Below are 107,473 nucleotides of genomic sequence, written 5' to 3'. Positions count from 1 at the left end.
AGCAAAGCATGCGTACGCTGGCAGCAGCCCACATTGACCACACCAACAGATGACGACAGATCATCCTCCGGTGGTTTTGTAGCTACGTGATCAGGATGTTCCATGATTTCCTCAACTAGCCATCTGTTCATGGGTATTTCGGTGGTTTCTACAGTCACATGTATTACTAGTAGAACTGAAAAAGTCATCTGTATATTATAGTTTCATATATATTTTTTTTGAGACAGGGTCTCACTATGTAGCCCTGAACGACCTGGAACTTGATATGTAGGCCAGGTTGGCTGTGAATTCACAGAGATCTTCTTGTCTCTGCCTCCAGAGTGCTGGGATTAAAAGTGTGCACCATCATGTCTCTGTATAAATTTCTGCTTCAAATGTTTTCAGGCTCTGTTGGGTATATCCAAGTTCCGGGCTATCTTTCTGTCAGATCCAAAGGAAATTCTATTTCCCCAGTGGGATGCTGTTCTTTGTTGTCAACCCGACTACATCTGAAACTAATTAAAACCCTCAAAAATGGAGGGGCACACCTGTGAGAGATTTTTGCTTAATTTGAAGTGAGAAGATCTACTTCTAATCCAGACCTTTGAGGTAGGAAGACACACCTTTAATTCAGATCCTTCGAGCTAGGAAAACCCACCTCTAATCAGGGCCACCTCTGCTGGAAGCCTCTATAAGGACTTGGAAGAAGGAAGCTTTTGTTTGCCTGCCTGCTTTCTCTCAGCTTGCTAGCATGTTCATTCCTTCACTGGTATTAGAGCCTACTTCCAGCGTATACTGCAGACCAGCTGAGACATCCAGCCTTGTGGACTGAGCAACTACTGGATTCTTGAAACTTCCATTCATAGGCAGCCATTATTGGGTTAGATGGACCACAGCCTGTAAGTCATTCTAATAAATCCCCTTTATACATACATATATATATATATATATATATATATATATATATATATATATATATATATATTATCCCCATCAAAGACTCTTGTATTAGAATATGTGTGACTTTACTTGAAAATGGTTCAGGAAAATGAAGGACGAAAAGTCAAGGCATACAGCTCCTCTTGGTATCATTTTTTTTGTATTATTTTTATAAATTTGAAACTGTTTCCAAATAAAAATCTTTAAAAATCCATTTGTATCGCTGGATTTAAAAGATAATCTCACTGGGTGGTGGTGGCAAATGCCTTTAATCCTAGCATTTGAGAGGTAGAGGCAGGTAGGTGGATCTCTATGAGTCTGATGCCAGTCTGGTCTACAGCCAAGGCTACACAAGAAAAACCCCCGTCTTGAAAAACCATACAAAACAAACAAAAACAAACAAACAAAAAATAAAGATAATCTCCTAGCTGGGCACTGCAGCACACAGCTGCAATCCCAGCACATGGGAGGCAGAATCTGGATTACAAATGCTAGACCGCTCTGGTCTACGTAGCATGTTCCAGTCCTACCAGAGCTATACAGTGAGACCTTGTCTCAAGCAAAATAAAAAAAAATAACCTCTCGCTTGTTTAACTTTCCATTCATGTTGTTTTTGAAAAGAATAACTACATGAATATTTCTCATAATGATGTGATGTCACCCCGTGTTCAATTTCTGCAGCTATTGATCTTACAGAGCCACTTATTAACTGCATCTGGAGATGTCAGCAGCAGAAAGGAGAGACAGCAAAGAACATCCTGAGAGCACCCACCCTTTAGACCTGCTCTCAGGGACAGCCACAGAAAAGAATTTCAGGATGGGCTAGAGTGAAGCAAAGCCAAGGAGTTTATTGAGTAAAGATCAGGGACAGTGCATGTTCCACATTCAAGTATGGAAACATACACCTATGCATACACGGAGGGGACTGACTGACTTAGGAAAAGGACAGTCACACCAAGGCAGGTGCAGACGTCTCAAGAAAATCACTCTTTAGATGTTGTTACATCACAGTGTGGTGATTCTATGATTCTCTAAGCTACATTCTTTAAAGGTGGCAATTTCCAATAATGTTTAAAGATTAAGCAAAGTACAAGTAAAATTTGAAATTAAGTAAAACTATAGGAGCTCATTTACTTATTTCTCCTAAAGAATTTTTTTTTTTTTTTTTTTTTTTTTTTTTTTTTTTTTTTGTAAATGGACTTGTAAGGCGATTGGGGTTTTGGTTAAATCACAGGGCCCTTAACTGTCTTTCTCTCAATCCCGCAAATCAAACCACACCCCTACAGCTCTCTCCCTCCCCCCTCCCTCCCTCTTTCCTTTCTTCTCTCTCTGCCCTCTTCATCTCCCCCTCCACACTCTCCCCCTCCCTACCTCCCTACCCTCAGAATTGATAAGATAAGAAAGCTTGCAGCACAGTGGCCTTGCAGCCAGGCCAGGCTAGCTCATGTGGTTTGAAGCATCTCCTCCCCACTGAAGACTTCTTTAGAAGAGTCAGAAGTGCACTTCCTTCCTTGGGTTCAAAGAAAAGGCGCTGTCCTTTCAACACCCATCATGCTGCCTTCAGTAACGGGACTATCTTTTCTGTCTCTCTAACCTATCTCTACCTTCAAGGCCCCTGAGATCTGGAAACTGTCAGAAGGAAGATCCTTCCGAAGGGTAATCTCTAATCAGCTCTTTTTCATGAATCTACTGTTTCTGCTCTTTGTTTCAAGCTGCAAATTTTATGAAATGCATTGTTTTGATTTAAGGATAAGGGGGAAGCACTGTACTTCAACTCAAGGCCACAAAAATCTGATCCTAGGAAAGCAGAGTTTATTTGTTGTTGGAGGTTTATTAAGGAAAGCAAAGATTATCTCTTAAGCAATCTTTTTTTTTAATCAGTTTTGTTATTTCATATCTCTCAGCAAACAGGAAATGCAGACTAGATCCAGAGGGAGGGCTGTCTTTCGCTTCCTGTGTCCCCCTTAATTTTTCCTGTCTCTCCATGCTGCCTCAGAAATCTTTTTGTGTTGATTTTTTTGAGGGGGTGACAGTATGAGACTAACAAAAGAAGGCATTTGATGTCAAAATTAGGTAAAAATAACCACAAACCACTAAATGCTGAAAGCAGACCCACACGCTGCAGTAAGAAATGCATTTCTGCCTTCCTTCAATTTCTTCATAATTTCAAGGGCATGTGGAAGTAGCTGGAGCATAGAGGAAAAAAACTGTCATCCATGTCCAGATAAGTCCTAATTACAGAGCATGGAATTTAGTTAAAACATACATTCACTGGAAACAACGTGATCTCTTCAAGAACATTGCAATATATCCTTTTCCATTCTCTCTAAAATGACCAGGGGTGTGTGTGTGTGTGTGTGTGTGTGTGTGTGTGTGTGTGTGTGTGTGCATGCACACTCAAGAGAGTGTGCATACACACTTGAGAGAGTGTGCACAGGCATATTCATGTGTACTTAATCCAGTAAACTCCATGACAACAAAAGAACCAAGTTTGGCTTAACATTTAGCTTAATAATTCATCATCAAAACTTTTAAAAGACAATAATTTGAAACAGTTGTCTTAAACCAATCTCTTTAACATATATCACTCATTCTGATGATTTTGTAGTGGCCTCAGGGATTGTAGATCCAAATTGTACAACAATCCTTTGAAAAGAAGAATGAAAATGGCTAAGTTCAGTGTTGACTTCCTCAGTCATCTCTAACCCAATCGGTTCTGGGCTTTGGAATCATCTTCAGGAACAAATGCAACCTGGCTTTGACTGTCCAGATGTTTGGTATTGACCTTCAGCAGGAAATAACTTTATGAGTAATATAATATGGTGCAAAATTATATGAGTGCTATTTACTAGTCATCTCAAGTCTTAAGCTAAATCCATTTCCTATTTGTTTTGAATAAGTCAAAATATTGTCACTTCTGGTTTTCTATTTCCCAAAATTAAGATCACCCAGGATAGTGATTGAACCTGACACACTGATAGTGGGAGACTTCAATACCCCACTATAGTTGGAAGATTTTCTGTGTCCTGCCTGGTCTGTAGCCGCTCAGACCCAAGTAAACACACAGGCTTATATTAATCAAAACTGCTCGGCCATTAGCTCAGGTTTACTACTGACTAGCTCTTACACTTAAACTCAGCCCATTTCTGTTAATCTATATGTTGTCACGTGTTCCGAGGCTTTACCTGTTGCCATTACATGCTGCTCCCTGGACAGTTGGCTGGCATCTCCTGACTCAGCCTTCCTCTTCCCAGAATTCTCCTTGTCTGCGTATCCTTCCTATACTTCCTGCCTGACTACTGGCCAATCAGTGTTTTATTAAACCAGTTTACAAAAGCATCATTCCACAGCACCCCACTCTCATCAATAGACAGATCATTCAGACAAACACTAAACAGAGAAATGATGGTGCTAGCAGACAGTATAGACCAAAAGGACCTAACAGGTACTTACAGAACACTTCATCCAAACACAAAAGGATATACCTTCTTCTTTGTACCTCATGAAACTCTCCAAAATTGACCACATACTACTACACAAAACAAATCTCAACAGATACAAGAAAACTGAAATAACACTGCACATCCTATCAGACCACCTCAGTTTAAAGCTGGATATTAACAACAACAGCCGAAACAACAGAAAGCTTACAGACACATGAAAACAGAGCAACTCTCTACTAAATAAAAAATGGGTCAAGACAGAAGTTAAGAAAAACAATGGACTCTCTAGAACTGAATGAAAATAAATACACAGCATACCCAAACTTGTAAGACATAATGAAAGCAGCGCTAAGAGGCAAGTTCATAGCATTAAGTGACTACAAAAAAAAACTTGACAGGTCTCATACTAGCAACATAATAGCACACCAGAAAGCTCTAGAACCAAGAGAAGAAATCACACCCAAAAGAAGTAGACAGCAAGAAATAATCAAATTCAGCGATGAAATCAATAAAATAGAAGCAAATACACAAACAAAAATAAGAAGAATCAATAGAGTCAGCTCTTGGAGAAAATCAGTAAGATTGACAAACCCTTATCCAAATTAACTAAAAGGCAGAGAAAGAATATCCAAATTAACAAAATTAGTAATGAAAAGGGGACATAACATCAGAGAAAATCCAGAGAATCATAAGGACATACTTTAAAAATCTGTACTCCACCAAACTGGAAAATCTAAAAGAAATGGATCATTTTCTAGATAGGTACCACTTACCAAACCCAAATCAAGATCAGACAAGCATTTTAAGGAGACTCATAATGCCTAGTGAAATAGAACAGTCACTAAAAGTCTCCCAAACAAAGAAAAAGCCCAGGTTAGCCAGGCGATGGTGGCACACACCTTTAACCCTAGCACTTGGGAGGCAGAGCCAGGTGAATCTCTGTGAGTTCGAGGCCAGCTTGGTCTACAGAGAGAGATCCAGGACAGGCACTAAAACTACACAGAGAAACCCTGTCTTGAAAAACAAACAAGGAAACAAAACAAAACAAAAAGCCCAGGCCAGGAGCTGGAGAGGTAGCTCAGCAGTAAAAGACTGGCTGCTCTTCCAGAGGTCTGGGGTTCAATTCCCAGCACTCACATGGTGGTTCACAACCATCTGTAACTCCAGTTCCAGGAGATCTGACATGTTCTTCTGGCCTCCTCAGGTGCTAAGCCAGGCACACACTTCATTTACAGACACCTGCACACAGAAAATAAATAATAAACAATAACTTTTTTTGGTTTGGTTTTTCAAGACAGGGTTTCTCTGTGTAGCTTTGTGCCTTTCCTAGAACTCGTTTTGGAGACCAGGCTGGCCTCAGACTCGCAGAGATCCACCTGCCTCTGCCTCCCGAGTGCTGGGATTAAAGGTGTGTGCCACCACCACCTGGCAACAATAATTTTTTTTTTAAAAAAGCTTAAGGCCACACAATTTTAGCACAGAATTCTACCAGACTTTCAAAGAAGAATTAATGCCAATACTCCTCAAATTATTCCACAAAATAGAAACAGAAGGAACATTGCCCAATTCATTTTATGAGGCCCCACTTACCCTGATACCAAAACCTCAAAAAGATCCAACAAATAAAAAGAATTGCAGACCAATGTCCCTTATGAACAAAGATGCAAAAATACTCAATAAAATATATGCAAACCAAATCCAAGAACAAATAAAAATAATCATCTACCATGATCAAGTAGGCTTCATCCAAGAGACACAGGGATAGTTCAATACATGAAAATTCACCATTTAAACAAACGTAAAGACAAAAATGACATCATCATTTCATCAGATGCAGAAAAGGCCTTGGACAAAATCCAACATCCCTTCAATGATAAAAGTTCTGGAGAGATTAGATATACAAGGCATATACCTCAACATAATAAAGGCAGTTTACAGAAAGCTCATAGCCTATATCAATATAAATGGAGAGAGACTCAAAGAAATTCTACTAAAATAAGGAACAAGACAAGGATGTTCACTCAGTACCTTCAATATAGTATTTAAAGTTCTAGCTAGAGCAATAAGACAACTGAAGGAGATCAAGGGGATACAAATCAAAAAGAAGGAAGTTAAAACATCTTTATTTGCAGATGATATGATAGTATACATAAGTCACCCTAAAAATTCCACCAGGGAACTCCTACAGCTGAAAAACACTTTCAGCAAAGTAGCTGGATACAAAATTAACTAAAAAAAATCATTAGCCCTCCTGTATACAAATGACAAACAGACTGAGAAAGAAATCAGAGAAACAACATCTTTCACAATAGTATCAAATAATATAAAATATCTCAGGGGTAATTCTAACCAAGCAAGTGAATAACCTGCATGATAAAAACTTCAAGCCTTTGAAGAAAGAAATTAAAGAAGATATCAGATGAAAAGATCTCCCATTCTTATGGATCAGTAGGATTAAAATAGTAAAAAAAAATGGCTATGTAGGTGTAGTTTCTCTGTGTTTTGGCAGCTGCTTCCTAAATAACCACTTGGAGGCTTAATATTAATTATAAATGCTTGGTCTATAGCTTGAGCTTATTACGAACTGGCTCTTACAACTTAACTCATATTTCTTATCTAAGTTCTACCACGTGGCTCATTTTGTACACATCCTGCTTCCTCTGTTTCTGACTGGCAACCTCCAAGACGCCATCCTTCTTCTTCCCAGTGTCTTCAGAGTCTGGCTTTCCCACCCAATCTCTTCCTGCCCAGCTATAGGTCAATCAACTCTTTACTAACCAATGAGACTAATATGTATTTACAGAGAACAGAGACTGTTCCACAGCATGGCCATCCTACCAAAAACAATCTATAGAGTCAAAGTGATCCCCATCAAAATGCCAACATAATTCTTCACAGATCTTGAAAGGACAATTCTCAGTTTCACATGGGAACACACACACACAAGAACAAAACAAAACAAAAAACAGAAAACAAAAAACAGAAACAGAAAAACCACCCAGGATATCTAAAACAATCCTGAACAATAAAAGAATTGCTGGAGGTATCACCATTCCAGATTTCAAGTTGTACTACAAAGCTTTAGTGATAATAATAATAATGATGATGATGATGATGATGATGGTCATGGTGATAGTAATGATAATAATAAATAATGTCATGGTATTGTCATAAAAACAGATTAATGGAATCAAATTGAAGACTCAAACAAATGAACACTTGATTTTGTATAAAGAAGTCAGAAATGCACCCTGGGGGAAAAAAAAGATAGCATGTAAAAAAAATGGTGTTGGTCAAACTGGAGGTCTGCACATAGAGGATGCAAATAGATGCATACTTATCACCCTGCACAAAACTCAACTCCAGATGGTTCAAAGACCTCACCATAAAATCAGATACACTGAACCTGACAGAAGAGAAAGTGGGGAATAGTCTTGAACTCATTGACACAGGAAAAGACTTTCTTAACAGAACATCGTTAGCATAGACACTAAGATTAACAATTAATAAATGGGACCTCATGAAACTGAGACACTTCTACATGGTAAAGGACATTGTTAGTCAGAAAAAGTGGCAGAATAAGAAAAGATTTTTATAAATTCTGTATCTAGTAGAGGAGTATTATCCAAAATATATAAAGAAATCAAGAAACTAGATATCAAAAAGCCAAATAATCCAATTAAAATATGGGGTACAGATCTAAAGAGAGAATTCACAATAGAAGAAACTCAAATGGCTGAGAAACACTTAAAGAAATGTTCAACATCCTTAGCCATCAGGAAACTGCAAATCAAAACTACTTTGAGATTTCATCTCACATCTGTCAGAATGACTAAGATCAACAACACAAATGAGAGCTCATGCTGGTGAGAATGTGGAACAAGGGGAACATTCATCCATTGCTCATGGAAGTGGAAATCAGTGTGATGGTTCCTCAGAAAGATGGGAATCATATACCCCAAGATCCTGCTATCTTGGAGTCTAGATTACTCTTGGGTATATACCCAAAGGATGCTTCATCCAACTACAAGGACAGCTGCTTAACCATATCCATTGTTGCTCTGTTCATACTAGTCAGGAATTGGAAACAACCTAGACATCCCTCAACAGAAGAATGTATAAAGAAAATGTGGTACATTTACACAATGGAGTATTATTCAGCTGTTAAAAAAAATGACATCATGAACTTTGCAGGCACATGGAGGGAACTAGAAAAAAGATCATCCTAAGTGGGGTAACCCAGACCCAGAAAGATAAACACGGTATGTATTTGCCCATATGTGGATATTAGTCATTAAGTGATAAGGAAGCTACAATCCATATAGCCAGAGAGGTTAGATACAGAGGAAGGGACTAGGGTGGACACATGGATCTCCCTGGGAGGGGAAAATAGAATAGATTTTTATGGGTGGACTGGGGGCGAGAGGTGGGTGTCTGAAATGAAAGGATCAGGTGGGGAAAGGAGAGGGAGTTGAGGGAGGGAATTTGGGGAGACAGCTAGAATTGAAGGGCATTTGAGGGGTAGTATGGAAATTCAGTGCAGTGAAAACTTCATAACATACATGAAGAAGGTACTCATGAATTCTCCAAATAATGGGGAAGATGGAGTCCCAAATCTCTTGTCATCAAAGGAAGCCTCCAGTATGGGTCTGAGTTACATCCCACTGAGTTGCTGGCCAAAGTGGTCTCGTGAAAATCCCCAAACAACCCAGACTGTTGCCAAGACAATAAGGTCCTCTCTGCAAACTGACAGCAACATCCCATTGCTGAAGATGACACCCACGCAACTCATTGAACATGGAGAAGTCGAGGCAGTGCCCACATAGAACCTTCATCTCTGTGGCCTTTGGAACAGGAAGGTCCTCTGCAGGCTGTCAAAAGAGAAATAGACACCAACCCAGCCTTTGATCTACAATGCTGTCCTGCCTGCAAAATATGCCAAAGCAATGGTGGCGTAAAGTTTGTGGGGGTAATCAACCAATGTCTGATTTGACGTAAGGGGTGCTCTCCACAGATGGAACCCATACCTGACACTTGCTGGGTGACCAAAATCCAAAGACGAGATAGTGCAGAGACTTGAGGTAACATCAAATACTATGGGCCTTTAAAATGTTGTGATAAAAATTACTCTTAATTATATTCTGTCATACTCATAGATGAGTGCCTTGTTCAGCCATCATCAGAGAAACTTTCTCCTGCAGCAGATGGGAACAAATGCAGAGACTCATAGCCAGACGTCACACACACACACACACACACACACACACACACACACACACACACACACAGTGACCCTTGGAACACTCAGTTCTAAATGAGATGTTCTATCTGATCCCTTCTCTCAGAGTTCAGGGAACCCCATGGAAGGGGTGGCAGAAAGAGTGTAGAAGTTCAAGAGGATGAAGGACACCAGGAGAACAAGCAACTGACCAAAGCTCATATGAACTCACAGAGACTGAAGCAGCATGCACGGGACCTCCATGGGTCTGCACCAGGTCCTCTGCTTATATATCATGACTTTCAGGTTAGTGTTTTTATGGGACTCCTGTGTGTGTGAACAAGTGGATCTTTGATTCTTGTGCCTTCTTTTAGGCTCTTTTCCTTCTATTTGTTTCTTTTGTCCAATATTGATGTGTTAGATTTTGCTATATTATATTATTGTCCCACAACCCTGTTTGTTTTCTAATGAGAGACAGAAGGGGAGTGGACAGAGAGTGGATGGAAGAGGAGGTGAGGAGGAACTGGAATGGGTAGAGGGAGAGGAAACTGTGATCAGGATATCAGGACATATTGTATCAGAAAAGAATCTATTTTCAACAAAGGGGGGCAGTGCACAGATTTTTTAACAGTAATAAAATTTAATTGAAATCTTAAAAATAAAAAATTTATTTAGGCCGGGTGCATTCCTTTAATCCCAGCATTCGGGAGGCAGAGGCTGGCGGATCTCTGTGAGTTCAAGGCCAGCCTGGTCTACAGAGCAAGTTCCAGGATAGGCTTCAAAAAAGCTACACAGAGAAACCCTGTCTCAAATAATCAAAATTATATATATATATTTGTATTACATGTGTATGTGTGAACACCTAGTATCTGTAAGGTGGCATTGGATCCCCCAGAACTGGAGTTACAGATGGTTGTGAGCCTCCATGTAGGTTTAGAGACTTTAGGTCTTCTGCAAGAACTGCAAGTGCTCTTACTACTGAGCAATACTCTCTTCCTTTTATTCAATGTGAGACCCCTCGCCCAAGGAACAGTGCTACCCATAGTTAGGGTGGATCTTTCTATCTTGATCTACCCAATCTAGAATCTCTCTTATAGACATGCCTAGAAACTGGTCTCTAGGTGATTCCAGATCCTGTCAAGTCGACCGTCCACTGTAACTCACACAATCCCTAACCAGGCTTTCCATCCTGACTCGGTTCATCCAAGGGAGCTGTGTACCTAGTGACCCGCCAAAGCTATTATTCAAGTAACCTGCTTTAGACAACTTAAAAAGGAATGCCAGGGACTCCTTGGGCAACTGGTACACGTTAGTAGGCTTCCTATCCTGACTCTTTCCTGCCTTATGGAAGTTTCTGAAATAGGCTCCTTGCCATCCTGCTACCTTCCCCAATGGGGAAAACCTTTCTTCATGTCAGGCCTGCTACTTGTCCCTTACAGCTCAAAGTCTGGAACGCAAAAACCAAACAGCCCAAGAACTTTTGGAATCATAAGAACAGTTGAGTTCATTTACAGTAGTTGCTGCTTCAAAACTGAAGGCCCTGGGTTTGCTATTTATTTTTAGGTTGTTTTCACTTTTGGATTTTTGAGGTGGGCCTCATGCATACTTGGCTGGTCTTGAACTTGTTATTTGATCAAAGGAAGCTAAAAACTCTTGATTCTCTTATTTCCACCTCCCAAATGGTGGGGTGACAGGCAGAATTCTAAAACAAATGTCTCATAAAGGTTGCCCTGTGAAAGCTGCCTCCATCTCTGGAGCTACCCAGAGCCATCTGTTTATGTCTTGCATTCGTTAGCTACACTTTTAACCCAGTTGTCAATTTTGTTTCTCTTATGGCTCAACAGTTCCATCTCCATTTGATGTTTCAACAAGACTTTTAACTCCACCACTATCAGAAGCCTGACTTCTCAATTTCTACAGACCAGGCAACAACAGACCATTTCCACAAACCACCCTTAAGTGTGGCTGTCTTTTCATGGAAATCTGTGGAACCTGTTCCAGGTAACACGCGAAGCCAGCATGTCACTCCTACCCAGCTCAGAGAAGAGACCTCCAGCCTGTCTTCCAAGATCGGGTTCCTACTCTCTCCAGAGGAAGTGTGTAGGAAAGGCTGTGATTCAGAGGCCAGAAAGGAAACAGGCCCCAAACGCAAGTCTAGTCCAGGGGCATCCCCAAACAGGAAACAAACAAACAAAAATGACTCTGTTTCTCCAAACTGTGAACTAGCACAACAGCAGAAATAGTCACAGCCTGATATCAAACAGGGTTGCCTACGTTCACATGGTATGCATTGCATGCTAGAAATCTGTGCACAAAGCAGTTTACGCTAACTAAACAGGCTTCCTCTAAAACACAGGCCTCCTGCAGCCCATCACCTTACACAAGTGGGTCTCTCATTATTTTCATGTATGCAAGGCTTCTTGCAGCATACTAAATAAATTATCTTCTTTGTTCTCTGGCCTAAGGGGTGAATTCTTTCACTGACCTTAACACCCAATCCCCAAGCTCCAACCCATCCTTCAAATGGTCTTGGCTTCTTGCTATTTCACTCATGCCTCCCCTTCCTCCTTTAAAAAATGACTAACTGCTTAAAAACAAAACAAAACAACAACCCTATCAACCTAGATACTGTCACTGCCTTAGCTCCTAAGGTCCTCTCTTTCTATGTTCAACCAATGCCTCTCACTGTCTTCCAGCTAATTAAACCAACACTTATGCCATTGCCTGTTGTGCTCCCAGTATTCAAGTTGCCCCTGACAGTCAACCCCTCCACCATACTGCTCCTAGTGGAACTAGACATGATGATGGACATGGGCACCAAATAAGGGGACTGAGATTGGCTACCTCTGCTTACTGTAATGCAACTGTCCTGGTATAGCAATAATCAGCTTTCATGTGGCTCATCTCCTGGCCAATGACTGATAGGTTCAACTCCTTTACCTCTTAAGAGAGGAGACAATAGTCTGTAATGTCCTAGCCTTTGGAACAGATAAGAGTCAGAGGTAAAATCCAGGTTCTATTCTTATGACCAAGAGGATGCAGCTTTCCCTCAATGAAACGCAACAAAGTCCTGATATCTCCATCTTCTCCACAGTATCTTCAATTCTAAGAAAGGGCATTTGTCAAGCCTCTTTCTCCAGTGTCAGCAGGAAAACAAGGGGTGGAGCCTTAGAGTTGGTTCACTGAAGGCCGGCTCAGGGGTTAAGAACCTCTCATAAAGGACCAGACTTCTATCTCTAGTTCCCATGTTGGGTGGCTCACAAGGGCCTCTAACTCCAGATTGAGGGGATCAGATGCCCTCTTCTGTCCTTGCTGCTCAAGTGTACTCCTATGCACATGCTCCCACACAGACTGACATGCATGTGCATTAGAGACCAGACTTCTATCCCTATAGGACTATCAACTTACAAGAAGCCACATCCTTAAAGAAAATTGACCAGCCTCCTACAAAAGCCATCAACTCTCCTTAGTGTCTCTGTTAGGGGTGAGGCCTGTGGACCTCTTCCCATTCTGTCCTTGAATACTGACCGGACTCATAAGGTATTTTTAAGGGCTCAGTAAATAATATATAGAAAAGTGGTTCTGTAGACTATGAACACAGAAAGCATTGTTGAAATGATTCATTCAATTAACAGCAGACTTCTCAGGGACGAAGCATCTTCCCCCAGGCAAAATTCTGGGAGGACTAAGCTAGATGCAGGAGCTTGAATGGAAAGGCATTTGCATGCAGACACAAATTAGGTCCTCAGAGCCCACAAGGTGGCAGGAGAGAGCCGACACTGAGGGCTGACTTCTGACCTCCACATGTGCATGCTGCTTACACATGAGTGCCTGACCTCTCGGACAAAACCTTCATGAATAAATAAATACCTAAGAATTTTGAGTTTGATGTCAAAACACATAGCTCAAGGGTTAAATCTGTATCACTTTATTAGTGTTTATTATCTTGTTCTGTATGTCAGTTGTGTATCAAACTATAAAGCTTCCGAGGACAGGAAGCCTGTCAAAGAATACCAGGAAGCTAAAGGAGAAAAATTCCTCCTGGGAAAGTGTAGGATTGTGCAGCAAAGTGCTCACATGTGGGAAACACGTCCACTTCCTTTCCAGGTATCCTCTCTCAAAATTACCACACAACAGAGGTGACCACTTGATATTTGTGGTACTACTGAATACTCGCACAGCTTCCCCTCTGTGGTTCTAAAGCTGTAAGTTGTGTGTTACATGAAAACAAGCTTGTAAAAACAGAATTTAAAAATCAACGTGATTACACACATTTATATAAAAATAAATGGTTGTACCTTCGTTTTCTAAGGGGAAAAATCAACAAAGAACTATAAAAGTAAGCACAATTATTGATTTTTTTAGAACACATAAATCAAGACTGTATGAAAACCTTAAAGTGTCTGTACTCTTTCATGCTCTTTTGTCCTTTGTTACCAGGTTCTTATGTTCACATAAATATGGAGGTTTTGTCTAGAGTGCTGTTATACATACAAAAGACAGTTTATAACGAGTCTGATGCTCTAACATTTAGAACTTTTTCCCCCCAAAACAAGACAGCGGCCACGAGGTGAGGTGATAACATGACCGCAGAACATTGTCTTTGTGAGTTTGCTTTTATATCACATTGATATTTTATGTAAATCAAATGCACTCTGTGCTAAGTCAGACAGCGGTGATTTGATGTTTTCATTCTGACCATTCCTGTCATCCAGGAATTTTGACCAAGCCAAAGAGCTCAAAACGGATTCTGTTGGCAGAAAGCAATGGCTGGGGGGACTTGAAAGAGAAGTGGTGTGACATCATTCGGTTCCATGAAATAATGCCTTTATCAGAATGTAAAGAAATGAGGGCTGGAGATATGGCTCAGCGGTTAAGAGCACTGGCTGTTCTTACGGAGGTCCTGAGTTCAATTCCCAGCAACCACATGGTGGCTCCCAACCATCTGTGATGAGAACTGGCGCCCTCTTCTGGCATGCAGGGAGAACACTGTATACAAAATAAATAAATTTAAAAAAAAAATGTAAAGAAATGAAAAACCGAGAAGACTGGTATAATTTCTGAGCAGTTTTGGAATGGACTCTAAGATGGATGAAGATGGAAGGACACAGCATAAATATTAATAAGTGACAGGGATCTGTCTTCTAACTCAAATACTCTGCAGACTGATCATGCTGAAAACAGACTGAAATCAGCACTCCAAAGAAAATAAAAAGCGCACATCTTGGGCTGGAGAGATGGCTCAGAGGTTAAGAGCCCAGGCTGCTCTTCTAGAGATCCTGAGTTTAAGACCTAGCAACCACATGGTAGCTCACAACCATCTGTAATGAGATCTGGTGCCCTCTTCTGGCCTGCAGGCATACATGCAGGCAGAACACTGTATACATAATAAACAAACCTTTTTTAAAAAAGCATATATCTTAACAAAAATAAAGACTTAAAGTAAAAGTTAAATCTTTACATCTTCTTATAGTAGTAATTCTGTCACTATTTCTTAGTTGTCTCCTTTAATCAAGTGTATATTACCTACCTTATGGATAGATATTCAATCAAAACACATCTTAATTTTAGAAGTGTTTAAATACATTTTGGAAACATTAATTTAAATATTTAAAATATGATAGTATTCAGAAGAATTGGCTAGATATATAGAAACACAGAAATGTATTGATGCTCAATTGTATTGAAGAATAATGGAATAATACCAATGATATTTTCATAAGCAGGCAAAGGCCTTGCAAAGGCATTTCTCCAGAGAAGATATACAGGTGGTTGATGGGTATGTGAAAAGATGCCCAACTTTACTAAAATAATTAAGCAGTGATTCTCAGCTTTCCTATGCTGCAACCTTTTAATACAGTTCCTCATGTTGTAATGACTCCCAACCATAAAAATTATTTCATTGCTACTTCATAATGGTAGTTTTGCTACTGTTATGAATTATAATGTAAATATCTGATATGCAGGGTCCTCAAAGGGGTCAAAACCCACAGGTTGAGAACCACTGCATTAGAGGAATACCAATTCAAGTCGAAATGAGGTGTCATTCACTTAAGAAGGGACTGGAGAGATGGCTTAGCAGTTAAGGTTATGTAGTGCTCTTGCAGAGGACCAGAGTTTGGTTTCCATGCTGAAGGCTCACAACTAACTACCTGTAACTCCAGCTTCAAGGGATCCAGCCCCTTCTGGCCTCTGAGGGGAACTGTGATCATTTGCACATAGCCACAATAGATATACAGATAATTCAAAATAAAATTAATACTTTTAAGATAATAAATAATGGCAAGTGTTTGAGAAATTAGGGCCCTTATACACTAACTTTTGAGACTGTAAACTGATGTAACTTTTGTGAAAAAACTAAAAGGCCATTACTTAACAATTAAAAATAGAACAACTATATAACCCTAAACCTTACTATCATTATAGATCCAAAAGAATTTAAGTCAAGATCTCATAGAAACGTCAGGATTCCCCTCTTCACTGCAATATTATTTCCATATTTTACAACATGGAAACAACCAAAATATTCATCGTCAATCAGCAAATGAGTGAGGTAAATGTGGTATATACATACAGCAGAACTTTATTCAACCTTAAACAAAAAAGTATCTCCTGTCGTATGTGACACCTAGAGGAAATCATACTGAGAAAGAATCCAGTCACAGGAGAGAAAAATTGCCTCATGGTTCCATTTAATTGAAGCATCTAGGGGAGGTCAAGCCCAAGGCAGAGGAAAGCAGGATGACAATTGTTGGTAGCTAGGGCGACAAGGAAACAATTCAATTGCAGTTCAGTGTTGCCAATGTTCAGTTCTGCAGCTAAGGATGCAGTTCTGTGGGAGGGCTTATCTGGCTAGCATATGTGAAGCCCCATTTGGTACTCAGTACCACAAAAGGGGGAAAGAAAGAAACACAGGTGAGTTCTAGAAATCTGTTGATCAGTGATAGACCTGTGGTTCACAGCACTGTACTGCACATGTCAGCCATCTTATGCTATAAGAGTTAAGTATTAGCGGGGAATGGTAGTGCATGCCTTTAATCCCAGCACTCCAGAGGCAGAGGCAGGTAGATCTCTCTGAGTTCAAGGCCAGCCTGATCCACACAGTGAGTTCCAGGACAGCCAAGGATACACAGAGAAACCCTATCTTGAAAAACAAACAAACAAACAAAAGTCAGTACTTTTCCTCACCCTTGGGAAAAAAAAATCTGTTTTGGGAGCTGGAAAGGTAGCTGGAGAGCTAAGAGCATTTCCTGCATTTCCAGAGGATCCGGGTTCAGTTCCCAGCATTTTAGATGGAAAATGTAAATAAGGTTTCTGGTATTTTTTCTAGCCCCCTGAAGAATCTCTGTACGTGTACACTTGGGGATGTGTGCTGTATCTTTGAGACTCAGACAGTTAGATTGAGTAGGGCCCTGGCTACATAGATGGTTCCTATAGGACAGTTTATTTTAATGCTCTTAAAAAGTAAGTAGGTACTTGGGAGGCAGAGGCAGGTGGATCTCTGTGAATTCAAGGCCAGCCTGGTCTACAGAGCTGGTTCCAGGACAGCCAGGACTGTTACACAAAGAAATCCTGTCTCGGGGGGAGAAAAAAGAGGTAAGTAGGTAGGTAGCTCTTTTCTTGTTATTTTCCACTTTTTAAACCTGCCGGTTTTGTCAAAAGGCTCCCAACTTGCACGTGACGCAAGTTCATCTCAACTATGGTAAATGGCAGCCATTCACAATCCCTCTAAGACAGGTTTTCCTCCAGGTTGCCCCAAATACCTCAGGTACTCCTGTTTACAATGATATGAAGGGTTCATTTAAACAATGAGAGATTCAGGGAGAAATTTGTCTGGTTATGAAGATCCAGCTGCTAATTTCGTTGTGTCCAGTTCCTGGTAGATAAGGAGAAGTGAGCTTCAGACGCAGCCGCTTCCTCCTTCTGATGAACCAACAGGACTGAAAGTTTGATACCTCTTAAGATGCAAAGAACAGAGTCTGATGTTACTGGGTGACCCCCACAGGGGAAATTCTTTGTTCTGTGGAGAGAAATGGTCTGTAGAACATGTTCACAAGCCTCTTTAGACACTCAGGCTCAAGACTCCCAGCACACTCACATGGACAATTAACTTAACTGATAATAATGTTCAGAGTGATTATATGGCCATTCGATTATTATAACCTCCACATATTGTGTAAGGAGAAACCCCTACCTGAAAAAAAAATTATCTAGTAAGGTAACTTGACTGTGAATATTGAGTATCTCACCTCCAAAGACAGCCAGGCGAAAGTTACCAAAAAAAAGTTACAAAAACGTACACAGGATGGAAAATCTTTCAATTTTCGTGGAAAGAGAAGCTCCCTCTGTCCTGTCCTTTTTTCCTTCCCTTTCTTCCCCTCCTCTTCCTCCTCCACCACCTCTTTCTTCCTCTTCTTCCCACGGTTGCTGGCCTTGCCTGCTTCGTTTTATACAAACTCTAAGGAACCGGAATGTAACATGGAAACATTCTTACTCTGATAGACTCATTCAAAGTAGACATGGATCTCAATGTTAATTTTATACTTTTGGTTTGGTTGGGTTTTGTGTATTCGTTGGTTTTTAAAAACAGAATCTTGCTGTGTTATCCTGCATGGCCCTGTACTTGCTTTTTATCGACCCCCATCCGTACTCCTGCCTCAGCTTTCCAAGCACTGGGATTACAGGTGTGTGTGTTACCATGGCCAGCTCAATTTCAGTTTTAAAGGTCATTGACTTGAACACATTATGATTCTCTTTTTTAAAAAGTTGCGTCTGCCTTGATTTTGCAGGCGGTCTGAAATTCTGAAATCTTTGTACTATTAGGCCACTGGTACATTAGAAGTCCATATGTAGACTAACATGTTCAAGTTCAGCGCAACACAGGAGCACAGGAAATGCTTTTGTTTTGTGTGGTCTCCACCTGGTGGTGAGAAATCAAAACACAGCCCTCATTTTAGCTCCTCCGGAGATGAAACCTTTTGTTGGGGAGGGCTAGGGTTGCGAGCAGGCCTTGGTCTGTCTGCTTGCTGGCCTGATACTCACTCCTGTGATCCAGGCTGGCCTCCAAGCAATCCTGACAAATCAAAGTGTCTGGATTACAGGCGTGTGCTGTAATTCCCAGTAAACTCCTAAGTTAGCATTTCCAAACTAGAAAAACGTAACTATTATGAATGGGGAAAGGGTGCCCGAGACCTTCCTTTTCTCTTTTTGCCCTGGTATAGAAACTCGTAAGGGAGGCTGTTGTTTGGGTTTTGCTCTTTTGGGGGGCCCACCACCCAGCTCCCAAATAAAATCACTCATGGACATGGATAGAGGCTTATTCTTAATTATGAATGCTGGACCTTAGCTTGGCTTAGATTCTAGCCAGCTTTTTAAAATTTTACTTTATCCCTTCTACCTTTTGCCTCTGGGCTTTTCCCGTTCTCTTACTTCTGTAAATCTTACTCTTACTCCAGGGCTTGCTGTGTAGCTGGTGGCTGGCCCCTGGAGTCTTCCTCCCTCTCTGGCTATTCCTTTTTTTTCTCACTCCTTCATCTCTTTTCTTCTCCTCCCGAATTTCTCCTTCTATATATCCTCTCTGCCCGCCAGCCCTGCCTTTCTTTTTTCCTACCTTGCTATTGGTCATTCAGCTCTTTATTAGACGATCAGGTGTTTTAGACAGGCACAGTAACACAGCTTCATAGTGTTAAACAAATGCAACGTAAAACTAACACACCTTAAAATAATATTCTACCACAGGAGGCATCTTAACTCTCACATTTAGCTCTGAGATTACTGTCTACTAAGGTGTGAAACTCTCCAACCCTATTGTCTTCATTTAGCACATCAGAAAGTCTTTCCAGAAATGCTCATAGCTTTTAATATACATTCATAATTTGAAGCAGAAAAACATACAGTATTGAAAGTTCTACTGCTATTTAAAAATGCACATGAGAGACAAACTAGTACCCCAGAGCCACATGGAAGGCCACCATACTTTGCCTTACACTGCATAATAAAATTCAACACTAATTCCTTCCCCAGATATCTTCCCTCTCTTTTATTTCCTCCCTTTCTCTCCCAGCCCCTCTCCCTCCAGGGTCTCACTATATATTCCTGGCTGGAATAGAAGTTGCTATGTAGACCAGGCTAGTCACAAACCCACAGGTTCATCTGCCTCTGCCTCCTGAGTTCTGAAATTAAAGATGTCTGTGCTTATATCCAAGAAGTAAATAAGACCATAGGGTGAGGCTTCCTCCTTTTTATACATAGAGAAAAGCAAACCAGAAAGCACCCTTTCTCTATCCCTTTCCTCCACTGTCAGTATGGCGTGACCAGGAAGCAGCCATTTGCGAGCTAAGAAAAAGCCTGACAAGAAGCAAGATTTTCTGTCCCTGTCTGGAACTATGAGTGCTTGTTCTGCTGATGTCAAACCATAGTTTGTTATGGCAGCCAGTGCACACTAACACCTGGAAAACCTACAAACAAGACTTCACAGATAATGGAGCTGATGACACCTCCCCCATGTCAGTCTTCTGGCTGACCTGTAAGCTACGTGAAGGCAGGAGCCGGGAAATTGCTTGTCTGCTGCCTTCTCAGAGCACAATGTTTTATCTATTACCATTACTCAACAAACAGATCATGATTTAAGACATGCAGAGTATTTGGTGAAGCTTTGTTTCCAGCAACTTCCCTATTATCCCTTCCATTGTTCTTGACCTTTTGGGTATACTATGTTTCACGATTATATATATATATTAGCACTTCAAGGAAATCAGAATGAATGACAAATTGATGGCATCCCTTGTTTACCACTGGCTATTCAGCAGCTGTGAGCTGGCTCTCACTAACAGTGTGTTCATGAACTTGGTATTGACTGTCTGTTTTCTCCCTACTTCTGCTGAGTTATATGTGTTGTTTCCATTGGGTCTGCTAAGCCTAATTCCCTTCAAAATGTCTTCAGTTTTCATTACTTTGTGATTCAGCACTAATACAACCAACACTGCATAATGAAAAGGGCTAAGAACAAAGGTGGCATATAAATTGGGTGTTTATAAATTCATCCAATCTTGCTCTTTTTGTGAAGCAACAAGTACTTTAAAAACCTAATAAAGACAGGGGATGGGAATGTAAAGGAATGGGATGGTTGAGCTGGAACAGGAATGGAGTGGGAAAGCAATGAGAGAGATACCATGTTGGAGGGAGATATCATGGGGGGAGAGAGAAACCCAGTGCTAGGGAAGTTGCCAGGAATCCCCAAGGATGACCCCAGCTTGGACTACCAGAAATAGTGGAGAGGGTGCCTGAACTGAACTGGCTTGTCCCAGAGATCAGACTGGTGAATACCCTGTCATCACAGAACTTTTCTCCAATGACTGATGGAAGCAGATGCAGAGATCCACAGCCAATCACCAGAGAGAGCTCCAGGAGTCCAGTCAAAGAGAGAAGAGGGATTCTATGAGCAAGTGCATCAGGATTATGATGGAGAAAACTGCAGAGACGACCAAACCAAACTAGTGGGAACTCATGAAAGTCAGATCAATGGCTGTGGAACCTACATGGGACTGGACTAGGCCCTCTGCATGGTGAGACAATTGTGTCTCTTTATCTGCTTGGGGGGGGGCCCTGGAGGTAGGATCAGAATCCATCCTTGGTGCATGAGTGGGCTTTTTGGAGCACACTACTTAGGATGGAAAGCCTGGTGCAGCCTTGAGGCAGGGGGAAGGGCTTGGACTTGCCTCTACTGGATGTGACTCCCTGTAAGAACAGTGAGCAAGAAGCCTGCCACAGCCATACAGTTTGTAACCAATATAAGTCTCTGTGTTTACTTGGTAGGGTCTGAGTAACTGTGGGACTGGCAGGTGAGAGAGATTTGTCCTGACTGTGGGCCAGGCAGAAAAACTCCAGCTACAACCTTCCCTGCACACTTCATCATTGTCAGCAGTGTCAGGTATGGGTTCCATCTCTGGAGAGCGCCCCTTATGTCAAATCAGACATTGGTTGATTACCCTCACAAACTTTACGCCACCATTGCTTTGGCGTATTTTGCAGGCAGGACAGCATTGTAGATCAAAGGCTGGGTTGGTGTTTATGTTTCTCTTTTGGCAGCCTGCAGAGGACCTTCCTGTTCCAAAGGCCACAGAGATGAAGGTTCTATGTGGGCACTGCCTCGACTTCTCCATGTTCAATGAGTTGTGTGGGTGTCGTCTTCAGCAATGGGATGTTGCTGTCAGTTTGCAGAGAGGACCTTATTGTCTTGGCAACAGTCTGGGTTGTTTGGGAATTTTCAAGAGACCACTTTGGCCAGCAACTCAGTGGGATGTAACTCAGACCCATACTGGAGGCTTCCTTTGATGACAAGAGATTTGAGACTCCATCTCCCCCATTATTTGGAGAATTCATGAGTACCTTCTTCATGTATGTTATGAAGTTTTCACTGTACTGAATTTCCATACTACCCCTCAAATGCCCTTCAATTCTAGCTGTCTCCCCACATTCCCTCCCTCAACTCCCTCTCCTTTCCCCACCTGATCCTTTCATTTCAGACCCCCACCTCTTGCCCCCAGTCCACCCATAAAAATCTATTCTATTTTCCCCTCCCAGGGAGATCCATGTGTCCACCCTAGTCCCTTCCTCTGTATCTAACCTCTCTGGCTCTATGGATTGTAGCTTCCTTATCACTTAATGACTAATATCCACATATGGGCAAATACATACCTTGTTTATCTTTCTGGGTTTGGGTTACCCCACTTAGGATGATCTTTTTTCTAGTTCCATCCATTTGCCTGCAAAGTTCATGATGTCATTTTTTTAGCAGCTGAATAATACTCCATTGTGTAAATGTACCACATTTTCTTTATACGTTCTTCTGTTGAGGGATGTCTAGGTTGTTTCCAATTCCTGACTAGTATGAACAGAGCAGCAGTGGACATGGTTGAGCAGCTGTCCTTGTGGTTGGATGAAGCATCTTTGGGGTATATGCCCAAGACTGGTATAGCTAGATCTTGGGGTATATGATTCCCATCTTTCTGAGGAACCATCACACTGATTTCCACTTCCATGAGCAATGGATGAGTGTTCCCCTTGTTCCACATTCCCACCAGCATGAGCTCTCATTTGTGTTGTTGATCTTAGCCATTCTGACAGATGTGAGATGAAATCTCAAAGTAGTTTTGGTTTGCAGTTTCCCGATGGCTAAGGATGTTGAACATTTCTTTAAGTGTTTCTCAGCCATTTGAGTTTCTTCTATTGTGAATTCTCTCTTTAGATCTGATCCCTGTATTTTAATTGGATTATTTGGCTTTTTGATATCTAGTTTCTTGATTTCTTTATGTATTTTGGATATTATTCCTCTATTGGATACGGAATTTATAAAAAATCTTTTCCCATTCTGTAGGCTGCCACTTTTTCTGAATGACAATATCCTTTGCCATATAAAAGCTTCTCAATTTTCTGAGGTCCCATTTATTAATTGTTAATCTTAGTGCCCATACTAATGGTGTTCTGATCAGAAAGTCTTTTCCTGTGTCAATGAGTTCAAGCCTATTCCCCACTTTCTCTTCCATCAGGTTCAGTGTATCTGGTTTTATGGTGAGGTCTTTGAACCATCTGGAGTTGAGTTTTGTGCAGGGCGATAAGTGTGGGTCTATTTGCATCTTCTATATGCAGACCTCCAGTTTGACCAGCACCATTATTATTATTATTATTATTATTATTATTATTATTATTATGGCATGCTGTCTTTTTTTTCAGTGTGTATTTTTGGCTTCTTTATAAAAAAAATCAGGTATTCATAGGTGTGAGGATTTATGTCTATATCAGGGTCTTCAATGTGATTCCATTGATCAGCATGTCTGTTTTTATGCCAATACCATGTTGTTTTTTATTCCTATATAGGCTTTTGTATTACAACTTGAATTTGGGAATACTGATACCTCCAGCAGTTCTTTTATTGTTCTGGATTATTTTAGCTATCATATGGGTTTTTTTTCTGTTCTTTTTGTTTGTTTGTTTTTTGTTTTTGTTTTTGTTTTGTTTTGATGTGTGTGTGTGTGTGTGTGTGTGTGTGTGTGTGTGTGTGTGTGTTTCCATGTGAAGCTGAGAATTGTCCTTTCAAGATCTGTGAAAAATTGTGTTGGCATTTTGATGGGGATTGCATTGACTCTGTAGATTGTTTTTCACAAAATGGCCATTTCTACTATATTAATCCTACTGATCCGTGAGCATGGGAGATCTTCTGATATCTTCTCCAATTTCTTTCTTCAAAGGCTTGAAGTTTTTATCATAAAAGTTTTTCACTTTCTTGGTTAGAGTTACCCTGAGATATTTTATATTATTTGGTGCTATTGTGAAAGGTGTTGTTTCCCTTATTTCTTTCTCAGTCTGCTTTTCATTTGTATATAGGAGGGCTACTAATTTTTGTGAGTTAATTTTGTATCCAGCTACTTTGCTGAAAGTGTTTATCAGGTGTAGGAGTTCTCTGGTGGAATTTTTAGGGTCACTTATGTATACTATCATATCATCTGCAAATAAAGATGTTTTAACTTCCCCCTTGATCTCCTTCAGTTGTCTTATTGCTCTAGCTAGAACTTTAAGTACTGTATTGAAGGTATGGAAAGAGTGAGCAACCTTGTCTTGTTTCTGATTTTAGTGGAATTTCTTTGAGTCTCTCTCATTTATGTTGATATGGGCTATGAGCTTGTTTTAAGCTGTCTTTATTATGTTGAGGTATGTGCCTTGTATATCTAATCTCTCCAGAACTTATATCATGAAGAGGTGTTAGATTTTGTCAAAGGCCTTTTCTGAATCTAATGAGATGATGATGCCATTTTTGTCTTTAAGTTTGTTTATATGGTGAATTTTCATGTATTTAACCATCCCTTCATCTCTTGGATGAAGCCTACTTGATCATGGTAGATGATCATTTTGATGTGTTCTTGAATTTGGTTTGCAAGTATTTTACTAAGTATTTTTTACATCGATGTTCATAAGGGAAACTGGTCTGTAATTCTCTTTATTTGTTGAGTCTTTTTGAGGTTTTTGGTATCAGGGTAAGTGTGGCTTCATAAAATGAATTGGGCATGTTTCTTCTGTTTCTATTTTGTGGAATAATTTGAGGAGCATTGGCATTAATTCTTTGAAAGTCTGGTAAAATTCTGTGCTAAAACCATGTGGCCCTGGCCCTTTTTCTTTTTTTGTAACTGTTTATTATTTATTTTCTGTGTATGAGTATTTGTGTGCCTGGCTTGGTGCCTGAGGAGGCCAGAAGAACATGTCAGATCCCCTGGAACTGGAGTTACAGATGATTGTGAGCCACCATATAGATGCTGGGAATTGAACCCCAGACCCCTGGAAGAGTTGTCAGTGCTCTTACTGCTGAGCCACCTCTCCAGCTCCTGTCTGTCTCCTGGGCTGTCTTTGTTTGGGAGACTTTTAATGACTGTTCTATTTCACTAGGCATTATATGTCTCCTTAAAATGCTTGTCTGATCTTGATTTGGGTTTGGTAAGTGGTACCTATCTAGAAAATGATCCATTTCTTTTAGATTTTCCAGTTTGGTGGAGTACAGGTTTTTAAATTATGTTCTTATGATTCTCTGGATTTCCTCAATGCCTGATGTTATGTCTCTTTTTCATTTCTAATTTTGTTAATTTGGATATTCTTTCTCTGCCTTTTAGTTAATTTGGATAAGGGTTTGTCAATCTTACTGATTTTCTCCAAGAACCAACTCTTTGTTTCATTGAGTCTTTGTATTGTTTTTGTTTCTATTTTATTGATTTCATTCCTGAATTTGATTATTTCTTGCCAATTACTCCCTTTGGGTGTGATTTCTTTTTGTTCTAGAGCTTTCAGGTGTGCGGTTACATTGCTAGTATGAGATTTCTCTAGTTGTTGTTGCTGTTGCTGTTGCTGTTGCTGTTTTGGTTTTGTTTTTTTGGCATTCAGTGCTATGAACTTGCCTTTTAGAACTGCTCTCTTTGTGTCCTATAAGTTTGTGTATGTTGTGTATTTATTTTCATTCAATTCTAGAAAGTCCATTTTTTTCTTAATTTCTGTCTTGACCCATTTTTCATTCATGCTCAGTTTCTATGAGTCTGTAAACTTTCTGTTGTTTCTGTTGTTGTTGATATGTAGCTTTAAATCGTCACGGTCTGATAGGATGCAGGGTATATTTTAATTTCTTGAACCTGTTGAGATTTGCTTTGTGACTGGGTATGTGGTCAATTTTGGAGAAAGTACCATGAGGTACAGAGAAGGAGGATTATCCTTTTGCGTTTGTGGGAAATGTTCTGTAAATATCTGTTAGGTCCTTTTGGTTTATACTATGTTTGCACCTGCATATCTCTGTTTGGTTTTTGTCTGGATGATCTGTGTGTTAGTGAGAGTGAGGTATTGAAGTCTCCACTAGCAGTGTGTGAAGGTCAGGATGTGATTTCAGCTGTAGTAGCATTTCATTGACAAGTTTGGCTGCCCTTGTGCTTAGGGAATAGACATTAAGAACAGAAATGTCATCTTGGTGTATTTTCGTTTGATGAGTATGTAGTGTCCTTGCCTGTGTCTTCTGATTAGTGTGAGTTTGAAGTCTATTTTGTTAGATATTAAAATGACTACACCAGGGTTTTTTTTATACTCCATTTTATTTTTATTTTTTATTATTTTTTTACCAGGTTGTTTTTTATATCCATTTTCTTGTAATATTTTTTTCCAATCCTTACCTCTGAGGTAATATCCATACTTGATGTGGAGGTGTGTTTCTTAGATGCAGCAGAAGGATGGATGATATTTTTGCATCCATTCTATTAGTCTGTGTCTTTTTTTTTTTTTTACTGTGGAATTGAGATCACTGATATTGAGGGTTATTAATGACCAATGATAATTGGTTCCTGTTATTTTGTTGTTGTTGTTGGTGGTGGTGGTGGTGGTGTGCATGTGTGTGTATTTCCCTTCTTTTGACTTTGCTTGTCTGAGATTATTTATTACCTCTGTTTTCAAGGCTGTAGTTAACTTTTTATGTTTTAGTTTTCCTTCTAGTACCTTTTGTAGGGTTGGATTTGTAGATATTGATTTAATTTGGTTTTATAATGGAATGTTTTATATCCTCCATTTATGGTGATTGCAAGTTTTTCTGGGTATACTAGTCTGGGCTGGCATTTGTGGTCTCAGAGTCTCTAGCACATCTGTCCAGGCCCTTTTGGGTTGTGGAGTCTCCATTGAGAAGCCAACTGTAATTCTAATAGGTCTACCTTTATATGTTACTTGGTGTTTTTTTTTTCTTGCAGCTTTTAGTGTTCTTTCTTTGTTTAGTACATTTAGTGTTTTGAATATTGTGTGCTGAAGGGATTTTCTTTTCTGGTCCAGTCTATTTGGTGTTCTGTATGCTTTTTGTACCTTTATAGGTATCTTCTTCTTTAGGTTAGGGTAATTTTCTTCTATGATTTTGTTGAAAATGTTTTCTGGGCCTTTGACCTGGGTTTGTTCTCCTTCCTCTAGTCCTGTTATTCTTAGATTTGATCTTTTTGCAGGTTCCCACATTTTCTGGATGTCTTTGTACCAGGAGATTTTTGGCTCCATTTTTTAAATTTTACTGATCTGTCCATGTCTTCTGTTGTGTCTTCAATGCCTGGGATTCTCTCTTCCATCTCTTGTATTCTCTTGGTGAAGTTTGCCTCTGTAGTTCCTGCTTGAATTCCTAAATTTTTCATTTCCAGAATCCCCTCAGTTTCTATTTTCTTTATTGATTATATTTCCATTTTCAGGTCTTGAACAGTTTTATTCATCTCCTTCCACTGTTTGTTTGTGTGTTCATAGATTTCTTTATGGTAGTTACTCATTTTTCCTTATTCCTTTTGAAGGACCTCCATCATATTCAGAAAGCCTGTTTTAAGGTCTTTCTCTTGTGTCTCCACTGTTTAGGCATATTCAGGGCCTGCTCTGGTAAGGTTCCTGGCTTCTCGTGGAGACATGTTGTCCTGACTGTTAATGATGGTGTTTATATGCTGGTGTCTAGGCATCTCGGATTGAGAAGATTGTAATCCTAGCTGTTGCTATCTGGCCTTGTCTTTATTGGGTGGGTGTTTTGTTCCTTGGTTTCTGTTTCCTCTCTGGTTCTTAAGAGGGTGTGGTGACTGTGTATTGCCTGGTAGGAAATTCTTCTGTGGACCAGACAGGTATGGCTCTTGGGGTTTCAGGTAGAACATGTTTCTGATTATTGGGAGCTGACACTTAGGAATACGGATAGGCTGTTGGTCTGATGGAGTTCACAGGAGGGAGGAAAGCAGAGCGTTTCACCAGGATCTACAGTCTTGCAGCCAGGAAGAGTGAAGAGAATTCACTCCAAAAGGTCTGTCATAGACCTGGAGATAAGCCTGGGGGATCGGATCTGGAGGAACAGAGGTGAAGATCTGCAGTCAGCCTACCTACTTCCCTGGCAGGAGTGGCCTGTGGGTTAGCAGGGAATGCCTGCTGGAGTTGGGGGCTGGGATAATGAGTGGGGAGAGGGAGGTTAGGAGAAGGTCTGTGGGATCCACAGGAGATGTAGCCTGGGGGGGCAGGGAGAGGAAGACTGCATCAGGTGTTCTGTTGCAGTGCTAGGGATGAGGCTTGGGATTGGATTTGGAGGGGAGGAAGGAGTGGCGAAGGTCTTCAGTTAGCTTGCCTTTTCCCCGATCTACTGAGCTGGAGTGTTCCCAGAGAATGCCTGCTAATGTTGGAGGCTGGGTAATGGGGGGAGCTGGGAGAAGGAAGTTGGAGAAGATCTTTGTGATCCATTGGGGATGGGGTCAGAGAGGAAGAGGAGAGCACAGCAGGTGTTCTGCTGCAGAGCTGGGGATGAGACTGGGGGATTGGATCTTTAGGAGCAGGAGAGGTGACTATCCGGAGTCAGCACACCTGCTTCGTTGGCAGGAGTCAAGATACCTTTTTAAAATAGACTCATCTTTGGTTTTTGTGTTTTACATGAATACATTTTAAGAGGTAATTTTATATTTATGGTATTCAAATGCAGGGGCTTCACAAAGGGAGCCAAGCAAGGATCCTCCACCAGAAGGCAGCCTTCCTTTCTCCCCCTCTCCCCATCCTGATCTTACTGTGCAAACCTACCCTGAGGCTCAAGCACAGGGATGGTTTAAAACATCAGCTTAGCCGGGCGTGGTGGCGCACGCCTTTAATCCCAGCACTCAGGGAGGCAGAGGCAGGCGGATCTCTGTGAGTTCGAGGCCAGCCTGGTCTCCAAAGCGAGTTTCAGGAAAGGTGCAAAGCTACACAGAGAAACCCTGTCTCGAAAAAACAAAAACAAACAAACAACAACAACAACAACAAAAAAAACACATCAGCTTAGGTTAACTGTGTGGGTAACAAATCCTTTTCCCAGGCAGGAAGGACCTCTGACCTCCAGGAGCACACTGCAGCAGCGCGCAGCAAGCCCCACCCCGTGTCCACACCAAATAAATAAAAGGTAAAAAAAAAAAAATTGCTCTTAAGAAGGGATTAAGTCATTTATTTGTAAGGTAGGCCTTATCAGACATGGTTAAACTACAGCTCGATATTGTGTGTCTACTGCTGTGAAGTAGAGCCAGGCTTCTGGCTAAAAAGGTAGAGTGAGAATTTAAGGCAGTCTCCAGAAATAACCCCTACTTAGAGGTAAAAGGGCATGAATAGGAGAAGAAAAGCTTAGATAGAGTGGAGCACTGTGGGCACACCTGTAGTCCTAGCACTTGGGAGGTGGAGGCAGGATGGTGGCAGAGAACTGGAAATCAGTCTGGGTTACATAGCAAGACTTCAGCTCAAAAACCAAACAAACAAAACATGGAGGGAGAGAAAGAGAGCTAGGGAAGAGCAGCATTTGAGTTGGGAAGCTGGGGTTCTTCTTGACAATAATTCAGCAAATAAGTAAAGTAAAATGAAAATGCCTATTAGTTTCTACGGATTATCCTGTCTCAGTTCTAAGAGCCCAAACCAAGGTATCAGGAGAACTGTATCTCCTCCAAGACTGGAGGCAAAATTTGTTCCCTGCTTCTTTTAGCGTCCAGGTAGGTGTCCCATAGCTCGTGCCCAGAAATAGAAAGCAGTTTACTTACCCCCTGTGATAGAGGGTTCCTTAGCAGAAGCCCACAGCTAACAATGTGCTTAATGCTGAGAGACTAAACAAGACACTGAGGTGCACTCTTTCTCTTTCAGTCAACATTCTGCTAAGGTTCTCAGCGGTGTGACAGAGGAGATAGCATTAATGAGTTAGTGAAATACATCTAGATAAGAAAGGAAGCTCATTGACAGTTGATGTATTCCTCCTAGTTTCTGAATGTAGAAACCCCATGGGGAACACCCTTCCCCATATTAGACACATGTGAGCCACCACAATAACGAAAGGGCACGGGCTCCAGCACTCACCATTCAGTGTGTGTGGGTGTCCAGCAGCTGCTTCAGGTCAAGCAGCAGGCTGTTAAGGAGCAGCAATCTGCAGGCCCACAAGCAGAAGCACCTGAGAAAGAGGCAAGCCAGTCTGGGGCTGAGGTGGAAGAGAAACACCTGCAGAGGGAGGGCGAGAGCAAGGGGCTGGGGGAGGGGCAAGGGAGGGCAGGGGAGGAGGGTAGGGAGAGGTGGAGCTGTGGCCCTGAGACTCCTTGGCAGTAGCTCTGAAGTGGAAAGGGGACCCAGGAGAAGGTGGTTGCCCTGCAGACATGCCTCTGCAGAATAGGGAGGAAGTGCTGGATGACCTCATTTTTATATGTGTCGTCTGGGCAGAGGTCCACAGCATAAATAGAAGAGGGTCGTTTGGTGGATTAGTACTATAGATGCCACCATGGAGCTTAAGCAGAACGTGTGTGTGTGTGTGTGTGTGTGTGTGTGTGTGTGTGTGTGTGTGTGTGTGTTACCTGGGATAGAACCCAGGGGCTTACCACTGAGGTATATCCCAAGCACTCTTTATATTTCTTTATCTTGACATAAGGTCTGGCTAAGCTGTCCAGGCTGGCTTTGAAATTTCTCTGTAGCCCAAGCAGGCCTTGAAGCTGTGGCTCTCCTGCCCTAGCCTCTTCAGTAGCTGGGTTACAGACCTATGCCACCAGGCCTGTCTTTATGTGTCCTTATGAAAGACCTGGGGATTATTTCTGTATGTTACAGTGGGTCCCTTCACCTTTATTGAGTAGCAAATCTACTTTTTTTTTTTTTACACAGACTTGGTCTTATCCAAAGATTTCATCTTTCTGTCTCAAATTTCTTAGCAATTTAATGAGTATATCTTGTTTATTTGCTGTCTTTTAGCTTAGCAACACGAACCAATTTTCTTTTTTAGATCTAGTATAAAACTCCACACAATCCCTTGAAGGAAGAAAGAATAAGTAAAAATTTCCCTTAATATTTTCTTAAAAGTCAGGTGTTTTGTCTATGAAAAAGGTGTAAATTGTTATTTTTAACTTGTATAAAGTAGCTACCAGCCTTGCAATTGCCAATTCACAAGTAATGTGTGGACGACTTCATTTATCCTAACCCAAATCACTGACTGGTAGGGCCCAAGAACCTGTTCTCTGTTATTTGGTGTATTTATGAGTCTTCACAAGTATTGCAGAATATTATTTTAAGATGTATTACATTTGTTTATGCTGTGGAACATTTGTTTAACGACACAAAGATGTGTTGCATTCTTTTATGTTGCATTTGTTAACTCTGTGAAGCTGTGTTACTTTGTCTAAAGAGCTGAACAGCAGGAGAAAGGATAGGCAGGGCTGGCAGGCAGAGAGAATAAACAGAAGGAGAAATCTGGGAGGAAAAGAAGAAAGAGCAAGAGAACAAGGAGAGGAGAAAAGAAGGGGACAGCTACCCAGCCACACAGCCAGTCACAGAGTAAGAGTGAAAGTAAGATTACAGAAGTAAGAAAAGGAAAAAGCCCAGAGGCAAAAGGTAGATGGCTAATTTAAGAAAAGCTGGCTAGAAACAAGCCAAGCTAAGGCCAGGCATTCATAAGTAATAACAAGCCTCCATGTGTGTTTACTTGGGTGTGGGTGGCGGGCTCCCCAAAAGCCAAAGAGCTAAAAGAGTAAAAAACAGCCAACAACACACACAGTAAAGAAACTGTCACGTTAAAAAAAAAAGTACACCCTACTGTTTAAAAAATAAATATCTTAAAAATCTTTTCTTTTTAAGACAGGGTCTCTTTATATAGCTCAGGCTGGCATCGACTCACTAGATAGATCAGCCTGGCCTCAGCTTGACATTCTGTCTCGGCATCCCAAGTGATGAGATTATAGGTGTGAGTTACCACACGTGGCTTGAAAACCCACATTCCTGACGAATAAGCAATCAGCACTGATTTCAGAGAACTGATTGCAGTCTGCTTGGATGCAGGGTGTGTTGTCACGTGTTACCTGTATTCTGCTCATCCTGAATGGCCAGTTCTTAACTACGGACCCCAAGATTCATCGATGTCAAGAGCAGGAACCAGGTCCAGCTTCAGCAGGCTTGCTTTAGAAAACACGCTTTCCTTCCTTGAGTCTGAACCCACTCAAGCACAATGGGGAGAAGAATGGCATTCCGGGTTCCTTGGAATCTAGATCTTGGGCAGACGACAAGCTCTCTAGACTCTTTAAACATGTCTCCACACTTGTCAAATGAGCAAATACTTGCTGTCCCAAGCCTTGGGGTAGTGGTGAGGCTCTAAGGGGTAAGAGGGAAAGTTTTGTGAAAAGGATTGTAAATTGCCCAGTCTTTCTCCAGAGCCTCCCATAAAAAAAAAAAAAAAAGACAAGGAAAAAGATCATGGCTTTAATCAGAAAAGTAAAATGAAAAGCAAGAGCAGCCATGAGGGGCCAATGTCCCAGTTAAGTGATTTATATGTTTTACCTTGTTCAATCCCTACAGCAAGCCCATGAGTCAGTTATTACCCCTATGCTTAATGATCAGAAAGCTGAAGAATTAAAAAAAATGTATAAGGTTCATGTGAATCTTCACTCATTCATTAATATGAGTACTCGGTGCCAGGATATACGACTGTAAATACGAAAGTAGATCCCAGAGAATGCAGCCCTGAGGCTCACGTGCTAATGAGGGCTATCAAAGGGCAAAGGGCACTTTCTGTTTAACCTCATATTGCTAAGCTTCTGCCTTCCCATTGATGCTCTCCTGCCCACAGGTCCCGAAGCTCTTCAAGCCTCTGTAGGTCTCAGGCATGATGCCAAGTCTCCTGGGCCTGGGCTCCCCACCCCGAACTGGCAGTCAGGAATGACGTGGTAGAAGCTTGTTTGAGGGTGTGATTATCTGAGAGGAGAGTGCCTCCAGGAAGCCTCATTTCTAAATGAGTCAGCTGGCATCATAGCCATTACTGAATGCTGAGCTGGGGTAGATTCCGGAAGTTAGGTCAGGAGCGAACAAACCAAACCTCGCAGGTTTGGAACGCCACTGTTCACTCTCTCCAGACAATAAGACAGGGCTGTTTATAAGGCACCCGTTTTCATTCTGAAAATGGACTCCTTTTCACATTTTCTCAGTGACTGTTTTAAGAGTAGTTGGCTACTGGGAGCAGCATGGAAGAGTTGAGAAAAAGGGAGCCAACGCCAGCTAAGAGAAGTGGACGAGAGGAAGACCACACAGACCTAGGTTCTTGTACAATCTAGATTACTAAACTAATGCCCGACACTGAGTCCTTTCCCTGTCTCTGGAGAAAGTCCAAAAGGATGATAAATTGGTCTTTGTGGAGGCCTGCTTAACTAAGGCAACAGAACCCAAGGGTACCAATGTTGCTGAGCACGAGTTGCCTTGATTAGAAATAGTTTGCACACGTTGAAGGTCATTCGCCCCTTGTGGTCTTTCTTAGTGAGCTTTCTGGCTCGTGAGCTGGTAAAGAAGTATGTGCAGTCGCCATGGCAGAGGGTGAGCATGTAAAAGAGGACTGCTCGTCTGTGTAGCGACTCCCTGGCGTCTTGGACAGCTTCCACTGCTTTGCTACTAGCTGCTGCTGTTTCTCTTCAAGCAGTGCCAGTTGTGCCCAGATGTGAGCTTCCCATTGTGTCTTAGTTACTTTTCTATTGCTGTGGCAAAACACCATGAGCCAGGCAACTCATAAAAGGCAAAACTGTTTTACTTTGGGATTAGGGTTCCAGAGGGATAAGAGCCCATCACTATGACAACATGATGGCATGCAGGCAGGCATGGTGGTGGAACAGCTGAGAGCTCATGTCTCAGAACCACACTTTGGAAACCTCAAAGCCTGCCCTTAGTGATGTACTTCCTTCAGCAAGGCCATATTTCCTAAGCCTCCTCAAATAGTGCCATCAACTGGGGACCAAGCATTCAAACGCCTGAGACTATGGGGGGACATCTCATCCAAACCACCACACGTCCCTACCTCTCAGTATGGTAACTTTTTTTTTTTTTTTGCCTTTTTGAGATAGGGTCCCATTCCGTAATCTGGGCTGACCTTCAACTCATGGCAACCCTTCTCTTTCAAAATGCTCCCGACTCAGAAGTTACTCAGTCCTTGACTCAGCAGAGCATAGACCAATTGTTTTGTATTGCCAACTTATCTTTTCTTTAGTTATTTCCTGGCTTCTCCCGATAAAGCACCTGAGGTTTGGCAACCCAAATGAACTCACTTCATTCTCCCACAGAGCAAGATACCAGTCTTATTCATTTGTAGGAACTTGATATATTATTTTGACACTGGAGGTAAAAGGAAGGAATAAAGGCCCTGCCTTTTTTAGATGACTATATAACAGGGCGTCTAAGCCTCCCCAAATAGTGCCATCAACTGGGGACCAAGCATTCAAATGCCCGAGACTATGGGGGACATCTCATCCAAACCATATATAAAGAGGACAAGTTTCTCTTTTGAGGAGTGTGAGAGAAAGCCTAACAGGACTCACAGGCACAGGGAACAACTATCAGCGATGCCTATATCACAGAATAGGGGCAACCAGGCATAAGCATACAGCAAGTATTATATTTGAATACATTCTGACAAAATATAAATTTGAATCTGTTTAAGCTTTAAGATCTGATTGAGGATTACAGTGGACAGAGGACTCAACAAAAATGCTACCAGGAAAACTCAAGCTTCAGGAACAGCCACAGGAAAATAACTCAGATTATTAGAGATTTGAGGGGGGGCATGGACCCTCCCGATGAAAAGATTTAGAGGCAAGACAACCACTTACCATGTGCAGTCATTCCTTCCTTTGATCCAGATTCAAACAAATAAACTATAAAAAAAAGTGACAAGCAGGGAAATGTGAACACTGGCTAGATTTCCTATGAGACAAATGGATTGCTCATTTTGAGTAGTGCAATTATATGGTTACAAAGTCTTGGTGTGAAGTAAATGTGAAGCCTAGGGTATCTTAGGCTCTCTTCAAAATAATCCAGAACATCATAGAAGTAGATAGAAACACTAGTAGATATGATTGGCCATGAGCAGATACAGTTTAAACTGGGTGGTGGGTACATGGGCATTTACTCGACTACTTCTTCTGCATATGACTGAGGATCTCCACAATTTAGTGATAAAGAAAATGGTAAAATAACCACTAGGGTGAGTGGACACGGGATGTATAACTTTCCAGCAATAAAAGGGGGAAGAAATTAATAAAAACTATCAGTTGAATAAACCAAGAGAGGGGAAAATGAGGAAGGTCTCAGAAAGTTTTTTAAAGAGAAACACAAACACAAAAATTAGATGGCAAAATACTCGAGACATGCCAGCAATGATGATACATGGGAATGGATTAAATTCACTTGTTAAAAGACAAATTGGGTTAGAGCCGGGCGATGGTGGCACACGCCTTTAATCCCAGCACTTGGAGGCAGAGGCAGGCGTATCTCTGTGAGTTCAAGGCCAGCCTGGTCTACAGAGCGAGATCCAGGAAAGGCGCACAGCTACACAGAGAAACCCTGTCTCAAAAAACCAAAGCAAGACAAATTGGGTTTAAAACATTTTTAAAAAATCAGCTATATGCTTTAAAAGAGACACCCCTAAAAATAAAGAGGACTTAATAATAAGTGAGGAAAAGTAAAAGAAATGGAAATGATATCCCATGTCAATGAAATGATAATCAGGAATTAGGCACAGTACTCCAGTAAGAACACTGGGGTTGACAGCATCAAAGGAGCGTTGGTGGCCTCTGGGCAAGAACAGCTTCAGTGGTGCTGAGGAGCTGAGGTCAGACGGCATAGCCATGGCAGCTCAGTACAGCGTGGGAGGCAAAGGAAGAAGCAGGGTGGGGGTAGGGGGGAGGAACAGACTTGGTTAGGGGAGGAGTGTTACTTCTTATTTATCACTTATTATATACTTACATGAGTAATCCAGAGGAGAGGGTGATATGAAAGCAGTGTGTGTGGGTGGGAGGTGAGGGGTGGAAAAACATTCCTGGGACAGCAGTCAAGGAGGGAGGCTGAACATGAGACCCAGGACATTGGGGGAGATATTATTAGCAGTAGAGAAGAGGAAAACACTTTCTATTTCATTTTATTTCTAATTTATTAATTTGTCATTACACAAACAGTACATGAATGCAGATTCAAAAACATTAAATATTACAGTTTAAGCTAACGCACACCACCAAACTACTGTAAACAGCTTGGTTAGTACCCTTCCAAACCTTCTCTCTATATTTATATTGTACACAGATAGGGATTTGCAGAAGTACACTATACAGTATTGTGTATGGCATGTTTTTTTTTAAACATCAACAGTAAAATGTGTATTACATGTATTTCCCCCCCAAACTTTTAACAAATTTAACATTGCATCCTAGAGATCTACTGTCAGCACACATTTCTACTTCTTCATTCTTTTTCTGATACCTAATATTTTATAGCATTGAGCATATTCCATTATCTTGGTGGATTTTGATTTTTCCAACTGTATACTCTTACAAGCTGCCTTGTGAACACGTGTGTGTGTTTTAAGGGTAGATATTAGAAATTGGAACCATTGGGTCACAGGGCATCTAAAAGTTCAATTCCCCAGCTGCCTTGAAAAGTGGCTGTGCAAACTTGTATAATGTCAGATTCCTGTTTTCCCAGACTTGTCAGCTCTTAATCCTATGTGTCTAATGCTCACCAACTGGATCTGAGATAGTGTGTTTCATGTGCGCTTTGCTTTGCCAGGGCTGAGCAGCTCTTCATAACTTATTTGTAAAATTACTCACTTTCATGCATTATCAAGGCTTTGAATTTCACAAAGCAGAAGACTCACTTCTAGTGGAGCTGGAAGTTTTAATTTTTGTGAGAGAGCTAAGCTTACCTTTTTTTTTTTTTTGTCCAAGGTTACACTGTCTCAATACTACCTGTTGACTAAGCCATTCTTCCCACCCTGATGGGAACTGTAAGGCTTATCACTTACTTAACACATAGCCTTGTATTTATCTCTGAATTCTCAGTTCTATTAGAGATTTATTTTTGGCATCAGGTACCTGAGTTATTAACTTCATTCATTGAATGATAGCTGGTTAAGACAGCCAAAAATGCATTTATTTGTGAGACAAGACACAATGTAATTCATGACATGTAAATTCTAGTCATTAGGTTAAATTAGATCCATTATCTACAAACTGAGAGTATTAAAAATGTGTAAACTTCTCTCAGATTAGTTCTTTTTTAGGGGCAACTCCCAGGCTCAGTATCGGTGTGGAAAGTCTCCTTTTGCCTGGTCTCCTCTTCCAGGATTAATTTTGCTAAAGCTTTTTGGTGACTTAGTTATTTCCGGGCAATGGCAAGGGGTTTCGCATGACACAGCAAATTACTACTTTCATCTAACAAAGGACACAAGGTCTATAAACTGTATTTATTCTGGAGAAGCAACATGGTACAGCAGCTTCCACTTTTCATTGGATGATGAGCTCTTGGGGGGCACAGATCACGCCCTACACAGCTTTCTGTTCTCAAACATTCAGTATAGGGGTAAGCACCTAAGTTGAGATAGAATCGAATTGCTTTCCAATGTTTCTAAGAAATAAAGCCCAAATTATTTCCCAAAACGTCAGCATGTATATTTGTCTATGTAAGAAAGACTACAACCTTATCAAGAGATTTGCAAATTTTATTTCTCAGTGAGCTAGAACTAGACGCTGGCCTAGCATCACACATGCCATGGGCGGGAGATGCTACCTTGTCTGCTGTCTTCAGGTTTATCTAGCTATAGATGAGCTGATTGCTTGTGAAATAACAGTAGACACTGTGATCTGGAAGACATTTTGGATTGCAGTGGGCAAGAGCACTTTACAGTTGTTTTATGGAAATAATGAAAGCATGCAAACAGTTGGACCTACAAGTGACCTCAACTTTCATTATGAAGAAGCTGAAGTGTGTCATTTGGCTTGTCTGAAACTTCAATCATTTTTCTAAAATTAGCACATCTCCTTTCCTTCCTTCTTTCAGAGGAACATTATGGCTTCTGTGGGCAGGTTCTAGTCTGTAAACACAGGGACTCTGGATCCACGACACTGGGCAGTCAGAAAATACTCCAAACTGCCTACTTTATCAGTTCCCCTGGTAAGAAAAGGAAAACTAAAGCTAACTCACTATCCAATCATGTTGAACAAATTTAGTGTCCAAGTGGACTGTGCCAGTGTGAAATAACAGCTTATCTTGCCATCACCAATCACCAATCCTAAACGACTGCCGATTTTTCTCACAAATACATTAAAACTCAGAAGAAAGACAAAGTACAGGTCTGTGAACTTTACACTGCTTTCTATAGTACTTTTTAGCAATTTCTACATTTGAACATGGCAGACCAAATAGTCCACTAAGAGCACACTTGTATAACTCTTCACTTATATAGAAAAGACGTGCATTTAGAGATTTAGATGGAGAAATTCGTAACCTGGTATGGAAATACTAGACAGGGATGTACCTTGGAATGTCAGTTTGCCAACTGGTGCAAATAAACACCAGAAGTGATTAGCATAGAAAACAGAAACATGAATTATTAGGGGCTTAAAGCAGGGGGTGGGAGAGAAAGTCTGTTATTCCATCAACAGAGTATGGACGTGAAGGCTGTGGGTTTGACCTATGTTAGAGAATGAAAGGCAAAGCTAATGGAAAACCTATCCTTACATGTCAGCGCCTGCACTGGAGTCAGAATTCATACTATCTCTTCAGAGAGCAAGAGGCTATGGAATTATGGTGACACCCGTCACCAGAGGATTGTTTACCATTGGGCTGAATTTACAGAGGCAGAGTGACCAAGTTCCTCTGTTTGCCTCACTCTTTTGTCAAATTCTTGCAATTCCTTCAATGGGAAACAAAGACATTAATTTTGCAGAGATGCATGGCTACTGGACATAAGACTGACTGAACTTTCCAGTATTGGCTGAGATGTTTCCTCAAAGAAACAAGAGAACAAAACAAAGTGCTGACATGGAGTGGAATATTCACTGAAAAGGGGTAGAGGAATACTCAACTTCAATAAACTTCAATTTCCCCATGGAATGCTCTCACTTTTCTGGATTTTTTCTAAATTATTTGCTTCGTTTCCACCCACCACTCTACCATTGAACTGAACTGAGCACATCCCACTAGCCATCATCCAACGAGTCATTCTTGTTTGTGAATAGTGCCAAACTACCAACACTGATGGGGCAGTTATTTCTTGTTTCTCTCCCACAAAGTTCTGTGCTCTTTAGGAGCCCTGTTTGTTTTGAGAACTTTGAGCAGGCTTTTCTTGTGTTTGGAACACCCTTCTTCCTCTTGGCTCTTGTGACCTTCAAGACTCATTTCAGGAAACCCCTAAGCAATCCACCCTTGACTGGATTTGTCTCACTGTACTGGTTGGTTTGTGTAGCCTCAATTTAATTGTGAATTCTGATAGGGCTTCCCCTTTCAACAGAATCACTGAAGAGAATTTAAACACATCCATCATGAAGGACTTGTCACGAGGGCCAAACAGCTTCATCTAACAGTTAAAAAAGCTAAATGCTTGATTCTCCAACTCCCTACACATTTTTGTTTTGCTGGATACATTTTAAGATTACATTAGGACTACCTAAAAATAATTTTCTCTGGGCAAAGTTAGGTTCCAATTGTACATGCATTACCATATCAGAAAATTAAGCCAACATAAAGCTTATGTAATAGCACCTGGTCTATAGGCTGAGACTGAAAAAATTAAAGGTGGATTACATTCCTGTAAGACTTGCCCCAAATTGGAATTTCAACTATTTGATGTTCTACATATTTGGAGACTTTAACCCCAACAGAGATCTAATCCAAATGAAGATCCTAAACAAATCAATTAGGGAGAAATAATTCAAATTCAATTATTTCCAAACAAAAGCACAATACTTGGCCCACGTTTGTTCCTGTCTCTCGAGTTCAATGTGCCTCATGGAAATGGGAACAGATTTATATGTAAACTTCATTGGACAACTTTAAGTAGGGGACAGGGTAGGTGATCAATAAAACTTTTGAGTTCCAAGGGAAGGAGTGGACACACAGGACAGGCACATGCTTGCATTTTTTGAACACTGCACCTTGAGTTAAGCATCACGCCACTGAGCTAGTTTATTATTTAAAGTTCTTAATATACATTGCCAAATTTCATCCTGGAGAACACAGGAAAGCCCACTTTACTTTCTACATTAACTCCTGCTATTTAAAAGATGTAATAACTGATTAAAATCACTTATATTTTTTAGTTTACTGGAGGTTAATCCTTTTGGAACCAATTTTATTTTTTGTTAACCATTTTCTAAGACTCCCCACCTGCCTCCTTAAAGAATAGTAGTAGTGGCAATTGCTGTTACCATTTTAAACCGTAAAATACCAATTTCCTTGGTGACTATTACATTTTGTGTTTTTCTAGCCCTAGAATAAAAACTCGTTTCTTATCATCACAAAAATCACACTAATTTTTTTTTCCAGTGCCAGGAAGATCTTGTGCATTCTTGGGCAGCAGTCTGCCATTTAACTGTCTCCTCCTGCAACCTTTTTCTAGTGCCAGTTCTTCTTTGAATGAAGTACCGCACTATTAGCACTGGAAGGGCACCAAGAGAATCTTCGGGTTCACATTCCAACAGCAGTTTCACATCCTATCTTGCCCACGGTGGCTCTATGAGAATCTCACTTTGCATCTTTAGGGTTATACATATTCAAGTTTACACTTATCTAGTTCTTTTAAGTATTTCTAATGTTACTAATTAACATGAAAATTTTGCTTACTGAGCATTATTTCCTGTAGCACAACTAGAATATAAAATATTTGGTAATCTCATGTATGTTTCAATTTTATGACTTTCGTTTGACGCTAGAATGATTCAAATAGATACAGAACATTTGAACATTTAACCTCTTCTAACATGGAGAGCTAACTACTGTTTCTCATTAAGACTGAATTAGCTAGTGGGCTACCGATACAGGACATGTTAATTTCTACAGGCACCTTTCTGAATTCAAGTAAAAGTTTTGGTAGACGAGGATTTCCTATTTATATTGTTAACATAATATGAATATTGAGTACAAATATTGCTCACCATTCTTGTGTTCTTTAAATTACTTCACTTTGAAAATTTAAGAACTACCATTGTCATTAATAACATCATGGGTTTTCATTTAAGGAATTATTTTAAACTGTGAAAATACAAATCTAGTCAAATTCTGAACACATATAGAGCCAAATATTTGAACAAAACTGTAGTTTAATTTCAGAAAATGTGTTAAAATATATATTTTTACATCAATTTCTGACATACACTTAAATGTGTTAGTATACACAAAATGATGCTTTCTCTTGAAACTGTATTTATGAAATGTACATTTTAATTTAAATACTCAGTATACACTGCACTTAATCTGCATGTTGCATTTATTAAATACATTAAAATCTGCAATGTAACAAAACGTTTTCTGCATATGAAATTCAAAACACCATTTTAAATGAACAAAAGATGGCTCACTTCATTTTTGTTTTTGTACAACTGGTGCATTGTACACTAGCTCAGTTCCACCATACGACCTGTTCGTTCTTTTTATTTGACATTGTTCACAGACTAGTACACAGTACAATAAGAGTGCTGGATAAAAACATGAGGTACGAAAGTGGTTCAGAGATTACAGGCCATGCAGATCATGCTAGACAGCAAAGAAAATTGTGACCAAGAAAACACTAAATAAAAATACATAAAGAATGTGCATTATAAAACAAAACAAAACTCCATTACACAGCTTTGCTTCTTTGGTTACAAAGTAGGTTGAACAATTTCACAGCTTTTTTATTCCCACCCAAAAAAAAAAAAAAAAAAAAAAAAAGTCATACGAAATGTTGAAAAGCAGAGGAATCGTGGCAATTTCTATTAGAAAGTAGAAACAAATGAACAAAGTTTTCTTCATGAAAATAGCCCAATTATTTATTATATCACAATAACTGGTGACTACCTGTACAGGTGCACTGTGTTTTTCATACTTACACTATACAAAATTTACATTCAAGCTGGATCTTTACTAGTGAAAATAAATACCAACGGTAAATTGCCATTAGTGTTAGAAATGTGCCAGGATTCTTTTGTTCAATTATTGCCTAAACGTTTTATTTATTAAATGTAATCCTGTCTTTCAATTCCTTTACTGATACTTATAATTATTCAAAAAAATTAAAAAAGTTCTGTGACATTGTTCATGTACATTATGAAAATAGCAGCCCTGTAATAAATAAAACACAAAATAAATGAAAACTTACGTAGGCAAATGTTACTGATATTGAAAGAAAAGTGGCTCTTTAGATGAACTGTTATTTATAATGTGACAGGAAGGCTCAAGGTAAATCCACGGGTGATAAGAGACATGGGAGAGCCACCCAAACTTTTAAAGATCCCACTCATGCGTACATGTAGCGTGAAGACTGCTCGCTTTCTTTAACCCCGTCTAGTATTCTCCTCTGTACTGATGGCATACAAGTGGACATCAACAGTGCGGCAGGACATCTTAGAGAGGGAAAGCTCCTGGAGAACGATTGTCTAATACTGAAAAGGCCAAGCACACAGCCGAAGCAAGCATGGCTACTTGCTTTCTAGAAAGTGGAAAGAACACCAGTGGCACACAAGGAAAGATTGCTTTCAGTTTTTCCTTACTGAGGCTTAGGAAAGCTTTATGCTGAGGAGACATTCGGCTGCTGTGGAGGTTGCGTTGGCTGAGGCGGCTGTGCTATCATTGCTTGTTGTTGAGAAGTGCTACCAGGATTGGCCTGTGGGGCTGGGAGTTGGGACAACTGATCATTGTTTGAAAGAGATTTTAACAGTGCATTTTCTCGTTCAAGTAAAGAGTTTCTTTCCACTAATTCTTTTATTTGCTCCTTTAGAACTTCCACTTCTTCTCTTACTGCATACATCAAATGGCTTTTCACCAGATCCTGTGAAAAACAAAATTAGGAATGTCAAAAGACTTATGAGAAACAAGGAGCTACTTAGTTCTAGACTGGGTACCTTATAAACACTAAGTGGTTTTTTTATTTTTGTTTTTTAAAAGCAATTTTCTCCTCATGCTTTCAATGTTTCCACTATATCCTGACTGGGCCTGTAGGAGATGGGGTGGAAAAAGTCTCTTTCCCAACTAGTATATATAGCAAGTACTCTTTCATCCCAAAGTTTAGAATGAGCATTTAAGATGTTGGATAGAAACAACAAAGGAGTAATATTCCAATGGAAAGCTGCTTGCTAATAAACTAGTCACAGGGCTATTTTAGAGACTGAAGTGCCACATAGCCAACACTTTAAATGGACCAAAAGCTGATGCTTTTCAGATGAATACATACTGTACTGACTTATGTATGCTCCCGTCCCACAGTGACACACAAAGTATGACGTGATCAGATGGAAGGACAATTTACGAAATTAGTACATGTGGACTAGAAATTTTCAATGTTCTAGCATCTTCTAAATCTTGATATCAAAGAAGGTAATTTCTGGCTTAAAGAAATTAGGTTTCTGTGATCTGGACTTGACCACCAGTGAAGTGAAAGGACAACTGTGAACCTACTTACCATTGCTTGTTCTATTTTGTTGTCAATGGCTACAACACCGCCCCCAGATGCACTGGAAAAAATTAGAATATTTCATTAAATTATCCTTAAAAATTTAACCATCCTTCCAAATCTTAGAATAATGTAAAAAGACATTTGTGTTTTACCCAATATCAAATGTGATCATTTAAAAATAACTTATCAAGTGTATTTTTGCAATTCAGTATTCAGAGATTCAACTTTTTTACATGAGGATTTTGGTACATGGCTGACTTCTAAAAATCCTTATAATCCCAATATTCATAATTTGTGTATGACATACATATGCCACTTTAAAACTTACTCCAAATTTCAATTAGGAGTTTTCTTTTTGGTGGCCTTAATACATTAAAATTCAGATGATGACTTTATTTCTATCAATTTTATATTTTAAACATCTGGTTTTTAAGTATGTAGGAAGAGCTTCTAAAGAGAATTCAGAGAATTTTGGAAGGGCTGGTTAAAATGGAACTCAACATTCTGGTAGACCCATGTAGGTACTTTGATTATAAGTTACTTGAAAGTGTGTGTTTTTCTTGAAAATAATTCAAAGTTGTCTAGCTACTAAGTATACATCACAAGTTCAAATACTACCTGGGCATTTATAAAATGACACAGAAGATTAAATAATTAATAGTTTATATTCACTCATCTTTTTTTTTTTTTTTTCCAGACAGGGTTTCTCTGTGTAGCTTTGGAGCCTATCCTGGAACTTACTCTGTAGACCAGGCTGGCCTTGAACTCACAGAGATCCGCCTGCCTCTGCCTCCAGTGCTGGGATTAAAGGCGTGTGCCACCGTGCCCGGCTTCACCTATCTTTTAAGTAGTAAAAGTATCAAGAATCTATACACTCGTTTATATTTTATTAGGTTTTTAAAAGACAGAAGAAATGTTTTGTTTTTAAACTAGTCTTGTAAAAGAAAATCTGATGCTTCCTTGAATCAACACAAAAAAGGTCTTTAAAAATAATTTTTGAATAAAACACTACTAAGTACTATTTACAGTATCTGAAGAGTACTTTACTTTGAATGGTACGGGCTGTTGGTATTATTCCAGGTTGAGGCTCAGAAACACTCTTTTCCATGTAGTTGTGCCTTTGAGGTTCTAATCCACGTAGGTCAGGCTATCATGCCAGGTTCTACTACTCATTCACTCATTCATTTAATGTTCCTATACCTTAATTCCCCATCTGTAAAATGGGGTCCGTGTCTAAGCTTCATTGGACTTGCCTTTTCTAACTCTTTGGTACGTGCAGCCAACGCACAGAAAATGCTGTCTATTTGAACACTAACAACATTGGTCATAATGTACTATTTAGCTTTTTGCTGATGCTAAGATCAAAGATCTCAAAACTGTCTATAAGCTGCGTTTTCAGTTCCTAGAGAGACATGTGCAAAGTAAAGTAAGATTATGTGAAACTAAATTACTGACCAACTATATAATATATAAGGCTTTATTTAGTCTAAAATAATAAAAAAAATCACAAATAAAGATGGAGATAAGCATTAAGACAAGTACTTGCTTGAGAATCCTAGTTTATACTTTCTGGATTATTACTTCAACCAAGAAAGAGTTACTTTAAGTAATTTCACGGTGTGAATACATCCTATTCCTTTGATACATGTGGTTTAAGAAGAGTACTTTAAAGTGTTAATACCAGTTTTATACATTAACAGTTTAAAAATTATGAAAGGTTTTTTTTTTTACTTCCTTTTCTTGTTAATTAAAATCAGTCAATAAGTTTACAAGTCATACTACAGCTAAGGACTAATAGGCATGCTACATTTTGAATGCTGACCTAACAAACCCTTGTCTTGACTGATCTCTTTGCAGCAACAGAAGATACAGATTTGTAAGCTATAGAAGGATCATGTTGAAGAAAAGTATTCTGTCAGGTATTAACATTTCAATTCTGTTTCAGTCATAGACACAATTACAACTATTTAAATAATACTCAACAATTCAATACCAAGTACAGTATTCTCAAACCAGAATGGACCAGTCATCTGGAGGTCTAGTAAAAACAGATTGCTGGGCTCTAAATGGAACTTCTAATAAGTGCCCAGAAAATGCTGATTCTGCTGCCTGACCCTGTCTTGAGAACCACTGGCTTAAGAGTGAATAAAAATTACAGGAGAAGAATAAACAACACAAGGCCCCAATCAAAACCCTAATTCTATTTTTTTTTTTTTCGGTTTTTCGAGACAGGGTTTCTCTGTGTAGCTTTGCACCTTTCCTGGGACTCACTTGGTAGCCCAGGCTGGCCTCGAACTCACAGAGATCCGCCTGGCTCTGCCTCCCGAGTGCTGGGATTAAAGGCGTGCGCCACCACCGCCCAGCTTATTTATTTATTTATTTTTTTAATGCAGGGTATCAAAATGTAACCCCAGCTGGCCTGAAACTATGTGGACCAGGGCTGGCCTCTGGCTCCCCAATGTTGTTATTCTTCATGACTTTGAGTTTTGCTGTAGATGGTTTCCTATCCTTTTTTTAAAAATGTATTTTAGTCTTATGTAATATTTGTAATCTGTTACATGTTTTTTCAGGTTTCCTTGGCTTTGCAGATACTGCTCCCCCAGATGGAGAAATCTGTAGTTCCAATTCATGTGGCTTTCCCTTGTCCTTTATGGCACTCAGGGCCATGTATTTTGTGGTATCTTTGCTGTCCTAGAGTAAAGTCAGCTATTCTATCCCCCTCTGGTCCTGCAATATATGCACTTTTAATTTTAGATGGTGTAGAAGGTACTATAGCACTAGAGCAAATTCTAGCTCCTCAATATACTTACTTACTCATTGTGAATCCTGGGAAATTAGTTTCTTGACTTTTTTTTTCCACCTCAAATAAGCATTTTATGTCCTAATCCTCTGAAGATTAAATGAGTTTACATACTATTTGGCATAGTTTCTGGCACACTGAATGATCAATGCAAGGTAGTGATTATTTTTACTATCCTAATACTAGTAAATGGGACGTTCCATTATCTTTAGAGAAGTAAACAGTGCCTGATACATAAGAGCTCAAATGCATTCTGACAGTAATTAGAAATGGCAGTAATCTGATTTCAAACAACTAATGGCTTGTATTAGGAAGCCATTAAAATTCTTTGAATTTAGATAAACTAGTTTTCCAAGTGAAGTTCTTTTTAACTTGCTAGAAATGGATATATCTGGATCTGCCTAAGAACTACTGAATTAGATACTCTTGGAATGAGGACAGTTAATATATCTTAATAACCCCTCTGGGTGATTCTGATAGAAACTTAGGTTTTGGGAACCACCATTTAAGTAGTCAGATTTTTAATGAAGATACTAATACTGTTGCCTTAAGTACAGTTCCAAAGAAGGTAATGTTTTCTGTGGTGTTCAGCCCAGAGATTTACCTTCCTTAAAATTATGACTGATCAATGAAGCAGGATATATCTCCCTTTAACTTTTCTTCATTTAATGTTGATTTGTACTTTGATTTTTTTTATTATTACATTCACCATATCATATTTTGATATTTAATCAGTTTCAAATTTTAAGCTCCTCAAAGAAATCTCTTCTGTCTTTCTTTTTTGCAATCTGTTCATATAGTTTGTCTACCCATTATACAATTAGGTACCCTTAAATGTAGTGTCTGAATAAATGCAATGTAAGACTGGGGGTGGTCCACACATGTGTACACACACACACACACACACACACACACACACACACACACACACACACACACAAACTGAAGTAAGTCTGTTTAAACCAAGTGCCATAATCATTGCCAGAAATACTGAAGAAATGAAGCGCTCAGAATCTTCTTGCTTAAGTTATTATTATAAACTAGAAGTGCAAAATAAAGCCAAAGGATAATTTTCAATTATGGGCAAAGTCTTTTAGGGAAAAAAATCTTGATCAGCATTTATCAACATGTTGAAAGTTCTAGACACAGAGGCAGTGAACAAAAATATAGGGCTGTGGAAAGATAAGAATTACCAGCTACATACTTAGCCCTGAATTCAGTGTTCAAATAAAGCTAATTACAGTTTTAGAAACAGAAAAGGCAGGAGTCACTTGAATGTAACCATGCTACAATAGGTAGTGTGGCTTTTCATGTCATTCTAATTCATGCCAGCTGACTCCTACCAGCTACTTTTCTTCCCAGGTGTCCTTACTCTTTAGCAAGTGGTCATGATTAAGAACGTGTAGCTTCATTGAGAAGATAAGAGGGCAGAAAGAACCTGGACTTTACAAGTGCAATCAGTGAAGACAAGGTCATCTAACTTGATTTCACTTTTTCAAACATCATGAGAAGTACCTTTTGCTTTATCTATAATAAAGCAGACTGGCACAGTATAGTTACCTGTCTAAACTAAGAACAGAAACAATAAAAGAGCAGTGCAAAAGTATTTCTTCAAGTGAACATAGTTTTACTATTCAGTCTCCGGTCTTTTTTCTATTTAAGTGCAGTGAAGAAAATGATAAAGCAGAGGAAAGAATAGTTTATCACAATTTATTTTATAGCAGGCCTATAATTATCAATAAGCCTGGGTAACACCCTCATTCTATAAATGAGGCAACTAAGGCCAGGTAACTTACAATGGTAGATTTCAAACCTAGACCTAATGTCAAAATACATGACTTTTCTTTCTATGTGAAAGAAAGCACCTATCTATAGTGACCTAAATAAATCCTGAGCTGTGTATGTTAAAGAGTGCTTTAAATAAACACCAAATGTTAGCTGTGAAACTGTGAGCATGGATCCAAAGATTAAACAGTGTTTGTAACATGTTATTTATCTTATCTAGCACATTCCCAGAAGTAGTTCCGCTCTCAGAATAAGGGAGGTAACTTCTTAGAAAGGGCATTTGCTCAGTGATCTTTGGACAGGCAGCACAGTCTGCCTATTTGATAAGAACTAAAATGTTCTGGTCTGTCAGAGTTAATAAGTTAAAATTCTATGTATCTGTAAAAAGGAAAGTGTAGAAAAGTTACCATGCTTTTACTCAAAGATCCTTCTAATTTTCTGTGGAGTCACATTCACAGTGACAAATACAGTAAAGGAATTCTTGAAATTACAGAATCAAATATTCTGTAATTAGAATTAATTACTTTGAGTTGGCCATCCTGATTCTTTGTGCCCAAGCTTTCTTCTGCAAATCAGGTAAAAGTGACTCTTTACCAATCATGACAGGAGGAAGCTACCTGTTAGGAGCTAAGTCCTACACCACTCAGAAGTCATATGATGAAAGTAAATCATCTACTTTCTTTATACCGACTTTATTCCTACCATTTCTTAATAGAAGAGATACAATAATAGTATCACTAAAACATTAATTCAAACCCAGGAAGCATTTTGCCTGTTTTTTAAGAAATGCACAGTTATTTTTTTTAAGACAGAAAACACAAGTGTAAGGTGCTGATTGCAAAAGAGTAAGTCTAATTAACTTACAATTCAGCAAGACTGAAGGTTAAATATACTTTATACCATTTCCTCCTTCTGTTTCATCCCTCCAAAGCCTCATGTATTCCCACTCCTTGTTCTCTTTCAAATTCATGGCCTCTTTTTATTTTTGCTGTTGTTTTTCAAGACAGGGTTTCTGTGTGTAGTTCTGGCTATCCTGGCATTCACTCTGTAGATCAGGCTGGCCTTACCTCGAGATCTATCTGCCTGCCTCTGCCTAAGTGCTGGGTGTTACATACATGCACACTTACACACATACACGATACTCTAAGTACAACTTGCTCAGTTTATATGTTTTTACTTGGATGTATGTTTTCAAGGCTATTTGGTGATGGATAATCAACTGGTGGGCTCTTCCTGGGGAAGACTATTTCTCCAGCTCACAGCGGCCTAAAATACACAGTTTAACAGTTAATTCCCCCCTGAAAGGAGTCCAAAAAAGTAAAATTCATGTAGAACTAATCTCCAGACAAATGCAAATCCAAATTTCTGGGTTAAGAAGAAAATATGGCTAAGTGATTATAATTATAGTTCTTGCTCAGCCTATGTGAAGTCCTCGGTTCTATTCCTAGGAAAACACATACATATATGGAGAGGTAAAATTAAACTGAGCATTCAAAATTTTATATATTTTGAAAACTGACCATAAATTCTACTAATATAAAACAAATAATGTGCTCAATTTAATGATTAAAAGAACTGCCAGAAAAATGCTCAATGGAGAATTTTCATTAGTAGTAACCTAAAATAAGTAAAGGGGTAAAGGGATTTGAAACCATCTCACTAGCATCCCAGACTGACTTTAAACTTATGATCCTCTTCCCTCAGTCTTATTAAATACTGGGGGTACAAGCATGTGCTCCTGTGCCTGGATCACAAGTGATTTTTATAGCTATTATTTATCTCGAGCAATCAGGCATAAAGCTATTACAAGATTTAGGTGTTATTATTTTCTCAAGTAACTAGAGTTAACAAGGGTGTAAAAACTGTGCACAAGGAACTATTAAAAACTGAGGTAAATATTTATGCAAAGCTTGATGTTCAAAGTTAGCATTTTCTAAGAAAATCTTGTTCACCAAACCCTCAAATTTTTTTGGAAAATTTGTCAGCCAATTTTAGGTCAAATTCCTGGCCAGGGCAACAAATGTTTAAAAGGAGGCAAGGATACATGTGGATTTTATGTATCCATGTCAGGGCACATAATTTAGATACTGTTAGGTACAGTCACAGAAGATTATCCATGGGAGGCACTGTTGATGAGTTCATGTGTCCCCTCTCTATTTATATGTATATATGTTTGTGAAATTTCTTATATTTAAAAAAAAATTAAGACATATTCACATAAGAAAATAAATTCAAGGCATACACATAAAAAATATGCAATCATTCAATGTTCCTTTCCTAACTTAAACTTCCCTTTGTCTAAAGTCAACCATGTAATTTGTATTAGTGGGTTCAAAAACATTCAGAATATCTTTAAGAATGAGGAAGGCCTAATTATGTCTGAAAAATAAAGAAAAGCAAAAAATGTCTTCTATAATTTTTCTCTATATAAAGTAATTTTAGAAATCTGAAAGACTCTGAGTCCAATAGAAAAACAGAAAAATTCATGCTGACCGCTCACATAATATTTTAAAAGGCCAGTCTGGTCTACACAGTGAGACTTTGTCCTCCAAACAAAACCAAACAAAGAACAATACCCCCAAAACAGAAGATATGAAAAATATTATTTTAATTATAATAAAAATACAAATTAAAACTATAACATAATAACATCTTTCATTCAGACTCTCCACCCAATTTTCCCTCTCCCTTATTTATTCATTCTTTGAACTAGCAATCCTGTATCTGAAATTTTATCTCTCATGCACACACTCACAGAAATCCACTTTAACAAGGCTACTCATTATAGCACTGTTTTATTTACATTTTTTTGAGATTTTATTTACTTCTATTTTATCTATATGGGTATTTTTCCTGAATGTATGTCTGTGCTCCATGTGAGTACAGTGCCCATGCAGACCCAAGGAGGGTGACAGACCCCAGGGACTGGAGTTACAGATGTTGCATGTGTGAGCTGCCATGTGGGTTCTGGGAATCAAATCAGCGTTCTCTGGAAGAGCAGCAAATGCTCTTAACCACTGAGCCGCCTCTCCAGCCACTACAGTACTGTTTTAACAGCAAGGCTTCTATCAATGGAAAACTGGTTAAATCATGCCTATCTATTGAACTGAATGACAGGCATCTCTAAAAATCCCAACATGAAGAGTTTTTTTCATGGCATAGCCATGCATTTAACTGAACAGTACACATCTCTGGGGTGGGGGTGGCCTTTCTATTTATTGAGGAGGGGACAATGTACATCTTTAAAACTAAAGACACATTGTGTACACAATATATTATCACTTACACAAAGGAGTACTATATATTGTATCTGCTTGTGTATGTATACAAAGAAACCAAACTCTCTCTCTCTCTCACTCATACTCACACACAGTAGCTGTTTGGAAAGGTAGGCAAATGGAAACCAGAGATAGAAGGCTAATTTCACTATATGTTGGAGAATGGAGAATATAGGAGAAACACATTCCAATGTGACTTAAGAAGTTATTTCCTTGGGCAGCATAAACTCAAGACATGAGCCCATGGCTGTAGGAAAACTAACAGGGAACGGGAAAAGGGGAAGGAAACGAGGAGGTACTGACACCACTGTCTCTAGGGATTATTTCATCCTGCAAAATAGGGCTGTTTTTTACTTTTTGACTTAAAAAAAAAAAAGTGTGTGTGTGTGTGCCTAAAAGCCAGTCAGAGGACAACTTGAGAAAGTAGGTTCCCTCTTTTTGCCATGTGGTTCCCCAGGGACTGAACTTAGGTTCTTAGGTTTGGCAGCAGCACCCTTATCTGCTGAGCCACTGCTATCTTACTAACTGAAAATCAGGCATTTAAAATTGTCTTTATTATTATTCTGCGTGAGTGCAGACATACATGTGCTACAGCATGCACATGGAGGCAGAAGACAACTTCTGAGACTCTCCTTCCACTGGGTGGATTATAGGGATGAAACTGAAGTTGTCAGGCTTACGTGGCAAACACTTGTACCCACTTAGCCATCTCGCTGGTCCAGAATAAGGCATTTTATTATTAAATATACGAAACAGAACTTACTGTGACATCTGTGATTTGTAAAACTTAGGACCTTAATTTAGGGAGAATTGATCCTATTTAAGAACACTGCTTATCACTGTTAGCGCTATCTGTTCAGTCTACCAACTTAATGAAAACATGACAACAGCTGAATTGTGAAGACAATAAAATCGGGATTAACAGTATCTTCTTTTTCTGTATCCCTCTCCATTTCTAAATATGATCCTGGAGAGTGTGTGTGAGGGGGTCATCCTAGTATCTGTCAGTAAGGTTCTGAAATAGTTCTGTGGAGCTGCTCTAGCCTACTGAGTGAAGGGCAGAATCAACTCCTACAAATTGTTCTCTGGCCTCCACAGGTGTACCATGGCACACGTGCATCCACACACAAACTAAATAAATGTAAACAAACAAGCTAGTGGAACTACATTTTTTTCTATTAAAATGTTGAAAATAGAGTATATGTGAATTTTGCCTGGAAAAACTGAAGATGGATACAAAGTAAAACTTGAGTAGTACTGTATCCAAATCAGTGAAAGAGGATTAATATCCTATTACTAGAAGTTAAATAATTTAATGTTATAAGAACTTGGGATATCTACTCAAGAGGAATGATGTTATTCACTAACTTACTCCCCAACCCCATTTCCTTTCTTTCTATGTATAGCTGAGGATGGCTTTGAATTCCCAATCCTCCTACCCCCGCCTCCTAAGTACAGGGATTACACAGCACGCACCATCATGCCAGTTGATTCTATCATGCCAGGTACTGAGCTCAGACCTCCAGCAAGCACCCTGCCTCCTGAACCACTTCCCCAGCCCTCTGCTCGCTTCTTATCCCACTAACATTAGGCTAAGATCTGACAAGACTTAAAACTTATTTCTTCCTTCTGAGTCAGACTAGAACAAGGAAGGGTGTGAGAAAGAAGTAGAAGAGTGGCATTTTCACTAATGCTGAAGTGCTTACATTTAAATAAGCTTTCTTGAAAGAGATTTCATTTTAGTGTTTGCACAGCAGCAATTAGGTCATTTGAGATGTATTACTGAGGAGTGAATGATACACACCACGAGGCTTAGATCCAAATAAAAAACTGATACCATAGCACTGAGTACTTAAAATTATTTCCTGGAGAAGGAGAAAAGAGCGAATGACTGACAATTGTCTACACTTACTGGTTCCTAGTAATGAAAAAAGAGGATTAAAAAGGATTTTAAATCTTCCAACAGCCCATAACATCATATAAAACTTGAAATAATGGAATTATGCTGAAAAGGAATCAATTGGAGAGCAGTTCTATATATTCACATTCTAAAAAAACCATCCTTTAGTTTACTGGGATAGAAGTTGGTGATCAGCTGGCTTCTAAGAATGTCAGTAAACCTTAAAATAAAAAAACCAAACAAAACCTACAAAGTTCAATACTTAAACATTTAAAGAGTTAAAAAGATTTCAGCTGGGTTACAAAAGGAAAAAAACATTCAGAGCCAGGCATTTTAGAGTAGAGATCAATTCTCCTTTAATAGGTTAACAACATTTTTTCCCCTTAACTAAGAGGAAATGGTAGCATTTTTTTTTTTTCATTATTTAAGGTTCAAGGGCAGGATTCATGGTATAAATCTGTGAAAATGATTACAACCTAAGAAAAACCATGGCAGAAAAGAGTATCTGTAGAAATAAAAACACAAATGTAAAACTTCATTAAGATTTGTGTTCCATTTTGGAAACCATGGACAGAATACATTTTCAATCAGTAGTGGGGCATAAAAATAATCTTCTGGAAATAGCTACATTCACCTAACATTAACTTAGAAATTCTCAGCAATAACAAAAGATGCCTCCTTTCCCTGCAAAAGGAATTAGCCTACTGATGGAAGCCCTTTATATTTATTTCAACTGGTAACTTTTTATATTCTTGTTTCGTTTTCTTTTGCTTTGGGAGTAGTGGCTCACTAGTACAGGCTAGCTTTGACCTCTTTTTGCTCATGCTGAGGTCAAAAGGACAACTTGTGGGCACTGACTCTTTCCTACTATGTAATTCTGGGATACAGAACTCAGGTCATTTGGCTTAGCCTTTACCTAGAGAGTCTTCTCACTATCCCAGCCTTGAACTTTTAAATTAAAAATTTTAATTTTATGTGTATGGGTGTTTTGTCTACATGTATGTCTGTGTATCACATGCATGCAGTGCCCAAGGAGGTTAGAGGAGGGTGCCAGATCCCTTGGAACCAGTTAGAGATGGTTTAAGCCACCACGTGGGTGCTGGTATTGGAAGTCTAGTCCTCTGGAAGAGCAACCACTGTTCTTTACCAGTGTGCTCTCTCTTCAGCCCCCAGGCCTTCAATTCTCGATTCCCCTGCTTCCACTTCTAGAGTGCTAGAATTTTTACCACATGTAGTCCTTATGTTCTTTCCTTACCCTATTTCAAATACCTGCCCAAATTTTACATTGGAAATCTTAAATTCATTAAACCCTCCAAGGTTTCTTTACTCATTATCGATCTATCTATCTGTCTGTTCAGAGCTACAGCTGTCTTCTGTGGTAATTCTATCATTCTTTTATTGCTCTCAGCTCAAGTTTTCTCTTCTGTAAAGGTGTCTCTAACCAACAATTAGTATACTTGAATTCTGTGTCACTTGCTGCACTGATTTTTTAAGGCCTCTTTCTCTACAAAATTTGACATCACTTCCCAAACTGTTTCCTGCATAACTTTCTTTATAGTAATTCTTCCTAGACAGTGGACATTGATAATGCTACCATTTTACACTCAAAACAAATGAATGCAGAAATAGTCCTTAATCTCATTCCTCATTTTTAGTTTGAAGATAAATAATTGCCATTTTTCTTAAGTTGCATTGATTTCATATAAACACACATACAAACACTCATATACACAATATAAAAATAAGTAAATCTTGGGGGAGGGAGACTGGAGAGATGGCCTCAGTGGTTAAAAGCATTTGCTGCTCTTGTAGAGGACCTAGGTTTGATTCCCAGCACCCACATGGCAGCTCACAACTGTCTGTAACTCTAGTCCCAGGGAATTTGATGTCTTCTGATCTCCATGGTCATCAGGCATGCATGTGGTGCACATACAGACATGAAATAAAAACATCCATACATATAACAAATAAATACATACATATATATGTATATATATATACACACTTTAATTACATTTGATTTGCTTATTTTGTGCCTGTGTGGAGAGCACAATGGTTCATGGTCAAGGTGAAAAGACAACTTCTGGGAGTCAGTTTTCTCTTTCCACAACAAAGGTCCAGGGATCTAGCTCAGGTTTGTCAGGCTAGGCAAATAAGTACTTTTACAAACCACTGAGCCATCAGGCAGCCCTATTTTATGTTCTTACAGTCAAGTATATAATACATAAATTTAGAAAATCCAAACTCATTGGAATAACAAGTTATAAATCCTAAACAAACTTCACTTCCTATTTTCTATAAAGCCTCGCATCAGCATTTATATCTTTCTAGATAACATTTACATACTCTGCCTTTTCTATATCAAGGATGCCAGCCAATGAACAATGGCTAGAAGAAAATTTTAGCAGCATTCAAGAGTGGCAGGATCACTAAATATGGTATTAGTAAATACAGTGTAGCTTGACTTCACATCAAATTACTCTTATCAGATATATATAGTCCTTCATCAATTGGTTTCATAGTTTTATGAATTGTATATCCACATAAATATTCATTCTTTCCCTCTCTGTGTAGAAGTTGGTAATGGAATGGTAGAAAAAGTTGAAGAAGAGAGAAGCAGATGCAAATAGCAGGATATTCACAGGTATAAAACAGTGCTGTGTACTGAAGAGTTTTCACAATTGAAGCATAGAGACTATGAGAGATCAAACAGATGAAGAGGGAAAGGGACTCAACTGTGAAGAAATGCAAAGGATGATGGGGACAAAGCCCAGGAGAATTGTCAGGAATAGGGCAATCATAATGAAGGCAACTAGATTTGTAGGTAAGGCAGGGAAGGGGGTAATTTAGTTTGAAATGTAGAGCCTGGAAGAGAGATACAGAAAGAAGACTATAGGGATTAGGTATATAAACTCCAGAGGAGACTCAGGCTGAAAGCTCTAGATCTGAGACTTGTAAGAATGTGGTAGCTAGCTCAACTATGGTAGAAAATGAGCATGCTTAAAGTTAAGATAAAATAGCAAATACACTATAGAAGACAGAAAAAGTTATGGAATAAGATGGATGTGGGAAAGCATATATAGTTCTTAGGAATATTATTTATTCAATAGCCTCAAACTATCTCCTCTTTGTCAAGAACCTAACATACTGTTTCTTCCAGCTGAACAGCCATTTTTGAATAGATCCTCTCGATCAAGGCTTGATCAAAATGAAAATGAGACTATTCCTTTGTAAACTAAAGTAAAATTCAAATAATAGTGAAGAGTACATAATTTTTTATCTATTTTATAGTTATTATTTTCATTTATGCCAACTTCTTGACACAAAAGACATATTTAAACCCACCCTCTAGAAAAATTCTAATTCTATGGTAAATACATATGACAAAAATAAAAGTTTTAAGATTAAGATTGCACAACTAAAACATTTGTTTTTAGATCACTCATTTTTCCTTGCTATTATGTCCCTTCATTGATAATCTATCCCCAAAGTCCAGGGCAGTAATACATAAAATGAAGGTTGTCAAGGGATTGTTTCAACTGAGTTAAACCCAGAAGAATAAGAGAATATCTTGAAATTTCTGAATATGTAATTGCTTGTTTCTTTTGGATTAAAAAGACACCACCAAGCTGGGCGGTGGTGGCGCACGCCTTTAATCCCAGCACTCGGGAGGCAGAGCCAGGCGGATCTCTGTGAGTTCGAGGCCAGCCTGGGCTACCAAGTGAGTTCCAGGAAAGGCGCAAAGCTACACAGAGAAACCCTGTCTCGGGGGAAAAAAAAAAAAAAGACACCACCAAACAAAGCCATTATTTCCTAAGGAAATGAACAGTATTCTTTATTGGGGGAAAGTATCTGATCTCTATTTGCTTAGGATTTCTTCATGTAGCCCAGGCTGGTCTCAAACTTGCAATCCTACTCCTTGCGCCTCTAGAGTGTGGTCATTTTTGGTATATATCAACACACTGTGCTCTTTATTTGTCTTTTAATAAACCAACCAATGTTTTACAGTTGAGATGTTTAAAAATTACATAGACTTAATAAAAAGACAGCACAGATTAAGCATAATGCTATCCAAGTCATCATTTCACTACTACTAAAGTCCTCTTTGTTCTCTAGTTCATGGTGGGGTAGCCATTATGGGAATGGAAGGAAAACAGCTTATCTCTCATCTGTTGTGTAAGTAAAAAATTGAATTCAAAAAGAATATTCATTTTCAAGAGCATAGACTTTTGAATTAGAAAAAAGTTGCTTTTGTTTTGTTTTGTTTAAGACAGAATCTTGCTATATAACCCAGGTTAACTTCAAATTCAGGATTCTCCTGTCTCAGCCTCCAGGTGTTTTTAAATCTCAATTCTATCCATTTACCGGGAGGTGGGGGGTGGATCCTAGGGACTTAACATACTATGACCAGCCACATTTGTAAAGTGGGGTCACAGCTGCACTATCTTAAAGGAAGCCTATCAAGGGGACTTATGATTAAAAAACAACAACAAAAAACTCCACAAACTTCAATTAGTTTCTTCCACTGTTTGAAACAGTTACTTTATTCTTCTGACACTGTAAGGTCAATTTTCTTAATTTGTCTTAAACTACAAAGTAAGAACTAAGCTCCTGAGGCCACAAAGTATTATAAAATTAATTATGATTAGTTATTAAAAAGCATGTTTTACTGTTATCCGAAAGAATTTTAAACAATACTAATTATAGCCTACTAGATTTACTTTGATTTCTTGCAGCCAAATGTTAAGACTTCATGCAATTCCAAAATATATTCTAATAAAATTAACTTGAGATTGAAATTTATATTAAGGCTTATGAAACAGCATTTGTGTAGACTAAACATTAATAAAACTCTAATCCTTAGACTGTCAGAATTTCACTGTATAAAATATAATTTCTGTGGGAAAGAAATCACCAATGGCCACTGAAATATATCAGATTCATTTAATTCAACATAAAATGTGTGAAAAGTGTAATTAAAAAATTGTCATGATCTTCCTTTAGTGTTATGTGAAATTTCAACAATAAATTACTAAAAGAAAAAAAATACCCAGCAACACTGGGATACAGTGCTGCTTTGCTTAAACCATTTATGATCCTAGTCATTTATTGCCTTAGACTTGCATATTAAGAGTCTGGCTCAGCACTAGGAAAATACAAAGGGTTTCAAGTTGTTGTTGTTTTTTTTTCATTCAAGGAGAATTGTACTCAAAGTAGTACATGGTCAGCTTTTAACTACAAACAACCTTTTCTCAGTTAAAACTGGATCCAAGTTTCTGAAATGATAAGGAGATAACAGTAAAATTTAGATGTATCACATAGCAGAATTTCATAATAGCTGTTCATATCAACTTATGTAAAATGTTTAAAAACTTTTTATTATACATTATTTATTTTTGTGTGGGGTATGTATGGAAGTCAGATGACAACCTGCGAGATTTAGATTTGGTTGGTTCTCTCTAACCATGTGGATCTCAAGAACTGAACTCAGGATATCAAATGTGGTGGCAGGTGCCTTTATCCACTGAATCATCCTGCTGGCCCCAGTTTCCTGTAAAGTCTTTAAGATGAATTCTAAACTTCTATCATGATCTGAAATTTGTTATATTAATTTAGATAAAAGAGATAAGTATCTGAGATGGAGCCTTTCCTTCAGGCCTTCATTGGTCTTGTCAATAGTCTTTACTTCTGATTCTTCAACAGACAATTTTGTTTGTTGTCTCTATCAAATGTTTCCTCTTGAATTAAACCTCAACAGCAGAAACTATCCATCTCAGGGGTGTTATTACATATGCTGCCTATGACTAATATTCAACATATTTCTCAAAGAAAACTATGAAACACAACTTGTAATATTTAATATATTATCTAATTACACTTGTAAAGTTCAGTTTGAATTGGCGGCATGCTGAGGTTGGTCGGACAAAGACGTAAGAAACTAATCAGGTATTTAAACTACTAGAAAGGACTAGAAGAGTCTCCAAGGCACAGTTAAAAACAGGCAACCCTCAAGAAGCTTCTCTCCCTACTAAAGTTAGTGGAAGTCAAGTCAATAATTACAGCTCTCCATACTCTGTTTGGTTGTGAGCCTGGCCTTTAATGGCATACCCTTTTTAAAATGTTCCTTGCATTTGATTTTACTCATTGAGAAAAGGAATGGATAGCAGTTTCTATATGCTACAGGCAACTGAATGATGTACATGCCAGTGAAATTCATCATTTCACAGAAAACAAGGTTGACTTTCAAAACTCCTAATTTTTCAGATAAAAATTTTGACAAAGACTTTACACATTACAATCATAGATTCTGAGTTGCATAATAATTTCATAAGTGCCTACTATCCATGAGTTCTCTCAACTACAGACAAGGCTGGCCTCCAACTCAATCTCTTGGACAATTCAATCAGAAATGAGTTTAAGAGGAAGTAAAAGAAACCAAGTGAGCAGAGCAGGACAAAGATTTGAAGATTTAGTTAGATGAGAAAAATATAGTTCATAATGCCCTTCAAAGATGCCTTGTAAACAAGTAGGACTTCTTAGGAAATGAGATTTGGGAGCATGAAGAAATTCCAACACTTTTTTTTTTAAGACAGAGTTTCTGTGTGTTGCCTTGGCTGTCCTGGAGCTCACTCTATAGACAAGGCTGGCCTCCAATTCACAGAGATTCACCTGCCTCTGCCTCCTGAGTGCTGGGATTAAAGGTGTGTGCCACCACCGCCTGGTGAAATTCCAACACTTCATTCCTTTTACATTGGATTTGGGCACAAATAGCCCTAAGAAGTCCCTGAACCACCACAATACAATCAATAATTAAAGAGAAGACATCTTGTGATTTCTATTAAGCTATACCTCCTCACCATTTCAGAACTATGTTTATATTAGTACTGTAACTTAAATGATCATGAACTGAAGCCTCTATTTATAAAACAGCAACTAGACAATGCATCTTCTTCAGTATCTTCATAGAACTTGAAGTGCAGCTAATATTCTCTTATATATATTATGTAGTAGTAGTCATCTTTTGGGTATTACCTGATGCTGGCTTTGCAACCATGTAAAATTTAAGCATTGAGTGGCTATGGGAACTTCCACTGATATCCAAAGGAAGGCTTGAAAGCCAGGTAATGTGTGGCAAAATTAGAATCCCTGTGGGAAGCCCTTGAAAGCACAATTATGTGAAGCTGTAAGAGTCATCTTTAAGCTGACATGGAGACTCTGGAAAGTCAGAGATGACAAAAACATGAAGTATTTGCCAAGGAAAGCCACAGGCAATGAACTGAGCCAGCTCAGTAGAGAGGTCATGTTTTGAAAACACAAATGTATTATTACTAAAAAAGGTGAGGCATAAATGTATTCTAAAAAATAATAGTTTAAAGATAAGATTTGCATATTCTGATTAGATATCAAGTTGTCTGTATACTTTTAATCATGGCATTTGAACAAAGTTTGTCTTTGATCTGCAAACAATGTCAATTTATCTGAAGAGGAAGCAAACTCATGATTTTAACTTGAACTTGTTTTAAGCAGCCATCATTTTGGATTAATTTGACCTTCCCTCTCTCTTTCCATTTTTTATTGTGGTGCTGCAGACTGAACCCAAAGCTTTGCACATTTTATGCAATCAATATACCATGCACCTGTAGCAACAGCTCTTATGTTTTCAGACAAGGTCTCGTTATCAAATTTGATTATCCTCAAACTCTTCAATTCTCCTGCCTCCACTCTAAGTGCTAGGATTAGTGGTGTGTACCACCATGCCTAGCTTTAAAAAATATTCAGACACACAGAACTTTAAAATATTTAATAGTTTTCTATATTTAAAAGATAGAGAAAAGGTTATAAGGTTTAGAGCTCAATGAGATATAAAATCAAAACCAAACAGGTATGTTTAAAGCACACACAAGGATTAAAGGTTTATGTACCTAAAAAAAAAATTCTGCTTTATAAATGTTTAAAAAGTATAAATAAAAGTTTTTTTCAATAGAATTATTTACAACAAAGTGAAAAATTCACAAAGTGAGAAATTCTTATGGAGCATTTAGCAGAGTTTTACATATATTTCCCACTATCTGAGGAAATAAGTGCAATTAGAGCTTTTAGAAGAGTCTCCTTAATGTTTGCTATTTATAAGACTTCATTATTAAAGGGTGAGTTTCTTCTTCTGTTTTTTGAGATAGGGTTTCTCTGTCTAACAGCTCTGGCTGTCCTAGGACTCACTCTGTAGACCAGGCTGGCCTTGAACTCACAGCTTGCCTCTGCCTCCCAAGTGCTGGGATTAAAGGTGTGTGCGACTACTGCCTGGCAAGGGTGAATTTCTTAATAATTTCATTTAATATTATTCTAATAGGTACTAAGACTTTAATGTTTCACATTATTTAATTTAGGGTGTGTTTGTGTATGTGCACACACATGAAGGTACCATGGTGTGAACATGGAGGTCAGAGGACAATTTGTAAGTGTTGGTTCTTTCCTTCCACTTTTACGATCATGGGGATCGAACTCAGGTTACTGGGCTTGGTGTCAAGCACCTTTGCCTCTAAACTGTCTTGCAGGCTCAAGACTTTTTTTTTTAAATTATAATACACATTTATTTGCTTATAATCATAAACATTAAACTTTGACAGAATGTTTTCTAATGCAAAAACAATTTTAAACACTATACAACTCACAACATGTATTTTGGGAATACTTTATGGTTTAAAAGATGATTTTGTAATAGAGAATGACACATTGCACACAAGTTCAATGAATTAAATTTATGTATTCATGTCTTTGTATAATGTAAACTTATCTACCAAGTTATCTAGGGTTACTCTCCATGTAAGCATACTGATATTGAATGAGAATCTATACATATTCCAATGAGAGATAAACTTGACTCCTAGTGCCATCATTTAATGGTTATATGACAGATTATTCCATCTCTCTATGCCTCAATTCCTTCTCTACAAAACAACAAAATTTGATAGGCACGGTCGTGCATATCTTTAATAATAGCATCCTGGAGGTAGAAAGAAGGAAAGTCTTTGTGAGTTCAAGACTACCCTGTCTACATATCAAGTTTCAGGCCAGTCAGGGCTACATAGTGAGACCCTGCCTCAAACCAAACGCCCAAACAAAACAGCAAAAGTCCCCATCAGGGATATCAATAGATGGCATCTATATAATTATGAGTTAGAAAAATTAAATGAGTAATGTACCAAGAACACTGAGTACAGTAGCAGCAAAAGCGCAACTAATTTATAGAGAAATCCAGTCAACACTTGAACAGGGATTTACAGTATGGGATTCCCCATTCCTCACCCCGAGACAAGGTTTCTCTGTGTCATCCTGGCTTTGTAGACAAGGCTGCCTCGAACTCAGAGATTCCCCCTCCCTCTGCCTCCCAAGCGCTGGGATTAAAGGCACATGCCACCAAACCCAGCTGTATGAGATTTTTTAAATTAAAGCAGCTATGCTCTGATTTGTTCTATCTATTGGGGTCTATTATTAGTGAAAATCAATAGGATCAATGCATTTGTTAAAAACTCCTCTTGTAAATCATACACTTGGGTGACAAACCAGGCTTGCCTTTTAAAACACAAAACATTCACTTTGTTTGCTTATTATTTTTCAAAGAGGGTCTCACTATGTAGTCCCAGCTGTCCTGGAACTTGCTATGTTAGACCAGGATGGCCTCAAACTGGGCCTCCAGAATGCTAGGATTAAAGGCATGTGCCACTAAGCCCAGCCAAGACTATTGATATTCACTATTCTTGAGATCTGATAAATGCTCTTAACTTTTTACATAAGACTGCACACATACTTGTACTTCAAATTCCTAAAACTTGCAATTTTCTGAAGTCTTTAACTATTAAATATACATTAGAGAAATTAGAAATCATTTTTGATTGAGTTGTGAAAATTTGTTATAGAAAATGAACAGGAAGTATATAGAATAATAAAAAAGAACTTACTGGTTTGTTTTCTTTCCAGACTCACAATTACTACTTGAAGGAATTTAAGTTTATAGAGAAGTTACAGAAAACTGCACTGGAAGCAACAGGATATTACTCAAAAGACAGAGTAGGCATGAGTATGGATAAGGAGATAGTGGACAAAGACCTATGTCTGCCCGAGGACAAAGCTGAAACGCTACAGTGGCTGGCTCAGTTGCTATCAATCCACACCTTTTAGCTTTCTTAAAAGAACTCCAAATAGTTCTTGATAGCTTTGTAGTATATGTGTAATATACCTTCATAAGAGTATTAATTCTATAATGATATAATTATGGACATATAACTTAGTCCATACTTTTTTTCTTCATTTTCAAAATACGAATTTCAGATTAAAAATCTTAAGATCTTATCCTGAGTTAAATCTTACTAAGAGCCCACTTCATCAAAATACAGCTCTAGAAAACAAACCAAAGAAAGTAAATAAAACAAGTTATTTTTCTAAGCAGAGAATTCTGAAAGAATTTAATTTTCAGGATATACAAAAATATATACTGACATCTAATATACTGTTTTTATATGACACTGGCATTTTAAGTATTCTCAACATAAAAACTGGGAAAAAATTTGGCTGTGTTTAGAAACAATTAAAGATGGCCTTTATGAAGAAAGTAAAATCCTCCAAAGAAATAAAATTAATTTATACATTATTTTATGAAAAAATGGATATATTCCTTTTTTTAAAAAAACAATTACTTCTCAAGTATTTCCTGGAAAAACAGCTGCAAAATATTTTGGGCTTTTCACTACACTGTAAACATCTATAACAGATGCAACAGAAATATTTAATGTTACTATCATACAGGATTTCACTTTCTTTTTTAAACTAATGTATTTATTAAATACTACTACAGAGATAGGGTCTTGAGCTTTGTGAGACTCTGAAATGATTACATAATCCAAGTATTTAAAATTCCAAGTTTCAACTTATATTTTATACTATTAATTATACAACGTGCTCATTTTGTTCATATAGTCATCTCAATACAATAACATCAGGTATAGTACATAAAATCTAATCCATTAAGTCTTACCAATTTATGACCTGATGAGACACTCTTGTGGACAACATTCAGTCCTTAGAAGCTAGAATAACCCTCCAACCATGTGAGGGCATCACAACTTTTAAACTTTCGGCTTTCGATCATTATTATGTCACATTCCTCCTCCGATGCTGAATTCTAAAAAAAATTCTAGCAAAGAGTTTAAGTAAATAAGTGCTTTAATCAAATAGCCTTTAAAATCGTTTATAGCAAAGGTTTATGTTTTACCATGATTACACAACTGATATTTTTAGATGTAAAATAATTTGAAATATTTGATTTGGATTCTTAAAACTTAAAATTCCAACACGGACTTTCAGGCCACCAGGATACTTATCAGTGAAGAGTCAAAGAGAAATGGAACCAATTAAAAGTTCAAGATCATGATCCAGAAATTCTGATTTAACATCATCAACCTGATATAGACAGTTTTAACCCTAAAGAATGACACTGGAGCACTACTCTCTGGTCCATATCCACGTATGTTTCTAAACTCTAGTGCAGCTGGCCGGATCATAAAAATCTGCATGGATCACTTCAAAGCTTAAGAAAGCATTCCATTTTTATTCCGACATCTCTGTCTGTCTATACTCCTCCCAAATTATTAAAGTAGACATGTTGGTAAGAACAAACTTTATCCCATGCTTTATGTACAGAAATAGTATATCCTGAATTATTCAGCAGTGGTCCTGGAAACCATCTTGGTAAGGGTGTTCAAAAAAAACTGGGGAAAGATTTTAAAATGGCCAAAACTACTTTGTTACAAGTTATCTTCTTAAATTATTAATTTTTTGCCAGAAAGTTTCCTACTGGGCATCTATTTCAATCTCTAAAGAATGACATCATTAAAAACATCTCCTGTCTGATAATCCTATTTTTATTTTTAGTTGCCAGTGATCCACAGCAAAGGCAACAACTGTGGATATAGTTTTACCTAAATTAACACTCTAAATAAAATGATTTAACAGGTAGAAGGGCAAAGAGGAGGGAAAAAGAAAGAGACCCATTATTGAGGAAGAACAGTATGTTTAAAACTCCAGACAGTTTTGGAAAGGAAACTCTGCAGCTATCTTAGGATATCTGACTTAAATGTATGCGGTGCATCATGCTGCCACAGACTTTACCTTTGAATGGAACTTTTCTATCATACATGGTTATTTACAAATACAATCTTTCCAAATGTAATCTCACAACACATTTGATGTCATTAAATTATATGAACTGGATTTTTTTTCCCCAAAGTGTAAGCTTAGAATGAAATTACCTGGTGAAGGCAAAAATCCATATTTATCCAAAGCTGTGATCACTGCATTAATTATCACCAAATGTCCATGAAAAAATTTATGTCAAAATACTCACTTAATATTTTCAAAATATCTAATTTTGATGATTTACTCTGTTATGGGGAAAATCCCACAAAAAGCTAACATATATAGTCCTATTTAATGAACTAAATGCTTCCTGAAATGTGTATTGGTAACACTGGTAATTTCCTTGTCTGGAAGGCTTGAATGAACTGGCCATTTGAAGAGTAGTCTGCTTGACTCTTTGTTAAAGGGCTTGCTTACACATAGCATTACATTAAATGCCTAGGAAGCCTTTGGAAAACAGAATTAAACTAGTCATATATAAAGCAAATTCTGTTATTTTACTGATAAGCTTATAGAAAAAAATATATGCATATAATGCAAACATAATAATTTCAGAGTTTAAAAACTATGTTTAAGAAATACAAAACTTCTATTTCAATTTTAAAAATTGAGCACACATTTTAAGAAATTAGTTATTACATAGGACAGGGTCATATTTGAAAAGTCTTATTCTAAAATGAATCTAGGTAGCTGAAGTACTTATAGATGAATAAAGATTAATCAGCCTTTGAAATGTTAACATTAGAAATTCCTTTTATGAGTACCTAGAAAGGTTTGTTAACCATAATCTAACAATATCTCTATTGTTAGGAAGAAAAAATCCCACTAGCTGACAATGTGCTGTTGAAGGTTTTTAGTTAAGAACTAGGTTTATGCTTACCATCACTTATTTCACCTTCCTTTATGGAAAAAGAAACAAAACAAAACAAAAAACCAGAACAAAACAAGAGCAGGAGGGCAAGGATGAATGACTTAAAATTTCCAAGTATTATTTTGAAAAGTGATAGACACTGAATAACAAGCCTATAAGATTTCCCCAAATAACTTTTTGGGGAAATTCCTTGCAATACTAGGGGTTAAACCCAGGATTTCGAGTTGGTGAATGCACTACCACTAAGAGCTATATTCCCAGCCTGCTGTTTGCTATTTGAATGCATATCTTTGGAGTCATACACAACTCCATTTTCAAGTATAAACCATATTTCTTTTAAAATATTCTAAAAATTCTGTAAGACTACCCATGAATATGTAGACATAATTTCACTGCTGTTCAAAAAAGTTCACTACACATAGTTGTTCCATATATTATGTATTAGGAAAATGAACTCAGAAATATCTAAGATAAGCATTTAGTCCAAATATTCCTGATAGAATAAAAACATGGGAAGACCACATGTTCTCAAAAATTAACACAGAAACTACAATAAATATGCTATTACTGGTCTAATATATTATGACAATAACCAAAAAGCTCCTACATGCTGATATGTAATTTTTATTTTTGTGTGCACATGTATGTATGTGTTCATGTATGTGGGAGTGGATATGGAGACCAGAAGTCTACATCAAATCTTGACCTTAGATTTTGAAACAGGGCCTTCTCATTGGCTGACCATTAAATCCCAGGGATCCTCACCAGTGCTGGACTAACAGACAGGTGTTGCTATTCCCAGCTCTCCCCACCCCCGCAAATGTGTGCATTGAGAATCAATCTAAGGTCTCATGCTTGTACGGCAAGCACTTTACCCACTGAGTCATTTCCCTTGCTCATCCTCCTTTTTTTCTTCTTTTTAAGCGCTGAGGCTTGGGGCCAGGGTCTCACATACACTAGACACAAACTTAGCATTACCACTAAGCCACATCCCTCAGCCCTATGTAAATTTATAAATTTCTAAAGGATATAACAGAAAAATAAAAAAAATGAAATGGAGGTAGGAGAAGATATAATGGAGTAACAAAGTAAAATGGAGGCCAGTTAAATACTTCTCAAGTATACATAATAAAAAAATCTATATACTTTAACAGGAAACTATATATTTTACTCTGAGTTGACTTTCTTTGAGACAGGGTTCCTCTGTGTAGCTTTGCCTGCCCTGGAAGTTGCTATGTAGACCAGGTTGACCTCAAATTCAGAACCATCTGCCTCTGTCTCTGCCTTCTGAGTTCTGTTATTTAAAAAAAGGCCTGTGCTACTACTATGCCTGACACAGTATACATTAAGTAACAGCGGGCAGTGACAGCCATACTGCCTGCACACATACTTTAATGTACAGAAATGGAGGATACCACCATTTCTGGTCCAAATACTATAGAATTAAAAAGCTGAAAAAAAAATAGCAGCATCTTCTAAATCTTTTACTATTTATAATAATGAATCTTCAAATTCTGAAGAGGTAAACTGTCTTAACAGGAAAATGCCATTTTTAAAGGATATTTAGTAAAGGATAATAAACTGTAATTATTTTCATCTATTAAAATTTGTTTCTTCCAAATATAACAAATATTTTAGAAACAGCCAACTACAGTCCAAACACAGAAGCTAATTTTTGATAATCCACAGCATTTAAAAGTTCTCTTATCAATTACCAAAACCAAAATATTCAAAGACTTATTTGCGGTATTAGTTTGAGAATGTGTGTGCAGGCACCTAAAGAATGCCATCTACAGTTTAAACCAGCCATATATATCTCTCCCACTACTCCAAATCTTAAATAAAATAAAATAAAATTTCATCTAATATTTCTTCCCAAAAGGCTTATAAACTTATGTACACATGAGTTTAAATACACCGAAGAAGTATGAACCTAAGTTTTTAAACTGTCTAGGAATACAATGGAAAAACAAAACAATAACAAAAGAAAGATATATTTTTCTAGTTCAGTAATTTTAGGGTGTATTTAAATTTTCTTTTAGTCTGAGCAAGTCCAATGATAAGCTTTTCCTAACAAATCTTTGCTATAAAGTCCAAAATTTTGTAAAATAGCTTAGTGAATTGATTTACACAATTTTGTACTATTTAAAGATTAGGTTTTCTTAAAATATGGTGAGAGATATAAATAAAAAATAAATTTCACCCTGCAAATAATTACCATGACCCTGAAAGTAGGATGGGTGACTTAGGTTGAGTAATTCAAGCAATGAAGAAAGGCGGTATACAATGGAACAAAATCATGTAGACTGGTAAACAGCTAAACAATTTCTCATTGCCAATTCTAAAGTCTATCAGTGTGCAGAATATAGATACCAATGTCAGGTGTTCTAGCTGAACTACAGAAAAACTAAGAGAAGAAATGTTTAGGAACTAATGAAACAGTACTGCAAAGAATAAGGTTAAGATTTATGGTTAAAACTGTGGCAGCAGACAATCGTCTAAGAGAAGATGCAAACATTTTGTCTTCTTTTGGTTAGGAAGCAATATTCCCAGAATGTTCCCATTTCTAAAACATAATTTTTGTATTATCTCCTCTTCTGATCTCAATGTTAGGTGGTATTGCTTATGGTTCTGGCTTGATCCTCTCTTACCCTACTATCTTCCTTAGAATCTTAGCCTGTTCTAAAGTTTGAACTCTAAATACAGAGAAAAAATTTCTTCAGTATCTTACTTCTCTACCCAGTTGCATACCTGGATATTTCTACCAGTCTGTTAACTAATTCACAGAACAGCTAAAACCATAAACCTCATTTATATATCTATTCAAACGAATTCTTTTACTAATGAGCTTTCTCTCAGTCAACTGGGTTTTCAACACTCTGGAGTCATTTGAGTGCTTCCTTATGGTCCATGAGTTGTAAAATCTTACTAATTCCTACTTTTTGACAATGATACTTTTTCTTTGTTCATCCACATTTTTCTTCTCTGTTGACTTTATATTATACATAAATCAAATCCAACTATTTTTCTTATACTTACCCATACATATATGTAAGTCCTATATTTTCAGGAGTGATCCACAGTACCATTCCTCTCACTGGATTGCTTCTTTTCCTCAGTTTTCTAGCTCTGAAGTACCAAACTCTACCCACTTTCAACTAAGAAAGCTATCTCCTGAAACAGCTTTGACCAATCACTCCAACTTTCCTTGTGAAGTAGAAAGTGCTTGGATATTATAAAGGGCCATTATTTTCAATTATGTGATAACGATTCTATCTTTTCCCAAAGAAAGACCAAGCTCATTAGAAATAGGTGTTGAGCGGCTGAAGAGATGGCTCAGCAGTTAAGACACTGGCAGCTCTTCCAGAAGTCCTGAGTTCAAGTCCCAGCAACCACATGGTAGCGAACAGCCATCTATAATGGGATCTGATGCCCTCTTCTGGCATGCAGGTGTACATGCAGACAGAACACCATATACATAAAATAAATAAATCTTAAAAAAATGAGTAGGTATTGAATTTTATAATCTTGCTTTTCCTGATATTATAGGAATCAATAAATTTGTGTCAAATAATGGCATTTAACCACTTTCCTTACTAATTTACATTTAAATATTGCTGCTACCATAAGGACAAGCTAATTCAAGGAAATCATGTATCCCTTGTAACTGCTTACCAATTATTGAGTAAATTTAACTGATTTCTTCATGAAGACAAAACACTCCAAGTGTTTATCCATAAAGCAAATACTTATAAGCAGTATGGTTTCCTCCCTTTGATCTTCTCTCTAATGCTTCCTTATCTTACGGACATGACATTTAAGACATGGTAAAACTAACTGCTGTAATTCTTTTTTTTTTTTTTTTTTTGGTTTTTCGAGACAGGGTTTCTCTGTGTAGCTTTGCGCCTTTCCTGGAACTCACTTGGTAGTCCAGGCTGGCCTCGAACTCACAGAGATCCGCCTGGCTCTCCTTATATTTCTAAGTACTTCCACTGACTGTTTTCCCAAGGACTCTACAACTGACAAATGAGGAACACAAAAACTATGATGGTACCTAAAAAGCTTGAGAGTAGCTTCAATTTCAGTACATAAGTGAGGAAAACACAAGGTTATTTGAATATAGACAGAGGCAATCTGGCTATTGAAAAACCTCTCAAATTATTAATTTTAATTTAAATATAGGAAGAAACAAAGGAGAACTGGTAAGCTAAAGAGGAACAGCATATTAGTAGTTATTCATAGTTTGAGTGTAAAGACACTTGGTAAATTTAAAGTATTGTGGCAGGAGAAAAAGGTTTCAGTCCTTAAAATTGGGTACAAGCATGGACCTTCAGATACTCAGGCATGATTAATGAAAGCTGGCTTAAAAGCTATCACTGGGCATGGAGAGAGGACTCAATGGTTAGGTGCTTCCAGCTATTCCAGAGGACCCAAGTTTGGCTCCTAACATCCAGGTAACTGGATGCCCTTTTCTGGCTTCTGTAGGTATCTACACACTAAGCAGCATTACCCACACCTGCCCCCCTAAAAAGGCTACCCCCACTGATGGGCAAATTTATGCTTCAAAAATATGTAGATAACACAGATAGATCATATATAGGACTTATGGCCCCCTAAAACCAGTGATTCTCAACCTGTGGGTCACAACCTTGTTGGGGTTGCATGTCAGATTAATAACAGTGGCAAAATTATGTTACGAAGTTATGAAGTAGCAACAAAATAATTTTATGGTTGGGAGGCACTACAACATGAGGAACTGTATTAAAGGGTCACAGCATTAGGAAAGTTGAGAACCACTATCCTAAATTCTTGAATGGTTCTATTTAACAGAATTACCTTTGTAAAATACTTATTTGGCAAATTAATTAAAAACAATCAATCAAATGAACAAAAACACATTACAAAATTATAATTAATGTTTTAAACCTAGTATTACAAAAATCTTCATCCCATCTGCTATGAATAAATAGAACCACAATGCTTTTCTCAGTGTCAGTTAACAAATCGTAGGTATTTGCCAAATAAAGTTGGATAAAGACTGTTCTGTTAGAACTAATAAAGCCAGTCACTTCTCACGTGTGTGTGTGTGTGTGTGTGTGTGTGTGTGTGTGTGTGTGCAAGCATGTATACAGACCAGAGGTCAATGTCAGGTGTCTTGCTCTATCACTTTCCCCATCTCATTTATCAAGGCAAGGCCTCTCACTGATGCTGGACCCTGCTGATTGGCTGATTGGGAAGACTAGCAGGCCAGTGAGATCCTGGGATTGGCCTATTGCCACCTTCTAGTGTGTGAACTGCCACATCTGGATCTTTTTGTACATGGGTGATAAGGATCTAAGTTCAGGTCTGTCTTTTTCCCACCCAGAAATACATTTTAACCTATAAAAAACTATAAAGATACAGAACTTGCCTCATTTCTAAGATGCTAAAAGTATCTGGTATCTACTAAAAAGAACAAGTATTTAGCTGTAACAACAAATTATGAGCAAGTAATTTCTGTGGTTGTCTTACAATAAAATTGAAGGACCATTTTAATATTAGATAAAAATTATAGAAAATAAAGATCAAACCTTTCCACAATGTATTAATGAAAATAATACATCATTCATACTGACATGACAGCTTGTGAAAGCTAGATATTACAAATAATTAAACTGCATTTGAATACTTCTTGTATTCAAATAGAGTACATTTCCTCTGTATTCAAGAAAAGTATAAGGTATACCTCAAGTACTATTTGAAAGATTAAAACTTCGTCTGTTTCATACTATAATCTACTTATGTATTTCCTTATAATACTTTATACTGTTAGAGCAAAACTAATTAAAACTTGATTATATACAGTGTATTATAAATTTTAAAACTTCCTGTTCAAAAACTTCAAAATAATTTTTGGTTAAGTAAGGAACAAGCCATCTAAAAGATATAAAGTATAAAGTATTAGAAAATACCTTTATAGTTATACACACAAACAAATCAAGCCTAAAAATTAAAAGAAAGTTTTACTTATTTACTATTAATGGCAATGCAGACCATGTCTTAATATGACATGTACATGCACTTAGCAACTCTCTTTTCTAATGAAAGAGGTAGTAGGGTTGAGTCCATGAGTGTTATCCAAAAAATATGCCAGAAGACACAAATGCGTTGCCAGGCAGAGTCAAAAGAATCTAACAAGCTTTGTGGGAATTTAAAAAACACTGTGCTCAACTCCTATTAATTAAACACAGAATGATGGATTGCTAATAAATATTCAGCCAAATAACTGAACAAAGCATATACTATTTAAAAATGTATGTTAAGCAGAAAGATAAACCAAAGTATCTTTTGCCAAAAGTGAAGTCAAAGAGTTTTTTTTTTTTTTTTTTTTTTTTAAGTGAAAAATAAGACCTAAACAGTAAAAGCAATGTTTTGGGGGCTTATAAATTGTTATATAGATATATGAAATTCTAGCAAGCAAACGTGGGTGATAATTTTGTGTCAAAATTAATGATAATTTTGTTATCCAGGTCTTGTCCCTCTTCCAGTTTTTAATTTTTGAAATATTTTGTTTTATTATAAATCCTATAAAACAGCACAAATATCAAGACTGATTTAATAGAAAAAACGTTTTGCATTAAAATATATGAAGTGATTCTCTCAAGACAATGGAATATGTAAATCCTTAAAAAATAGATATAACATGTACAGAATGTAGTAAAATAAAAAGCACATTTATATTATAAGAAAATAGTCTTTTTGGTTTATTTTGCTGCTTTGTCCCATGCTAGATATATCATGTGATTCCCCCACCTTTAACAAAAATCCCCTTTAACAAAAAATCAGTTTTATGCAAAGCAATTCATGCATACACTTTTGCATGTATGCATTCCATATCAAGTAATCATACCTATCCCAGAGGCTCTTTGATTCCTGAAACGTGTTCAAATGGAACGCTTGGTAGAAAGCTGTTGAAGGATTCCTGTGAGATCCAAGAATCAAATGGAAATGAAGTTGAGAATGTACAGTATATTCAGTACTTACAAAAAATGGAAGATTTTAGATTCTCATACAGTGTAACCACTTAAATTTGAAAAAGGAAAAAGAAAATGTTGAGATTGTTTAAAACAGTACTTTGGAAGAAATTATAAAGCACACAAAATTCAGAACTGACAGTAATTCAGGATCAAAGTTCTAAAGAAGAATAAATAACAGATAAATACTAGCATTCAGTTGTGTGCATATATACATAAATGTAACCAGTACAGAGCCTATCAAGACCACGTTGTATCAGATGCCTTAACGAGGCCATCTATGGTTCTAGCTGTTGTTTTCCAGTAGCATATCCACATACAACACTAAGCTATAGCTTTCTAGGATTTGTTTAAAGTGAGAAGGGTTAATGATGAATAATGAAGAGTCGTTCCTTGGTTGGACATGATACATTTCCACTTTAAGTTTATCTGTGTGTAGTTTCTCTGGGCTAGTGAAGGGGAAAGCAATGCAATTGTATGGAAGCATTCTAATTTCTTGTATGAGTATAATGCCCCCTTTAAAGGGGAAAAAAAAACTATCAATTTTATCACTCATTCCTACTATCCCTACAACACATTCCATAGGGCCAACACCACAGAACAGCTGATAAGCTCATGTAGGCCAACTCCAGTATGTCCAACTGACCCTGTATGTCAGGAAATAATTACGCAAGGAACAAAGTTTTTGACTAACCTGGGTTCCTAACAGTTTTCACTCATTAAGCATAATTCTAATGTCTTTCTGCCTTACCATCCACCTGTACTTTAGGGGAGCTAACATGTACCTGTCTTATCACTTTAAAAATCCTTGACTCAGGACTAAAGATGGCGGCTCAGTAGTTGAGAGCACATCTACTCTTGCTGAGGACCCAAGTTTAGTTCCTAGTACTCACTCATAACTGCCTAGGACTCCAACCCCATGGAATCTGATGCCAAATCAATCATCATACTCAATCAATCTTTCTTCTCTGAGGCCACAAGAAAAAAAATCAAATCTTTTGATTCATGCTATAGTATAAGAACAGCAGCAAAGAACATACTTATACCCAGTGCTATTCAAACTACTTTACATTTATTGACTCAATTTCTACAACAGCCCTACCTAAAAGGGATAAAAGGTAACTTCCCAAATGTCAGAGTAGGTGGCCTAATTTTATGCTTTTAACCACTATATTAAGCATATCAGAGTTAAAACCTGACTTCTGTAGCTCTATCTTCTTTTAAATAACATTGTTATTAAATAATTAAACATTATGATTAAATAATACAATTGTTTTATTGAACCTTGTCCAATAGTTGAAGACCTGTGACCATATCTAAATAAATCTTCTGGGTACAGCCAATGCTCAATCGCTATTATGTTATTAAACAATAATCTTCAGATGCTTTTCTGAAACCTTAGTAGGTAAGTGCTTTAAGAAAGGTTTCTGGATTACAGTGAAGTAAGAAAACTGTTTCTGGGGCTGGAGAGATGATTGGCTCAGCAGTTAAGAACACTTCTTGTTCCTGAAGAACACTCAAATTCAATTCCTAGCACAGATGTCAGGCTCACAACTCACTGCAACTCCAGCTCCAGGAGATCCAACACCCTCTTGGGGCCTCCATCAGCACTGGCAGACACATAGCGAAGATTCACATAAAACACATGTGTATACAAGTAAATGAAAAAGCAAAAAACAAAACCTTAACACTATTTACAAAGTTGACTGTAACAGCAACCAAATATCAACAATCATCAAATAAAAACAATAGAATCCTGACTTCAAAAACCTCAATTGAATCAAGCTATGTTGTATGCACAACCATTTTTATACAGCATTTTAGATTTTAACCAGTAGATATCACTTTTGATAAAGCAGAAAAAGCACAGACACTGCATAACAGAGAATCACCAAAGTAGCTGTTGGATTAATTAGGACTTTTTAACAATGTGTAGTTTTTATTGCTTTCCTCATTCTATTTCCTTTCTTTTCTCTGAGCCCTTTTCTTAACTAGGTCTCAGGCAATCAAAAGCAGAGTGCATCTGCCAACAACAAAGTTTAAGAGGATACTAACATCTAACTTTTGTTAGGCTAACTTTTTTCCACTGTACTTCAAAATCAAGCCAGCCAAGTAAGATAAAAGGCAAATGAACTGAAAACCTAATTTGGCTCCTCCCACCAAATTAGGATTGCCCAGGACCATATGAGAACTGGATTGCTATTCCTTATATTGTTTAGAAACTTCAGCTTTAATGGAATGACTCAAAGAAGACAGGAGGAGGAGACTAGTAGAGTAAACTTTGAAGTTAGTCCCCAGTTTGGAATTACAAATTCTTTATAAAGAGCATTTAAAATTAAATATATTCAGAGGGATGACATTATAAAAAGAACTTCAGATATTTTGAATTTGGAAATATCTATATTTAATTTGAAGCAAATTCATCTGCTAAGCAAATTGGCTTCGAATAAAGTCTTATGTTATGAAATGCCACCTTTTTTTTCAATGTAATGATATAATGTTCCTTATAAATCAAATATAAAATAAAAATTATCTACAGTTAGTAGTAAACCTCAGGGTATGAAAAGGATCTATGATGGCTCAGAGGTTAAGAGCACTGCTTGCTCTTCCAAAGGTCCTGAGTTCAATTCCCAGCAACCACATGATGGCTTACAACCATCTGTAATGAGATCTGGTGCCCTCTTCTGGCCTGCAGGGATATGAGCAGACAGAACACTGTATATATAATAAATAAATAAATCTTTAAAAAAAAAAAGAAAAAGAAAAGGATCTATGAAATAAAGTACAATAAGGGGAGAAAAGGATATATTTTATTTAGTGGTTTTGAAAAATGTCTACAGACAAGAAAAGAGCATTTTAATTTAGATGATTGCAATAAATTCAAAATAAACTACATTTTATTCTTCTAAGAATTGCTTTACTTAGAGTAGTAGTTTATATTCACTTCAAATAAGTTGTCTGAAAACTGATTTCAAATGTACTTTCTTGCAGAAGAGAATATATGGTCAAAATGTACAAAAGTTTAATATTATGTCAATTACAATTTTGTGCTATCAAGTTTCATTTAGCATTGAAATGATCTTATTAACAGAGGTTTCCCTGAGACCTTAGTACTCTCAATTTTTATGTCATTCTAAAGTAATTGTTAACTGTGTGCATTGGTATTTACAAATGGCTTTTTCCTTCTCTACTCCCTGGCTTCATATACTAGTCTGTCACATTAATTTCCCAGGACATGAAAACAGTATACCAGAAAGTGACCAACACATATAACACATATCCACTTGCTTTAGCAAGACATTCTATTTGTAGGGTAACTATAGTAGGAAGACAAAACACATACACATATTCTACATCTCAAAATAAAGCTAAAATGCTGGTGAAGTTTGAAGGGAAAGGTATGTGACTCTTAACTCAACAAACACCTTCTCTTTCCTATATGTCAAAACTCAACTTTTAAGATTTAAATAGAAATCAGACAAAAACTCAACAAGGGCCATTCCAAATTTATGTGTGGATTTTAAGTATTTGTGAGTATCCTTCAGGCAAAAGGTCACAACATAACCTATCAGTGCTTACAGAATTTTCCTTTCTTTCCACATCATTCAATGTTTGCTAATAAAGCAAAGGAGTACTTTGGAGTGGCAGACCTAAGTGTCTATGTTTTGTCATGATTCCTCAATCCATAAAAGAGAATAAAATACTTGTGTACAGTACACAAATGGGATTATGTTTATATAGGGTTTGACATAACTAAGCTTAATTTCATGTTGTACAAAATCCAACTTTTGGTAGAGAATCTTAACATGTATCAAATATCTCATCGCCACCACGGTACTGTTGAAGCAAAGGGAATACTTAAATTTAGAGCTAGGCCTACCAAATCTTTTAGTACATTCTACCAAGTAACAATTCTGACTTTTGGGCCTCAGTGCAACCCCAACTCAAAACACAACTTTATCACACTTTAGTGTATAATACAATAATCACCGAAATGAGTACTGAAGTAAGTTGTAAGACACACACTACTTTAGCAATAAAAGCTTCAAGAAAAGCTTTTAAGTAGCAACTATAAAGTTAATGTAAGAATTTAAATTTACTGTGGTATTAAGCCCTTCACTCTGCTTCCTGTCAAGTTAATCAAATAATTTCCCAAGAAAGACAGAGTCTCCCTCTTCAGTTTCATTATACAAGCTGCCACTTCTCTGAACTTAGCAAGGTATTTCTCCTATCAGTGATCTAATGTGAATGGCCCTTTTAATTAAAACCCAGTTCAAAAGTCAGCCTCAGAGGAATGCACAAATAATGGATTGATCTGAAGACAGGAACTGGGTGGCTGGAGAACAGAGGTAAAGAAGTCTTCAATTTGTCCAGGTTGGACATTCTGAGTTCTGAACTATATACATCCATGCATATGCAAAGACAGTGTCTGAACAGAAGTCAGTCTACATTATGAAATCAAATTTCTTAAAGACTGTTTCCCACGAGCACTTACTATCTACTCCATCAAAGACTAACACATATAACAAATATAACCTAATCATGTAGACTACCACCTTGGAAGAAAGAGAATCTCATTTCTGTACCCTAAACTACTTGGAGAACACTACAACAGCTGAATGTCTGGTGTGTTGTTCCTTTAGCTGTTTACTTTGCATTCAATTTACTTCTCGAGTATTTGAGTATTTAAGTAAAGAAGTAAGCTTCATTTTCTTCCTTCCTTCCAATCAATCAATCAATCAATCAATCAGTCATACAATGGTAGTGGCAAAAAAAGGGGGATTGTGACCAAAGAAAGGTTCGTCCCAACCTCATCTAAAAGTATGGGTTCAATAGGACCAGACACAACCTTAAAATATGACCAAGTCCAAAATGCTAACTTTACCAATGGTGGTGGAGGTGGGGGGAACTAAGGGGAATTGAATGACTTGATCAATTAAATCAGCAGAGTAGTTGGAAGAATCAAGATTAGAACACAATTTGCTATAATCTTTACTATATCAGGACTAAAGTAGTATTATTCTCCTTTTCCATGGGCACCAGCAGGCACACAAACACAGGCAAAACACCCATCCATATCAGTCGTATGCTTGCACATCAAAACTGAGGAGAGTCGGACTAGGAAAATTTGTACCATTTCAAGGGATAATCTGCAGAGTTTGGAGCTGGAAATATTTGCTCCAATTTCTGTAATGTATACTTGCCACCATACTATCTTATGTTATAAATCACTCACATAAAATTTAATACTTTTAACCAGTACTTCTCAACATGTGGGTCAAGACCCCTTTGGGGGTTGCATGTCAGATATATTATAGATATATAGATGATTCATAACAGTAGCAAAATTATAGCTATGAAGCAGCAAAGAAAATAATTTTTATGGCTGGGGGTTGCCACAACATGAGGAACTGTACTAAAAGGTTGCAGCATTGGGAAGGTTGAAAACTATCAAAGGTAGGTATCCTCATTTTTCACATAAAGAAACAGAAAATTTACAGAGCTAAGTGACTGGTTTAAAGTCCATTACAGGGCTGGGGATTTAGCTCAGTGGTAGAGTGCTTGTCTAACAAGCGCAAGGCCCTAGGTTCGATCCTCAGCTCCAAAATAAATAAATAAATAAATAAATAAATAAATAAATAAATAAATAAATAAATAAATAAATAAATAGAGTCCATTACACCAAATACACAGCAAACAGATTTTAATTCAGGTATGTCTGACTTAACTATCTGTAGTGGTCATTTATATGTTAATACACAAATATACTGTTGATTTTATTTAATCAAAAGAACACCTTTTTTCATTTTTGTTTGCTCCCATGGCAGAGTTAAAGTATATAAAGAATTTGTTTGGTTTAACACACATAACTTCCCAAGTGGTAAAACTACAGTTCTATTTTAGAAACTAATGGGCTTTAAACTTTGCTTTTGAAATCCTTTATTCATATATTATGCATTCATATGTTATATAGGCCGTTAATAAAAAGCAACAGCCTAAAAGATTCAAAATAGATTTAAAATATTCCAATGTTTGGGTTGGGGATTTAGCTCAGTGGTAGAGTGCTTGCCCAGCAAGGCCCTGGGTTCAATCCTCAGCTCCAAAAAAAAAAAAAAAACAACAAAAAAAAACCCCGTAAAATAAAATATTCCAATGTTCTTTATAATAACTGACATATTCGCCAGAAAATTTATCTTCTATAGTGTGAAACTCCAGCCAAATTTTAGTAAATACTTACAGAAAAAGAGATTGAGGTAATTTAAACCAACATTCAGATTTCACTTGTTTACTCTGCCTAGTCTGACAAATAGTAACTATCCTGGTAGATAGCAATAAAATTAGTAACTTAATTATCTGCAGAATTTTCACTTCATACACACATACACATATAAACTATATATATATATATATATATATATAAAACGTTTTCTTAGAGTATAAGAAATATAGCTATATTTCTTTAAAAACAATTATCACAACTTACAGAAATAAGGTTATTTAAGTCTGATTTGGAGTTTTAATTTGAAAGAGAAGGGGGCTGGAGAGATGACCCAGTGGTTTAGTATTAATTTAGCAGAGGAGTGGGTTTGACTCCTAGAACCCACTTAGCAATTCATACTATCTGTTACTCCAGCTCCAAGGGATTCAATGCCCTTTTCTGGTCTCCAATGGCACCCAGCAAGCACATACATGGTGCACATAAATACATACATGTAGGCAAGACATTCATACATATAAAGCTAATCTAAATTTGTTTAATTTGAAAAATTCGGAGCAACATACATGAAATTTCATCCATCTGACTCATTATGCAAATATTTATAGGGATAAATATTTTTATATGTACTTTCAATTTATATATCTTCAATATTACCATTCAAGTTTGAAGTATACACACTGAAGTGTATATATTAGTGCCATGGAATGATAAGGCAAGCTGGTAAATCTTTATGGGAGGCATATAATTTTGTTTTTTGAGACAGTGTCTCATTATGTAGCCCTGGTTAGCCTGGTATTCATTATGCAAATCATGTTGGCCTTGAACTCACAGAGACCAATCTGTTTCTGCCTTCCAAAAAGGCAACTAACTTTCCCTTTAAACAATGCCAGGCTAAGAACATAACAAATATTGAATAATTAGTATGTTCTTAATTTGCTATGGGAAAGATCAATGATTTATGTATGCACATTCTTTGTAGATTTACCCATCAGTATTGTGCTATCTAAAATAATAGCTTAAACCACTAGTTGAGTATAAAGAAAAAACCCACAAGCTTAAAGGTTTATTCCAATACATGAGCTTTGCTGCATAATACCCGACAAACAATACTGACAATTAAGATTTATTTTAAAAAAAATCTGGCCTTTTTTTCATAAGCATCTAGTAAGGGGTCAACATTTAGGGTACACTTAACTATACAGACTGGCTTTTATAAAGCCCCTTCTCTTTATATTTATTAAAGAGTAATAAAATTAGTAAACAGTATCTCTTCTGAAAAGTAAATAGAAAATGGTCTAAAACAATTATCCCAAAGTAAAAAGTTACAAAAAACCAGGCAACTAGTCCTCATTACTGTCAAGTTAATTTCTTCTAAGACAAAACAGATGTTTTTCTACTATATTTTCTTTCATCTTTGTTATCTGCCATCACTTAATACAACACTTCCCTACCCCTCAACTCAGGCCATCATGAAAAATAAAAAATCAAAATCTCTTTTCTACTCTGCTAACATTCATTCTCTCTATTAAGCAGAATATTGGGAGGTGGGAGCATCTGATTGCTACTTGTCATTGAAGGGCACTGCATCTAACTTCTCTCCCAGTGCAAAAACGATACCCTACTCCACAGTCTCAAGTATCAGATGCATAATCCTAGCATCATACCATTTCCAAGTAAATTCTGTCAGCCTTAAAGAACAAATGTATTGATACTGCATTTATTCTCAGGGGTACTTATTAAATAATTATGTAAAATGACTTATCACAAAGATGATTTCATAGATTTATGATCCCATACGCTTCTTTCACCTACATGAAAAAAATCTGTAATAAAATAGTTACTTGGAATATGTTTCATCCCTATACACGTTTATTTTCTTTAAAATAATAAACATTTGGCCCAAATTAATTAGTTCTCGATTAAAAAAAAAAGGTGTCCCTGTGAATATAAAAGGTCAAACTCATTGATAGAGCTGTAGGAATTTCAGCTTCTTTGGAAAATCAGCCTTTCTGTTAATTCAGAATTTCTTTTATTTAGACCCATGTTTACAACTAATGTATATTTTAGTAGTTAGATATTTCTAATGAATATATCATCATCAGTTTTTATACTAAATAATGTCATGTATACATCTGATTTTATACTTTTTTTGTTTGTTTTGTTTTATTTTTTTGAGACAAGGTTTCTCTGTATAGCCCTGGCTACCCTCGTAACTCAGGCCTCTGCCTCCCAACTGCTGGGATTAAAGGTGTGCACCACCCTCACTGATTTTACACTTTGACTACCTACTCCTTGGTAGGAATGCATTCCCCAAGTCTTAGGAATAAGACAGTATCTTGCTTGTGATTTACTCATTAATTGTAAAGTTGGAAAATCAAAATTTCCTCCATGATGCAATAGATTAAAAAGAAAAGTACAAAAGAAAAAGATTCAAGTAAGGAGCTTTCATATTTTTAAACTCATGTGCAGGGAGCCCAATGAGGCCTTTCTGTAACATAACTCTTAAAAAGGGGTCTGCAGCCGGGCGGTGGTGGCGCACGCCTTTAATCCCAGCACTCGGGAGGCAGAGCCAGGCGGATCTCTGTGAGTTCGAGGCCAGCCTGGGCTACCAAGTGAGTCCCAGGAAAGGCGCAAAGCTACAAAGAAACCCTGCCTCGAAAAACCAAAAAAAAAAGGGGTCTGTAGGTTTTACACCAAGAGAACAGGATAATGTTATTCCTGGTATATATTTAAATAAATCCTCTCACTTAAACTTCAAGTTAAAAAAGGGAGAAGTCCATTTAAAAAAATACACACACACACACACACACACACACACACACACACACACACACACATATATGGACATTAAATATATGTAAAATCCATTAAATATATATATGAACAAATTTGTATTTATAGCATATACCAAAACATGCCAGTTAGCATTACTAGTCATTAGCAAACTATTCAAATTAAACAAGACACAGAGGTATACACCACTAAGGGATCCTTACAATAATCAGGTTTTCAACTGTCAGTTAGACAGTTGACAGTTCACAATTATAGCCATTCATGAGTTCCTGGAATGCTACCTTCAGAGTTCACACTGGTCAGTTATTTAGGGAAAACAATCTGTACTGTGCTCCATTTAGGGCCAGTAATAGTTTATATCTCTTCTCATTTACAGTAAAAGAGTCTGTTAAATGTACAGGCAGTTTAAGCAAATTTTGTAATGTTCACTGTAAAAGTGGCTATACAATTCTTTATCAATCATCATTATAACCACCACTTTATATTAATTCAATCTGATAAGTCAATGTGTAATCATAATTTTTTCTACTCAAAATGGCTGGAAGAATCTCACAACTTGATACTTAATAATGTAAGGTCAGCAGGCAGGTAACTGAGAACACTTTGCATCAGCCCTTTTAAAGGTGTCATAGTAGTTGTGCAATATAAATGATCTCAAAATTGATTCAATATAGGACCTTGTATGGAACCAAAACCATGACAGGGCTTCAAATATATGAACCTAAAACCCACATTTTGTTAACCTCCCATTTCCCTTCTTTTGTTTAAAAACAAAAGAGCAAAAACTGTTTACTAAATTTGGAATTTAAACAAAAGAATGAATATTTACAAGTATTTCCTTAAGATATAAATGTATTAACCTAACGAAGTTTAAGACAATTCCTCAAGACCTCTCCAATTTATCATATTTAATGGATCATAAATAATACTGCAGATTTTGAGAAAGTAACCTCAAATCATACTAAAAGTAATATTTCTAATAAGTACTATTCCTTAAAAGATATTCATCTGGTTAATTTAAATGTGTGCCTGGAAAACCGTTATTCTCAAGTGCAAAACTTTAGAATGCCCTCTTTTATAAAGACTTTCCTTTTAAAAAAACAAAAAATAAAAAATAAAACAAAACCCTATTTCTAATTAATGGATTCATTCCTTCACCAGGTGTGTTGGTCCAGTGACAAAATATCAAATGTGTAAGATTACATCTTGGAAACCAGCCTGTTAAAAATCAAAGGTAAAACTGATTGTCTGCAATGCAGAATTGAAGACTGGGTTTGTAAAGGAAAGAAGTGGCCCCTTTAAAGTGGGGCTACACACAACCAAACCCTGAAAAGGATTGACTGATGCAGCTAAGAACAATGATATAGCACCATCCATAGTTAAAACACTCATTATATTAGGAAATACGATTTCTGAGATTACTTTTACTACAGTAAGGTAAAATATATGCATCTGTAGCATGTATTCACAAGGAGTATGTTTCAGAGTTTCCATCTGTCAACAGATTTCTGCTTCAATAATTTATCATTATCCTTTTAATTTCTGAGGCATATGTTATAAACTGCAAAGTGTGTGAAGAGGAAAGAAGATGTACTCTTCATTCATAGGTTTTATGTGTGAAATAGGTTGGGAAAAAGTCATTTATCGAGGAGATATAGGGCAGTGCATAGATCAGAGAGGGTAAGTAAAAGGTAATTTACCAACTTAGAAAATAGAGGTTCCTGGTTGCTAGAAAAGATAAGGTACTAGTCAACATTCAACTTAGGGAAACTCCATCTGCTTCTCAAATGTGGCCTTACCAGTGAAAACAGGAGCAACTAAAAAAAACAGAGGATTTTTGCTTTTACAGAAATCTTTTTTTTTTAAATTTTGTTTTTAAACTTAGTAATCCAACCCAAATTAAATTTGTCAATGACTAGCTAGCTGACTACCTCACTTATGGACACTGAGTTCTCAAATGCAACAAAGACTTCCCACAACCTGGCTATAAAAATCATGAACTTTGAATTAGAAAAACAGATGAATGAATTCCAATAAACATTTTTAAACTAGCAGAATAATATATAAAATAAAACAGGGATAATTAGAAGTAAAAAGCTAAGACTGTGAGGGATTAATGTATAGAAAAGCATTAATATTTCATGGTAGTCTTCTATATGCCAATGATTCTACAAACTCATACCACGTTTTGATCCTTTTAGAAACTAAAATTAACCTCTCTCAAATATCTTCAAGTGTAAGACGATACCCCACTCTTTTTCTGTAATTTTTAATGTAGTGTTAAAATGTTGCAATTAAAGTTTTTAATAAGGTTGGAATTATATAATGTCAAAGGTCTACATGACAGCCCCTAAAAAAGACTAAAATTCCTAATTAGGCCATAGCCAAACATAAATGACTACAGAACAGTATAGCAATACACTGACTTTTATCTAAACAATTAAAAAAGCACTCCTTACACTCTAGGTAGAGGACATGGGTTACTGACATTTATACATTGCAGAAACTATAGTTTTTACTACTGGGTAAGCCCGTCACACGTCCCTTCCCTATAGTAAAGATTAATGATAAGAGAACAACTATCTTTCCAGTATTATTGGGAACTCTCAAGACTCCCTGTTGTTAAAAGTCTGATGACTTAGATAGTCAAAGCTAGATTTCATTTTATTTTACCATTCTCTCTTCAGTCTTCCCAAATCTACTGATGGAGACTGCTTCTATTCCCTATTCCCCACCTAGAATTCTGGCTTTTCAGTCTCAGTTTCAAAACTAACTCTGGCAAACTCTGCCATAAGCACTCAAAAGTAATTAGTACCTTAGAAAGAGACAACAGTACTGATGGGGGGCATAAAAGCTCTCATCTTTAAACTGTTAAGCTGAAATACATCAACGAACCACTATTCATTTAAATGCTTAAAAACAAACAAAACAACCCCCCCCCAAAAAAAAAACCTTGACCATGTCTCCTTACATCTCTACTCAAAACTCTGTATTGACTTTACTAGACTGAAACGAAAAATAAAGGCCTCAAGTGAAAAAAACTTTCCAAAACTGTATCCTAAGCTATTTGGGCCAAGCAATCCTAGCAGATATTTAAAATAAAAATTTCCATACCTGTCTTCATCACCATCAACAGGAATAGCTATGCTGAATACAGAGGTGGCCAAACTGTTCATAGGTGTTAACTGAAGGGGGTTTGCCAGGGCATCTGCAACTGGAGGCTTCACAACAGGCTTATTTTCAGCAGTGAGAGAAAGTGGTGGCTGAGGTAGGGGTTCTGATTTTCTTCTAGTGTCCTCAACTTGCCCGACTGAAGGCTGGGTCTGAGTCTGAAACTGGCTTAGGTCAGACTGTGGTAGACTCGTTGGTGCACTGTGTGTGCCTTGCGCTAAGGGCGGCCCAACTTGTTGGATGACGCTGCTGCTCCTGCTGACTGGCGTATGGCTGCTCAGCTGCTGAGACTGGCCCAGAGACGCGGGTACATTTGGCATAGTAACAGAAGTGGTGGGCACACTAGGCACGCTTGGAGCGGGTACCGCTGCAGGCACGTTTGGAACTCCGGGCACCACGGTGTGAGGACCACCAGGCACGGCTGACAGCTGACCACTGCCACCCATCTGCGGCGGAGGCTGCACGGTCTGGGGCTGCCCAGCTCCGGTAAGCCCCGAGCCTGGCTGCACCACGCCTCCTATAGCAGCTGGGGCCACTCCCGCCGGCTGACAAGGAGCGGCCTGGACGCCAGGAACCGGACCCGGAGCCACAGCTTCACTGGGCTGGGAAGAGGGGCCCATCATCTGCGCACCCAAGGAGGAGACGCTCTGGCCAGAGCCCAAAGGAAAGCTGGCCGCAGAAGCAGAGGTCGCGCCAGCGCTTGTGGCCAAGGGCTGCGCAGGGCTTGGCGGCTGCAGGGCCACGTGCGGCTGCAGGTACTCACTCTGGCCGGAGGGCTGAACGGGCAACAAATGCCCGGGTGGTATCTGAGGCTGGGGATACGCGAACTGCTGGGGATGCTGCGGCAGCGAAGAGCCGACCGCCGGGCCCGGCTGAGTCCCCAGGGCCACAGGCTGCGCCAGGTTGACATTCGTCGGTGGCAGACCCTGGCCAACAGGCCCCGGGAGGGCGCCGCCGGCCACGGCTCCCTGGAGCTGGGTTGGCTGAGCGGCTGCCGTCATTGGCTGCGGCCCGGTCGCCGCTCCCGGGAACGGCGGGAGCGACGCCGAACTCGGAGCCACAGCCCCACCTACGGGCGGCGGAGGCTGCGGCTGCCCAACGCTGAAACTCTGCGGCTGGGCGAGAGTGGGCTGGCTCATTCTCTCCGACGGGGGTAGCTGTGACACAGCAGTCAAGGAGCTGTCAGTTCCCGAGTCCAGCCCGTGCGCCCCCTGCATGGAGGCCACCACCACCACCACAGACCCTCCGGTGGCGCCCAGGCCGCTGTCCCGCTCCGCAGTCTGCTCCAAAGTATTGCTGTGTCTAATGCAATCCCCGGACCGAGTGAGGACGCTACTATCTGAATCCCTCTCGTAGTATTCCATACACGTCCATCGGCCGCGCCGATACGGCTCTCCGCTCCCGTGGTCGAGCTTGATCACGCGGAAACGGGAACTACAAGTGGCGGGGGGCTGAGGTGGAGCCGCACTACTCGGCCCCGGAGTGGGCACCGAAGTGGTGGCCGCCGCCGCCGCCGCCGCCGCCGCCAAGGTCTGGGCGAGTGCCCCCGCCACGCTCCGGGCCGACACGCCGCCGCCGCCGCCGCCGCCTCCTCCGTTGGCGGGCGCAGCTGAGGCGGCTGCCAGCTGCCCATCTAGGATGAGGTTCGGGGACACGGTCCCGGGAGTTTCCGCATCCCCGACATTGTTGAGCGTCTCTTCCGAGGAGCTGCGCTCGCACACCTCCTCGGGGCCGTAATCCGTGGCCCGGGAGACGTCGAAGATCTCGGAGGACACGTCCTCCGTGCGCGACTCGTCCGGGTCGTCCAAGCTCTCTGTGTCCTCGGTGATGCTCGTGGCCACCTGAGCCGTGGTGACACTGGTGATCTGGAAGCAGCTCTTCTTCTTGGCCGGCATCTTGGACATGGTGGAGACGGCTGGAGGGCAGAGGCTCCTCTGGGATCCCACCGGAAACCGAGAAGGGCCGAGCACGGGCCCCCAAAGACAAAGTCCGAGTTCGCGCCTGGGTCGACTACGGCCCGCGCCGCCAAGTCACGGGCTGCTCTTCTGGGCGCCGGCCGCTCGGCGCGACATCCTCCTCCTCCTCCTCCTCCTCCTCCTTCCTCTCACCTCCCGCGGCCGCGGCGCCTCAATTCAAGCCGTCAGGGACTGCTCGAGCGTGGTTCAGGGGCGGGCCGGCTGCTCGCCAGGCTCAGCCGCCGCGGTCAGTCCAGCCCGGCGCTCGGCGCGGTCAGCAGGCCCGGCTGGGGGTGGAGCGCAGGGCGCGGGAGGCGGCGGCGGCGGCGGCGGCGGCGGCGTGAGGGGCGGTTCTGCCTGCCCCGCTCGGGCTCCTCTGGCCGGGGCCCGCGGCTGCTCCCGCGCGGCGACGCGGAGGAAGAAGGCGGAGCGGCGAGGCCGGGAGCGGCGCTTCCCGACGGGGCTGGAGGAGGTCCGCGGTGGGAGGCAACCCTCCGTCCCCGGCTCTAGCCAGAGCGCAGCCCGGGGGCCATGCCGGCGGTGGCAGCGGAAGCCCGCTCGGGGGCGGGGAGGGCCGGCAGTCTGGCCTCCCTCAGGGAGCCACCCGCGGCGGCGGCGGCGGCGGCGGCGGCGGGCCCGGCCTCCTCGCAGCTCAGGCGTGTGAGGGGCGGCGGCGGCGTGAAGGAACGGCGGGCGGGCGGGCGGGCGGAGGCGCTCGGCGGCGTGAGCGGGACCGGTGGCGGCGCCTTCCGCTTCTCCTCCTCGGCGCGGCCGGCTCGTCAAGCCCGGAGAAACTGAAATTCAAACTGCTGAAGCAGCGGCTGCAGCTCCCTCCCCTCGGCCAAGATGGGGCTGAAATGGCCGCGCCAGGGATGCTGGGAGGAGCAGCAGCCCCGCAGCCGCCGCCGCCGCCGCAGACTAAAATGCCGCCGCTGCCGCAGCCACCGCCAGCGCCGCAGCCGCCGCCGTTCCGTGACGCGCCGGCGTCGTGACGTCACCGCCCGCCCCGCCCCGCCCCGCCCCCTCCGGTTTCCTGCAGTTTCGCGTGGAGGCTTGAGGAGGGGGGGGGGTGTTCGTGGGCGGGGCTACGGGTGAGAGAAAGGGGAGCGGGTTGTGGATTTCGAAAATTTTTCAAATTTAAATTTCACGCTGCAGGTTCATTAGGAGTTGAGAAGCCAAAGGACGGTTTTAAATCGCAAGCCTGGAGAATTCGCACGGTTCAGGACCGGTGTGTGGACATCCTGGATGACTGGAGGTCATGGGCCGTGTCTAACGTTTAGCAGAGTCTTAATGGAACCAGGGCGATAGGGGAAAAAAAGTAGGGCGATCCAGCGTCAGAAGAGGTGTATGACTGGAGAAAACGAATCACATTAAAAGCCTTGAAAATACATGTTGGCCACTATAGTCACAAAAGTGAGATTTAAGAGAAACGAGAGTGACTACTAACACAGGACGGCAAGCCAGATTGAATTAGAAAGATGATCTTTTAGACGGAAATTCTGTCTTCAGCAGCAGCATCAGGGATGGTTACTTGTCCAGAGTAAAGTCGGTTTTTAGAAGAGGTTAGGAATTAATAACATATTCCAAGTTGTCCTGAATTTGCTGTGGTTCAAGGCTGGAAGAGTTCATGTAAACTTTTGAGCCATGGAATGTGAAATCAGCTTATGGGTTCCGAAGATGTAGAGCCTACTGTGTTAAATACGTGTAGCTCTTTTGAGTGTTCTAAGGCTCTTATTAGAGCCTTGCTGTTACTTGGTTTGCTTTGGACCATGTACAATGAGTGAGTAAATACCTCTTCCTGCAGTAGGTCAGTGCCATTGAATTTACCATCTTGTAGCTACTTTACAACCAAAAATCATAAGACCATTTTTTTTTCTTTAAGACCGGTGTAGCCCCAGCTCCCTGCTTAAACCAAAGTGGCCTTGAACTTGTTCTCTTGAACCAAAGAGGCCTTGAGGCAGAGCTTCCTGCCTCTGCCTCCCAAGTGCTGGGCATGTGCTACCTCTTTGGGAGGACAAGGATGTTATTTTTTAAACACTGGACACTCTTGAGCTCTGACATACGAAAACAACCCTCAGTTAGCTAAAATCTGAGTTTTGCTGGAAATGAAGAGACCAGATTTATTGCAGCTTTTAGAGATATCAGGGTGACATATTTAAATTAGTTTACTCAGTTCTCTAAACTTCAGAGAACATAAGTACTCTTTTATCCAAAAATGGGTTGAGAATTAAAATTTGTACAGAACTTTTTAGGGTACTTAGCTGTAGTTCATGGAGATAGCTCTTTTAAACTCAGTAGAAACTGTCCTTCAAACCCAATTGACAGAGGTCAGTATATGAACAATACCTCATAATAACATCCCTGTTACTTGACGGGTCAGGAGAGTAAAGAAAGTGTTATGTTATGTTGGTATTGTGGCAAAGATAGCTGATGGAATGCTTCATTTCTAAATCTATAATTTCAGTAATTTCTCAAGACAGTTTCTATCGATAAGGTAGAAAGAACTGAATTATTAAATCCAATGTGAATTTATAATAGCTTATTTTAATTTTGATATTAAAATTAGTTATCAATGGGTATTGTTAACCATATGACTTTTGGAAAAATAAAAAGCATATGCCTGATCATGCCATTACATTATCTTATTGTATAAACTTCTTAATTATTAGTTATGATATTCTTCAGGCACATATTTAAAGAGGAAAAAGTAATCTGTAAGCATTCCTTCCTATTTACTATAAAATGAAAGTAAAGATAAAATTAATTTGAAGAAATGATAACATTTCTGGTACAAAGAGAGTAGAAGATGTTAAAAAAATTTAGGATTCTTTCTTTTCTTTTTTTTGAGACAGAGTTACTTTGTGTAGTCCTGGCTGTCCTGGAACTCACTCTGTAGACCAGGCTGGCCTCGAACTCACAGAGATCCTCCTGCCTCTGCCTCTGGAGTGCTGGGATTAAAAGCATGTGCCACCACACCCGGCTACATTTCAGGATTATAAAGTTAAAATATTTTATTTATATGTTTCACAAAGTGCATGTATGTTTAATAGTTTTGTAAGAATAGCATTTTTCAAAAATTTAAAGACCATTTTTTTTTTGGTATATTTTTCTTTAAAAAATGTAGAACTCGCCGGGTGGTGGTGGCGCACGCCTTTAATCCCAGCACTCGGGAGGCAGAGGCAGGCGGATCTCTGTGAGTTTGAGGCCAGCCTGGGCTACCAAGTGAGTTCCAGGAAAGGCACAAAGCTACACAGAGAAACCCTGTCTCGAAAAACCAAAAAAAAAAAAAAAATGTAGAACTCAGCTGGGCGGTGGTGGCGCACGCCTTTAATCCCAGCACTTGGGAGGCAGAGGCAGGCGGATATTTGTAAGTTCAAGGCCAGCCTGGTCTACAGAGCGAGATCCAGAAAAGGCGCAGAGCTACACAGAGAAACCCTGTCTGAAAAACCAAAAAAAAAAAAAAAAAAAAGGAAAGAAAGAAAAAAAATGTAGAACAGGTGGATCACTTGAGCTCAGGAGTTTCAGGCCAGTCTCCTCACTACCTTATCAAGGTAGTCTTTTAACAAACAAGCAATCCCTAGGTTGAGAGAGAGAGAGAGAGAGAGAGAGAGAGAGAGAGAGAGAGAGAGAGAGAGAGAGAGAGAGAGAGAGATTAGAAACAAATGAAAAGAATTCTAGTTGTTTTAAGGAATTTTTAAATCACTCAACAGAGGAAAAAATAAACTATCCCCAAACTACAAAAAAATATGTAATTCATAGTTGATCCACAAAGAATTACAAGTCTACAAGTATGCCTGGCGGTGGTGGTGCACGCCTTTAATCCCAGCATTCGGGAGGCAGAGCCAGGCGGATCTCTGAGTTCAAATCAGCCTGGTCTACAGAGCAAGATTCATGATAGCCTCCAAAGCTACACAGAGAAACCCTGTCTCGAAAAACAAAACAAAACAAACAAAAAAGTCTACAAGTAACAAACAAACAAACAAAAGACAGAATGTAGTGTATGCATGCCAGTACCTTTGCTAGTGTGTAGAAAGTTGTTAATAAATAACATGGCAGCCCTAGTTCATTGGAATTGGAGAGGTCCCTGGAGAGCCAGACTTAAAGGCTTTAATTCAGTTATCCTGGCTTCATGCCCATACCCACAAACCATGCAGTGGAGGTTGTGGGAGTCCTTGATTACTGCTTTCTTAGCCCCCAACTTGACCATTTGCCTTATATCTGGTTCTTCCCCCAAAGACTTCAATTTTCAGCTGTGTATGGGAAGTACATTTAGAAAGAACCATGTAAGGGAATAGCCACCCTAAAAACTAAGGCTCCCTTTCACTGATGAAAAAAACTGCTTCAACATGAGCTTTTCAACATGAGCTTTTCATTATTTGCAAACAGCATACTTCTGTTAGGCCATTGTCTTATATATCAGTGCAATGATGAGTAATTTCATAACCATCAGGCAATAGAATATGAGCAACAGGTTCTCAAGAAAACTTAACATCTCCATCCCCCAGTGAATAATGACACATTAGAGATTCAGAAAAAAATATAATACTGTCAGTAGAGATTAAGCAACTGTAGCTAAGGAAAATAACTGATTAGTAATGATGCCTAAACTAGTGACATGTATTGTACATTGGATAGCCTATATTCCAGCCATCAAAGTTATTCTGGGATTAAGAAGATGCTCATATTTGTCTTCTATGCTTTTAATCACCAAATTATTAAAAAAATACAAAACAAAGGAGTGTTTTTCGGCTTTTTAAAAGCAATCCATCAAAAAATAAACAGTTGTCTAAACAAGCAGTCATTGGTTCATTACTTTGGTTTTCCTGGTGCTGCATTTCTGAAGCAGTATCACATTAATATATCCACAGAGTGAGTCCATTGTGTGAAAATATCCCAAAAGGAGGAAAAAATACAGCAAGAGAGGGCTAAGGCTAATGGAAATCCCTGGCTCCTATTGTAAAGGAAAACTCAGTCTTACTGAAGTATACAAATTCTTACTTAAAGTTACTCTTAGACTTGCCTGAGATGTGATACACTGTGAAATGATGATCTCTATTCATTTTGTAATGGTAAAAAGCTCCTTGAAAAACTCCAAATATCTTCGAAGTTAAGGTAAAATGTAGCAGTTTGTATTTTGAAGTAATAAATGTAATGTTCTAGTCCTAGCATGTTTTAGTTCATTACTGAATTTTATGTGTGATCTTAGTGAATTAAAATGTTCGTTCTATGGTTCTACCATTTAGCTTAAATACTCCAGAGAAGCAGCATGAGGAGAAAGAGTTATTAATGACTAGATTACTTTATTCTTTTATGATACACGTGGCCACTGGCAATAACATGAATAACAGCCACATTACCTGATTGGAGAGAACAGGAATAAGTTCAGTTTTGTTATGAAATTACTTTATAATTGCTGATAAACCTCTTAATCACTTAGTTTCCCTATTCTGAGGAGAAATAGCCTAGGAGCAAAGAGTTACATACACTACAGAAAACAATACAAGAATGTATAGAATAAGACAACAAGGCAATGCTTGGACACATTGGAAGAAATGACAGCACCACCTCAGGGGGCTGCTATTGGCAGTAGCATTTTCAATATCAAAAACAACAATAAATAATAATAATAATAATAATAATAATAATAATAATAATAATAATAATAATAAAGAAGAAGAAAGCAGTGGGGCTAGGGAGGTAGCTCAGTGGTTAAGAGCACTTTCTGCTCTTCCAGATGACCCAGGTTCCATTCCCAGCACCCACATGGTGACCCACAACCTTCTGTAACTCCAGTCCCAGGGCATTGGATACCCCCTTCTGGCTGCTATGGGCACTGCATGCACAAGATGCACAGACTTACATATATTCATACACACTAATAAAAGAAAGAAGAAGAAAGTGGTTACTAGGTATTTTTTGAAGAAGTTACATTCTGTCATAGATGAGCTAGCTTATTTGTTGACATTTAATAGCTATTCTTTTGTAATTGAATCATCATTTATTGTATTTTATATATACATGAATTAGGTATATGTATGATTATTGCTTAAAATAGTCATTTTAAGTTGTAATTTCAACACTAATAAAACATTGGAAGATATTTCTGGTTTCTAGGCTTTTGACTTATCTCCTGTGTTACTATTGTCAGCTTACAATGTTTTTTAAAAATATGTTTGAGTGTAGAATCTTGTATAAACTGGATTTTAGTGTAAAAGATGGTCCAGCTGTTGCTCTTATATTTAAAAAAAGTGTTTCATGCAGTGCTGAGATGGAGCCCAAGCCTTGCACATGCTATGCAAGCATTCTACCCCGAGACAAGCCTCCAGTCCCAGATGCTATTCTTGAGTGATATTCTGAAGGTCATTTTAACTTGACCGATTGTACCACTTTTAGTAGCTAGGAGCCAGAGACTGAGAAGCATAAATCAGACTGTGAGTTCCTTGTATTCCCAGTTACATTTTAATTACAAAAGAGTTAGATCTTGGGGTTGGGGATTTAGCTCAGTGGTTGAGCACTTGCCTAGTAAGTGCAAGGCCCTGGGTTCAGTCCTCAGCTCTGGGAAAAAAAAAGAATTAGATCTTTAGCCACTGGAAACAAAGCATTTTTAGCATTTGACATTACAGTGCTTAAAATCCCATTTTGAAAATATTCCTATTTATTAAAACTCATGATCCATGATCACATAAAAATTTGATTGTTACTAAAATGGCCATACAATAAGCTTCTTATTGGTAAATTAATATTCCCTCCCTTACCTGCTTCTAACTTGGGATCCTTAGAAGAGAAAGTAGTTACAAAATAGAAGATTTTGAAGGCAAATACAAAATCAAGGTGAACGTTAACTAGAAGATCATATATAAAAAATTTTTTAATATATATTTTCTTCTTCAAATGATTAGAATTTTTTTTTACCTGTCACCTTATTTTCCTCTAGATTTCACTACTAATCTTTCTCTTTTGGATCTTGCATTACTCAACAATGGATCTAATTCTAGATTTTAACTTATAAATGTTTTTCATTGGAACTTCATCAATACAATGGTTCTACCCTCTATGATTGTTAAGATTCAGAATGCCCTAGAAGACAAACTCCTGCACATGTCTAGATTGGGCTGGTTGAGGCAGGAAGTCCTGCACAGAATGTGAGCGGCGCCTGTTCCATGGGCTAGGGTTCCAGACTGAATGAAAAGAGATGGAAGCTGAGCATCATCGTTAACCTCACTCTGGTTCCTGACCACAGATGCAACATCCATTCCCACGCTGATGGACTAGACCTTCAAACTCTGAGCCAAATGAAGCCTTCCCTCCTCAAGTCCCTTTTTGTCAGACATTTTTTCTCACAGCAATAAGAAAATCAAACAATACACCCTCTATAAGAAAAAAATATATCAACCCCTCCCAGAAAATGTATATTTTCAAGGAAGATAAATTATATGGTAATTATTTATTTATATTATTAAAGTATTTACCACCGCATTTTAAAATCTTAGATAACTACTATGTCCAAGATAATTTTAAGTATTAGTATTTCTCTTCTTGTCTTGTTTTGTAGCCCTGGCTGGCTTTGAACTCACAGACGTCTGTCTGCCTCTGCTACCTGAATGCTGAGATTAAAGTCTTGTGCCACCAAAGATATAAAGAAATGTAATAATTCAAACATTAATGTCACATTCAAGCTTTGATAGAGACAACTGGCCTGGGTGTTTCCTTCACCTTTTATCTTCTCTCAATTTCAGTCCTGTGTGAATGAAGTTTAAATTTCTCTCCTTCCTTCCTTCCTTCCTTCCTTCCTTCCTTCTTCCCTCTGTCCTCAACCCCACCCCCCACCCCGACACACACACCATGTGTGTCTAGTCTGGCCCTGAACTTGTAAAATTCCTACTTTAGGCTCTTTATAATTGTTCTTACTGAGGTAAAAAGTCAAAGGAGAGCAGCCATATTTGAATGTTTCAGTAGAGATGATGCACAGACCATGGATACTTTCTCTGGAACACATAGTTAAGATACTATTATAAAGTATTGAGATTGAAAAGTGAAAAAGGCAAGCCAGATGTGGTGGGGAGCACCTTTAATTCCACCAGCACTAAGGAGGCATATCTCTGAGTTCAAGGCCGGCTTGGTCTACAGAATGAGTTCCAGGATAGCCAGGGATACACTGAGAAACCCTGTCTTGAAACTCTGAAAAAAAAAAAAAAAAAGAAAAAGAAAGAGCTGGGCGGTGGCGGCACACGCCTTTAATCCCAGCACTCGGGAGGCAGAGCCAGGCGGATCTCTGTGAGTTTGAGGCCAGCCTGAGCTACAGAGTGAGTTCCAGGACAGGCGCAAAGCTACACAGAGAAACCCTGTCTCGAAAAACAAAAACAAAAAACAAAAAAAAAAAAAAAGAAAGAAAGAAAATGAAAGAAAGAAAATCAGTAGCATGCCAAGATTATCACACAAGTCTTAAGGGATATGCATACTCCAGCATTGCATTTTTGTTAAATACCATTTTTAAACTCTTATTTTACAGCCTAATTGTGAAACTTACAAAGACTGATCACATTATAGTATAAGAGGATGTTTCTGGGGGGTGGTGTAGAGAGTCATTGCCCAAACTTTATAATCCACCTTACTAATGAACTTTGCTGGTAGTTGAATTCTGTTTTTAAAGCTCAAAATCAAAACCATTATAAGAATACTTTTTTAATTTGATGAATGAAATTTAAAGTTAAATGACTACCAAGCAAAAAATTAAACAAAATTGTTTCTTATCTGTCTTAGTAAGTGTTCTAATGCTGTGAAGAGAAACCATGACCACAGCAACTCTTATAAAAAAAAAAGAAAACATTTGGCCGGGAGGTGGTGGCGCACAGCGTTTATCCCAGCACTCAGGAAGCAGATGCAGGCAGATCTCTGAGTTTGTGGCCAGCCTGGTCTACAGAGTGAGTTCCTGGTCTACAGAGTAAGTTCAGAGGCTTAGTCTATTGTCACCCTGGAGGGAATTACAGCTGCAGGCATGGCAGGCATAGTGCTGGAGAAATAGTTGAGAGTTACTTCCTGATTTATAGGCAGAGAGGAAGACACTGAGCTTGGCATTGGCTCTAGAAACTTTAAAGCCTACCCCCAGTGACACACTATCTTCAACAAGGCCACACCTCCTAATCCTTCTAATCCTTTCAAATAGTGAAATAGCCACTTTCTGGTGACTAAGCATTCAAACATACGAGGCTATGGGGGCAATTCTTACTCAAACCACATCATCATCTTTGAAAGAAAGTTATGTGTATGCATAGGAAAAGAATTTGGGGAGAAATATGTCAGAATTTTAATGATGGCTATCTCTGAGGTGGGATTATAAGGTGTTTTACTTCATTTTTTTAAATTTCCAATTTTCTACTGTTTTATCTAAGTTTATTATTTTTACATATTTTAGAAGCACAAACTATAGAAGCCTAAATCAAAATAACTTTGTAAAGGTAGAATAATAGATGACAGTACTATCTTAGCTATTGAAATATGATAGAAGACGCTTTATAAATGTGAATATTACCAAATACTAGGAATGATTAGTGCATTTTCAGTCAAATCTAGTTAATGCAAAGGGAACTTTAGGAGTTGATACATTAAATAAAATAGGTTAGAAAGGGATTAGGAGGACAGAAAAATAACTAAAATAAGGGAAGTAGAATTAGAAGAAAATTAAATGTTTAAAAATTTGTCCTGTGTGGGCTCTGCAGAATCCTTATGAGCTGTCGCTGAACAATTCATAACCTCTTTAGTCTCAGTTTCCCAAACTGTAAAGTAAGGAGGTTCACTAAAGATGACTATTTTTAGTACTAAGAAGTTTTTGTTTTGTTTTAAACCTAGACTCTCAAAGACAAGTGTGGATTCCTGGTTTTACATACAGCAGCCACCATCTAAATGGATCCACAAAATAACTGATGCAACTCTCATAGCTAACACAGTGTTCCCTCCTCATCTTTTTCATGCTCCTCAATGCACTTCTCTGCATTCTAGGAATGAGACACTATGGTCTTTATTATTAAGGAGCTCTTGTTCTCTGGTTTCTAGGTGGGTTTAGGCAATGAAAGGTGCTGGCAGGTCAGAGGTTAGTAGCAGAGAGAGCTTATGGGTATTTTTTCACTCCTCCCTTTCAGATAAGCTGAAATTCTAGTAGTACAGAGGGCATCCTTCTACAAATACAGCTTCTATCATATTCCTTCCATAGTTCCAGCTCTCACTGAACACTATCATCTCCAGGTGTCACAGCTTTGTCCTGGCTCCTAAGTGAACTGGTAGTCTCTCTTCCAGCCCCTAACTCTGTCCATGTTTCTATAAATATTAATTTCCTTAGTTTACAATCAAAATTCTCTTTGAACAGTGTGTTCAACGTCCTATTAGCAGTGAACGAATAATGCATCTGAGTGATTAAAATTTTTTGAATTCCCACAATTTTGTTCAAATCCAATGTTTCCCTATTCCACTTAGAGTAAGAGCCAAAGTCCTGAAACTATGACTTGTGCCCTGTTCATTCTGCTCTGGCCACATTGGTCTTGTTCCTAACCCTGTACCTTACCAAGATAACCATCTGCCTCAGGATCATTGAATTACTGTACTTTCCACGAATCCCTGAGATACTTGTATGGCAGATTTCCTCCCCTCTATTAAACCACTTTCCAGTGCAAACTACTCTAACTTCTCTGTTACAAATAGTAAGTTCCTCACTCCCGCTTACTGCCTATCCACCATTCTGTTTCCACTCCTAATGTACTACTTTATTTACACATTTGTTTGTTGTCTGTATTCCCACCCTAAAATGGATTACTCCAGGAGGACAAGGCTTATCATTTGTCTTATTTATCCAGTGTCACTAGTGTCCATCATTACATCTGACACATTAGACTCTAAGTATTTTATAAATAAACTGGCCTGCCATTTTTACAACACCCTAATATTTCAACATTATGAAAGTAAAGAAATAAGGATAGCCAAAATCATGGAACATTGGTACCCTGGGAAATGGTCTGCAAAGACGGGTATTTGTTTAAACAGGGTTTTTGGAAAAACAAAAAAGAAGCCATTTTATTTATTAGATAAGAGTAGTTTCTTTATCTTTTTATTGAGGCATTTCATTCCTTTGAAAATTTTTAGAAAATATTCAGGTATATTTTGGAGTGTATGTGAAAAGCTGAGACTATAATAGCATCTTTAGTATTTTACAGAAAACACAAGAAGAAATTTTGATAAGGAAAATACTTTGACAGCCATTTATTTTGTTTTTTACTGAGTAGATGTTTTTTCATACAATGTATTCTGATTATGATTTTCCTTCCCCCAGCTCCTCCCACACCCTCTCCACTTCCTCACCCACCCCAAATCACGTGCTTTCTCTCTCTCATTGGAACACAGACACAAAATACTACTGCTACTGCTACTGCTACTACTAATAATAAAAATAAGTTTTTTTTTAAAAAAACAGAATAGGACAAAACAAACACACAGAAAACCCATAAAAACAAAAATCAGGAACTATAATATATAAAATACATAAGCAGAAGATTGGAAAGAGATGGTGGAGGAGGAAGAGGAGGAGGAGGAGGAGGAGGAGGAGGAGGAGGAGGAGGAGGAGGAGGAGGAGGAGGAGGAGGAGGAAAGAAGAAGAAAGCCCAGACAAAGCATTGTGAAACAAAAACCCTTCCAAAATACCCTTTAGCTTGTTTTGTGTTGGCCATCTGCTGTTGGGCTGGGGACCTGCCCTTAAGTATGGTCTGTATACCCATTAAGAATTTGTTGGAGAAAACTAATTCTTCTTTGTGAGTGGTTATCAGTTGGAGATAGCTTCTGGGTTAGGGGTTGGGTTGTGTCTACTTCCCCTTTAAGACCCCCTTTGGCTTAGCACAGTGCAAGCTCTGCATGCTGCCACAGTCTTTGTGAGTTCATATGTGGTTTAGTTCTGTTATGTCTAGAAAGCATCATCTCCTTGTGTCTTCCTTCCCCTCTGGCTCTTACAATCTTTCTGCCTCCTCTTCTGCAGAGTTTCCTGAACCCTGAGGGGAAGGATTTGATGGAGATGGAGATATCTCATTTAGGACTGAGTGTTCTAAGGTCTCTCACTTTCTGCATAATGTTTGTCTATGAGTCTCAGCATTTGTTCCCATCTGCTGCAGGAGGAAGCTTCTGTGACAATGGCTAAGCAAGACACTAATCTATGAGTATAGCAGAATGTCATTAGGAGTTATTTTATTGCTAGATTCCTTTTACAGAACAGTAGTATTCGGTTTTCCCTCTGAGGTCCATGGCCTATCTAGTCTTAGGCTCTTGGCCACCTGGGCATTGCTGAGCATGGGTTCCATCCCATGGAGTGAGCCAATCAGATAGTGCTTGGTTACTCCTACCACTGTTGTGCCATTATTGTACTCGTGTATCTTGCAGGCAGATCACCCTGGGTTGATGTTTACCTTTCTCCTCTGGTAGTGTAAAGAGTACCTTCCAGTACCATGACCACTAGTCAGTAGGGAGTGAAGGCTCTAGGTAGGGACCAGCTCAACTCCTCCGTGTTCAGTGAGTTAATGTAGGCATTGTCTTCAGTAGTAGGGCCTTAATATCAATTTGTAGGGAGCAATCAATAGTCTTGACACTAGCCTGGACTGTTTGGGGGTTTCTATGGGCCCCTTTGGCCAACAACTCAACTAGGTATAACCCATCCCCAACATTGGAGGTTTCATTTGGTAGAAAGAGATGTTTAGTTTGGGCTTTGTCTACCCTGCTATTTTTAGATTTCTTTCATATATGTCTATATTTTAAGAAACTTTTACTATATTAGTTTCCATATGACCCCTCCAATGGTCTTTAGCTGTAGCTGTCCCTCCCTAAATTCTTTCCCTTGCTGCCCTCTTTCCTCCTCCTCACCATCTGATCTTTCTGTTCCACCCCCACCCCTGCCCCCATCCATCCATGACTATCTATTCAATTTCCCCTTCCTAGGGAGATTCTTCCCTCCCACCTATCCCTTACTCTGTACCTAACCTCCGTGGTTATACAGATTGTAGCCTACTTATTGAAGACCTAAGAGCTAACATTACTTTTGATAGTCATTTTTAATTGTATTTGGTTCAAAGAACACTGAACTATTTAAAATATTTGTTATAATAGCAAGTTTAAATAATATTTCCTTTACATAAGAAAATCAAACAAATGGAATTACTGTAAGGGTAAAAAGTTCTTAGTTATCATGCTAGAATAACATTGGTAAAAGGTTTTATTTTGAATTCACAGATTATTGAGAATCTAGGTTTTATAATTTTTTTTTTGTAGACTCCTAAAGCTTTCTTTTCTTCATCTGTTTGGTTTGGCTGTTCCCATTTACATACTTGTTCTCATTAGGGTTTGAATTTAGTGCTGGCCTTGATCTGCAGCAGGAGCAAATGTCTTGCCATGTGATACTAACTTTACATTACATCCTGAAACATGTGCAGTCCCAAAGGCAAAGAATTTATGGTTGCTACATGAGAAGTAGGACCATCACATAAATGAAGCCAAATTTGAAACATTTTTCCTTGGTGCTAGTGGAGTTTCAGTATAATGAGGATTCAGAATCATCAGCTAATGACCAAAGATGAATCATTGTTAAAACACATTTTTTTGGCATAAAATACCTAATGTTTCTAGTTGGTTGATAATTTTCATAGCAACCATGAAATTTGGCATGGCCTAAACACTTTTCATTAGATACAGACCCCTTTGAAGCTGCTCATTATGTTTTAGAGTTGTCGTGAGAGTTAGGGAGGATGATCCATGAGTTCCACTGATCTGTAGCTCTACAGAGCAGCATGTAGCACTATTTAAAATGCGCCACAGAATTCCTCTGTTGTTCTCTAGCCAAATAGAAAACTGAGTAGATGCAGCAGGAGAGGTTCAGAAGCATTGATTCAGAAGCATCAAGTTAGAGTTTGATCAGAACTATAAACTATTGATTTATGAACTAACTTATTTATTTTTTGGAATGGCAGTGAAGAAGTATCTTATGTAGGCTGCTTTGATAGTAATTAATAGTAAAAATTAATAAAAGAGGAGTTCCATGAATGATGAATTCTTTAAAAGAGATATTGTAATTACAAAGTTTTGTAAGTAATAACATTGATCTCAAGAAACACACAACTGTATTACAAGGTTAACATATAGTTTTACTAAGATATGTGAGAATCTATACAAAGGGCAAAATGTTGCCTCATTAGTACAAGTTAGTAGTTTCTTATTTTAAATTTTATTTTTTTTGAGAACTTCATATATGACCACTGCATCTATATCATTCCTGCCTCTCCACCCCAATATAATACTTTCTAAAGAATATGAGCAAATATTTATTTTGAACCATGGGCTCACTAAATTTTATTTCATGAAACAAACTACATTTACCAGTTGTTGAACATATCAGGATACATATGACAATTGATGATGAGAAGTTTGTTTAAAATCCACTTTGGATGTGACTAAATCCAGAGTTATTATGAGTTACATAAACCGCAAAAAGAAAGTAGATAATAGTTTGGTAAAAATAATCTTTTCTAAATATCCTGCATTCAGAATGTGGCATAAGTAAAAGTTAAGGTATTAATATTATTTCAGGTAGCTTCCATATTGGAAGAAAACTTCCTGAAGATGTTGGATATTTCATAAAATACCTCAATTTGAATAAAATAATATTCCCTAGCTTTGGAATTACTGTGACTTAAAATTTTTATCTGAATGGAAATGATTTTATTTATAAGTTTATTTGTATTTATTAAACCTTGGCTGCTTTGTTTGTTTGTTTGTTTGACTGTACTGATACTGGACCAAGGTCTCACCATTGATGTGCATGTACTCTACAACCAACCTGGGTGTCAAACACCTTTTAAGTTTTTATTCATTTTGAGACAGAGTCTCACTCAGTTGCCCAGGCTGGTTTTGAACTCACTCTATAGCAGGATGGCCTTAAACTTAGCGTTCTTCTGCCCCAGTTTCCTAAGTAATTAAGCTTACAGGCCTGCACTACCAAGCCTATACCTAAACATGGTTTAAAAACTGCTCATTTTACATTCTTTTACTTTTTTTTTTTTGTTTTTCGAGACAGGGTTTCTCTGTGTAGCTTTGTGCCTTTCCTGGAACTCACTTGGTAGCCCAGGCTGGCCTCGAACTCACAGAGATCCGCCTGGCTCTGCCTCCCGAGTGCTGGGATTAAAGGTGTGCGCCACCACCGCTTGGCCTCATTTTACATTCTTAACAAAATACTTTAAATATATATAAAACTAGAGACTGTTGCATAGTGAATTATAATACTTGTATGCTTAGTCAAGCTTTTGGATTTTTGAAGGTTGGCCTTGAATTCACAATCCTCCTACCTCAGCTTCTGAGGAGTCCTCACACTCAGCATAGTCTATTGCATTTATTTATTTATTTATTTATTTATTTATTTATTTATTTATTTATTTATGTGCAGGGATGTGTGTGTATACACAGACACGCCATGGTACGTGAGTGAGGGTCAGATGAGAACTTGATGGAGTCAGTTCACCCCTTTCTCCACGAGGGTCCCAGGAATTTAACTCATATGATGAGCTTTGGCAGGAGGCACCTTCACCCCCTAAGCCATCTGACCAACCCCATAACTGTGGTGTTTGTTTGTTTGATTTTAGCAGTGGGGGAGATAGAAACAAAAAGAGTATGATGTTAGTGTGCAGCATGAGGTATAAGCATGTTTTTATTTGACATTTGCTATGTTAATATGGAGAAATGTTACTACCTACATACAGTTTAGAGTATGTAGTTCTCAACATACAGGTTCCAGACCCTTTGACAATGTCTATCTCCAAGAGAATGTACATTACGATTCATAATAATAGCAAAATTACAGTTCTGAAGTGGCAATGAAAACAATTTTGTAGTTGGGGGTCACCACAACGCGAGCAACTGTACTGAAGGGTTACAGCCTTAGGAAGGTTGAGAGGCACTGGTTTAGAGATAAAGAAATTGAGCAAAGTCAGCAGTTGAAGTCTTCCACAGTATTTACAATCAGAGCCCCTTTGAAATGGATCTGAACAATACCCAGGTCTATGTCCTCTCCATGACTCCAGTTCATGGTGGGCAAAGTCTAAATCACATGTCCTGTGAAGAGGAACATATTTCTTCCCTGGTTTTGATTCTTTGAAACCTCCTGCTGGGGTACCCTGAAGGGACTCAACCCGGTATGGATGGATGTAAAAAGGGTTGCTGGCTTCTGACCTTGATCAGAAATGAAATGGGCAGGAGGCAGTTACTCGCATGAGAAAAAGCAATGGACCAATGTGGGCTTTGGGGCACACCACCTAAACTAGGCAATTGTGTTGGGAATGGGTGCTGAGGTTAGATAAGGTTCCTCAAAGAGCTTTCTGTTCCCTTATACAAAGGACTGGAGACTTTATAATACTAGATAAGGAATTTTATTTTTCTGTTCTTAAGAACAGCGGACATGATGTAGGCCTGTCATTCTATTTCAATTCAGATGAAGACGCATCTTTATCTGGAATGCATGTGTAACTGTCTTGGAATTAGATTCTCCAGGGTCAGATTATTTCCACACAGCAGACAAGCAAATTCCCGGGATACCAGGCAGTGTTTCTGTGGACTGCTGCTGCTTCCTGTCTGGAAGAACAGGACACTTTGCTTCTAGCCTCAGTTGTGAAATGGTTGGATACCTCATCTCTCTGGGCTCCTGTTTTTCTTCCTCTGAAAGTAAAAATGTTGGACCAGAAAAGCCCTAGGCTACTTTCCTCTTCATAGTTCTGAGAGAAGGAGGTGGAGATCACAGATACTTGAGAAAAGAAAATGTGTGTGGTGGGGAGAAAATTACCTTCAGTGGTCCAAATATTAAGAGTTCCAAAGATTTGAAAGTTCCTAAGTCCTGTAGACTTTTCCAGAAGTGACCTGTTAATATTTCCATTTACTCGTGTGCTGTTTTAGAATCGTTAAGATTTTTATTTAGGGTGAGACTTTACTAGAAGTTTTGTCATTGTTGTTTTCACTTCATTTTGAAATTTTAGCCATCCTGTCTAGGTGCTTTCTAAATCACAAATAACTTTGTCTAATACTCAAAAAAGTTAAACTCCACTCTTGAAAGTTATTTAGAGTCAAATGCTATATGAAATGGAACAGATAAAATTTTGTGGTTTGTTTTGGGATGCTGGGATGAAACCCAGTGTTAGGGAAGCAAACGCTCCACCACACTGCCCCCAGATAAAGAGTTAAAGTTATATAGTTTAATTACTCAACTATGTAATACTTATAGTGGTAAATGCATGCCAACTGGAACTATTTTACTACTGTACTGTATTTAAGTTTTCTAAGAGTATAGTAAATTTGTAAATGGTTGCATAATCATGATAAGAAGGTCAAGTGTTTGCATTTATATAAATATACAGATTTATCTCCTTTTGGTGTTATAGCCTTCTCATCTGGTACATACTGAGTTCCTGCTAATATGACAAGTCCTGCACTTGGCGAGGTTGCCAAAATGAATAGTGGATACTCTGTGGTCCTGGAAACTCAAAACTAACAGAAGATGCTTACTACATCCCATCTGAAAACAAAAGAGAGCTTGTAAAGCTTTTCTACTGCATGATTTCAACTGAACTATAAAGTGGTGTCATTAAGTGAGCCTGGTACCTTGCCTTTTTCACACTGTAGTACCTGCAACATGACAGGCACTCAGTACATATGTTATAGCTTCCTGATATTGGGTTCTTAGTAATCCAAGAAACATTGGATTGCATATATACATTTGTAGCATTGGTTCTCTTATATTAGGCCCTTCTGCCTCTTTTGTTATATCTGTTTGGTGTTAACTGGAAGGATACTTGAGATATGGAAAAAAATTATGCACTGCCCAATATTTAGAACAAGATAAAGGAATGCCTTTGAAAAGCAAAAGCTTAAACCTTTGCTAAAATATCAGAACATCTCACAGAACTCAGATACCCTGAAACGTATCCTAAAAAGCATTGTTTTCTTTGTGAACAAACAGCCATGTCACATATACCAAGCTTTGATTTTAATGTTTGGCATGGTTTTGGGTTGGTCACCAGAAGTGATGGCAGCAAGTCTGAAAGTCTAAAAGTGTATTTTATGGTTTGTCAGAATTGTGGGTTATATTTGTGACACACACATCGTATGGCTAATGCTGTTAGAAAGATTATTAGCACTTAAGAATGTAAGAATGGAGTCTAAAATGGTCTTGGAAAACTTGAGTTGTGAGTTCTAAATAGAAACACATGTAGGCATAAGAGACAAATGTGGTGACTGTAGTATGCAACCTTGGTACAAAGAATGTTTAGTACACATGACCAGTTCAGGAATGGCACGCTAATTCTTGCCTTACCCTCCTCAGACTATACTAAAATACTCTGGCCAGTCTCGAGTCTACCAGTTTTAGATATTTGTAACAAACTAAATGACTCAGGTTATACACAGAAAAAAAATAAAAGAAAATTTAAGAATGTGAGAACCTAGAGAATAAGCTGGATTTCTAAGTGTGAGGTGTCGAAACATTTTACCTTTCATCCTGGAAGCTACTTGAAGGATGCTCCGCCAAAATGAGGGAGTTGAAGCAGCAAAGAAGAAGAGGGCACAGATGTTCAGACAAGGGCATGTGAAGGACACAGTGCTCTGCAGACGAGGATAGCCGTGGCCTCCTGACCACTTGACACCTGTCTAGGCACACAGAAAATTTTTTTTTCATTTGTTTATTTATTTATTTATTTTTTTTGTCGGAGCTGAGGACCGAACCCAGGGCCTTGTGCTTGCTAGGCAAGCGCTACTACCACTGAGCTAAATCCCCAACCCCAAAATGAATTCAGAGATTTTTTTTTTTAGTTTTTCGAGACAGGGTTTCTCTGTGTAGCTTTGCACCTTTCCTGGAACTCACTTTGGAGACCAGGCTGGCCTTGAACTCACAGAGATCCGCCTGCCTCTGCCTCCCGAGTGCTGGGATTAAAGGCGTGTGCCACCACGACCCGAAAAATTTTTTTTTAAAGATGAAAAAGGATTTCCTGATGTGTTGGAATATTTAAGAACAAAATTGAAATAGCTGATGTAGAACTGGCAGTTAAATTGGTGGTAGTACGTAGAATGCTCAGCCAAAAAAATGAGTCCAGGGAAACACAAATTAGAGCCACAAGCAAAAGGAGTCATAATACACATGTTACAGAGCTTAGCTATGAAACATTTATATCCCCACAACAGCATACGCACGAAGTAGTAACCAAAATTATGGTACAATAAGATTCGGCAGATGAAGAAATGAGATGGGCACGTGTGACATATGTAACGGAAGAGCATGGTGAAAGTGAACTGTCCCTTTTATTCCGCAGTGAGAAGTTACACAAAGTAACGACACCAGAAAAATCACCGTCAGCGTCTTAAGCAAATGATAGCATAGTGGTGCCACGGGAGCAAATGTCCGAAGAACCAGCCCATCCACCAAACAAACAAACAGAGCAAAATTATGGCAGGGCCGTGGCGGCACATGCCTTTAATCCCAGCACTTGGGAGGCAGAGATAGGCAGATCTCTGTGAGTTCAAGGCCAGCCTGAGCTACAGAGTGAGTTCCAGGACAGCCGTGGCTACACAGAGAAACTCTGTTTCAAAAAATCAAAAGAAAAAAAAAAAAAGAATTATGAACATTTGAGTGAGATTGCTGTTGGAGTGGGAGAGATGGTTTAGGGGAAGGCACAGGAGGCACTATTTTCTCACAGTAATCCTTGTAAATTGAATTCATTTACATATTTAACTTTAGATTATAATAAATAAGATTATTTGACTATATAAAGATGTAATTAAGGGATGACATAAGAATGTCCAGATGTAGGAAAATTTTGTCAGGGTGATGCCAACTGCTTGTTGTATTGTAAAGTCAAGATTTTGATTTGGCTAGAAATTGAGGGCTGCTGGGGGAGAGAGGGTCAGTTTTCTTCAAGGATTCAGGCCCTGGGTAGCTA

At 38.5% G+C, this 107,473-nt stretch overlaps 1 protein-coding gene across 4 annotated transcripts; it reads right to left on the bottom strand.

Annotated features, from left to right (window-relative positions):
- Window positions 1–36,206: 36,206 nt before the first annotated feature.
- Window positions 36,207–87,557, bottom strand: Tsc22d2 (TSC22 domain family member 2). Of its 4 annotated transcripts, XR_008216269.1 has the most exons (5): window positions 85,474–87,557; window positions 73,223–73,294; window positions 64,303–64,461; window positions 43,517–43,568; window positions 42,825–42,886 (listed from the first exon to the last, which is right to left on the bottom strand). XR_008216269.1 is itself a non-coding variant. In XM_052730005.1 (4 exons), the coding sequence occupies exons 1-4, from the start codon at window positions 87,432–87,434 to the stop codon at window positions 42,626–42,628; spliced, it is 2,346 nt and encodes a 781-aa protein (XP_052585965.1). In that variant the 5' UTR covers window positions 87,435–87,557; the 3' UTR covers window positions 36,207–42,625. The 4 variants fall into 4 exon arrangements, 2 of the variants coding, with proteins under 2 accessions (XP_052585965.1, XP_052585966.1); XM_052730005.1 differs by lacking the exon at window positions 64,303–64,461 and having other exon boundaries at window positions 36,207–42,886; XR_008216270.1 differs by lacking the exon at window positions 73,223–73,294.
- Window positions 87,558–107,473: the final 19,916 nt, after the last annotated feature.

The sequence above is a fragment of the Peromyscus californicus genome, unplaced genomic scaffold, assembly GCF_007827085.1.
Source record: "Peromyscus californicus insignis strain IS unplaced genomic scaffold, ASM782708v3 Scaffold_9__1_contigs__length_137607984, whole genome shotgun sequence".
Lineage (NCBI taxonomy): Eukaryota > Metazoa > Chordata > Mammalia > Rodentia > Cricetidae > Peromyscus > Peromyscus californicus.
The sequence above is the reverse complement of the archived record's forward strand: the minus strand, read 5'-3'. Positions and strand labels throughout refer to the sequence as shown.

What these genes read in the sequence shown, in the direction of transcription:
- Tsc22d2 (XM_052730005.1), bottom strand. Translation starts at nt 87,434, where the DNA reads ATGTCCAAGATGCCGGCCAAGAAGAAGAGCTGCTTCCAGATCACCAGT. An exon ending in TCAAAGAGCCTCTGGGATAG is followed by an intron (nt 43,569 to 73,222) that starts GTATGATTACTT and finishes AATTTTTTCCAG; the next exon opens with TGCATCTGGGGGCGGTGTTG. An exon ending in ACAAAATAGAACAAGCAATG is followed by an intron (nt 42,887 to 43,516) that starts GTAAGTAGGTTC and finishes TGTTTTTCACAG; the next exon opens with GATCTGGTGAAAAGCCATTT.